The sequence below is a fragment of the Anopheles ziemanni genome, chromosome X (genome assembly GCF_943734765.1).
Source record: "Anopheles ziemanni chromosome X, idAnoZiCoDA_A2_x.2, whole genome shotgun sequence".
NCBI classification, from domain to species: Eukaryota; Metazoa; Arthropoda; class Insecta; order Diptera; family Culicidae; genus Anopheles; species Anopheles ziemanni.
The window spans coordinates 8,718,030-8,839,925 of NC_080707.1; the positions used below are offsets into that span (position 1 = coordinate 8,718,030).

General features: G+C 47.2%; 3 protein-coding genes across 3 annotated transcripts; 2 read left to right on the top strand and 1 right to left on the bottom strand.

The window, feature by feature from the left end:
* Positions 1-5,064: 5,064 nt before the first annotated feature.
* On the top strand, positions 5,065-7,600 carry LOC131291375 (small ribosomal subunit protein uS8A). The gene is made up of 3 exons (XM_058320577.1): positions 5,065-5,153; positions 5,749-6,072; positions 7,095-7,600. The coding sequence occupies exons 2-3, from the start codon at positions 5,774-5,776 to the stop codon at positions 7,186-7,188; spliced, it is 393 nt and encodes a 130-aa protein (XP_058176560.1). The 5' UTR covers positions 5,065-5,153; positions 5,749-5,773; the 3' UTR covers positions 7,189-7,600.
* Positions 7,601-8,595: 995 nt separating this feature from the next.
* LOC131290988 (molybdenum cofactor sulfurase) lies at positions 8,596-11,752 on the top strand. Its single transcript, XM_058320179.1, has 4 exons — positions 8,596-8,697; positions 8,848-9,197; positions 9,395-10,049; positions 10,120-11,752. The coding sequence occupies exons 2-4, from the start codon at positions 9,125-9,127 to the stop codon at positions 11,750-11,752; spliced, it is 2,361 nt and encodes a 786-aa protein (XP_058176162.1). The 5' UTR covers positions 8,596-8,697; positions 8,848-9,124.
* Positions 11,753-19,256: 7,504 nt separating this feature from the next.
* Positions 19,257-120,507, bottom strand: LOC131290989 (protein encore). Its single transcript, XM_058320180.1, has 11 exons — positions 120,166-120,507; positions 118,075-119,463; positions 110,805-110,993; positions 23,615-25,692; positions 22,965-23,531; positions 22,627-22,868; positions 22,171-22,547; positions 21,194-21,226; positions 20,766-21,057; positions 20,558-20,684; positions 19,257-20,478 (listed from the first exon to the last, which is right to left on the bottom strand). Exons 1-11 carry the CDS (start codon positions 120,442-120,444, stop codon positions 19,257-19,259), a joined length of 6,795 nt encoding a protein of 2,264 aa, XP_058176163.1. The 5' UTR covers positions 120,445-120,507.
* Between the last annotated feature and the right edge of the window lie 1,389 nt (positions 120,508-121,896).

Sequence of the window (121,896 nt, forward strand, 5' to 3'; positions counted from 1 at the left end):
ATCCTCCCCTATGCGATGTCGCTCGATCAGCTCACCGTCTTTCAGCTCGAGTGCCGCTGGGCCGCGTGCAGTGACCAGGTGGCAGGTATCCTGAGCCGAGCGCCCAACCTGCGTCATCTGCAGATGCTGCTCCGTGGTTGCAACCTCAACTACCTTGAGCAACTCCCGCGCTGGTGCCCCCAGCTATACTCCTTAATCCTTCTGCCGGACGGCAACCATCCGCGGGCGGTTGTTATGAAGCATCAGACCCTTATGGCCATTTTCTCACTCCCTTATATCACGGCAAGTCGTATTTGTTTATCTTTTTTTTTATTCATTTATTTATTTACTTATTTACTTTATATTTACTTTATATCATTTACTTCATACATTTATTTATTTATTTATTTTTTTTTATTGATTTACCTTTTATTTATTAATTTTTTTAATTTATTTATGTCGTCAAACAAGTAGACCTACCAAAAACTGAAAGATAACTTATGTCTAGGTTAAGTTAAAACAGTTTAATTGAGGATAAGAATTACCAATGGATGGTTGTTTTGGTATTGATTTTGCCATTGTTTACAGGATGGCAGCTACTAAAAATTTACTTACATCTCTTAAAGAGGTGATTAAAGATTGTGTGATGGACTTGTTGTTACGTGCAAGCTTGAAACACTTCACTTTTATTTATCTTAAACTAGTTTACTTACTTATGAGACTGAGTTACGAATCAATGCATGTACTGATAAGAAACATTTAACTCTTGTTGATATATTTGTATTGGTCAGCTGAATTCGAACTCCACTCCAGCAAGCTCCAGAACACGATTTGTAGGAGTCCTCCAGTGAAGGTTTAATATCATTTTTAGCATCTTGTTTGCTCTGATTTGGACCTTTTTGTGTGTGTGCTCGCACACTGCGAGCATACTGGAGATGCACAAAGTATGCATTTTATTGTTTTATATATCAGTAATTTGTTTTAGGAATTGAGCTTTAATTTTCTATTTTCTGATGTTTCTTAATTGCCGAGACGGTACATAAAAATTTAGTTTAGTTTAGTTTAGGATGTGTACGGTGACCAAACAATACTGCAGTATTCAAAAATCGATCGAACATAGTATTGTATAACGTTTTTAATGTATATTGGAAACTTAGACTACAACGTTTTATAAATCAAAGAATATTAGTAGCTCTTCGTCTTATAACGTTGTTCGGAGGAATTAATGTAAATTTGGAGTCTAGAATGACTATGAAGTCTCTTACTTTCTCTATCTTATGTTCAATTGTAACAAGCTTTATTATACCATGTGTAGAGTTTATTGATTTCTTATTTCTTTATTAACGGCTTTGGTCTCAAGAAAGAGTTACATATTCAAGCGTAAATTCGAGGAGATTTGTAGATGTTGAATGGGCTTTAAAAAGTCCGAGCAGCATAGTAGTTCATTCGTGTTTAGTTTGATCAAAACATGTTTTGTTAATGATGCAAATGTCAGGGGTTTCCTTTTTTCCACGGGTTTCCTTTTTTTTTAATTGTAAGGATGTGACAGCTTCTCTTAAATTGATTAGAAAAATCGGTGGGATCCCATCAGGGCCAGAACCTTTAGAGATAACTTCCACCCTTGCGAACACTCTTCGCCTTCCACGATACGCTCACAACTGATCATTCCACTTTCCGTTTTTCCTTTCAGGAGATAGTATTGGGCACAATGCTGGTATACTACATCGGGTCTATGCCTATTGTTGTGCCCTTTCAATTGGAAACGCTGATACTACACGGCATCCTATCCGGTCACCACGAACCAGTGGTGATCCGCGTCGATGATGACCATCCGTGTTTCGACACCATTCGGATGGATGTCCTATACACCCAAAACTGGCGGGTGCTCATGATCAACCCGGAGCGGCACCAGGCGCACATGCGGTATAGGTTTAGCTGCAACCCGTTCGACTGCGAACACATCAAGCACAGCTTCGGACCTTGGCTCGCCACCGACGATCGCGAACCCAGCGATGAGTAAAGCTCCAGTAAGTACCAAACCAAACCTTTTTTTCGATTCGATCTTATGCATGAGACTACTTTTGAGCTTACTACATATACTCTGTGCAGTTACTGTGAGATCACCATGATTTTAAAAGAGTCTTTTAGAAAATTAACTCCCCCTCGACCATAAATGAATAATAATAATAGTTAATAAACTTTTGCCACAAAATTAATATATTATTGCTCTAATTTAGTCGTAATCGATGGTAAATGTACAAATTTATCCTTAACGAAGCTTGTTGTTGGATTAAAATCAATTCTTATAAACAAATATTATGAAAACCGATTGTGCTAAAAATGTTCTAATACGCTTGGCAGTCAAAGTGTTAACACGTGGTCAGTTTGGATGTACTTTGTTTAGAGAACAAATACCATTGTTTGCTTTTTTAACAAAAAACTACACGGGCTCAGATTAATTTTTCATATAAATGTTAAATTCTAACGAAAGTACCTCTTACTAATAACTATGTAAATTGAACTTTATACATATAACATAGTCCATGCTTACGATGAAGTCAATACTGCAGTAAACCTTGATACCGCTTTTTCTTGGCTTTGTGTTTTGTATTATCGCTTCACGTCTCCCATAGCATGTTTATGAAACTATATGTTTTTTATCTAGAACACATGATGTTCCAGTTTACCTTCGAACAACTTTAGTACAAAAAACCGATTTGGTATTTTCTCTTATTGTTTGCAAGCAGACAGCGAGTGTTACATCTTGATGAAACAACATCACCAAAACCAATGCATTTGTCGTGCTGGCACTTTACTTGAAGCGAGCAGAAGAAACAAACACTGCAGATCAACAATCAATCATTGCAACTGTTGCAAACTGTGCACGAAATAGTACTTATCCATAGCTGATCCAAACCGAACGTGATAGATCTTTTTACTTGTGCCATTTTTTTTTTTTTTTTTTTTGTAACACATCTAATATAATATAAAATGTTTCCCGCATGGGCTTTACCTTGAATCAAATGATAAATATTAGAAACTGTAACACGAACAACGAAAGAATAGATGGATGAAAGAAGATCTTTCTCTAATATGTTATACACTACCGAATAACATGATTAAACATTACGTAAAATCAACTTATTCAATTTTCATTCAACGAACAATTTTAAGTAGCGTAGAGGACTGCTACGGCAACCTAATAATTAAATTAAAATTCAATTTCAACAATTATTACTTGGGAATGGTATGAATTTTATAACAAACATTATTCAATGAAATTTTTCAATTTTTCAATTTTTTCAATTCATTTTTTTTTCAATTTTTATACATAACATATAGGATAGTTTAATGAAATATTTTTATACATAACATATAGGATAGGAGTTCCGGATCTTTGGAATAGTGATAATCATTTAAATGAGTAAATATTGTTTAAAAACAAAATTGTTCAATTCAAAGTCAAGCAGAATTTTAACGGAAACATGAATGACTAAAACGCTGGAGAACCATGATTATTTCACTGAACATAACTTTTTAACAAATTGTGGTGCTATTTCTATCATCATATTCATTAACAACACATTGTGAAGCTTATTTGAAATCAATCGCAGATTAAAACCAAATGAAGTTTTTAATGAAACATTTCCATTATTAACATATGGGAGAGGTATTCCGAATTTTTGTGATAGTAACACACAACCAAACAACATATGTGTGAGTGAATATTTAGCATAAGTGTTTATTGTTCTTTATTACTCATGAACTCATTGTGAAGCGGAAAGCATAAACAGAATCAAAGCCTACTAATCAGTAATTAAATACGATTTATTATTAACGGAGGAGGAGTTGAGATGAGAGAGAAATGAGATGATATACAATATACATTTTCAAATGAACATTACAACATAACATCACATTGAAAAGGGAAAAGCTTAATTGAAATAAATGGCAGATAAATTCCATGTAATTTTTTAATGAAACATTTTCACCACAGAGGAGATAATTGTTGGATAGCTGTAATTAAAATAATAAGCAAAACTAAAATGAGTTAATTTTTTTTCATCACCAAAATAACCAGTTTGGAATTACTATACGGCTGAGGAATCGTTATAGCTTCATTGAATATTACTCATAACGAACACATTGTGAACGAGAAAGCTTATTTCAAATTACTAACGGCTATGTATTTTTTATTAAAACATTTCTATTATTAATATAAAAGACAGGCGATCCGGATCCTAACGATAATACCAAACAACCAAATATAAACCGAAATATTGACCATTACTTTTCAATAATCCTTTGGAATGATATAATTTCAATAATCAACGTGACTCGTAAACAACACATTGTCAGCGATAAATTGAGCGTAAATTTTAAATTGAAATTAAATGACCAAATATCTGCAGTAACATTTCTTGCCATTGAACATTATTTATATATTAGTCTAACATATTATGAAGGGGAAAGCTTATATGAAATGAATAGCAGATGAAGCCATTGTAATGTTTATACTTTTCATTATTATACTCAATATTATGCATAAATAACACATTGATAACGCTACAGATTGAATAAAATCAATAAAAGGTTGAATCCACAAAAAAACAAACGTATTGTTAATTGTTCCGTTATGTCCTTTTTTATCGGTCCGATCTACTACTATCAACTCTGAGAATTTTGAAGATTCACAGCTGAAAAGCTTTTTATTCTATTATGCATCGACAAGAAATTTTAAAAGAAAATCCCAAAAATCTAACCGCGTGACCACATTAGGCGTACCATACCAAAAACTTGGTACGGTCGAGTGACAGCGTACCAGAGCCGATGGTGCGCTAGAAAGAGAGAAAAAACGGTTTTTACCACCTGGGCCGCACCAGTTTTTTGGTATGGTACGCCTAATGTAGTCACGCGGTAATGTGGTCACGCGGTAACAGTAATTTGAAACAGCGTCATCTGTTGGGCAAAAATCATACACTATCCGACACCTGTGAAAAGGTTCATCGAAGCAACCCTACCAAAAGGCGCTTCCGCTTTCGACTGTCAAAATGCCGGCAGTCGACCTACATCTGACGTCTTTAACGTCAACGCGCCAAGCGTGGCAACCGCTTCCTGTTCTTTTACGAGCGAGTCTTCGGCAACGTACGTCGTGTCAACGCGTGCACAGTGAGGTAAATGGATGAAATTTGGAATGAAACTGCAGCTGGCTTCTGGAAGGATGCCGTGCACTCGACGCAGTTGATGCTGGTGCGGCAGTGGCGTGCAGAAAGCGTTTGTTTTCACCCGGTGGTACGAGGAAAATATGCAACCATCTCCAGCGCCCTACGTCGTGTTGTGATGTGCAGCCATCGTTTTCGGTGCTCCGGTACTAGCGTTGTTTACCCGCGTTGGAGAGCAGAAAAATGAGGGTGCATTGGCCCCGAAGTGAGCGGTGTTTCAATCATCCGCACCCAAGGATCATCATCAATCAAAGGCCAGCTTGTCGGTAATGTCGAACGTTGATCGCTGCCGTTGTGGTTATGGTGGTTAAGCGGTGCCGATGGCGGCGGCACGCGATTGTAAGGAAGAAGTTCTCCATCAACAAAAGCATTGCGGCCAACACGATCAACTAAACCCGTAGCACGATATGTTTCTAGTGCCAGTGCCGAATCGTTCACGTACCACCGGGTCGAAATCAAATCACACACCCCACCCAACACTGCTGTCCCTTTGCTAGCAGCACCCATTGGCAAACCTACTAATAACTCTTTTTTTTACCACCCGCAGTGAACTGTAAGACGAGTTCCCAACCATGGTCCGTATCAGCGTGCTAGCCGATGCCCTCAAGAGCATCAACAATGCGGAAAAGCGCGGCAAACGACAGGTGCTCATCCGGCCGAACTCGAAGGTCATTGTAAAGTTCCTGACCGTTATGATGAAGCACGGTTACATTGGCGAGTTCGAGATCGTGGACGATCACCGCTCGGGCAAGGTGGTGGTCAACCTGACCGGACGCCTCAACAAGGCCGGCATCATTTCGCCCCGGTTCGACGTTAAGCTGGACGACATCGAACGGTGGACGAATACGCTGCTGCCCTCCCGCCAGTTCGGGTAAGTTTTCCCATCCTCTGCACGGCCAGTGTGCAGGCCTTTCCGATTCAGTGCTCATTTTAATGTTACCTGGTTTCTCAAAGTAATCTACGCCAGCGCGCACAGGCTTGAAATGTCATTCTTTTTATCTCAAAGAAATGATACTTATATGAGGTAACATTTTTAAGTAACTTGAATCAACTCTAACAACAATGTCAAATTGTGCTAGCATTTGGACTTTTGAAATCATTTGACCCGTAACTGGAAACCAATGACGGGCTTGTGGAAAAATTCGTCACAACCTATAGAATATTTATAACAATCACTCAAATCTACACGACGTACATCAATTCGAATAAGCGTTCGGGATGTCTATGCCTTCTTCATTACAATGTTACCGTTTCCTTTCCATGAAGCGGTAATGATACACGCTTAGGGGGCTATAGAAAAACACATCCACCTTTTAATCCCGGGTCGACGATCGCCCACGTTGGTCCGATTCAAAGGAATGGATACATCGATCTTACATACGAGATGTACGTCATGTTTATAAGCAATTTGCAATTTAGAAGTTTGGTCATTATATGCCTTCTTTACTTGTTTATATTACTGCTTGAACCAAAAATGAGAGGTAGTAATGGTACACTTAGGGGGCTAGAGAATGTTGTGAAAAACACATCCACCTGTTAATCCCGGGACGGCGATAAACAAACCCACGTTGTTCCGATTCATAGGACTGGATACATGACTTGATTTATGAAATGCAATCGACTCAAATACCCGGATAAATATGAATCAATCTTTAAAACCGTCTTTAAGATAGCTGGCCTTTTATATTAGCAAGGGTTTTCTATAGGCCTCGCAACCATGGTATTCGATTGCTTTGACTACGAACGAGTGTGCATTCCGATAGTTAATTCGGTTGTCTAGACTAGAACATTGAAAATTGTGGCTCAATTGATTGTGTTTATATAAATTTGTTTCTTCGTATGCACGATTGTTAACGGTGTCTCTTTTCTCCCATCTCTTCATTTTCGTCACAGATACGTCGTTCTCACAACAAGTGGAGGAATCATGGATCACGAGGAGGCCAGGAGGAAGCATCTCGGTGGCAAGATTCTAGGATACTTCTTCTAACAACCTATCACAAACCCCCGCCGCCTCTGGAGTTTTGCAGAGAGTGTGTGTGTGTGTGTCTGTGTGTTTTGGGCACACGGTGGGAACACAAGCGCGCATTTCACGTCACAATCACACCTTCGCGACTGCCGACCGATGCGAGGAAGAGTAGGAGAAGCGGCTGAAGGAGCCTTGTCCTTGAAGCTAAAAAGGGTTCCTTTCTTCGCTGTTTCATTTCATTTGTACTTTTTTTTTGTCTGCTTTGGTTCCGCCGCGTTTTTCCCCTGCTACGGTGTACCGTACACATTTGAACCGAAACAGCAAGAAACTCGATTACGTTATGAAGTGCAAATGGGCTTAGCATGAATTGATAAACAAAACGTGTGAAATAAAGTGCGCATTTGAACCTACCGTTAAAAGAAGAGCGTAGTGTTTATTTCGAGAAAATGTTGTACTTACGCAACGTCGTAATGTTGCTTAATAATCGTTTTCTTCTCTGCGTTTCCAGTCAACTGTTTTATATTGTGTTATCGAAATATTATCTTCCGTCCTGAAGTGAAAATAAAATAGTTGCTGCTCTTTTTGCCCAATCCTTTGCCACTTTGAAGGCAGTTTAACAAATCAGTGGTTCTAAACATATTGATCAAATATAAATGTCGGATTGTGCGTGTAACAAGTTTGGTAGCTTTTTTAGCTCGTACAGCCTGAAGAATCTACACCATAGCGATTTTCGCATAATAATAGTTTTCCAGCCATACTTACAGTATCCTTTTCCAAAGTGATTGTACCGATTTATTCTATGAAAATACAAAGTTTTGTATGCTCCTAAGCAATATTTTTCGATAAATTTTGTATCTTTTAACCCTCAAAATTCTACTTTAGATGTGAGCGTATAAACTAGCCTATAACGCCTACCCTGCCATTTTCACCGTGTACATGCTTGGAAATTCAGTTCGAAACTGACAGGAAAATGTATACTACAGCTAAATTGCTAAACATACTCTAGAAAACCTAAAATGTCTAGAAATGTATCATCCAACATAGAAGTTAGTGGCCAAAGCTCGAAACAAACCACAATTCAACTGATAATGCTGTAAGTGTTGCTACAATAACTACTGCAGTAGAAACAAAGTAAAAGCAATACAGTAGAGTAGCAACATAACATAATATTCTACTTGTTTCAAGCAACCATTACATTAGACAAATTAGCAGTAAATTTAATATGGCAAACATGAACTATTTAGTTCTATCTCAATTTTGTAAAAATACAGCAACTTGCTTTTCAAATATTAAATCAACTGTCAAAAGTGAAGGGAAACAGAAAGCTACCATAAACTGCCCCCCTTTTTGCACAGATCTTGGTACAAAAGTATGACAGTTTAAAATGTTATGAGTTCGTGTATCATAACATGAAATCTAAATGTAGGTATTTAAACGAAATCTCCAATGTGAAATGCTATTACAAACAAATATTTATTTCTGAAGGTAATCCTCATCAACATTCAAGTGCGGGGCATCAAAGTCTCGAAAGTGAGTATGATCTTTGAAAACAACTATCATTATCTACCTCAGCTACCTATAGCGACAGGCATTGACCGGTGCATCGTGTACGTGGTTCGATTGGAGTTGGAAGATGTGATCAAATATTCACTAAATGATTGTTTTTGTTATTCTTCGCAGCTTACTTGACGGCTTATCAGCCTCCCCTGCTTATTATGTACGAACGAGTTGATTTTCTACGATGATATTACAATTTTGACCATGGGGTGGACGTCAATCTGAAGCGGAAGACAAATTGTGCCTTTTTTTTAAGCGAATCGTTTGTAAACTTAGTACCGATATCGAGGAGGTACTTATATACACCTCTCGGTAATATTTTATCTGAGTCGAGCTCAGCTATCAGGTGACAAGGCAGCATTTGTGTGTGGTAAAATAGTTTATTATCTTGCACCGCGCAATGATGGAGTTCAGCAGCGAGTATAGCACGGAGGAGTTGCTAAAAATTGAGCAGGAATTTGGCCGCCTGAAAGGTAAGAGCAAATATCATCAGTGCTATTTGGATTCGTTATTTGTTCAATGATTTTTTCAAGCAAACTAACCTTTATAAAGTGCCTTCTTTAGTGTAGCATTTTGTTTTGTCTGTTCTCTGGAAGCTTACAGTTAAAATCTTTTTTTTTTGTGAAATTGGTTGAAAAATGACTGATTCTATTTTTAATACCTTCTACAGGAAAATGTTACCTTGACCATGCTGGCACGGCGTTATACGGTGAATCGCAGCTCCGTGCGGTTCAGGAGCTGCTCGCGAGACACCTGTTCTGCAATCCACACACCAGCCGAACGATGGAGGACATGGTGGACCTGGTACGGTACCGTGTATTGCGATGGTTTAACACCCGCGCTTCCGAATACGAGCTAGTGTTCACATCCGGCACCACCGGTGCGTTGAAGCTCATCGGAGAGTCGTTCCAGTTCCGTTCGCCCTCGACCCCGACCGAAACTGCCGAGCCCGGGGCGTTCGTATTCTTGCGAGAAAGTCATACGTCTGTGCTGGGCATGCGCGAGATCGTACAAACCGATCGAATTCACCCGGTGGAACGGACCGACCTGTTGCAGGCACTCCAACGGTCCGGCGAGGGACCTCCGGTTCCGGACTGCCAACGGACGCGCCCCTCGCTGCTTGTCTTCCCCGCCCAATGCAACTTTAACGGTACCAAGTATCCACTGGCGTTATGCGGAACGGTAGAACAGAGTGGATTGGACGGGTTTGACCGGGACCGGTTTCACGTGTGCCTTGATGCAGCTAGCTACGTTTCGACCAGCCCGCTGAATCTTACGCGCTACAAACCAAGCTTTGTATGTGTATCGTTCTACAAAATATTCGGGTAGGGCAACATTTCTATCGTCGAGACGTGTGCTCTTATTATAGTTATTTGATATTTTATTCCATTTTAGGTATCCCACTGGCCTCGGAGCACTTCTGGTTCGCAAGGACGTCGAGCACCTGTTGCTGCCGGGAAAACGCTACTACGGCGGAGGTACGGTGAAAATCGCAATAAGCGGTCCGGGCGGGTTCCACGTGAAACGCGATACGCTGGCGGAGCGCTTTGAGGACGGCACGTTAAACTTTTTGGCCGTTTGTTCGCTGCTTCCCTGCATGGATACGCTCGAGCGGCTGATCGGTCCGTCGCCGATGGACCGCATCCAGCGGCACACGTTTGCGCTAGCGCGCTACTGCCACAACCGTCTGCGGCAGCTCGAGCACACCAATGGCACGCCGGTGGTCGAGCTGTACCACGATAGCGCGTTTGAGGACGCAGACACGCAGGGTGCGATTATAAACTTCAACGTACGGAACGACGATGGCACCTACGTCGGTTACGCCGAAGTCGCCTGCATGGCCGCGAACCACAGCATCTACCTGCGGACGGGGTGCTTCTGCAATCCGGGTGCGTGCCAGCGCCACTTCGGGCTAACCGACACCGACATCCTGCGCCAGTACCAAGCGGGACACGTATGCGGCGACGCAAACGATCTCGTCGACGGGAAGCCAACCGGGTCGGTTCGCGTCTCGTTCGGTTACTGCACGCGTGCGGCGGACATCGACCAGCTGGTGGCGATGCTAGCCGGTTGCTACATCCGCCGTACCACCAAGGGCCCACTGGTGTCGCGTGCAAACATCGCTGCGCTGTACAAGAGCTACGACAAGCCCCGGCTGGTGCAGATTTGCCTTTACCCGCTGAAATCGTGCGGTGCATTCCGCGTCGACCGTGGCGGCGACGATGTTAGCTGGCCGCTTTCGAGCACGGGCCTGCGCTACGACCGTGAGTTCGTGGTCGTTGACGACCACGGCACGGCAATGACGCAAAAGAAGCTGCCCGGTATGTGCCGCATTCGACCGACGATTGATCTGCAGCTCTGCCAGCTAACGCTCGAGCATCCCGACGCTGACGAAAAGATCGTTATCGATTTGCGCTACCCAAACCAGGAACAGGAGCGACACGACGACATGGCGCACATTCAGCTATGCCAGACGAAAGTGTGCACGGATGCGGTGAGCGGGATGGACTGCGGTGATGAGGTCGCCGAATGGATTTCCCTTGCGCTCGGCATTTCCGGCCTACGGTTGCTGCGCCAGTCACCGAACGAGGCCCGCGTCCAACGGCGAACGGCGAAGGAGTTGTCGCTCAACAACCAGGCGCAGCTGCTGCTTGTCAATCGCGCTTCCGTCCGCTGGCTCAGCGAGAAGGTGGACGATTGGGGCGGGCACGAGCAAGCCCCACCGCTGGACGCGCTTGTTCAGCGTTTCCGGGGAAATTTGATCATTGAATCCACCCGCCCGCTGGAAGAGCTGGACTGGCGCCGGCTACTGATCGGCGACTGCCAATTTACGGTCGATGGCCCATGCACTCGCTGTCAGATGATCTGCATCGATCAGGAAACCGGCAACCGGACGGCCGAACCGCTGCGCACGATAAGTCGGGAATTTGAAGGGAAGCTGCGCTTCGGTATCTACATGTCGCATGCGAATCTGGAGCCGGGTGCGATGCTCAGCTGCGGAGACAAGATAACGGGTTTAATAGAGTAGCAAAACATTCCCACTACGTAACTGTTTGATTTCGGTTTCGGACTACTTTGTTTATGCCAAAGGACCATTTCGAGTGGCAAATTGTTAGGCATAGGAAAACGGTGCTAGTTTTTAAAACGTTTCCAACGTTGCTTGAGTAACAAGTCCTGCCTTACTATCGCATAAGCGCACTCCGGGTGATTGGTTGCACAAGAAGCGCTGCACGGCGGCCTTCGTTAGCGTTCTGAACGCTTCTCCACATTCTGCCGATTGTCTGGGAAAGCGTCAATAAATAGATCCCTTACTATGAGCAAAACAAATGTATGTAAGAAGTTTTGTTTTTACTTTGGACGAGCGACTTAACACATTTCATTTAAATAATAAATCGTGGTATGCGCCAATTTTGAGACGCGATATGTATGTTATGTTTTTTTGCTTAATGTGTTGATTCCTTTTGTGTTGAATTTTTACATTTTCCAGCTTTTCATTTGTAGTTTTTTTTTATCTTTTTTCACCTAAATCTTGTTTGCCCCAAAAGGAACCAATTATCCCATGACTTCGTTAAGTTTGGCTCAGCAGTTTCTTAGTTTTAGTTTGCAAATTGTATATTTGATTGTTTTATATAGATAAAAGCCACTCTTACCCATTTTTCCGGCTTTTCCTTGGGAAAATTTTAGTTTTTGGGGAAAAGGAACAAATTATATTAGCGTCACGCAGATACAAACATTCATTTTTATATATTTATAGAGAAGTATATTATAAATTAACGGAAAGAATGATCAATGGAAGAAAAGAAGTTAAATGTTTAATATAGAAGAGGGGATATGGTTTAGCAAGTGGATACCGAGTGCTGTTCCCGTTCGATTGTTCATTCTATTTCTAGCTCTCTTTCATTCGGTGGCAACGATCGAAGATCACCAGCGTTATCAATGGTTATCGATTGTCAATTGGGCAGAACGAGAAAGCATGAGAAAAACACTGGTGGACTGACACTTTTCGACCGACGCGAGTCATGGATTCTGCGGTCTCTAGGGACCGACGTGGCGTGAAAGAAAACCGTCAGTCCCGTCACCGGCAGCCCCCAGCACAGTGGTTCAGCTAGAGCGGCGCTTCGGTCATCCGAATTATATACAGTTTTTCGATTTCAAGACAATAATTAACCAAGAATGTGAATTAGATTTTCCCAATCTGGATCCAACGTTGCCATAGCATTACCATGGTAATTTTGGGCCGATTTTTGGGGTTGACAATTTCAATTTTTTTTACCAAAAGCGATGGATTTCAAGCAGTTTAACTTACCTAACACCCTGTTTTCGGATAAACTGGAATATTTTCGGATAATTTAAAGCTTTTTTTCTACTGTTTTTGGATAAAATTGCAATGTTTAACTTACCGTCATAAATCTTTTTGCATAAAATGCTATATTTCCGGATTATTAAAAGTTGTTTTCCTTACCAAAATAACTCTTTTCGGATAATTAAACATTGGTTAGCTTACCTACTTTCCAGATATTTTCGGATTGAGGAAGATTTTTCGAGCTGAAAAATTCAATTTTCGAAAAATCTATTGTTTTAGGGATTTTCCCGGAGTAAAAACCTGAAAACGATGGTGATATTTTTGTAAAACAAAATGCTAAAATATTATTTAAAAAAATATATTTTCGGATAATCTAAAGCCGTTTTACTTACCTACTTCCCATATATTTTCGGATTGAGATCGATTTTTTGAGCTGAAAAATAAAAACTTGAAAACGATGGTGATATTTTTGTATAAAAAATAAAATATTATTTGAAAAAAAGTAAATTTAAAAAATATTTATACATTTTAGGTTCGGATTTAGATAACATAAATTATATTCGGATTCGGTTGTCAACCAGTGCAATAAAAAGGAGGGAAAACACGTTACGTTGATATAATTTTTCAAATAATTTTATTTTCTTTCTCTCTTTCTCTCTCTCCCTCGCTCTCTATCCACCCGCTCCGTACTCTACGGTCTGTGTATGCTTTTCGGTTTTTCTTTCTTTTCCTTCGCCGAGGTTGTATTTCTGTCGTTCCACGCCTTATTTATTTCTTTGTTTATTTTACGGCGCACAACTTAATCCGGTTTGCTGCAGCATCGTGCAATCCTTTTCGTTACCAATTGTTTTTGTTTGTTTGTTTGTTTGTTTGTTTGTTTGTCGTGTTTGTTTGCTCACTTTTTATAACTTCCTCCATCAGCCAGCATCTGATTCCGCGTACATCCCCTATCATTGTTGTTTTTGTTTTGTTTTACATTTGTTTAAATAATTACGCCCTTTCGTCCCTTCAGTTTATGCTGCAGCAGTCCCTCTCCTTCATGCTTGCTCGGTTTTAGACCTTAGTATTTGCACACCGTTCTCCTACTTGATTTACTTGACTGTTATACTCGCTCACATACACACACACACACATGTGTGTGCAAAACTATTCCTTACGGGGTATCGTTTAATGCTACTTTTACTTTTTCTTTAATCTGCTGCCTCCTTGTTTCCATATTCTAGGAATGATGTAATAATCTTGGCCATTGCTTTTTATGTCCCTATGTATATCTATATATATTTAAATATATATATATATAAACGAACCGAACGTTTGTTGCAAATCGACACCTTCTTCGTCCGGGTATATCCTCCTTCCCCCAGCATTACATATCTCTTCGCTATCTTCTGTGTTATCTGCTCTGCTGCTTTCATTCTGCGTTTGCGAGTTATTTTTCTCTCTTATTTGGTTGGTTTATCCCTTCCTTTCCGCAGCTTCCGTTTTCCCCAACAGGGCACTTTTCCTGGAAGACGTGCGCCTCTTGGGGAACTCGAAACCGAATTTCCCACGTGAGCACGTTCTATGTTTCGCGCCATATGCACTCCCCCTCTTTTGCGAAACCCCCTTTCCCTGTCTTGCAGAAAAGGGGCTAGAAAGACGTGTCTGGGGAGAGAGTGTGTGACTGTGATACATGCACACATACACACGACCAAACACACACAAACATACACGTACACATACCCGTGTGCCAGGTTGTGGGTTGGCTCGTATTTTTAAGGACCCTTTCAAAAAAACGGTTATACTTTGCTTTTGGGTGCCCTTTCTGTCCCATGGACCGTTATTTTCGCCCGTAACTTTTTCCTGGTTGTAAGTTTGTATGTGTATCTGTGTCTGTGGGTGTGTTTAGTGTGTTTGGTTTGCTTCTAACACACTTGTAGTGTATGCTTTCGGGGTTCGCGCTTCTTTCTAATATTCTGTGTTTATGTTTATTTGCTTGCCTTATGGTTTTCATATACTATCGGTCGCTAAACTTCCTTGCTAATCTTCTTCAGCTTCTTCATCTTCTTCTTCTTCTTTGCTTTAACTTACGTGTATTATTCACACACACGCACGCACGCACATACATCGCATACATCCCTTGTGCTGGCGGTCAGCGGTCCACTCTATCACACTCTAATGTTCGTCACCTTTAATCATCTCCTGCTATTTGAAAACTACTCGCTACTCTAGGGGTTACTTTGTTAATTTTCTTGTTTTCTTAATATCTTGCGTTCGTCGCTACTTCTGCGCATCCCTCTGGGTGCCCTCTCGTCATTTGTATGCATTTTTGACTCGTTTCAGTTTTTCTTTTTGAATGTTTCCGTCTACCGTTCGCCGTTCGCCTGTTCGCTAAACTGCTACAATTGAATTGCGGGCGCGTTTCCGGCTCGGTTAAGCCCATCCCTTCGCTTTGGGGATAACATTGTTTTGATCACGATTTTGTCTGCTTTTGGGGTTTTACTGATTTCACACGATTTTGAATATACATCTCCTCGTACCGCCAGCACCTACTGTGTTGTTTTTTTTCGGTTTGATTTTTGATTTGCTCACCATCGCGATCACCTTGTCTGCAGCACCATCATCCGCTCCGTACGCGCTTAAGAAGAACTATTGGCGTTGCTTTACTGATACTGATTGACTCCTTAAGCATAGTGTAATATCGTTTCCCTTGCTGTTGCTGGTTTTCGTGTTTTGTTTTTATGTTTTGTGTATTGCCTTTCGTGGTGACTTGGTATTGCTTTGCTGTATGTTTTCGTTCTTTGGTTGAGATTCTTCCCGAATACCGGACTCGTGTCAACCTCGCCAAGTGTCTGATTGTACCCTTCGTGAACCGCCCACCCATTGGCCAGGCTAAAATGGTTTAACTCAAAACAACGGTTGTGCTGAAACGAAACAAATCGTCACGAAAGTGTAGCTGTGAAATAAAAGTCTGCAAATGGAAAAAAAACAACTGAAAATAAACAGAAGAAATGTAATAAACAACGCAACGGTGGTAGAAAATGTAATCCAAAGTAAGCGAACGGAGCGAACCTAAAATACAACTAGCAAGAGCAAACGAAAAACAAAAGAGTGTGGCTAAAGATTCGATTATATTTTTTTGTTTTACTTTATTTTTATGTAAAAAAAAGAGTCCGCGTTTATGCTGAGGGGGGGTGTGTGGCTTGTAATGTATTTTGCTAGACGGCCCTGTTTTTCTCCCTCCCCCACGGGCCGTTCCCATTCCCTTTCGCGGGAGGACGCGGGGAAAATTGTATTTAACGGTCGCGTCGTACGGTTGTCCCGCCCGTTAAGCTTTTTCTTCTTGAACTAATCTCACCTAATTACGTCTGACGAGCTACCACGCTAGCGTGGGATTTTATAGATTAAAAAAAACTGACTATTGAATAAATAATATTTAGTTAAAGGTAATACGCAATTAAATTAAATTAAACTAACCCTACACATCTAGTTCACACTCCGGCCTCTGACTGCACCTACTAATATGTGCAGCACACGCCGTACTGTTTTCCTTCTCCCTTCGTCTCGCCTTCTATTTACTAATTGCTGCTCAAACACGTCGTGAATCAGCTGCGCACGCGTTTCCGAGCGTTTACACATTTACCTAGTTACTTTTCACAACGTGCTCTTTGATTTTTTTTATACGAGTTCGTATGCCTAATGCGGTTGGTTTCCGTTTGCTTTTGTCGAGCGATATCTTTCCTTGGCAATAATGTTCCATTCCATTTTCTCCCCCCGGGATGCTAGCTAATTTATATTTGCCTGACGGTGCAAAGTTTCCTATCCACGAATCGAGAAGTGATTCGTTCATTTTGCGTTTGAGACCTTAAACACAGACACTCTCTACCGCTGTCCGGATCTTACTCTGAAACCCATCCGGGCGGAAGAGGATGGCCTCCAAGCAACCGTTCCAAACATGGTATGAAACAGACGGGACCGGCATCGAGAGCGTGGGACGGATGTAGGATGCTAGAAATGATGTAGGGATGTTGTTTGCTGTTATGTTCTGTACCAAAAACCCCGTTTACGAAAGCTTCATCAAGTGGCGCGAGAGGGGGAAAGATTGGGAAAAGTTCGGGCCCATCCATAATGTGTCCGCACAAGCCTGCTTGTCAAGACGACATTGAGAGATCACACCTTGATATGAAATGCCTAAGGTTTGTTAATGTTTGTGAGGGAAATGTAACTTGAGATTTGTTTTCAGTGAAAGCAAGTGATTTAAAGAGAATTTAGGAAACCTTTCGGAAACCCCGATAGTCGATTTGTAATTCTACCTCTATTGAATCGATTTACAACTCTCTTATTTCATGTCCTATGTTTTTCAATTGAAAATGTCTCCGTTTTCTCCGTGGTTATACACGACAACTAAAATATTTGGTCCAGTTTCGGTACTTTTCGATATGGGATCAACATTTTTAACTAAAGAGTGATAAAACTAACTAAAAAACGACTCGAAAGCAGTTGCCAATGATGGGAAAAATTTTCAAAAACCATTTTCAGAGCATACATATAAAAAGTAGAGGGGGTAGTAGTAAGGGGACGGCGATCGGAAGGAAGTTTAAACGGTGAGATGAAAGGGCTGACATAGAGCGCCACCGGATAAAGATTTCCGTAAACTACTAGAAGTGGGTTTGCAAAAGAAACTCTCGGTGTTTGTGTTTTGGTTACTTTTATGGTACAGTGAACAAAGGTGAGATGAGCATGCCTAAAGTGTTGCTGGATGTGCCCCAGTCCGAACCCCGGCTGCGTGTCGGGGTTGGAACCATACATACGTATGTATGTATAAAATATAATAATACATAAACAATCTATTCGTCCCACGTTGGACCGAAGCTAGGCTGTACACGATACAAATAAACACGTCGCACGAATTTAAGGTACTATAATACAAATGATCCAACCGCACGAGGTGAGAAGTGAGTTCGATCCCTGCACTTCGCTCGTACACACACGTTCCTATCTTACACATTTCGTTGACCGCACCGTTTGGGGGAACCGCGGTTCGGCGATGAAATAAATGCATTTTGTTTTTAACTTTGTCAGTCCTGCCAGTAAACCTTCCTATCGCTTGTCTGCTGCCGTTTCCGGCTCGTGCACATACCAACACAATCCTCTCTCGGTTTTAACCGTACACACCTCGCCAACCCTGGTAGTGTTTCGCAACCCCTCGGGAGCCCAGATGAGGCGAACCGTTATCATGATGACATACTTTGGAATGTGCACGTTTAGTATGTATCATGTTGTGAGATGGTGTGTGCGTGTGGGAGGATGAGACACACACAATTGTGCACACAATAAGGAGTCTGTAAATGAGCCTGTCGGTTCGGGTCGAGTGTTCGATGTTTCCACTCATCACGGCGTGCGTGAAGGAGAAGCCGCAAATGAAACCGAAAATGAAACAAAACAGAGAAAAGAACGAATAAAACTGTTCGCGTTAAAAATAAGACAGCCTGGTTGTATGGGGGGTGGTGGTGGTGGTGGTGGATGTTTGGCTGGACAGCATAAGCCGGCCTCGATCAGTCCGATACTCGATTAGTTATTAGATCCTAGTTATCGAATAAATACAGTTTCATGTGACTCTGACGGGTTGAACACGGTGGACGTCGTCGCAGGTTGCTGCCGTGACCCTTGGTTGCCGCCGGTGCCTCACTCAGCCATCGATTTTCGCCTCGTCGCGTTGCTAATTGCGCTATGTGCTTTTGATTCCTGATTCGATTTCATATTGCTGTGCTCGATCGTGGCTCGAACCTCGCTTCGAATGGGGGAGAGGGGGGTCCACGGTTCGGTCGGTGTTCCCTTTCCCGGGGGTATACAGATTGGATGACGTGGTTGCCTTGGGTGGAAAGCCGAGAGCCCACCGGAGGTGCTTACAATCTGGTGGACGATGGTGTAAATGCTAGCGAATCCGCTGCGTACTCGCGCTCGAGGCGACAGTTGTGTGGTGTTGTCCCTTTGATTTTCGCTCTAGTGTCGGGTCGTCGTGTCTGGTAGGTGGTGGTATTGGAAGTGAAACACTGCCGGCTCGTTGCGAGCCGGTGCGCGCTGTGCACATAACCTCGTTTCGCGCTCAGTCATCGTCCTCGATGACGATCAGTGGCGTCGTCGTTACTGGGTGCACATTGCTGCTGCCGGTGCCGGTGGCCACACAGGTGGCGATGGTGGTAGTGGTGCCACTACCGCCGAGCTCTACCGAGCCGCCACCCGCCGACTATCATCGGGACTGACAGGTGTCCTCCTTTTTGTGCATATCGATGGAGACGGGTAGCGCGGAGCCGGCTGGTGGTGGACCAGCCGAACCCGGACCGGACACTCCACCTGGGCCTCCACCCATACCACCGGGCCCGCCCGCGCCCGGCATCGGTCCATTGCTCGTCGCGGACGCGGGATGTGTTTGGGCTTTGTGCGGACCGCCGGATGGATCTCGGCCACCTCCGCCACCGCCCGAACCAGCACCGCCAGGCGTTCCGGGTCCGGGACCGGTAGGAGGTCCGCCACCACCACCGGGATTGCCTCCTCCTCCTCCCGCACCGCCACCACCGGGCCCGGACGGCATACGATGGTGGGGCGGGGGCTGTTGCTGCTGCTGCGGCGGTGGCACCGGGCTTGGCTCCTTGCCGCGGAAGTGTGCCGCCGTTTGGGCTGCGTACAGGAGCGACGCCTTCGCTTCCTCCGCCCGATAAGCGTCCATCAGCGGGTTGTAGCGTAGCGGGTGGTGTAGCGAGTCAAGCCGGTAGTCCCGGAACGGATCCGGACCCCAGGAGCCGTGCGGCGGGAAGTGCGTCGGCAGGCCCATCGTCGGGGGTAGCATCGTGCGCGATAGGTGCCCCCCAGGGAGCATGTGCACCGCCGGATGCCGCCCGGTCATGTACGGGTGCGGCATCATCGAGGGATGGTAGCGCGGATCGCTGGCGACGGCCGCCGCATGGCTGCGCATCAGCAGCTCGTCGTCCTTGCGCGGTTCCTCCTTGATCCGGATGTCGAGCTCGGTGCCGTTGCGCAGCGGCGACCGGTCCCGGTTGATCGAGGCGGCCGCGTTGGCGGCTGCGACTGCTGCGGCCGCGGCCGCTGCCTTCGACTCCCGCTGCTGCTGGTGCAGCATCCGCTCGCGCTCCATCTCACGCCGCTCCATCTCGCGCCGTTCCTTCTCCTTGCGCTCGCGCTCCCGCTCCCGCTCCCGTTCCCGCTCGCGCTCCTGCTGCTCCTTGCGCAGTTTCTCCTCGCGCTCGCGCTCCCGCTGCTTCTCGCGCTCCTCGCGCTCCCGCCGTTGCCGCTCGCGCTCCCGCTCCTCGCGCTCCCGCTGGCGTTCGCGTTCCTCCGCCTCACGGCGCGCGTTCTCCGCCACCAGGCCCGGGTCCTGCTTGATCGGTGGCCACCCCGCACCACCCGGCGGCTGCGGACCCTGCTGGTACGCACCGACACCGCGTGGCAACGCGCTACATGGAAACAAAAAGTGTAAGTGTCAGTGATGTACGAGATACGCTCTCAGCACCAGCATTCACGGTGGACACTCACCTGCGCCAGGGATCGTGCATCGCACCCGGCATCTGCGAACCGATCGGAATGTCGCGCGAGAAGGGCGAAAGGCCACTGAACGGCGAGCCACCGTACGGCGAGGCGTACCGACCGAACGGGGACACTCCTGCAAACAAAGCGAACGTAGAATGGTTGAGAAGGCTGGCCGAATGGGCGTCCGTAGCGGCGGTTGCGTGGCGTTCCTCACCTATGTGGCTGCCCGGGGAGCTCATGTAGCTGGGCGGCAGCGGGGCAGAATCGTACGGGCCCGGCCGCCCCGGAAGGCCTGCTGGTGGAAAGGTGGACGAGGGCAGATCGTGCGGGCGCACGAGCCCGGCCGCGGCGGCGGCGGCTGCCGACGGTGGGTACATGTGCGACGGTGGCCGCAGCATCTCCGACGCCGTCTTGATCGAGGCCGCCTTGTCCGGGTTCTGCTTCGCCTGGTGATGGTAGATCTCCCACGCGATCCGCACGTGCATCGCGTTCCACTTGCCCGTTTTCTGCAAAAGTCAAAGAACCAAACGAACGGTTATAACCCCAGTGCCACAAAAGCGCGAAACGCGACCGGGAAAAAACAAACAAACACAAACGGTGTTGCATGGTGGTGGATGGTGCCGGAGATCCCCGGTAACCTACCTTCTTGTTCGGGTCGACCGGTGGCGCCTGTTGCTTTGGACGACGATGAGAAGAAGCGTGTGGGTGATGGATGGTTGAGTGTGGTGGTGGTGGTGGTGGATGATGGTGGTAATGGCGATGATCATGATCGAGTTGTTGATGGTTATGGCGAAAAGCATGGAAAACATTCAAAAAAACAAACAAACAAACAAACAAACAAACAATGTATGAATGAATTGATTAAGCTGCAAACTGAAACTTGATGCTCAGAAGAGAAGGAGGCGCGCTTCTCAAAACAATTTATTAAACTGAAAGGGATCGGCAAAGTAAATGTTTTGCTGCTACAGCGCAAAGCCCAGCGGAAAAGAGAAGTGTCAAAACATTGACAGACCGAGTAGAAAGAGAAAGCTTTCCGATTTCGCAAGAAGAAGGTTATATTTTCAGAAGACTGGTTGATGTTGAGGATAGTGAAAATTTTACACTGATTAACGTTTGCATTAAAAACAAAATAGACAATTTTCCACGACTTTACAAGCAAAAACGGAAAACGCTAGCAACTTTCTGTTAAAAGCAAAATAAAGAGAAGCATTTCTTTTAAATTTAGAACATGTTTGACAACTGTATTATTTAAACTGAATCCACGGTGACTAAAACATTAGCCGGCCAAACTAAAACAGGCCGGCTTACTGGCCGTCGGAATATTTTTTTAAAGTACTTAAAAGATGTATCTTTACAATAAAATTTACTTCGTTCAGTTAACTTGGTAAACTTTTTTCTTATCGTCAATGAAAATTTGTCTATTTTTGTTAATGCAAACGCTACGAACGCAGACTTTTTGATGTAGAGGATAGAGAAACTGATAGACTGATGACATTGTAAATAGTACAAGCAATGAGCTGCGCAATAAAACTCATTAACGGTGATCCGAAATGCAATGATCGTCGATGGGTCGATGAATGTGGAATGTGCAGACGTCACGAGCGGAAAAGGGAACCTACCTTCGGCACGAACGACTGGAGGTGGCTCGGCGGCACAAACTGGGTGGGACCGCTGAGCCCCGGGTGGAGCAAACCGGGCGGGTAGCCGGCGTACGGTGGCATGCCGAGCCCGGTGCGGTAGAACGGCGAGTCGACGGCGCCGATCTTCGGCACGTCCTTGAAGAGGGGCGGCGGAAAGAGGGCGGGCGCACCGCCAGCCGCTCCCGGTAGCAGCGGCTGATGCTGGTGCTGGTGCTGGTGCAGGTGCGTGTGCTGATGCTGATGGTGGTGCAGCTCCTGGCGCAGGTAGGGTGGCCCGGGTTGAACCGCCGTCAGCCCGCTGCGGTCGAGAAACCGGTTGTCCAGCTCGCGCCGCAGCATATCGGCTTGGTCGGACACTGGAAGCAGGCAGAAGAGGAAGAAGAGCATGAGTGTTGCGGTGGGCGTGGAGTGGGGATCGCGGGTGAACGGGGTTACCTTTCGTCGAGAAGAGAGATTCGGCCGAGAATGGGTGCGGATGGGGTGCCGGCGGGGGCTGCGTGCTGGCCGGCGAGGCGACGCTGCTGGACGAGACGGGCACGGAGCTGCCGGCGGAGACGGTCGTGGGCGGGGGGATCGGCGTGGCGAACAGGGGCGTCGGAAAGGACGATGGCGACGAGACGGCGATCGACGAGCTGCTCGAGGTGACCATCGACACCGACGGCAGCTGCTGGTGCGAGCTGGCGCTGGCCGAGGAGGCGGCGGCGGAGGACGCGGAGGAGGAGGAGGTCGGGATCGAGGTGCCGCTGGCAGCGGCCGCCACCGCCGCGGCCGACGGGGAAGGTGGCGTCGGGCGCGAGTGTTGATGCGGATGCGATGGCGGCGGAGGCGGCGGCGGCTGATGGTGGGGTTGATGGTGGTGCGGGTGATGTTGGTGGTGGTGCGATCCGGCCGCCGCGGCTGCCGAGGACGAGGAAGAACTGTGTCCACCGCCGCCGGCCATGGCGGGCGAGTGGGAGTGCGGGTGCGTGAGCGGTACGGTGGGCTGGCCGGTGGGGGCAGCGGCACTTGGCGGCCACCCGGGAGGCACTACCCCGGCGCCCGCACCGGACGCCGACGAGCCGGAGGACGACGATGAGGAGGACGAGGAGAGGATGGTGCCGCCGATGGCGAGCGTCGTTTTGGGGTACGTGAGACTAGAAGAGACGGCCGCCGACATGGCCGCCGAGGAGACGGCCAGCGCAACCGAGTGTGGCAGTCCGCCGCCACCGCCGAACGTTGGCAACGCCGGTGACGGCCCACCTCCTCCACCCGGTCCGGGGCCTCCACTACCGCCACCACCACCTCCGTACGGTGGAATCGTGGAGCCGGGCGTCGAGCGAGACAGGCTGCTGATGTTACTGCTACAAAGAGATCAAGCAAAAAAACCAAGGTTACCAACGAGCAGGGGGAATGGAGGGGGGGGGGGGGGGAGACGATCACTTACCTATAGCTTTCGCGCTCCCTATTCGGACTGTGGCCGCGGGGTGAGTGGGGACGGGAGGAGATGACGATGCTGCCTCCGCTACTGCTGCTGCTGCTGCTGCTGCTACTGCTGCTGCTATTGCTGCCATTGCTGTTGGAGGAGCCGACAGCCGCCGCCGCCGCCGCCTGATGGGGATGCCCGCCCGGGCCGCCATTGTTGGTGGCGTGCGGGGACGGGTGCGAGGAGGACGTCGAGGAGGAGCCAGCCGAATGGTGCTGAGGCGGGACCCCGACACCGACACCGGGTGGGACGAGTCCTGCGGGTGGAGGCGGTGGGCCGCCGACCACGAGCTGCGGGTGATGGTGGTGACCGACGAGCACATGGCCCGCTCCAGGCCCTCCTCCACCACCGGCACCGGGATGAGGCGGCAGCAGGTGGTGGTGTGGGGGAGGCGGCGGTGGTCCGGCGGCTCCAGCTCCGGGCGGCAGATGAAGGCCACCGGGCGGCGGAGGATGTACCGGACCGTGCGCGTGTGGGTCACGGAGCGAGGGGTGCGGCGGCTGCGAGGAGTCACCGGTGGCAGCCGCCGCCGCCGCAGCCGCCAGCGAGTGGAGTGGGCCGCCGTTGCCGGGCACGAGCGACGGAGCCGTGCTCGAGACGATCGTGACGGAAGACGACGAGGACGACGACGAGGAACTGCTGCTGGAGCTGGGCGTGATCGGGCGCATCTTCTGCTGGCTGCTGGCCTGGTGATGCTGGGCGGCGGCTATGAGTGGCGACGGGTCGCGGTCGTTCGGAGCGCCACCACGGCCGTTGCCGGTGGGAGCCGCCGTCAGGGGCGGCTGTAACCGCGCGTCTATCAGCCCCAGCCCCATCAGCGTGTGCGGCATCGGCCCGAGGGCCGGATGCATCCGCGGGGACAGGTTGGGCGAGGTGACCGAGGGCGGCAAGTAGGGACTGTGCTGGAAGCCACCGTACGGCGAGTACAGCGGGTAGCCGGTGTAGCGGTAGTGCGGTGGCAGGCTGCCGAGCCCATTCGCCATCATAATCGAGGGATGATTAGCCGCAGCCGCCGCCGCCGCCGCCGCTACAGCCGCCGCGTGGTTGCCGTTGAGTAGCGTGGCGGCCGTCGGACCAGCCGCCGTCGCCGCTGAGAGCGATGGGACGCCACCGCCGACGCCGGGCACTGCCGGACTGTTGGTGCGCAGGGCTCCAACAGCCGCCGCCGCCACCGATGCAGCCGCTGCCGCCGCTGTCGACGACGAGCTGGTGCTTTCGAGCGAGGGATGCGCGGGTCCAGTTTGGCCGGCGGTGGTGGCTGGCGTAGCCGCCGGAGGCGTGTGCGGCACCGACAGTGGCAGAGAGGATGGTGCCGCACTGCTACTACTACTGCTACCGCCACCCGACGGACCGCTTCCACCAATAGCCGCCACTGATGAGCCGCCAGCCTGTTGCTGCTGCTGCTGCTGCTGCGATTGGTGATGGTGAGGGTGATGACCGCCACTGCTGGGCGCCATCGCAGGATTGCCGCTTGGTCCTATACTATTCGAGAGATTTGCAGCCGCCGACGGCGCCATCAGAGAGCCGCTCCCTGAACCGCCACCGTTCGGTCCGGCAACGCCGAGAAAGCCTGGCTTTAACGAACCACTGCTGGGTGCCGCCGTCAATGACTGCTGCAGCTGCTGCTGCTGCTGCTGCTGCTGTGGCGATGGAGGCAGCTGAGATTGAATGGATGCCGCCGCCGACGGGTGCGGCTGTGGAGGGTTGCCTCCGGCAGCTTGCGGTGATGGCGATGGCGGCGCACTGCCCACCACCGGTTGATGTTGCTGCTGCTGCTGTTGCTTCTGGGAGGACGTGGTGGTGGCGTTGCTGGTCGGTATCTTTGCGGACGCCATCGGCAGCAGCGGCTTGTTGCTCATACCGGCGGCCGTTTGTGGCGAGGCTGGCGGCTGCGAAGATGGTGACACTTGCTGTTGTTGCTGTTGCTGTTGCTGCTGCTGCTGCTGCTGCTGTTGCTGCTGCTGAGATGACGCAACTGCTTGTTGCTGGCCGCCGCCTCCGATTGACGTCAAATGCGTCCCCAGCGGTCCATTCGATACCTGGAACAAAAGAAAGAAAGAAAACGTAGCGAATTAGCAGTGCACGCTCTGCTTGATTGACACGACAATGACATTTCTCTCTCGGTCCCTCTCTCTCCCCCCTTCTCTATCTCTTTCATTCATTTCATTCGACAAGGCTCATCGGATAGACACGCCAGCTGCGAGCTCCTGCGGTATTAGATTAGGAGCCCAACAATGGCGGCCTCAAAATTGGAGCGTCCATCACACGGGGAGCCTTTAATTAGCATTGGAAATTAATTTAGTAGCACGGGATTTATAAACTTCCGTGCGCGCACACTCGCAATTCGGCGAAATCTGGCACTCCCCCCGGGACGTCCTTGCCCCCCTTGCAGCTCGAGCTCAGACACAGTCCACCCGGTGCTCCCTGGAATTATCCGTATCTTTCCCTCTCCGCCAGTGTCGATATATAAATATTTTATTAAACCATACAACCGTGCACCACCAGTCCGTGCGCTGAGTGTGTGTGACAATTTCCGGCCGGCAACGGCATCGTCGGGGGACCCGAAAAATTCACATCCGGCGCAGCCTATAAGAGAAACCGTGCACATATGCATGTATAGACGTGGAACTTTCGGATATCTCAACACGGAGGAGGTTCATTGTTCGGCCGAAATATTTGGTCGGCGAATCAATTGAAATGCACTATGCACATCGATGACGCACACACACACACACACGTGCGGCCAGAGAACTGTACAGAATTAATAAAAAAAAAAAAGAAACAAACAAAGCATTGCTCGTGTTCGGTGTTCTCCTCGGTATATGACATCATGTTTTATGCGCGGACTCGACTCGCTTCCAAAATCCAACCCGGGGGCCGGGGCCAGGGGACCGGACGGTCAATTGCACACGATTTGCATTGGGCTAGTTGCGCTGGTGTGAAGGTGTGTTTATGTGTGGCTAGCGATATAATTAAAATTCCCCACCGCACACACGTCGGTGGGCGTCGGATGTCCGATTTTCACGGAATGTCCAGAGCCATAACCATGCGACGGCTACTGCACGATGCCTCCTCCTCCCAGCCTTCCCTCATCGGCAAAACACTGTGATGATCCAATTGGGAGTTGGGAGTTCGCAACTCCAGCTCCTGCCAGCCCCGGTCGGCAGTATAGCGCACTTAGTTCAGATTAAACCAGGCGCTAATCAATCAGTGCCGCTTCGCTGCGACATCAATAAGCCCCTTTCCCCTCGTTTTCCGGTGCCGGTAGAGCCAATCTCTTGGCAGGTTCCAACATCCACAACCATTTCCCCAAGGCCAACGTTCCAGGAACTACCAAAAACACTCCCTCCCTCTCTCGAGATGGGTCTCAATTTGGAAAATTGAAATAGGTTGTACAAGCTGGTTTTATTGTTTGGGATAACATTATCTGCCGACCCGAGGTGTTGGGGACAAGTGTCCGTACACCGGTTCGGCTGCCTCTTGGTATTCGTCGTAGTCTGCCAAAGTCTGAAAACTAGACCAAGCAGGGTGCAGACAGTGGAAGATGTATTCACCGGAGTCCCATCCCATCTCCGTTCCAGATCCTTCCGAAGTTGGCGTCTCCTCCTCTGGGAACTTACCTGCATTGGTGTTGATGGATAAGGCGGTGGCAGGCTCGGTGGCGGTAGGGCGGCGGGCGCTGGCGACGGTGCCGGCGGTGCCGGACCAGTGCCACAGGGTGGTACCGGCACCGGACTGGCGCTCCCGGCCAGCCCGAGTGGTCCATTGCTGAGCGGCAGCCCGGTCGGAGGGAACTCGGGCTTCCGGGGTGCCCCAGCCGCCGCCGGGCTCGAGGCCGCCGTCGTGGGCTGCGTTTGCGGCGTCGACGCGAACACTACCGACCCTCCATCGGAGCCCTGCAAGTACAAGAACGGACGACGACGCAACGAAACAGGTGAGTGTTAGTGAAACTAGCCTCTCCAGTGGAAAAGGAAACACAAGCCCCAACCGAAAATGGTCAAACACACCATGTCACCCTTCACCCCACTTTTTCAAGACATTCACCCAGAATGCCCGCTAAGGAACTGCGAACATAGGATTAGCCTAGTAATCGGAACCATGACCCTTTTTACGGAATGACTCGGACTCGGAATCAGACTGAACAATCATCCTGAGGGATCTCATCTTTTAGTAGTTCTTTGTTCTTGCTTTTTTGTTTTGTTTTGGATTTGAATCCTTGTGCATGATTCAAAGCTCTGTATGGCGAGTCTTTGACCACTTATTCAGGTCCGACTTTGTTTATACTGGCCGCTTTTGATTCGTAGTGCTTGTTATTAATATTTTTTGTCTGTTTTAAGAAGGTTAGGATGTTGATATTTCCAATGATCCCCGACCAAGTCATTCTTCGTGTGCTTCACAGCTCCCTTGCGAGTTGGATAAAAGCTCTTTCTCTCTTAGGAATCAGTTATAAGCTTGAGATTCGAATCTAAGCTTGGCGATTAGTTGAATCCCTGTTTAGGAATCATATTTATCGGGCGATTAGAGACTCATTCAGGGATTACAACCTCTATTGAGATTTCATATCTCTTTGGCTGGTTATAACTCATTTTTCATGTTGTTGATCACAACACAATTACCACAACTGTCTGTGATTCTCTGTTCAGGATTCAAATTTTTGTGGCGTCTAATAGCTTCTTCACTCTTGAGAATCTTATTCCTGCTTGGGATTTGGATCTCGGCTTGGCGGTTAGATTCTCTTTTACTTACTCTATTGGGGATTAGAGTTTCTGAAGAGGAATCATATCTATTTGGCGATTAGTATCATGTGTTTACTGATTCATTCAATTCTCTTTGGTGTGTTAGAACTCCTCTTGCGTGTTGCAAAACATGCTTTCATTCATTCGCGCTGGATAGACAACCGACTTTCCACGACCGAATCGCGTTCAAAACCCTCGTTTACGTGAAGAAGTCGTGCCTGTCGTCGGACAAAAAACGAAAACAATAAAAACAAACCAAAAATACACGTACATAGAATAAGATGTTGTCCGGGGAAGGAAGACGAAGCAGACCGGAGAACCAGACAAGCGGAGAAGAAAAATGCGAAAACGGAATGTGTATTATTTATAAGTGATAAATTGATTCTCAAGTGGTAAGGGTGCCGCCATTAACCTTTCATGTAGCCAGCCAGCAGCAGCGCCTGGCGGAGCTAAACAAGTCGCGACAGCTAACTCCCGCCCCCTCCTCCCGCGCACCATTGCCCGTGCCAAAGGTGTCACACCGGTCGCGGTAATGAACAGTAAAATAATCCATTAATTATCATAATTACAAGGTAAACGATGATCCGGACACGGACCGAAACATTCGCTGCCGACGGGTATGTGGGTAGTGGTGGTAGTGGGTTTTGTTGGCTGCAGTAGTAACGTGGACGTGGGTTGGATTGGGACTGGAGCAATAAAAAAAAAAAACAACCCGTATTTATAAACCCACCCGGTGAATGGAGGATTGAATGTGTATTGGAAAAGCAAGCGAAAAGGGGAAAAAAAACTGCGCATAGGCGCTACGAGACCGTAACCGACTGTGTCGTCGCCGTCCGCGAGATTTCGCTCCGGAGCGATGATTTACGACGCCACCTACTTCAATACCTAGGGAGCCATTTCTGGCCAGATTTTTTCGCAATCCGCCTCCACGTCGGCGATGGTGGCAACTACGCATCTTAACACATCATCATAATGCTTTTGAGACGCTCGTTTGTAACGCTCTTTTGAACCCTCGATCGATGATTGATTGATTGCGTTACATGCAACTGGAGATAAAAGGACGATTGTTGCATTTCAATTTCAATAAATTACATTATCCATATTTATTGTGTTTATGACACAAATAACACGTGCATTGAAGTTTTAATTCTAAATAGGGTTCATACGTGTACATTAAATTTCCGTACATTAACCGTTTGAGATTGCTGTACTTTGTATTTGTGAAAATTGTTCAATTGTCAGAGATTTTTGACACTTAAATATAGCTCGGATACAACCATTTTAACTTGTTACATTAAAAATAGACTAAAATCGTAACACACAAGTGTCTTGTATTGTGATCTGCTTACATTATTGTGGTTGTATAACCGCACTGTCACTGTCAATAATTTTTGTTGTTAAAATCTTGTCGACAAAATTATTGACGTTCGATCGAGTCGATGCCAAACGTTAGCCAGCAGATGGCGCTGGCGCTTTAAAAAGGACACTGAAGCGGGGGAAAGTTATTTAGAATCTTTCTCCTCGGGTCGTTAACCCCGACAGGATGAGCGATCAGTGAAATAAATTCGGTCATTCGCCACCAAATTTTAAGTCCTTCCACAAGTGCTTAATAAAGTTCACTTAAAAAGGAATCAAAGGTAAAACAAAATAAATAAAAGTTTCATTGAAAGCATGTATTAAAATTCGTCTTTTAAAACATTAATGTACGTAGGACTTATACGTTCTTTGTGAATGCTTTATTGAAATTCTACTTCGAAGTGCATTTCACATAAATAAGGCACACATTGGAGGACAAGTAAAGACTTGTAAACAAGGTTTTTATTCAAATGTATGCGGCCGATTGCTGTACGAAGCGTGAAATTAATTTGCACTAACAATGTATCGATAGAATTTTCTAAATTGTAAATCGAGCGGGATATGTTACGACACAAGGTAAAATGCGAGTCACTTGTTTCGTATGACAACCAGAGGTAGATAACAAGTCCAAGTGTCCAGAAAATGGAAAAGGAGTTCGCTTTAAAAAGGGTCAGCCCGTTTCCTCCCAATTCGTCGCTGGGAGAGTGGGAAAACAACGAACAACGTTGAGGTTTCCTTGCAGCAAGGAGAAAAACCCCGGGGAGGGATAGACAGCGTGTCGCAAACGGAGAGGCAAACAGCGTTAGCGGTGCCGCTGATTAAGTTGGCACAATTACCGCCGGTGTGTGCAAGTGTGCGTTTCCGTCAAAACTCGCGCCACGGCTCATCGTCCCGCGGGGTGTGTTCGTTTCTAATTTTCCCGCCATCGTTAGATGCACACACGTACACACGCACACACGCACGGAGCGTGATGCAGGCACATAAATTCACCGCAACATGTTCGCAAACATGAGGGAGGGAGGGAGGGAGGAAGGGAGGGAGCAGTAAAGTGGAGTGCAAAAATAAACCTCGAAACAAGACACTCCTCGATCTTGTTAAAAGAGAAGTGTTAACGGAGGGAGAAACGGTGGTCTCTGCCGTCTTTTTCAAGACCCCTCCCTTCCCTCCCTCTCCTCCTGAGAGGGGGGGGGAGGGTTTCACGGTGTGTGACATGACTGCTGTGACAAACCGTCTTCTCCCGCCGCGACGTCGGTCGGCGTTCCACAACCAGAAAGTGGCAGGCAGACTGGCTTTGATTGCTCATAATTAAAACTGTCATCTGTCAACGGGTCGTCGGTGGCGGCGGTATGCGTACCACCGAACACCAGGCAGCCGATGGGATAGGGGTTGGGGTGACGGGGGGGTGGTGGAGAAGACAAATCGCGGCAAGCGATTTGTAATTGAGGTTGTTAAACATAGGCGTGAGCGAAAAATTAGTTGACCGCCTTCTCGACACCTCCGACCTCCGCGCCCGATATTGGGTGAGAGGGGAGGGGGGGGGGGGGGGGGGGGTGAGAGAGTGGTGGCGGAGGCAGGCGCAGTTCTTAGCCGAGTGTCTCGACGAGGGCTAATTTATGTGTGTTTTTTTCAATACATCAATTATGAAACATAGTTTTGAAGTGGTTTTTCTTTCTCCGTTTTCCCTGACGTTTTCCCCTCCTGTCATTGTCTAGTAATAGGACACGGGTAGAGTGTATTATTTTTTCAATCGTTACTGTGTTGGATGCGGTGTAAATCTTGCGACTTAATTTAACGAAGCGCAGAAAAAGCTAAAAACAACAAAACACTTCATTACGCCGAAACGGATCGTCGCGCGAAGTGCGGGAGCAAGGCGTGTAAACGCCCGCGGTTGAGTAAATTATTACGATTGCGCGACGATTTGCGGGATGTGAGTGTGAGCTGTGAGGATGAGAAGAAAAAAAAGCAACAACAACAACAACACGGGGTAACGCGTTGTAAATCACCCGCGACACCTCCGGCCCCTCCCGAGTGCTGAGGAATGTCCCTGCGGTTTCTCCTGGGTGACACACACACACACACACACACACACACATAGTGAGCGGTGGAAACGAAGTGGCCAGGAAAATGACCCCCGTTAGCGCTGAATAATCAGTGGAATTAGCTCACCACTGCTCATTGCCATTTGCCGCCCTGGGTCCTTTCGTTTCTTCTTTTTTTTTCCCTCTCTCTCTCTCACACACACACACACACGCCAATGCTCGAGGTAGCACACAATTTGCACCTTTCCGTGCAAACGTTGCGTGCGCAAAGAAGATGCAAATCTCCTGCTTCGAACGGGATGATGAAGAAATCCTGCACTGCCCGCGATTAGGTTACGCCTGCGCCATGTCTGCGTAAGTTGTTTAATTAATGTCTTCCTGTCAGAATTCACCCCTCCCCACCTACACGTCCCACCCCCCGCTCCGAGTTCACTTTTAAGCCTACGGTGCTGCGTATTGATTGCGTATCGATCTGGCTGAGATAGCCCGTCGCTGGGTGTCGCAATAATCGTGTCGCGCCGCCATCACCGCACAGTGGTACAACGTGCCGGCCTTTGGTTCGACACTCCATAAAACCAATAAACTCGTCAATTCAATTAACCCATCAGAAAATCGTCAATGAATTAACCAACACTCATGTAGAGCGAAATTGAACCATTAAAATGTGTTCTAATTGGTCACGTTTTGGATCATAGTCGTGCTAACTCTGGAATGGGTTCGGGAAGCCACCGCATTGCAATTGTATCCAAATTGAAAAAAAAAACTGGATTCGACACTGGATGTGGTTCCGTGGAATTTGAATTGCTCCATTAAATAAGGATTACCCGGATTGAATCCGGATTGATCCGGTAAATTGAGGGTTGAATCGGTAACAATCAAAAATCTCCCAGTGAATCCGATTTGAATCGAATCCGACTCCGATCAAATCCAGGGCCCACAAGATCCGAAACACTTGCAATTAAATTTGAAGAATTTTTACTGAAAAGTGAACTTTACCCAAGATTCATTCAGGTTGATACATGCATATTTGAGGATTCGCATCAGATGAATCCTAATGAATCTTTTTGATGTTTTACTGACAGTGATCAAGCGACCAAACAACCGATACAACCGGATTCGAATCCGGAGCGTTTACCAATCACTCATTTTAGACCCACCATTTATTTCCCTACCATTTACATAGTGAATCATTGGAAAAAACATGTTATGCATAATCGGTGAATTTTGAAAATAAATGCATCGCAATAAAAAAAACCCACAATTAGTAACTTGTTTGTATTATAATTTAATTATTATTGAATAATTTGTTACGGTATGCCCGCAGGTTTAACAGAGTGCGCAGCAAAAAGGCTTGTTTCATGTACCACCCCCTTTCCTCCGGTGTCTGAACATTTGCCCAACCACTTCACCGCGTCCCCCTCCCACATGGGGGAGCTTTGGTTTTCTCCGGTGTCTCGCCTGTCAGCCGGATAATTTAATGTCAGGCTACACATACCATCGTACATGCGTAGTGCATTTGGTTCAACTTTTTTTTGTTTTTTTACAACGCCAACCGGAGCGAGGACAAGATCAGAGATGCAGAGGGAGGAAAAAAAAAACATCGGAAGAAAAACAAACAAATGTCCATGACCACGGTTCGGAGCTGCTCTCGTTGGAAGTTTTATTTCAACAAAATCACAGCATGATATCTGAGAGGGTAGTGGATGGCCAGGTAGGGGTGAAGGAAGCGTTGGGTTTGCACACGGTTGTGCATGCATATCCATTACCACACACACCACATTCCTGCCGTATACGTACATGCGCCCCTGGTAACGACGCCTAAATCGATAGAAATCGATAATACCTTTTAAAAAACATCGATTTCGTTATTACATTACCCACCCCGCACCATTCCTTTTGTTTTTGAACGGTAGCTGCGACCTTCATCACGCCTCGAGGGTCCACCACCCGTAGGACGCCATTTTCCAACCTCCCGGTTGTTTGTTTTTCTTTCTCCAAATCCAGACACGACACATCCTGATATACACAGTGGGTGTCCAGCGGAAGAGGAAAATGACCGCGTACATGATATGTGTGAGTTTGTGTGCGTATGTATGTGTGTGTGTGTGTACGGTCGGTGGAGGAGCGACGCCCCACACCACAGGATCCCGTCCCCCCCCACGGTGCCATCATTATTGTTTGTAAATTGATTTCGCTCGCGAAATACATAAATATTTATTTCGAATGAATAATAATGGTTTCAGCAATTCGATTCAATCCTCGGTGGCGGAGAGGGGGAAGGAAGCGCAGGGCAGTCGCAGCAAGGACAACGACTACTATGGCGATGATAAAGATTATGTTGTAGCGTACATTTCCGCGTACACCGTAGGCTAAGGGATGATGTGTCAGACGGCAAAACGGTGAGTCCATCGGGAGAGGGAGGGAGGGGAAGGACCAGGAACGCAGGGATATACAAATCGTACAACCTGTGGAGCACGAACCCAGAATATCTGGGTGCATCTCAGCCATGAACCATGGATTTCGCTGGTCTGTTCCACTGCAGGAGATCCCTAAGACATAGGAGAGCCCTCTACGTTGCGCCTATAGAGAGTCGTACAAGGCCTGGACACCCCATGCCACACCACGATGGCCTTTTTCAGCGCATGCCTCAGCCTCAGAACCTCCGGGCGGTCCGAGTTCCACAGATGCAGCACCACCGCATGGGGTCTTGGGGTTCCGCCTCCCACTCGCGCTCTTATCTCGCCATCCAGATCTAGGTGAGCAACAGTAGCAAAACGAGGTCCGACAATCGCCATCTGCTGCCACCGCTCCAGTTGTGTTCGCCGTCAGTTCCCGGGGCAGGCTCGTTAGCGGTGCAAGTAGTCCAACTACCAGCCCTTTGCGCAGAAGCGCACGACTACCGGGCCACCTCCTACTCCACACCACCTCTGCACCCTTGCGATCCCGTGAGAAGGAACCAGTTTGTGGTGCAACTGAGATTCGCCACAAGATTGGCACTACAAGAAAGCCAATGGCAGTGGAGGGGGATCACGAAACCGAAACGGTAGTCCCCCGGACCCAACTCCCCCCTCAGTGCTGCCAATCCCCAGGCCTCCTCCTCTTAGATCCTCAAGCTCGGAACGTTCGCCAAAGGGAGTTGCATGCCACCGAGGCGATAATGGTGATGCCTCTGGCGACACGCCGTCGTACACCCAAGGCAAGCTCTAGGGGGAGTTACTCCCTTATACGACCGTACACGCCTGCATAACGGTATACAAGCTCACCACATCGGCGAGGAGAGAAATTAGACCTGAAGTGCCAACACTCAAGGCTTGAAAATTTGAGCTGTAATGTAGTAATAGTAGTCGTATAACTCTATCTTGCAGTCCAAAACAAAAAGGTAAAACATCTCAACAACGTGCTAGGCGAGCATTTCATCGAACCATTCTGTCGTTACTTAAAAGTGGTTCATCCAGTCATTTCTGCAATGACCCAGTTCCGTGTTTTTGTTTTGTCATTCTGTAATTTTGATAGCTCCGTTCCGTTCTTTTTTTTTCAACCACTCCGTTCCAGCTCCCTTTCTCTTCCTTCTCTTTTCGGACGATTAATTTATCTTTACTCTCCTCTTTTTCACGGGATTAAAAGAAACCGTTTGCGCGATGAGTTTTGCAAACGAGTTCGATAAAAAATTTCCCCCGAAGGACGGGGGTTCCAAATAATCGGCGCAGTTCCGACTTCCTTCCGTTGCCGAACCTACTCAATCGAAGGTCTTTGTGAGCGTGATGTTATCGGCAATCGTACACAGGAGGGGGCGAAAATCGACTGATTGAATATGTATCACCGAAGCCTGAACCTCCACGGTCCCCCCCCCCCCCTTTCCCTTCCCTCTCTTACTTCCTCATCTTCATCCTCCTCCATTGTCATCCACAAAGGAAATGCATTTAAATCGTTTTACCTGCCAGACATCGGTTTCTAAAGATTCCAAGGACTATGGAAAGGGGGAGTAGTTGCAAGTGATTACAGGATCGACAGCATTGCGTGCTTCTTCTCGTAGTGAGTTCATGACAGCCTAAGGCAATGGAAAATTCTGGACATTCTGGAGTGGAAAAATGGCGTTCGCGTTTCTTAGGTGGAACGCATCCGTGTGCTGTTTTCTTCAGCTACTACGCTGCTGTGTGTATGGGTGTAGAGAATATTCAGTGAGGAAAAAAAGGCAGGATAGGCAGGAAAGGATCGTGAACATCGACTTGGTTGCACAGTTTTTCTTTTTGTCATTCCATTTCTCTCGTTACTGTTGCCCGCGGAGAATATCACGTTCCCGGATCGCGTTGTGGTTGGGTTGTGACTATGTGCGCGTTTTTTACTCTCCTTTCCATATCTTCCCCTTGCTCACAACCCTCCTCGCCCTCTGCACATCACTCGGCGGCATGTGGTTCCCTCCAGGGAGCGAAAACGAGCCATTTATCGAGCGTTTTATGAACGATTTGATCGCGCGTGCGAGCACATCAACCAGCAACACCAACCCGCCTCGTCATCCCCCCCATCGGTTGGCCAGAAAACACGTCGGCCATGTCTGGCCGTGGCTTGGGCTTGTAGAACAGCGCCGAACCGAACGCGGGAAGGCGCGAGCGCGCGCGCCGATCGTGGATGGTATAATTTATACAGGAATTAATTGTTTATTTACCTTTTACGATACACCTACGACCCCGGGCCGCCGCGACGGGTGGGAAAGATTACTGCGCACACACACACACACACACACTCGAAGCAGCGAAAGAAAAAACTACAGAAATACTGGAATGTGCGCTCGGTTCGGTTCGAAAAAGGCAACCAGCGGAGTGTCAGAGAAGAAGCAAGAGGGCTGCTTTAGTTGGACACTAAATGAACCGGTTGTAAAACAGGATAAGCGACCATTTCTTCCCCCCTCACATCATTCCCTCATCCCCCTATCAAAGGAAGGAAAAAGAGAGATTGGTTCGATTTGCGATGGAGCTTCGGATCGCGCGCTCCGTCAAATCGAGCACAAATCGACAGACACACTCACACACATAAAAGGGCAAAAGGGCCTTCCCCCTTTCCCGGGTCCGATGTCAAATGTCCGCGCTTTCCGCCAGAGCCGGAACCATTTCCGAAACGCGCGCTCCGAGAAGGAAAACGAAACGGCCAACGAAAAGTGATGCACAATCGGTGGTGCCCTTCTTTTCGAACTCACCGATGTCCGTGCCGGAGTCAATCAGTTCCGTTGGTGGCCGGAGTTGATGATGAAATTATCGTTTTCAGCCCCTCCGCTCCCTGTTTGTTTTTTTTTTCGCGCCACGGAAGTGTGAAAAGTGAAGAAATTAGATACTTCGAAACCGCTTCGGTGCGTGCCACTGTGAAAACCACTAAACGAAGAAGGGTAAAACGGGCTGCCTTTTCCGAGCGAGAGAAGAATTTAAAAGAGTAAAACAAAAGCAAAAAGAAAACCGAAGAACAAGGCACAAACAATTTGATGGAAGAAGGAAAGTTTGCAAGCGCGAACGAGTTAACGGGGATGCAACATAAATCAAATAAATAAACTGTGTTTCATTATTTATCTGCCACTACTTAGGAAGCTCCCGAAACGCTGCATCCATCCGTAAAGAAGAAAAACTAACCCCTTCGTGTTTCGCGTTTTGGAGAATTCTTGGAAAATGTTCTTCTTGGTTGTTTTGTTTTTATTGTTTGTTTGGCCAGCGTCAAGACAGCCCTCAGTCGTAAAATTCCAGGGTCGGGGGGGCCCGAAAATCATCATCCTCATCATGCACATCACAGGTTCGGCTGGGTAAGCCATGAACAGAGAGAAGCTACAGCAAAAGCAAACCCCCATCCCATCTCCCCCCCCAAAAACGTACAAATAGGTGGATTTGGTGGAAAACACAACAAAACAAAACTGAAGCACAAAACATACGCACCGAAATCTTTGCTTCCCCCCCATCTAAGAGCTGATTCTCGTGCGCCGAGAGGAAATAAAAAGCAAATAAACATAAAACATCATGCGCGCTAAAAGATGTTTTGGCAATCCTCCCATCATATCCTCCCCCGGGAGGGGGTTTGGCTCCGCCAAAGGAGGGAAAAGTTGCGCTTCGTTTAGCCGGAGCTCACATTTCGTGGCCTGTTTAAAGCATAATAAATATACATCTAATCTCGCACCGTTACCCCCTCAACAAACGTTAGTATGCTTTTTTTTCCACCCTAACGTTGCTTCTTCTTTGCCACTGTAGGCTGTGTAGAGCTGCTAACGACCGGACCACAAATTGAGATGCGATAATCCCTTGGCTTGCCCTTCGCCGGCTGCGAAGCGAACGATAGATACACTTTCCCAATTCCACTACATTGGGATTGATTCCTTCTTCAAGATGTTTTCATTAGGGTGATCGTTCAGATGCTATAAAAAATAAAGCCGTACACCACAGTGTCATAAAAGCAAACGCTGCACCCGTAATGTATCCAACCGTCACTTCACAAGAAACAGTAAAAAATGAAATAAATAAACAAATAACATGAAAAAGAAATGAAAAAATTATAACGAATGAGTTAGAGAGTGAGGGAAAACCACATTAAATACGTTTCAGGTAACGAGAGTAACAAAGCAAACTCTCATTTGTAAATACAAGATTGCGAATCATATAATGGAACTTTTCAATCAGTCGGTGGAATGCTTCATGTCAGTATTAGAATAATACACGTTTACAATTAAAACTGGAAAGTTACAATCATATAATGGAATATGATTATATGACGAGTGAGTTAGAAAGAAAGGGTAAACACCGTTAAATGCATTTCAGGTAACGTGTGTAAACAAAGCAAATTGTCATTTGTAAATACAAGATTGCGAATCATATAATGGAACTTTTCATTCAGTCGGTGGAATAATACACGTTTGCAATCAAAACTGGAAATTTGCAATCATATAATGGAATTTACCTACATGTCAGTTTTATCAAGAGTTCTGTTGAATTTAAAAAATGTCATGTTTCATCAAGACATCGATTTGTATGTTTTTATTACGTCATACTCATGTCAAATACTTTCATACACGGGAAGAACAAGGGAATTAAACTGAATTTCTAATGTAATATTTGCAGTTGATGCTATCTTGTCGCTATTGGCTTCCACAGAATTATAAATGAAACCCCACATCTGTTTGCATTGCTGCAGAGAAGAATTGCATACTTCCTTTAAATGTATGCAACATTCCATTATATGTCTGAACTTCCACCGTTCCACCAACTGGTTCAAGTGTTCCATTATATGATTCAATACCCTGTAAAATAACTCTCAATTTTTCTGTATTTTTCAAAATAAAAAAATAAACCATCGGCGTATACTTTGGTTCCAACCGGACCCAGCGGTTACGACTACGGTTCATAGTTTTTCCGTTTTCCGTCCCTTCTACTGCACTTTTCGCAGCCCATCATGATATCATCATCCTGCGGAACAGGAAGGGCCCCATTACCGTTAACCCGTCATGCGTAACTGAACGCGCTCGACGTCGTCATTGTCGTGTCGTTTGCGAAATGTAATAAAATTCCACGCGAGAAAAACGTCAAGATGGCAACATCGCATGGGAAAGGAAGGGGGGGGGATGAAGAGCGCCGCCTCCGTTCGAAGACTTTTGCTTTTCTCGCTCGCCGCGATTTTCCGCGCGAAAACTCCGAAACCACCGATTGTGTGGGTTTCTTCTCGTTCTCACCCCCCCAAGAAGCAGCGCTGTTTGAGTCGTATTTTGTTTTATTATTTTCCCTCCCGCTCCCTCTCTACCAACCCCCGCCCCGGTAAGGAGCCTGGAGGGCGTAAAATCTGCTGATATTTATCGTATTATGCCATGGAGTAGATTTGCCACACGAGTGATTTAACAACATGATCACTACGCAAACATTTTCCTTCGCCATCACGCACGCTCGGTTTCGTTTTTCCTACTCGAATTATGTTGGCACATGCGTGCGTGGGTGTGTGCGTGTGTGTGTGTGTGTGTGATGGAAGACTTGCTGCTCGTCATCCCCTCGTGGAAGGCAGGGAAAATAAAATCCACCCGGAAAACCACCCGAAGGCAGCAACCAGGAACAAGAAGAAAAGTATGGCCGAGCGGGAGTTAAGTGCGTCGGGCGCAACATCGAGGGAGAAAAAGGGGGTGGGAGAGGGTGATATTTGACAAGGATTTGATGACAGCAATTGTCGAGCGAGAAAGGGAAAGAAACAAAGGTCGCATGCTTCCTTGTCGTCCCCGCCAGCCGTTGGCATGTTTGTTGGGGTGGATTTTTTTTTTTTTGTTCAAGGATCACCGAATTTTCAACAATAAAAGAAAACGTGGTGGAAAAAAGGGGGAAAACTCGGGATCCTCCGGCATAAGAAGATATGATTCGTTTCAACCAGAACACAAGCAAAGAAAGTGCAAATAAACGACGACATGGCGCACACTGCTCCTCGGTGGCTCGGCGTCGCTTTTCCGAAAGCCGGGCGGTCCTTTTTCCTTTAATTTTCTTACTGTATGCGTTTTTTTCCCCCTGCTGATGGTTTCACTGATCCCTCGCCGTTTACTGCGCGAAGACACAATAGCAATAAAAGCGTAATCTGCTCAACGACCATCGGGATAGGGAGGGGGAGAGAGAAAGGCCAGCAACACAAACACATATTATTTTATCTGACATCATCAAATGTTGTGGTGTTCCGGGGTGGTTTCGGCGTTTCCTCAGCCTAGTTTTTTTATTTATTTGCCCAAGGTTACGAATATTTTTGCCTAGAGCAGTTGATTTTATGCCGCTCCAACAGCCGACCTATGACATTGCACAGTGGGAATGTGGCTGGACGAACATTGAAAACCAAAACAAATCGTAACCTGCATTTGTCGAACGAGAATTGGCACTTTGTGTTTTAGAGATCCATGAATCTTTTAATAAGAAATTTATGAATCCCAAAAAATCATCAACTGATGAAAATGTATGAACAAAAACTGGGTACAGGAAACCCCTTGTTTCGGAATTCGTGAAAGATCCATGAAAGATTCATGAAGATTAATTAAGGTTTCGAAAGATTCGTTTGAACTGTTGAAGATTTGAATCCGCAAAGATTCATGAATCCATCTGAATGAATCTTATGTGAATGATTCATATGAATCAATCTCGCCTAAAGATTCATACGGATCAACACTACGCTTCGCCATGAGTAGGTTTCAACTGAAAAAAATGGTTTAGAATTATTGTGAGAAGTTTTCTAAATGTTACTTCTTTTGGATCCTTCTTCTAATCCTCATATTACTTCCGCTCACTAATCTACTCCGAGTTCGTGTGTTTGAGCGAATGAGTTAGCACTTGCCCACTTATATACTAATGTGGCTCGACTACTCCTCTCTCAAGCGGCTCATGCTCTCGCTCATCCAAGGAAAAACTAAGCAGGAACGAAAGTGAGATAGATGACTCCTTCTGCGAGCCAGCTCAGTTCTTACAAATTATACGGAAGATTTAGAACGCGCTTTATTACTCGCTAATAGAGTTCGTCTAATATGATATTCAATTTGCAGCTCTCGTCGACTATTGTGCGTGTGTGTGAATTTATGTCGATTAATCCCGCAGGGAAATGTTGGTTTTATGGTTCCATTCCGGTGGTGCAATTATTCGACGGTGAAGGAAAGTAAACGAAAGGCTCGACAGTGGTACATATATCGCTATCGCGCACGCAAAAGACACATGCACACACACACGCATTTGATATTTGCTCGTTTTTCCTACGGCGCTTTCAGCCGAGGGAGAGTTTTCAAAATCCTGTTGTTGGCCGCCGCTAGCCAAAATCTATTTATGGCTGCATTTTTATGGTCAGTTCGCACACAATGTAACAGAGACATACACACAAACCCCGCGAGGAACGTAAATCGTACACAGGAAACGTCGGAGTTGGGGAAAAACGGGAAAAGCCAATGGTAACAAATCAGGAGCCGACACACGGCGGTTAGAAGAGATTCCTTGAGGAGACTTTGTCGTCACGCCACCACCTTCGGTCTCGAAAGTACCTCCCTGGACCGCTGGACTCGAGATGGAAAGAGATTTTTCCCGCATCGTTTTCGTTTGCTTTTTTGTTGCCATTTTCATTTTTACACTCGACGTGTTTCCTCGCCTCCCTTTTCCGCAGCTCGGCCGAAGGTTGTTTTAGCTTTTTATTGCTACTATCGTGCCCATCACCATCATCATTATCATCGGTGGCGTTTGCAGCCATTTGCTTCCCGCGTCGGAAGGGAAGGTTCTGGGCTCTTTGCTCGTTTATGGCAGTTATGGCTTCTGCTACACACGACGCAGCCAGCAAAGAAAGGCGAAGAAATTCCATAAAATGATCACATTATGCCCTTATTTGGGCCGCGCCTCCCGTCTTTGCCTCGTCCATTTCCCTGCCAACAATATGGCGATATGGGGCCTCTCTATCGAGAGATTCCGCTTTGCGACGGGACATAAATGTGGCGTGCGCGTCTGGAGGATGACGGGTTTTTTTTCCATGCCAACCTTCCCCTCACCGACGATAGGAGGGGAAAAGGAGGGAGCGAGTGGGGTGGGGGGTGAGGTTCTTCGCACATCCTTTTTGTGCACTAATCATACCCGAACCGCCGTCGACTAGGAAGTGAAGGGAATAAAAAGAAAATACTACCACCGGTTCCCACCGGAAGAGATGCTCTGCCAGGAAGAAGATGTGCACCCCTGGAATGATCAACCCCTCTCTCCCCCTCCCTACCCCCTTCCACCGCCTTTTTCCCTGGGGCGGAAGTTTTACAAGGGGATAAAAATGTCGTAAACGTTCGTTTTATTTTTACAGTTTTATAACGCTTAATCTGTCGTAACGACTCTCGGGCCGGCATTAACCGATCGGTGGCCACCGTGCCACTACCGGGGGCAGCTGGTCCTCCTCCTTTCGATGCCGCCGCGCAACAGCAGCAGTCCGGTCCGGTTTTTCCGGGTCCAGTCTCTTCTGGACCACGCTGGACGAATCTGGTAGCAGCGATTCCGATTTTTTAAACAGCAATATAAAAGCAATCAAATGATCTTAAACATCCCGAACCAGCTCACGACCACCCCCGGACACTGAGCTGGTAGTAATGAAGCTTTCGCAGAAAAAAAAAACACAAAAAATACGACCCGGAACGTATCCTTGTCGTTGCGCGCGAGATGAGTTCATCTTCCGCCATTATGGCATCTGCTTAAACCTGAACAATAACGGGAAGGATGGATCATTTGTACCGGGAATCGTTTACCATTTCGATGGATTATTTCTTCCCGAGAGAAACATGACACAAATCCCGTCCTTGCGATATTACAGACGAAGAGAGAGAGGGTGAATTTGAAGAGGTACATTTAGAACTTTAAAGAAAAATATTATATACTAGGTTGGGCAGGGTATTGCTAACGAAGTTTTTGTAGCGATTCAGATCATAGAAGTAAAACAAAAATATAACAAGCGAAATACAGAAATTATTTCCAAGCCACTAATAAGTATTAACGCATTAGACATATTATTTTGAAGGACACATGCTTTTAAAACAGATGAAAGGCTGTTTATGGTACGGAATTACGCTCATTAATAGTGACAATTCCTTTTAAATTCCTATAAGGAACGCGCGAACCCAGCACAATGAACCTAGTGAGTCATGTAGCTCTTGCGCGCGTGAGACAACACTAGTTTGCATACAAAGGTTGTTTACATTTCGATCTGATAGGATTTTGAAATTATTTTACATTTTTTATTACATTTGGTGTATTACGCACTCCGTTTAACCATGAGCCATGCAATACAATCTTAGATAAACCCAGCGGTGTTTGCCAAGAAAGAGATAAGTAGAATTCCACGAACAATGTCTTCGGTAGGAGCTTATTCCATTCCATTATATTCGTTCTCTTTCAGTGACCAGTGGAGAAAAGTGACCTTTCAGAACCACATTTTAATTATATTTATTTTTTATGGTATTTGGTTTGCGTAAATAAAGAAAACATTCCACTGATTGCTCCTCCAGTGCAATTTTATCCCCCGAGGTTTATGGAAACGAGGTGGCACTAAATCATTGCACTTCCAGCAAACTTCAACCCGTCGCAAGATGATTGCGTGTTGACGGTTGACTCTAAACGGTAATGAAGTGATTGCGAAACCGTGCATAACGCGAGCAAGGTTTCGAGAACGGGCCTGAACGTCATGTCAACCCGACACCGTGGCGATGGATCAACCGTTAGAGGGCAACTCCTGGCTGCCAGACAATTCGATGCAGATGTTATGCGCGCGATGTCATGCGATCGATGATATGTAGGTACGCAACTCCCGGTTCCCATTCCCAACGTCGTTCGATGTCGAGATGCTTTGGACTCATCAGAACACCAAAGAGCCAGCGAGGAGCTAGTGCTGCGATGTGCTTTGACAAGTAATTCGTGCAACAATACGGCTCACGAACGCTGAGGGACTCTTCCGGGCTACGGCTAAGCGGCTGCGGTTGCAAAGTGTACATGGATGATGCGAAGGGGGGGTAGTGCAATCCAGATCGAAAGCGCCGACCGACCGACTGTTCGATGATAGAGCGATACAAATTGATGTGATTCCATTTCAATGCCGCCCGTAATTTAATTCACAATCCTGCTACCAGGAACCAGATTCTAGATCCTCAATCCTCAGTTTAGAGTTGAGCGATGGTATTTCAACGACTCCAGGGGTAGGCCCGAAGGCAACCACCATTCTGAGTCGTTACCGATGCTTGCCGGAAACAAAGCAAGTCTGCCTCTGTTCTCCCGAAAAAGGAAACCAGACAACAGGGCTGCGGCAAGGGGACGCTTTATGATTTGCGCCGTTGCGGCATGTACCGATACCCACCAGGACCTTTCTCTAGGACGCTGCCTCCCAGTGTGCACCATTGGCAGGAACAATGGTTCGGAGTACGGAGCTTGGCATACCAACAAAGCACAGGGGACGGACAGTACATGAGCCGAGTGGAGAGACGAAAAAAGAATCAACAGTCACACGACGTCCCCTAGAGAAGGGACTGAAATTTTGCAGATTTTCGCATGTACCAAACGAGAAATCTCCCATTCGACATTTCGTAGAACCAATTTGCCAGCATGCACAATGATGTTTATTCTGACAAACAGGGTTTTAAGTAGAGTTGTGTAAATCGGATTCAGATTCATGAATCTGAATGAATCTCTGCCTTATAAGGGATTCATGAATCTTTCGCCGCGAGATTCATGAATCCCAAAGACACACCAAATGATGTAAAGTCACCAACCAAAAGTCGGTTGAGGGACCACCTTTTTTTTTTTTTTTTTTGGTCTCATTGTCCACGCCTATGACAGAATCGGGGAGATTCATGACAGAACCATGAAAGATTCATGAAGATTCATTAAGGTTTCGAAAAATTCATTAAGCTTTGAATATTCGAATCCGCAAAGATTCATGAATCCATCTGAATGAATCTTAGGTAAAAGATTCATATGAATGAATCTCGCCAAAAGATTCATTAAGCACAACACTAGTTTTAAGGCTTACGTCAGAATACTGTCAAAAGTGAGCAATTGGTTTGGTACACAGAAAGTATATCAGGATTTAAATATCTGAAGAAAGTATTTGTAGCCTATACCTAGGAAGTTCAATGTTTTTGGAATTTGGGGATCAATCATCAGATCTCCAGCTTATATTTCTCTACTTAACATGCTGAGACTTGCACATTACGTTGTAATACTAGGGTAAGATTCTAAAATATAACCACCTTACTACTCTACCAGATCCACTGTGCTGATGACGGTAGCATCGGTGATGACACCTTTTTTGTGCTTATTCCTCAACGCATCATCGGTAGTGGCTTACCGATTTGAGATTTTACCGGACGTCAACAGCGTCGGCACTGTGCGAGAATGTTTTCACGGGCTTAACCGGGCTCTGCTGACCACCCGGGAGGGTCGTCGACGGTGTTCGATGCTGTCAGTAGCAACGCGCCACGGACTGGAGAAACGATGCACACCAATTCCTGTCCCCCTACTATCCATGACAACCAGAAGTGGCAACCTCTTGCGATAGTCAAATTCTGGTGAGCGCTAGCAACCGCAAGCACCTTTCCAAGAGTAGACACACGCGGGTCCGGCTCCTGCACGGTCCTTTCCACCGCACCGTGAATAAGTGAAGGGCAGCTGAATGCTGCAAACAACAACGTTGCATATTTGATGCGACCCAAACCCATCCTTTACATCGGCCCGGAAGGTCCTCGACCTGCTCCGGCACAGTTTCGGCGGAGCTGGGGGGACACAATGATTTCACAATCAAATTTTGAGCTCCTAGAGCTCGAGAGCTCGAACCGGTCCGTCTCCAGCCCCTTTATGCTTCCTGTCAAAGTTGTCATTTTTTTTTTTTTTTTCGGGGACTCGATGCAACGCGACGGCTGGCATATCATCGAGCGTCAAGCCGAGATCCCGACAGAGAAGTACGGCTCTGGCAATGTCCCGCCGTCGGCTATTGTGAATTCATTTAGCAGCAAAATATGACTGACAGTCCGAGCGTAAAAACGAAAAAAACACACACACGGAAACTTTGCGAACAACGGAGGGAAAACACCGTAGAGGTCCTGTAGAGGTTCGTTCTTTTTTGTGACAAATCAAAGTCAGTGCCGTGCCGAAAAGAAATGAATAAATAGGAAAAGCGAAGGGAAAACGCAATATTTGCATACTTCATACGACAACACATGCCGCCGGGCTCCAACCCCCCCGCAGAATGTACAATGTGCAACGTACGCAATGGGGACAACACACACACACACACAAGCCGGTGGCGCTGTCACCGACTGTTCCGACGTACGACGACGACGACGACGATGTCGATTGTCGACTGAACGATATCGCTTTATGCGAGGGAGCATATTTTCCAATCATATTTTCCCCACTCCCCCACCACCACACCTCCAACGTTTTCGGAAAAAGGGTACGACGGTACGGGTTTTTGCTACGATTGAGACGCAAGCAAGCGTACCATTTCAATTTGCCTCCACAGCCGGGTCGTCGTCGTCGAGAGTTGTGTCGACGAGGACGAGGTTCGCCCTTACCCATCCCCATCAGGGGTTTCACATACCGTCGAACGGGAAATGGATACGGGGGCGGTCAGATACCCCTCCTCATTCTCCGCTTTACCGGAAGGCATTCCCACGTAGAGATTGTCAATAGCAATCATATTATCGTTTGGCCGGCGGCTGGCGATGTCCTGTGTGTTGTGTCGAAGCGCTCGCCACTTGAGCCTAATAAAACCTTGCACTCCACGCCGTGCTCTATGTGTGTGAGCGATGGATCGAATACGAGTTTCGACGGTGGAGCAGGGGGAAGAAGACACCTCGGGCACGCAGAGGACGAGATTGTTCAAATATTTATTTATGAGTTTATCTGTGCGCAAAGTCTACGACTACGACGAGAGCGGCACCAATATGTACGGGTTCGGATGCTGCTGAAGAGGATATATATTGCGCTCCTGGCGCTCCGTCCGTGAAAACCCACCGCTTTTCCCTGTTTGTGTTTGTGTTTGTGTGTGTGTTTTTAGTTTTTCTTTCGCTCGTTGGCTTTTCTCCCGCGGCGATTTTCCAACCGATTTCAAACGTCCACCCGTCCGAGACGAACGGGGGAGGGGCGCGGCAAAGGGGAGAGAAAGAAACCAGTCACCAACACCGCTTCCGACCACGCGAAGGGTTTTCCGCGCAGACCAACCAAAAAAAACAAAAAAAAAACCCCCCGTCACCATCAACGGCGGGAAAGAACTTTTTCCGGTGTCTCAAAAAAAGAAAAACCAGGAGGCAGAATCACCGCATCCGCTCCGGTTTACATTCGCCAATCGGAGTTGAAACGGTACGAGACGCAGGGTAGTGACGCGGGAGGCAGCTGAAGAGGGATTACAGAACGCGGGCTGCATATTTCGAGTGCTCCCAGCAGTGGCAAGCGACGAGCGGAGGAGGTGGATGCCGACCCGGGGCCCGAGAAGGGTTTGCCTTGGGCGGAGATTGCTGAGCTTTCAAATTAAATTTTGATTTGTAAACGATATTGCAAAATGCAATCAATAACGTTCACTTAGCCGAAACGATGGATCTGTGCGCGGAGGAGGAGAGGTGCAAGAAGGGTACTCGCGATGCCCTTGCGTCCGGAGGACAATCCGGTTTTATCCGAGCGGAAGCTTCCACTAATAAAATGCGCCATATTGGCAAGTCCAAACACTCCGCTCTTATAACCACGGAATGAAATATGGTTTCGGGATCTTCACCAAACAAAACAAAGCAGGTAAAGCGGAACACCAAGTTCTGTGATCAAAAATGTAGTAGATTCGACGCGGAAGAGCAAAGGAAAACCAAACCAACAGAGAAAAAACCCGTATCCAAACCTTGCTCCTACTCCGACTGCACTTTCCTCCTGCTATCAATGCTTAGGCCGCAGCGCTGGCGAGCAAGCGCTGCAATCAAATTAATATTAAATTAAGCCCAAATTATGTTAAAATCGCCGTAGGGTGTCTCTTTTTTTTTCGCTTCCTGGCTTCCAGTGCAGATTTTCCAGGTCAGAGACATTCACCGCGGCATGCGGCAAAAGTCTTATGGAAAAGGAGGCCACCCGTATATTTAAATAGCTACACCCCGGCCGCCATTTTGTTTCCCAATGTTGGAAGTCGGGGTTGGGGTTCTTAGGTTAATTTGCACTCCGAAATATGCTGCCTCTCTGTGAAGCAGCGGACTCCAAGGGGAAGATGAATAATAGAAAAGGGACGACGTCCCGTTCGGGGCGTCGTTAGGGGGCGCGCTTTGCTGTGAGTTGACTACTTACAATTAATGAAGCTCATCAGTTTGTCGCACGCAGTGCGCAGAATGCTTTGGGGCGTAGAGTAGCGAAGGGCGTTCTAATCTAACCCAGAGTGAGTGGAGGTGACACAGATTTCATAAAACATGATTTGTGAGGTGAGCCATAGGAATCTTCGCTCACAAAGTCTTGTGAGTATCTTACTCGATCGGAGCCAACGTCCTGATCTCGGTTTCATCAACCTGAAGTTCCATGAACACCTCGCTCAAAATACTGATAAATACCTGAGCTAACTCACGCGAAAGTATTATACTTTTCCTCGTTCGAACTGGAGACGTGAAACTAACGATCCTTATCCATAGCTCTGGCTGTAATTTGCAGATATAAACTTTCGACGAACTTCAAGTTAGCAAAAAATGGCAAAGTTTGAAATTTTTCCGATTAAGCTTGCAGCTAACAACGCCATTACAAGCTCTCATATGCATACAGGGGCTGAGTAGTACAGCAGACAAAATTTTCCCACCGTTCAATGGGGTGATGCCACTGGTTCAGGAAGGGGTAACAAGCAGTGGGTAGTGCAGTGTGTTGCAGCTACACACATGCATACAAACAGCTAGCTCCTTCCGGAATAACCTATGAATATGTTGCTCCTACGAAAACCAACGAACATGAGACTTCCAACCTTCTCCGGTTAGGAAATCCTTTATCCCTTCGCTCCCCGAGGGGAATGGTGTGAGAGCGCACATATTAACTGATTACTGTTGTCTGAGCTGCTGCTGCTGCTGCTGCTCCTGGATCGCATCCGTGTCTCACGACAGGAACAACTTTTCCGCTCAACTCCCGCTTACCAACACGCCAGTTTATAGCCTCTGCACACTTTGCAAACAAACCAATTAGACCACTTTCGCTTCATCCGGCCAAGGCCCCGAACGCTTCCGTGCGACGCTAATCCCTGGTTTTCCGGAAGGCAGGAAGCAAGGTTCTACCTGCAAGTTTGGCCTTGTTGGGGTTCGCATTCAAGGAGACGGTGTGGAAGAGAACGTTGCTCGAAGCACGAGCCAAAAAGTGATTCATATAAATAGATAATCTCAACGTACTCCTTGTGTTAAAATAACAATTTGTGTCCATTAAAGTCTACACTCCAGAGACGCTCCAGCGTGGGGAAAACCCGATGGTGTGCCGCACACACAACCCCAAAGGCTACATCTAGCTTTGCTGCATGCACGCTCTCTTCTGGAGAATCTTCTGGATAACCTGAAGGTTTGGTACAAAGGACACACATACACGCGCAAGCGAGTTGGTTGCGAAGTTGGTTCCAACCATGGCGTACCACCACGCAAAAGGAGTTGGGGGTAATTCCCATTCGCACGCTTTTGCGTCCGTAGACACCCGATCGAACGATACCGGGAATAGACGACACGAATAAGCCACTGAATCCCTCCGGAAGAGCGGAACGGAACGGAGCGGAACGGAGCGGCATGGAAGGAATTGATCTCACACACTACAATCCCCATTGGTGTTGGCCACACAGGGGCGGGGGGTGGGAAGGTGTTAGAGTGTCAAATTGTGAAAACCTTTTCGTTTCGCCGAAGAACCCAACCTCTAAAGGACGCACGATAGGGGTGTGGGTTCTTGCCGTCGGTTCGCTGGAGGTTAGAGCTCGGTAGCTCTATGGCGCTCCCCGCAAAGGGAGATCGGGTCTGGTGATGGAGGAAGGGAAGGGTGCGAGGAAGGTGGTGCTTTTCTCTACAGTGAACACTTTCCCTCCGCCAGGATAAAGCGGAACGTCTGCACGCGGTAGTCGAAGTAACCGAACGTAGCGCCGTTATGCAAATCGGTCTGTGATTCGATTTATTTCATTACACTGAGCGATCTCCGAAGGAAACTGTCATTTCGTGTGTCCCAGCCCCCAGGCAGTAGCGGATGACGATGTTGATGATGATGATGATGATGATGATGTTATTGCCGTTGCGATGGAAAATATTGACTCGACAATTCGATCCTTTTGCTGGTCGTCGTCGTCGTCGTCGTCGTCCGTGCGACACCAGGGCATCCAACACTGAAATAGCGAACCCAGTATAGAGCTGCGGACTGGAGGCATTAGGAGCGAGCGGTTGGGTGTAATCTGAACAAATCGGATTCAACGTCGTGTCAGTCTGGAACGTCTACGACGTTACGTGCCGTTCTGCAGCGACGACGACGACGGGATTGCTCGTACGGGGAAACTCCGAAACGAACTCCACTTCAGTCCTTAGTCGAACGGAACGATCGAACCCACCCCGCTCCTTTGAAAACCTTAGTTACAATCGGTCCTCCCCGTAGCCGTGTTGAATGTTGTAATCGACGACCGGAGAAGAGACCAACCGGAAACCACCCAGCGAGTGTCGAACTTTTCCGGGTGCAGCACGGATAAGCAGATCATCGCCAGCACGCGCGCCTCACCAGAGAACCAAGGAGCGGCTTCCAGCTGGGTGCAGGAACGTCGGACCGGGAACGAGTCCCCAATTCCGGGGGGAAGGGAAGTGAATCCATTGCGCAAGGATTGCACATCCGACGTTCCAAGCAGGGCATTAAAGTTTCATTAAACTTCTTCGCCACTCGCCGGCGCTGGGTGCGCAACCGTTCCCCAAATTGAACTGATTTCATTAGGTGTTTCCTCAGATGGAGCGCTTAGGAGAAGCGTAGTTCCGGGAGAAGTATCACAAACAAGTGAAGCAAAGCGAAGCGCGGAGTAACGCAGCGAACCTAGGCGACCGAGACGAACGCAGAACTTGGTCCCGTGCCGGAGCGACGCGGAGTTATTCGTCGTCCGCTTGTTAGCAGCCTCTCTCTCTTCCTGCTCCGAGTCAGCTAGTTCCAGAGTTCCAGCGCGCAGTCTTTCGGAACTCATCGGTGTCGGCGGGGAAAGAAAGTCGGGGTTAGCGGACGGAAGACACTCTGCAAATGACAAAAAACGGCCACCGATGGAAGAAGAAAGAAAACAAGAACTAGAAGAAGAGACAGCCACCGAAAACGGGGAACGCTGAGGACATCGTCGGTCGGGAAAACTTTTCCAACGTCAGCCGCGAAAAAGCTGAACATTGTGTGCTAGTGCACGCGGAAACGCGGGGAAGGAGGGGTTCGCCCGTGCGAGCCCGAGGACCAGAAACGGCAAAAAGGGTCTCGTATACTAATAATTTAATTTGAAAAAGTTATAATGGCTTTTTCATCTAACTTTATCTTTCGGTAATTTATTTTAGCTCGGAATAATTTCTTCGCCCCGACGCCTCACACAAACACACAGGGAAAGTTTGGTCACAGGGGGGAGGGGGGAAGGAGGGCAGAGGAAGGTGTCGCCGACTACTCTGATTCTCTTTCCCTCTCTCTCTCTCTCTTTCTCTCTGTTTATTCCACGATTTTCCCTCTGTCTAGTGCTGTTCGGTTTTCGTCTCGCAAAAGAACACCGCAGGAAGAAACAACCGGGAAAACAGGAATAAAGTCCGCAATAAAACGAGCAATACTCTTATTAAATGCACTCTTCCAGCACCGTACAAACCCCCCAACCCCCTTCCCTTCTTCCAACCGTTTCTTTCGATGAAAGGGAGCGCGCGGAAGAAAAGTCGGCAGATAATTGTGGATGGAAAAGTTTGCTGATTTGAGTTTTCGTCCGAGAACGAAAAGAAAAGAATTTACTGACCGGGACTCCAGTGCAGAGGGGTGGGCCGTAATGTGCACGGGGAGGGGAGGGAGAAGATCTGCATCTTTTCTTTCTGCTTTCCCATTTGTCTTTTTCTTTTTATTTTCCCCGTTTTTTCGCTTTTCCCCCTGCACGTCAAGAAGAAAAGAGTCCTTCCGAGCGAAGCGACTAAGTAGTTACATTTTCGTTTGCAAAATGCTCCGTTTCCCAGCGCTTTCCGGGGCATAAGTTGTGCCATCGTTTTTTTTTTCGCTTTTGTTCTTTGTTTTTCTTTTTGTTGAGACTTTTCGCTTCCCTATTTGCTCGCCGACGGGAGCCCGGAAAAGCCAGAAGCTGGCGAGGACGCTACTATCGCGCGTTACAAAACTACTAGAACGAAGCTTTCCGCTTGCAGGCTGAGATCGAGCTGTGGGAGTGGATTAGCACCCGCTGGTGGAAAGTTGCGAAAAACTCCCATCCGGCAAAGTCCTCGCGCTAGAGTTTCCGAGCAGCGTAGCCGATGTTTTCCACCGCGACTTGCAGCTTTGCGCCCGCCCGGTGTTCTGTCGACATTTTTCGCAAAGAAACTTTTATTGCATTCCTCTCCTTCTTGTGGAAAGTTCGACAATGCAGAATCCAACGACACACACACACACACAAGCGAGAAAGGTTGAAGGTTTGTGCAGCAGCACCGAACCAACGATGCCTTTCTTTTTGCCTAATCTCTTACTGCACCTGTCGTCTTGTTTTCCGGAGTAAACTCAATTTTCGCGTTATCGCGCACTTTCCAGCGCCAGAGGATGCCATTCGCTACGTAAGAGGCGCAGAAGGACAGCTGGCACCGGTGACAACAATGTCAGAGGGTTATTCGAGCCTACGGGAAGCTGGTGGTGGTGGTGGTGGTAAACGCAAACGAGATGCTTTCGCTCGTCGAGAGCGCGTGTGCCAAACCAAACCAGGGACCGGGTAATATTTTCAATTAATTTACACCCCCTTAACATGGGGAGTTTATTGCCGCTTCTCGAGGCGTGAGCAGCGAACGGGCTTTCCGACTTCCCGGCGCGAACGGAGGGAGCAATAAGAAGAGCCAACCCATAAAGCAAAGCGTAAAAAAGGCAAGGTTCTCCCCGCCGCTTCGTTTTCTTCGAGAGGCGATAACTTTTCCCGCGCCACAAAAACAACCCAGAAGATCCCCAAAGTCAAAGAACGCATATTTTAGCCAGCATTATTACATTAAGAAGTAGTTACGCAAGTCCCCGCACCTTCTGGAGGCTGGACGAACGACCGGAACGTAATCCGATGAAGGCATCCGAAATCTGAACCGTTCCGCCGCACGCTTGTCGAATCCTTACCTGTAAGAGAGAAGAAGAAATAAAGTATATGAGAAAATGCTGTGACTAGTTCGGCTATGGTGAGGGAGCAGTTCAGTCTTAAGTCCTAACGTATGGAAGTCTCAAATGCGGGGATTAGGCTTCCCATCCCAAGAATTCCTGGCTGTCCGACACTCATGAACCAATGTTTACCGATAGACTTTTTATTTTCTTTCTCGTGAATCATATTTCGTTATGAAATCTCGTCGCAACACCTATTCTGGATCTTAGATCAACTGTTGCCGATAACAGTGTTAGATTATAACGCAAGTATTTGAGAATACCATGAATGTAGTTGAGCCTGAAATAATGACTTCTTTGGGGATTCAGTGAACAATGTAAAATGCTTCCCAATACGATTGAAATCCAAGGATCTAGATGCACGCCTGTTAAAGGCGAACTTTTTTAAGGCGTAAACAGTACTCGACATAGATCCAATCGCAGCCTTAAGCTTAATTTTTATTTTTAACGTGGCGTGAATTTTGAAAAAAAGACAAGTCTAGTTCCACATTGATGAAAATCAACTATAAATTCACATCCTAAATCAATTCAACAACATGGATAGCGTAAATCCAAGGGGTTTGTGTCTACTGATATCCGATACTTTCCCTTATCCATGCCCGTATGCCCCCGCGCTCGTCCATCTCGATCGGATCGGCGATAATGTTCAAGTAAATTTGCACCAAATCAATTTCCCCATTATACCATCCACCCTTACTCTACTGCTCCACACCTACTCCACTTTTGGTGTCCCTTCCCTACGGTGCTCGCACTTCAATTAACCTCGGATCTCGTCCCGACCAATCCCCCCCCAGACCTAGACTCCGAAAGGGCACAACCGTTTAGCAGTTCGACGAGATTATTTCACGTGCGATTAGCCAATTTATCCACTTAGCCGTAATTACACGCCACGGTTAGCGTCTCGCTCATCAGTCAATCCAATCCAGTGGCGGTACGGTTTTGGCGGAATGAGAGGCTGTGTGGGGCAGACAGGCAAGAGGCGGCGTTTCTCGTCTCGGTTTAACCTTAGCACCGCAGAACCTTCTCACCTCATCCAACCGTCGAGTCAAACTGTTTGGTTTGTCGACTCTATTTGGCCTGCGTTTGCGTTAATGCATCCATACTGGCATCATTAACTCTCCGGTATATTTTGACCCTCTCACTCTCGCTCTTTCTCTCTCCCCCCCCCCCCTCCCTCCTGGACACCGTCCTCCTTGGCCTCTATCTATCGCTCAGGAGCTAATATATCTCTACTTACAGGCTCGCGAGGGTACAGCTTTCTCCTGGTGCTAAAATGGAACCGGCTACGGTGAGTCGACACTTCCTCCTATTCAAAACTGGACGCACTCTGGCCTTCTCTTTGTGCGGTGTGCACAGAAAAACAAACTCCGTTTTGCAAATATTATCTCACTCGTACTGGGTTCGATACAGCGCGGTACCTTCTTAGGGGTGTACACAGCGACGTTCCTCTGCGGTTGCTGGAAACGTTCGGGGTGTGCATTTCAACAGTGGTCCCACATGATACAAAAAAAGTCAAAACGAAACAAACACACACCCAGAGGCCACTGAGGAAGAGTGTTGGCAGCAAACAGGACCATTACGTAAGGTACAACGGCACGGAGAGGATGGCGTTACCAACGGTACGGGTTAAAAGAACATTTCACTGTAGTACGATCGATACCTCCGCTATTGGGAACATGAATGTTGAAGGTCTTGGAGAGGCTCTCGTTCAGGCCTAGATTTTACGTTGCTGACCTTGGGGAAACCCAAACTACGGGCTACGTTCCAAATGAAGCCAGCATAAAGATAAAGAGAACTTGCTGTGACCGAAAGACGATATGTGGATAAATCGGAAGTTAGTCGCTCGTAATGTCAACGAGTGCCAGACTAAGGATTCGATCCCATACCTCTGGCGCGGTGTTGCCTCACGGTACCACTGTGCCAGGGGCATCCCCAGCTCCAGGACTTCTAGATAGTGTTACAATCCATAGGTATCTGATTGTAACTCATTTTTTGACTCACTGATCCTTAGATAAAAACTTAGAGAACTTGGATCAAATCATTCGGAGGAGTAGAGGAGATCGCATCGAATCTTGCACCACAAACACGCACACTCTCGCCCTGCAAGCTTGTTAACAGGGATCCCAGGGCACTAAGCGTCGGTAAACAATGTTGACCGAAGCAATAACCACCGTGTCGTCGATTTCGGCCGGTTCGAGCCGGATTAGGGACGGAACCGCTGAGCGGCTCGGCAGCTCACTGGCCGGCGGGGGCACGCGGAGCTAGTTAGTTAAAGTCACCTGTCACAACAAGTTATGGCCGACCGGGTAGAGTTAAGTTGCCATAACCATCACCGTCCCGACGTCGTGCGAAAACCTGACAGGTGGGAGGAGACGCGACAATTCGGAACGGACCGGTGATGGCCGACTGGTTGGAGGTGCGTCGAATAGCGCAAACACAGCCGATACCGACACTTCGCCCCTCCCCCGAGTAAGACGAGACGCTGATGCCTGCCTGTTGATGCAGCTAATCAACGCCGCAGCAAACGATGAAATGAGTTTATAAACAGTGCCGAGGCAGTGCCAGAAGCAGTCGCGGTGGACAGAGCACACTCACATCGTCTACTCGACGGATTCCTACCTTTCCAACCATCTCCGCCATATCGTTCCCACCCGCTGGAGTGGTTGTTTAAGTTGTCCGCGTGGTGGGTAATAATATTTCATCTCGTCAGCTCACTACTGAACATCGGGCGGAAGCGGGACGAAGAAGTGCAAGAGGAGTTGGGCGTAAGAGCGGTTGTTCTTTATCGTCGGCTCGCTCGTAATGAAGTCAGCAAACAAGTCAAGTCAGTCAGTCTCGACCCCGCAAGCGTCCTGTACGCGTCTATGCCCTTTTCAAGCCACAGTCCTCCGCAGCTTACGAAGTGATATAAACAAACGGAAGAAAGCAACCACCACAGTGACATAAAAGAAACCGTCATGCATGCGGTGAAGGTGAGAGATAGATGGAACGACGGAAGGACGGCGGGAGGACCCTGGCCCCGACGTTGAGAGGTGTGAAACTAGGTTTCAGCTTCTAATTATGCGGATCATATGGAAGCACGGTAGGTACCAGACAGTGATGCCCCGTCGTGGGTGGCAATGGTGACCGTCTTTCGATGTGCGCGTGTGTGTATGTGAATGTCAAGAATCACAGAAGGGGAAACACATGGTCTCTCGTTAGCACCGTGCTAACCGGGAGGTAACATGTCTGTCTATTGAATGCCTGGAAGTACCACAGCTCTCAAATGCTTACCTTTAAGACGAGTACCTTTAAAGTATGTTAGGAAATCTGCTGTAGGAAAGTCGCTTTTCGATCCCAACACGGATACACCTAATCCACGCAAAGGTCGGGAGTTGGGAAAAAGAGCCTGAACTGAGTCAGTGTATGGGCTGAAAAAAGATCCAAACGTGAACCGAAAGATGGCTGACAGCGTGAGGAACGGGGGGAGGAAGGGGCAAAAACATGGGCGCGCTTGCTTGGATGCGACCGGTAACTATTCATCGCAGCGGAGGATTACTTGCCCCGGCACATTTTCACGGTAGGTGAGAACACTCTATACGTTGCTGTCATCCCATTTTCCAAGCTCGTGGCGTTAACTACGCGCCAGTCCCCCGCGGGAGGTAATTTTAAGTGAAGGAGATAGCGGGTAGTCCACGAAACCGACCCGGCCGGTCGACTAATGCCGGCAAACGAGAAAAGTGAGTACGCTGTCGTCGTTAGGGCCGCCATGCCGCCACCTTCGCCTGTTATTAACTCAAGCAAACTGCCTGTCATGTCATGGCTCGCGGAGAAGCCGACGATGTCACGGGCGACTGCTGCTCTTGTTCACAAAGCGCGCGGAATGCGGCAACTGACACGACAATTCGCCGCTCGACACACCGTGGTCGTGGAGGCGCTTGGAAGGAAGGTACCAGCTCGCTGACGCTCTAACAGGGTGGATCATCCAAAGTCGTATCTATGAACCTCTAGCAGCGGCTAGATCCTCGATAATTGAGGTTAATTACTTACTCCTACTGGTTCTTATTGAATGATCCAACTCCTAATACTCTTCCGATGATCGCAAGTGAATTCTCTGAGTTAACTCCTTTGGTCTAATCTAACATCTTCTGAGTAGTTTAAAGGCTTAGTATCCTAATTCGGAGCAAAATCTCCCTCTTTTAAAACATGCTACCACTCATAATTGAATTATGTAACTCTTAAGAAGTATAAACAGCTAACTCTTTTGAATAACTCACGCCAGAATGTAAACACGCACACCTCTCGGAGTTGGGACTATGCGACAGATATCGAATTCGGCATATGCCCCCCTTAGGCGGAGGACAGAAAATAAAACAAACCCCCATTTGCTGTGGGTCTATACAGATACCTTAAGCTGTGTCGGATGAAGCGCCCGGATTATCGTGCAGCAACTTCATGGCCATCGGTATTTGGATGTTCGCACCCATAAAAATCTGGGTGCGTCGTCGTCGGTGCGTCTCGTGCGCGCAATCGTAATCTTTCTCGCGCTGTCCCGCTCCATCGCTCGTCGTATCACTAACTAATCGATTAGTCACGCAATGTTGCTAAACATGACAGGGCGTTTGAAAGCTTGTAGCCCACACGTCGTCAGCCCGCGGCGTGCGTCCTCCACTACCACCTCGCCCCTGCCCGGCGACGGAGGGGGGTCGGTCAAACAGTAAACACAGTCAAGAGTCGCCACGGTTTCCGTCGAGCCGTTCGACGATGGATGGCTGCGCTCTGCGCCTCGAGTGGTGGCAACAAGAAGTGGGCAAAGCAGTAAATAAACAACCGCTGCTTCCGTGGACAAGTGTGACAACACCGTCGGAATCCACTTAGCGTGTGTCGCGGAATCCTCCGGCGAAGAGACGTAACACAAAACCGTGGCGTATAAAACCTGGCACCCCAGAAGAGTGGTTGACTCACCCACGGGGCGGACGCAAAAGAGCAAGAGTCCCTTCGTAAAGGCCCAGCGCTCCTCAGTGGTCCTAGCGTGAGGCTGAAATACGATGGTGGTGATGGGGGGAGATGGTTACCAACTGCCGCAAACCCCGGGACATAAACATTATTTTTTCCCAAACAACGCTCGTTCGCTTCTCATTATATGCAGCTCCACCTAGAGGAGGCCTCCGGGTCCGGCACGAGTGGAGGGGGCGGAATAGTACTGCTTCTGTTTATAACAGATGTAGTAATTGGCGTAAACGACTTTTTATGGCTTGGTTTGGTGGTGGCGTGTTAAAGTCCGTGGCAGGCGTTACACACACGCGCTAGAAGTGAGGGATTATGTTGCCTCGCAGCGGGCTGAGGCTGCGTGCCATTTCGAGCTAGCACTCCACCACGACCGAGGACCCTCCTCTCCACACCCTCACCCTACCCGTGGGTAGGGGGAGCTAGAAAAAATGAAGCGTGACACGAGCGTAACGGTGTCACCAACGTAGCCGCACCACAAGAAGACTAGAAGACAACAACCGACAACAGCGTACGGCCTGGCAGCATCCAATATTTCACGAATGGCTTCGCCGTGTGTGCCTGTCTAGTCCTGTTAGTTTCTCTGGCTCTGGTTAGTCCCTAAGCCCTCCAACAGTTCGCCATCACTTCCTTTTTTCCTTCCCCCAATGTGCTACCTCCCTCTCTGAATCTGAACAACTCTGTTTGACAGGGGAATAAAAAAAAAAAGAAAAGGAAAGTGGCGGTGGGCTGGGGATTTGGTGAACAGAAATAAACAACCTTTTAACGGCCGCAAACCGCGCCCGCGGGGTAGGAAGAGTAAGAAAACAGAAATAAAACGGGTAGCTCACTAGAGCGCCGGATTTCGTTTCGAGTTGAAAAATTGGAAACAAATTGTGTTGCCTGCCTTTCGCGCGAGTGAGTGTCTAAGGGGACACACATTATTGCAGCCGGGTGTCACTTCACGGAAGAGGGGTGTGTGTTGAACGCTGGGTGTCGTTAAAAACCAGAAGCTAAGCATATGACATCAGCTTCGGTGACTCAACAGCGCTAGACGGACGAGGTTCTGCTCATTCTCTCTCACTTTCCCTTAAGCATTTGCTAGTCCTGCAGATTTGAAAATATGGATATATCTTCCAAGCAGAAGAGCAGAAAAAATGCAAGGCGTAGCTGTACTGCCAACTCCTTACCTTCCAAAACCAGCCTGAGTTGATTCGCGCCGGAACGGATGCAACTTGCACCGGGTACGACAGCGATTACAGGGGCCCTGACGTAAATGACACGCTGAAATTATCTTGTTTGCTCTTCCACTCGGGCTTAACACGGGTCGTGCCGCCACCGTCGAGTAGTTTCTCTTTTGCTTCTCACCCGTCATCCTACCTGCAATGCACAGAAGGAGACACACACTCGCACACACCGCCGAGAGCACGACCGGGCGGTATTTTTCGTGGTTCCCATCTGCGCTTGACATCATCCCGACGTCCCAGAGGCGCGCGGCTGTCATGGCGCGCGTAGTACAGGCAGCAAAAATCTCATCATAACACCTCCACCATCCAAACCTCCCCAACGCCTACCCCCGGACGGTGGCATACCGATGTTATCACTCTGTCATGCCGCTGCCATTAGCAGCTGAAAGGACTAGCGTGCGAAGAGCGGAACCTCAACCTGCCTGCTGTCAGCGGAAAGACAGATGGAGCAGGCGCGAGAAGCAAACGACGGCTGCTCCGAAAAACGGGTTTTTGGGATTTTTCGCTTGGCGGCTGCTGATGCTGTGCTGTTTGAAATGCTCAAACACAGCCGCCGGCGTTGCAATGTGAAACTCTGCCGATCATCTCCGCTTGGCCATTGAACCGTAATCACTGCGAGGAATTGAATCGGAACGAAGCGAGCACAAATGTCATCGGAAGGAACAAACCAAGCCGAGGTGAGTTCCAGCGGGTGTCGAAAGTAAACCCATTAGCATAAGAATGAATAAAAGAGTTCCCTTTTGGGAAGACATAGTAGAGCTATAAGGGTGAAAAGGGTAATATAAACCCCTATGGCAGAACGCATCTTTTATAATTTCTTATGACAGATGACTAAAACGCGAAAAACGTTATCATCTTGCAAGAGTGAACGAAAATATAGTCACCCAGTGAGTTTGTTCATCAACAAACACTGATGTTATTTTACTGACCACTCTGATAAGGAATAAATAGTGCAACAATCTTTGTTTTTGTATATGGCCTACATAGTTCTGATAATTAGATTCAATGCTTCAAAATTAGAGTTGTGTAAATTTGATTCAGGTTCATGAATCTGAATGAATCTCTGCCTTATAAGGGATTCATGAAGCTTTCGTCAATAGATTCATAAATTAAGGATTCAGATACACCAACTGATGAAAATTCACCAGCCAAAAATGGGTTGAGGGACCCCTTGTTTCGTGACAGATCTATCAAAGATTCATGAAGATTCATTAGGGTTTCGAAAGATTCATTAAGATTTGAAGATTCGTATCCGCAAAGATTCATATGAATGAATCTCGCCAAAAGATTCATTAAGCACACCACTTTTCAAAATGCATATCAAAATGTCGCTAATTCTGCAGCTTATCTCGCTTTCGAATTAAAAATGTGTTCAACTACGAATAAGAAAATAAAATGTGTTCAACTAAAACGAATTCATATCATGTAAAATAAAGTTGTTGATTAATGAAAACATTGATTTCATGAGTTGAATTTACGTCTGGCAAAATCACATGAAACGCTTGAACTTTTTAAATGATCATAAATGTGTTATTTGAGGAGTGGATGGTACCCTGTTGATTGTAAGAGTGGCCTCGTGTTTCCCCATTTGTTCTGGTGCATTTTATCACAGCACAGATACGGATCTCTCTAAAATTCCCAAAATTCCCAAATCCAAAATAACTAGAAACATTTATTGAAAATTCAGTAGGTTTCCCTACGGGGTGCATATAACCCCAGGAACCCCTAAAAGCATTGTCATTTTCATCAAGTTCTTTTTGATGAATGCATTTTCAAGTGATAAAAGCTGTTCAGTGAAGCCAGTACAAGATCGTGCAATAATCACCCTACTTCGAACGTCTTAAAGTTCATAAGAAGTATTTCATAGCGATTCATTGGAACTTCCCAAAGGCATACCGATTTCAGGGATTTATTTTTATGCAAAGTGTTACTCTGATAATATCTGCGGTTCTCTCGCACACATGTATCCCACAAAGGTGCCTAATAAGCTTAAGGTGGACGATGGAAGATTATCTTCTGCCTCAGCGGATTGAGACATTAGAGACAAACCGTTCCGATGCATCGAACGGTCGAACGAATGTCGTCCTCTGCTGCAAACAACGTGCGGTACAAATCGCTTGGCTCCGTGGTCGGCGAGTGGTCGACTCTTAAACTTTCCCAACTGCAAACCGAAACCCCCAACCCCGCTATCCGCAGCCTCATCCTCCTACTGCTGCTGCTGTTGCTGCGGAATGTCGCGTGTTATGTCGTGCTGCAGCACCACGTTCACCCTCGCACGTTATTGGAGGTGGAGGGACACCGTTGCATGCAATTTACATGTTGCCCTTTAAACCACGACCCGCAACGAAGGCAAAACGATCAGAGTCTGCATCGCCGAGGGAGTGGGAGGGGGGGGGGGGGGACGAAAGCCATCGAATCGTTTTTGCGAAAAGGGCAAAAGTCGGCTCGTAAAATCGCCACCATGCGGGATAAGTTTTACCCGTTGGAAGGGGGGAGGGGGAGGGGGAGGGGGGGGTTGGAGGGGTCGGAGAAGGAGGAGTGGAAGAGAATGCAGGTTATGCGCAACTTCACCAAGGAGCAGCACGGGGTGGTAGGAACAGAGGGGATGGCGGAATGCTGGCGACGTTGCACAAGAGAGACTTTTGCTTGACCTAACCTCACTTTCTCCTTCGAGGCACACAGGAAGGCGCGCACACACACACACACACACACACACACGAGCGGTCTCGGGTCAAGCCGGCGTCGAGCTTGGTGAACCACAGCAAATTAACACCAATTGATCAACCGATCCGTGGGCCATTCATTTTCCGATCGTTTAGAGTCAGGGGTCGGCAATCTTTCTGTACAAATTAAACAGATGGAGCAATCAGATCTTCACGTTGTTAGTTTTCCAAGAAGCCACCAAACCAAAGTTGACATAAAAACCATCACAAAAATGATCATGAAAGATTGGTTGACTTCCATGGCTATTATTTTTTATAGCCAGCTGTCATTAGTTCTAAAAAGTAATTGTTCCATAAATAAATGAAAATGTAACTCAAAAATTATAGTTAAGTTTAATATCAATTCTTTGAGAAGCTATGTTTTTGTTTAGCCTTCAAAACCTGTAGTTGTAATAAATGTTATAAACTCATTTTATTGAAAAATATGCTACTAAAAAAGTGTGCTAAAACGCTTGGCAGTCAACGTGATAAAAGGTGACAAATCTGCATCGGAGGCTCAGGAGCGAATCTGAAGACTCAGAATTTGGCAGAAGGCATGAACTCTGCGTAAATGAACACGTCTTTACAACAAATTGGCTGTTGTGGTTAGATTGAAATCACAACCCCGTCACTGTCAATGTGACAACAGTTGTGGTTCTTTTTGCTTCAAGAAAAACTTCGACAAAATTCATTCCCATATCACTGCCAACAGTTCGATAAATACTCGAGGTAAAGTTTTGGATATTAACTCCATAAAAAGGCTGCGAAATAAAGATACTAAAAGCCTTTAATACGTTTCGCTGCAAACGATTGACATATCTGTTGTCATCTTCTAGCCCGAATATGTTTACAATACAATCTCACAATAAAGTAAACTGTAAAATAGTTACAGTTATTATTGGTTTAAGCGTTAGGCAAAGCCGCCACCCATTATATTGTACGCCGGGCTGTTGTTTGCCGACCCCTGGTTTGGATGTTGGGGTCTCGTTTTACCCTTTTGCTTTTAATCCTAAATTATTCTCTCTCTAAACCGTTCATTTTAGTATCCAAAATATTGTTTTGTGACGTGCCGCTCCCACAGATTCCCCACACCCTGCCCTTCAGCTCATGGTGGAGTAGTTTCCCCCCCTCCTGCCACCCGTTGTCTCCCACCATTGGCTTGCGGTGGCGAGCAACATAGTATAAATAATAGTTATGTACCTTTTTATTGGAAATCAATTACACTACCAATCTCGCTTAAGCCTTCCTTCTGCTCTCGCATGCATGCATGCGCGTGTGTGTGTGTGTGTGTGTGATGAGTGCGCGCGCGCGCCCACAAATGGCATCGATAACTCAATGGCGGTAAGGAGCCCCTTCCTCTCCAAACCGCCACCACTCGAAGGAGTTAATAACGACCGGTAATGTGTCCGATTTGCTTTATCGTTGCCTACTACTGGTGGCGTTGTTCGAAAAGGTTGCAACGAGCAAAACGGAAAGAAAAGACACACAGGCTCCTTAAGATATGCCGCCGCCCCCCTCCCTCCCTCTCCACAGCCCACCAATTTATTTATTTATTTTCATTTTTCCTTCCTCGATCACACTAACGTGTATCATTTCTCGCGTTGTTTCATCTTCGAAGCGGTCTTTTTCAGCGTTTTTTTCTTGTTTCGCGTGTCGCCCGACTCGGTGCAGCAGCCGTGCAGCAGGCGATGTCATAAAAAATGACATTTAAACATGAGCACACCCCGCGGAACGAGCGCAATCTCTTCAGCGCGGACGCTCGAGAGCCTTGCGTTATCTTCCATGTCGGTTTCTTGGGGTTTTTTTTCCGTTCCTTCTTCGCGCCGACGAGACGAGAAAACGAGACACTTTGCACAAATAAGCGAAGAGGACCAATAATCGACGACCTGATCGGCTGCATGCTGCGTGAGGAGCTGGGGGGGATGGGGGGAATGATAAAAACGTTCCGCAAAGGGAGCCCGCGAGGAACTAGTTACTTTTTTTTGTTGTCGGTTTTTTGTTGTACGTTTCTTGTCTCCGAGCGGGGTTGATTTACATTCTCTTTTCCCCCTTCGACCCTCAAGGCGGCAGCAAATAGTGGACGTGGAAAAGATGCACAAAAGAGTGGTGGAAAGACGGTGGAAAATGTGTCCAACTCCGGCCGAACCAACCGAAAAGGGACATCTCTCGAAAGGAAACTAAAAACCAAAAGAAACAAAAACAAAAAAACCAAGTAAAACGAACATAGCGCGAAACCGCTTTTGCACCGTTTTTGCGAAAAAAAAAAACATGGCCACCGACAAAATATGGTCCCCGCGCTCGTCGTTCCGCACGCTGTCCTTGCTTTCTTTTTTTCTCCGCCATTTTTGCCTTTTGCTTTGTTTTTTTTTATAGTTTGGCACACGAGAATAAAGTGGCACGAAAGGACACAAACACACACACACACACATACATGCGAAAACCCGTCTACAGCACCACCGCACAACGCAAGGAACATACAAACTAGCAGCCACGATAAAGAGCTCATTAAATTTAATCACTGCAATATATGCAAATTGCTCCACTTCGCGCCCCATTCCACCGTTTCGCGCGTGAAAGGAAGCGGGGAAGGGGGTGGGGGGGGGGGGGAGGAAGGGAAGGCGCGAGAAAATGCGTCTAGAAGCCACGCTCTCACGGCCGCAGCAGGAAATTCGCTCGGTACGTGGTGGAGCAGTGTCGGACCTATCGGTTTTCCTCCAAGTTTTCTTTCTGATTTTCCCCCCTCCCTTTTTGCAATCCGTTTTTTTTTATTTTCGATTGGACCACAATCCTTCCGGTTGGTTTTGGATGAAAACCCCCCATTTAACAAACGAACGTGTGGTGCGAGTAGAACGTCCAGTAGCCACCCGAGTGGTACGTGAGCAAATTGAATTGTTCAAAGAAATAAGGGAAACCGGTGTTTTATATACTCCCCCAGATAAAAATGGCAACGAAAACATCAATAGACATCTTTTGACACGTTAACTTTTTGCAGCCGGAAACAATTCGCAGTGTCACAGTCGTGTTTGGAGTTTGTTTACATTCCATTTGACGTGTGTTTACATCCAGTATTATGTCACGGGTTTCAGGTGAGAGCATTGACAGCACACCAAAATGATGTGATCGGCTTTACGACACCGTACGGTGTTGCCAGATGGCAAAATATCCGATGCCACCCTGTTATAGTACAATGTTCAATGCGATCAGTTCTGCTAAAATTTGGTTGTCTAGTTTATTAAACCAACGGTTTTGGATAACTTATCAAAATAACTACTTCGATAAAAGTCCACTACTGTATCACTGAAAAGGACTGATGAGGACGTGGACGTGGCATTCAACGTGTTAAACATGTTCGTCACATCATATTAGATGTAAACAAACGTCAAATGGATGATAAGCAACATTCGTGCGGTCGTCAAGGTACATACATCCATTCGCTGGAAAAACAAGATGTTAGGCGAACTTTAGAACTTGTATTTGTAAACAAATTGCGTTAAATCAGACTTCTGTTATCAGTCAGTCCTCTCGTGCGGAGGGGAATCCGGTCTCGGTTGGGACTCGAATTCTTGTGGGTATTTTGAGTGTCTATACACTTACCGGCACCAATAAGATAGTCTACCCTATTTACCCGGGTGTGAGGTATATCGCCCCCTTTTCCACTATTCAAATAATGTGGGATAAAAATGTAATAATGTTGATGACCTGGTGATTATTTCTTAAAGATCCTTTCACAAACCTTCTCCCAGTGGGCGAACTGCGTAAAAATAATTGTACGTAATGCTTTACCTTTTTCTGCCCGCCCCCGGTTCCGGAGTGGTTCGCGAGTCAGAAATAAAAACGATAAGCAGGATTACCATAAAAGTCGTTACGGGAGTGTGGGGGCGGGTTGAAGAATCGCATCGCAAAGAGCGCCGCGAAAACCAAAAACAAACAACAAAATCGCTGCTTGTAACAAATTAATTAACCGTAGCCCGAACACAAATGGCCACAACGCTCTTCGGTCCGGTTCCGCTTAAATCTGCACCCGGAGCGAAACGGAGGATGAAAGGGAACGCCAACCTTCCGACGCCCCCAGGCTCCGGAGCTCGGAACCGCCGATTTTCCGTCGGTTGTGTCAGAAACGTTTCGTGGTATGTGCGCTTTCGTACGTGTGAGGACAAAAAACCGCCAGAGGGAATGGTTTTTCCGCGCGGCGCCGGTTATACGGTAACGATTGTTTTGTGGAAACAACAAGCAGGAGAGCCGAGTGCTGCACGAAGAGGCGAGAAAAGTAAAGTAAAATTTAAAATTCATCAGCAGCACCGATTTTGCTTCGAAGAAAGATTAGAGAAAAACAAAGTGCACAACAAAATGGTACATGACGAGGGTTCATTCTGACCGGAGCCTTATAACTCTCGAGTGCTTCGAAAATCTGCTCTTTTGAAGAGCGGAGAGAGCTAACTAACGACATTTTCACACTTTACGCTCTTTTTGTTCCTTTTACTCCTTTCGAAACTTTTTCTGTTGTCGCTGCTTTTTCTCCTTTTCTCTCATTTAAAAACCAAAGTAACAAACCAAGAAAAAGAACTTGATAAAAGCGCAAGGAGCAAAAAGAGCGAAAGGAGCGAAGGGAGCAAAAGGGTCGAAAGGAGCGAACCAAGTGAGAGGAGCGAAAGGAGCGAAATGAGTGAGAGGAGCGAAAGGAGCAAAAGGAGCGAAAGGAGCGAATGTAGAAAAGGGAGCGAAAAAGAGCGAAAGAAGAGAACAGAAGCGAAACGAGCGGAAATGCACGGAAAATACTTCCAATGGGAGCGAATTTTTCGCTCCTTTCGATGAGCGGAGCGTTCTCTCATCTGTTTCGCTCTTCTAGTATAGTGAGACTACAAGTTTCGAGAGAGCATCGCAGTGCAATGCACATAAAATACCCAACAGTCAGTTCGCTCAATCGAATTTGAAGCGGCGAACGGAGATCGGAATTTCAGCAGACGAAAGTCGGAGTTTGGGTGAAGGGGACGTGCACCACTAACCGACGACCCATTTCGCCACTTCGCACCCAGACTACATTTTGCCGGAAGTCTACCTTCCCCGGCGCTTCCGATGTGCTTAGCGGGTGATGGAAAACAATCACTTTCGTGTGGTTCAATTTCCTTTCCTACCGTCCACACGGCGTCCAACGAATGTTGTTGGCCGTGGACGGCTCGGAAAATCACGGTTTTGGAGTCGTTTTCAATAAATCTGCCACACTTCTTGCCGTCCCCCCTCCTTAGTTGCAATTCGGTGGGAGGGAGTGGAAGCTTTGGTCGGTTTGCAGCAACCTTTTTTCAACGTCGGCGAACGAAAATTTCCCTCAAACATTCCCCCGCCATTTGTTTTGCTTTTCCTTCTCGCCATGCCTCTCGGACAGACATGCGAATCCTTCCCGGTGTCCCGGGTGGGGAATCCTGGCCGTTTTGGGTTTGGTTTATGGAAAAAAAGGAAACCGAAAAAGGAAAACCATCCACAGCACAGTGTCTGCTTTCGGGCAGGGAGGGTTTTCATTCGCCTCTCGTTTTCCCCTTTTCGGTTTGTGCAAAAAAAAACCGGAAAACCCAAACAGAGCAGATGAAGAGGACCGTCATCGAAGCTGCACCTCGACAGACACCCCACCCGACGCCTCAAACGCCTTGTAAATAATGTTTTAAATTATTTAATATTGCTGCCTCGGTATTAAAATATGCAAATGATACAATTGCTCGACTTGTTAGCTCTTTCGCGGTTCTGTTTTGCTTTCCTTTTTGCGTTTTTCTGACTTCGCTCTTTTGCTCGCCTCTGTAAAAAAAAAAGATCTACCGAAGGGCGGCGAAGGGATGGCGGTTTTTCACCCCATCCAAATATACAGAAGCTTTTTATTCTCTCTACTACAAACCGAAAATTCATGAGCATCACATAAATGGTCCAAAAAAAAACTTGGAGGTATTTATTTAATTGCCCCCCGAGCCAGCACCACTTTTTTCCTCTTTATAAAATATTCGTTTCTTTCTATTTGCAATGAAAGATGGCGCCCGAACGGTAGGCACGTACAGCACCCACAATCGCATCAGCTGAAAGTGTGCACGTGAGCCACGAATTTCGTTGCTTTTGCAGGTGCAAGCTGTATCCGGTGGCGCGTGAAAAATAAGGAATTACTCAACACTTTAAATAGAAAATTGACGTTCTAGAAAAAGGAACAAACGCAAGGTTTTTGCTCGGATAGAGGCGGGTGCTAACGAAAACAAATCCGTCTCTGACTTTACCACCTTCAACAACTGTTTTTTTTTTTTTGTCAAATAACATTCATTATAAGCTTTCCACGCAGTGTACTAAACGCAATCAGCTGGATTCGTTCCGTTCACTGAGAATGTTATCACGTAGGTCCAGTTTTTATTTAAAAGGAACGGAACGATTCCGGAATAATTATTTTTGTTCAATCAAATTCGAAAATATTGCATCGTATTGTCTCAACAAGGAGTCGCAATAGGTAGGGTTGGCTAACCCGAACCACACACACACACCCACCTTCTGGCTCTGGTATGTTTTTGACTAAAATAAAACGCAAAACCAAGATAAATACACCACCGATAGGTTGCGGGATGCACATCGTTCCTTTGGTCGATAACGGTCGGGGAAAAAAAACTAACGCGACACTGGCAGCCCATTTTCCAGGTCCTTCATAAATGCCAAAAGCGCAACGTGCGCGACACAACTGGTATACAGCGAAACAATAATAAAAAAAAAAAACCCCTAGAGAAACAGGACGCATTAAAATTTATATTTGCATTCCACAACTCACGGCGTGCGCACAAGTGAACCGCTTGACAAAAAAAAAAACGGTTGCTAAAAAATGAACTGATGCAAGAAAGCGGCTACACAGCGATATCAATTGTTGAACTCGAGCACCCTGAAGCACCACCGCCGCCGTCCAGACCGTGGAGAGAAATTCCTGTTTTTGCTCTTTCTTTTCGGTTGAACTCGAAACGATTCGGAACTATTTCCATATTCCTTTGCGGATTGCTTGAAAGCGACAACAAAAAAAAAGAAATGCAAAGCCTCCAAACGATTGCTTCAGTCCGAAACACAACTCTGCACGTCGACTCCGCACCGGATCCGGATCGGATAAGGGTCCGGACGGGCACGGGGGAAAAAAAAGCCCGGCCGACACAAATCCCGTGGCTGCAATTGAGCAAATAGCGGCACACGCTCGGAAAAACTTCGTTACCAACTCCACAAAGTGAGTCGAACAAAAACAAAATCGACCGTAAACTCGTCCTTTTATTCTCCACCATCTCCCCTCGCGTCACCCTCGCTGAAGTAATTGACTCCGTGTTGGTGTGGTGTGGAAAAAGAGAATGAGAAAGAGAGAGAGAGAGAGAGAGAGAGAGAGAGAGAGAGAGAGAGAGAGCGAGCGGGAGGGAGAAAGAACGAGACCCGACAGGACGAATGAACGCGTTAGCATATTCATGGGTATTTAAATGAATTGATTTTGTTTATAAAAAAAAATAAAGCGGAACAAAGTTTTGCGCTTCCAGACGCTCCGCCGCGACCGACCCACCGCACCCGACCGGTCCAATCACCCTTCTTCCCCCCTTCGTGCCAAAACCCCTTTTTCATCTATTGGTAAACTTCAAACGGTTTGCAAATTGAAAGCAGAAGGAAAAAATACCACAAGCAAAGGCAAAAGGTGGTGAAAATAAAACTGACGGCGCAATGACTAGCGTTGTGCCCATCGGATTCAGTATCGTGAATCGGAATCAATCAATCACGGTAACCTCGACGACTTTAGAGACGCCGCAGATGGAGATTTATCACAGCATTTCAGATACTCTTCAGGACTGATGAACCCAATAATAGCTCGTTTCTTTAGACGACTCACTCACGATTCATGGTAATGAATCACATCGATCGCTCCGGGAAGTACAACACTAGAACGGTGCGGCGTGAATAGAAAGTGAAGCATTCGGGCGAGGAATGTGAAGGATTTATGCGCGTCGATGTACGCTGCATACAAAATCAGGTGACAAACCCCTTTCCCCCCCGGGAGGTTTCGATTTCGGAACAGGTGAGTTTTTGTTTTCGATATAAAAAGGAACCCTCTGGAGGATCGAAAGGACAACCAATTTAGTGCTCACATGGTGGAAATGGACCCGAGGGGAACAGTGTCTAGGCGCAATCAAAGCCTGGACTGGCTGGTGGTGATGGTGGTGGTGGTTCCACGAACGTAAGCGGATTTGGTCGGGCCCTGAAGACCCGCCTCACCCTCTCGGGGTTTACACTTGCAAGCGCGTGTAAAAACTTCTCAACTCCGAACTCGGAAGATCCACTTTCACCCTGAGCTTGGGTGGCATACAGCAATAGAAGCGTACGACCCGGAGGAAGCCCTAGAAGATGAAGCGGCGAGGCGGGGTAAAGAGAGAGAGAGAGAGAGCGTGGTATGTTAGAGGCGAGAACAACAACAGCAAAAAAAAATGTACCAACCTCTAACAAGCAAGCGGCATGTTGAACATCGGTCAAGTGAAACATTGAGCCGCACACAAGGGGGCGGCGTGCTGGCGGCGAGCTGGCGGCACACACCATACCATCACTACAAATTGACTTCAGGTAGAGTTGCAGAGGTCGAGAGCTGAAGGGGAGGTGGCAGGTAATTGCGCGCCAGTAAACGATACTCACGCCCCCTCCCGCGCTTGCACGAATTGCCTGAGGAGCGCGGGGTGTTAAGTAAGCCCTCGTCGCTCCATTCCGTACCTCCAGCGCCCGCCCACCCTCGTCTTTGCGCAGTGTCGCGCAGTGGTGTCGAGTTCAAAGGCTGTCATTTCGATCATCGATAAGTAGTTGTAATTTCGACTGTAAATTGGCCTCCCATCGTGTCATCGCCAAGGGAAACAGGAGACGGTGGAAGCAAAGGCGCGCGGGGAGGCGAAGTTAATCATGACAAGGTGCGAGACATACCCTCGCACTTCCCTTGCACCCACCGGAAGCCGCACGCCGGGGCGGGAGAGTTTGCCGGTGACACTTGCCTACAACGTTGAATGTTTATCCAATGTCCCACACGTTCGCCGTGTCACACCGCTACTGGTTCTTGTAAGTTCTTTTAGAGCGAGGTTCTACCGAATACCGGGATTGTGTTACAAATTTGTGGACAGTGTAAAGACCAGCCGACCAGCTGTATGTTGGTGTACTTTTTGCTTTACAGTAATCCCTTAAACACTACTTTGACTTTTACCGATCGGAGTCCTTACTCCTTCTTCGTCTTCAGGAAGTCGTGTCGATGACTGGATGGAAAGTGAGGAATGACACACAGTCCACCACTGGGAAGGGGGGGAACTATAACCTTCATGCATCGGACACCTGCAACTGCTGCTAAAGTGAGTGGAGTGACGTGCGGCACGCAACACCTTTCAACGCCACAGCGCGCACAGAGGCGGTACAGTCTACGGTAACCATCAATCATATGACCCCACGGTGTGTACAAAGTTTCCCTCCCCGAACGGATCGGATATGCACCAACGTCGACAGTGGCAAACAAATGGCTTTCGGGGCGTGGACGCCATTCCCCGCGTTCAGGGATTCGCTACCACCAACAACCACAGTGTATCACTTTGCAAGCCGCACGACGACTTTATCAATAAACTGCCTGTAGCCGCTACTTACCCACCCCAAAGCTCCAGATCCAGTTGGAGTTGTTTGGAGCCACAGCGAACCTACAAACTGCCGCATGATATGTTCACCAACCGGTCCAGAAAGGGGGTAATGCGCATTAAGAGTCATTGCAAATGTAATTGCTGATGCGCTGATGATGATAATTATACCCCACCGGGATGTGTAAGGTATGTGCCCATGCGATGCGACTGTTGGGGGAGTACTGGAACCACCAAGATCCAGAGTACAGAGTTTGGAGGACGTGGAGGACAGGTTCAAAACAACACCGCAAACGGCTCAACCAAACAAAACAAAACACATCCACTTAGGCCGACGTCTTCGAAAGACGAACAAAACGCTAGCAATCATCATCAGCCCCCATCAGGAGCGAAAGACGAAAACGTACGGCGGGGCTATAACAATAACTGCTATATTGAGCCTCCTCCAAAATGATGACCGGAAAGCGGTTCTCCGCTCCCTTTGGAACACAGCACACAACAACACCGTAGGCGCCGGACGAATGGACTCGAAACGGCTCGAGAAATGGCAACCATCGACCGTCGCCGATGCTTAACTCTACCACGGCACGCAAACATACACACACACACACACATACCACGCTCCTCGCCTTCGCCGCGGCGACAAAGGGGAGCGCTCCCTTGGTTCTTCTCGAGGGGGAATCGAATTAACATTCTATTAAAATAATTAACGTAAATCGTGATTATATACACTTACGATTAAAGGTATATGATTATAAATAATAACGATTTCCATTTCGCGTCCCGGACGCTTGCGGGCGCTTTTCCCGCCGTTCACTGTGTGTTGTAGATGGGAGCGGGGGGGGGGGCAGAGCTGACGTTTGAGCGGGTAAAAACATAACTGGATCTGCCCCTTAAACTCGCTTCAGAGCTTCAGAACTCCAGACATTGTACTATGTCCAGCATTTACAGGATTGCTTCATTAAATCCTCCAGAAGTGTCGCACGGTGTATCACCAGTGAGACAAAATCGCTTGGCAAACAATCTGATTTTCCGAAAATCTAAACATCTGAGTCACCAAGGATAAATGGAAGGCCTTCCTATGCCTTGAAATACAAATTCTACTCAAGACTTGCAATGACTTTCCATGGGAGCTGAATAAGTGAACTCCTTTATACTCGCTGCAGTCTATAGACTTCACAGTATTGTGTATAGAGGGGACGACTCCGTAGAAATGATCAACATGCGGAGCAGCGGCAATAGCGATGGAATCACATTCGACCACCGACAAACGATGTAATAGTAGGGTGCATGCTCCGGTTCTGCACCGACCCGTATCGACTACCGCCAAACCCCCGCCAGCCAAAGGAGTCCCCACAGCAGTACCAACAACCGGAGCACGAGATATCGACCATCATGACTTCGAGGCCCTTTGGTGAAACGATTATTTTGCATTCAGTTCAGGAGGGGTTCTTTATTTCTCTTTCCGCCTTCCAGTGTTGAATCGCATGATCGCTACCTTCGATCGCAAATGTTAAGTGCCAGCAGGTAACTGTTGTTTGCATTTTTTCCGCCCGCCATTTTTTCTCCTCCGTTTTTGTTCATCGACACAGGAAAGACACAGGATACGTCGCTTGCGCTCGGTCCGATCGATGATCACCGGCTGTGATCGCCGCTCGTTCGATCGATCTCGAGCCCCCCTCCCGCTGTTAACAGTGGTGATTAAGCTAAGGAATGGCCGCAGCTGAGTGTAGCCGCACTCACCGACGCAAGAACGACAACAGCCGAAAATGTTTGTAAAATAATTGACGTAACTGGGTAATGGCAACTTAAAGCGGAGAAACCGACAGCGAACAACGAGCGTCATTGAATGAAATTTAAACGATCAATGACGACGATTCGCAAATGCGTTCCCTCCGCACGCAGACCTGTCGATGTCGATTTAACAACGTTACACCCCGACGCCATGTTGGATCGGTCTGATCGGCATCTCTGCGCAGCAATTGTGCCATATTGTGAAAGCGTCACTGTTCCGTTTTGTCAGCTAAACCGATCGACAGATCCTTTGCCATACGGGACGAGTACAGGCAAAGGATCTCAAATTTTGAACTGTATTTTAATAAATAAATTGAGTTGGTAAGTTATTCTACAAATTATAGATCCTCTTCAGCGAAACAAATTATTTTTTCGTAGCTCAATCTATGCTGCAATCAAAATCTCAGATTTCTCAGTTTTATTCTTAGGCACTCTTTTCTGTGAACAAATATAACTTTTTAGAAAAGCGATTCCCACAAATTTGGGGTACATCAACGTAAGGCAGGCATTAAATTAAGCCCACAAATCTTCTACATTTGATGATGAACTTTTTCAAATGAAACATCGCATTAGAACTATGTAACATATTAAAGGATCCCCTAAAAGTTAGAGCCCATGGCGCAGCGGTAGCGCGAGGAAACACTACGCCACAGGTGTGGGATCGAATCTCGAGTCTGGCAGCGTCTTTCGGTAACAGAAAACTCTCTTCGGAGAGAGGCCTTGTTGTCCCGCTTAGGGGATGTCGTGCCTCATAATAATAAAAGTTAGTACCTTGAAATTGAAGATAGTTCAGATTAAAGTATTCTAAAAGTTCTTATCCGACCATCATTCTTATCATCATCATCCAAACCTGGTCACACTGAGGAGGAACTCACACCGATCGAAGGTCTCAACTCAATCCCGTGTTTATAAATTCGTGTGAAAACGTCGGCTCGATATGTCGAACTTGTTTTGCTTCACTCGCGTGAACCAGATTGCAGTGTCACGTCCTTCCGAGAGCAACTCCACCTCACGGGATCAATTTCGCACGCAGAATTCTCCCGCAGAAAAAAAAAGCTAAACTCGAGTTTGAGCTGTCACAATGGCAGTTGACAGTTCGTCGGGCACGCGAGCGCACACACAAAGTGTGAAGGAGGGTTGTGTGTTTCTGGGCAAAACGTTCTAATTAATGTTGCGCGCACACCGGGACAAGCCGAAGATGGAGCAGTACAAACAAACCGCCCCCCCCCCCCCCCCCTCCCCAAAACGGATGGGAAACGAACGAAGGGAAAATAGTCGACGTGTTTCGCATCGCAGCATCGACGTGCACGCATGTACACTCTCTCGTAGCAGCAGATTTGTTGTCGACGCGAAAAAGACGGTAAGAAAACGGGGCTTCGCCGTCGTCCACCCGTCGCTCAAGGGTTTGTCTTTCGCTTTCCATCTAGAGGCAGCTTGCTGACAGTTGCACCGGGGGGGAGGGGGCGGGAGGCAAACGGGGTTTGTCATTTGTTGCACTCAATTGGGAATCGATTGGCATTGCTCGGATGCCTGGCGTGTCATCCACTGTCCGCGGCTCGGGTCCGCACCACTACCAACCAGCGACCGACGCCGATGATGATGGCATTGAGGCTATTAATTGGTTTTCATCAGCGGCAGAAGGCGAAGACACTTGCCCCTTTTTACCCCATCGCCAGGTTCGCACCTTCTGAGGACGCATGACAGTCGCGACGACGCTGATGTGCATGTGCCTCACTATGGGAAGCCGACGGAAATTAAATAATAAAGCAAAACAAAAAAAACAAACACACCAACCAACGCAGGAGGTGGACAAACGTGTACGTGTCCTCGAAACGTCAACGAAAAACCGCGCGACGATAAAGAAGTCCGCACAATATATGGTGCACCTTGTTTCGGAGTGCAACTCCTTGTTGCGCGAGACACAGCGCGCTGCCGCCAGTAGAAGTACCCCCAGAGACACACACACACACACACACATACACCCGGATAAATATATACTTTGTGGGACGACATGATGCAGGGACATGAAAACCGCTGGCCAAAAAAGGCAAAGCGAAGTATGCACCGCGGATGCCTCGTCGACATTGGCAGCATTCCTCCGGTCCATTCCAGGCACAATCTCCCCCCCTCTGCGCACCCGGCTAGGCTTCTTGTGCGACAACCGAGCAGCATGCAGCAACAGCACACATGCGCGCAACCAGCGGCAAACAAAAGAATGTATGGTGGTTTTTATTTCTTCTTCTTCTTGTGGTTCGCTTTGGTTTGCTTCGGTGAAGCTACGGTGGTCGTAGCGGCGCAAAAGGAGCAGTTTACAAGCAACAGTTTGTCAGTAATAAAAATCGTTGACGCTTGAAGAATTCGATGTGATCCCATTTACAATTCCATCCGCGAGGCGAAGCGCGCCAGCCAACAACACCCCCGGGGGAGAGGGTGGAGGGGGGGGATCTGCTCAGCGGGAGGTTCGCCAACTTCGCTGCTGCTGCCGACTCTCCGGTACGTTATCTTGCTTCGCACGCACATTTGGTATGCACGGTGGCAACCATCTTTTCACAGCACGACGACGACGTCGACGACGACGACGATTCGCGGATACATCGCATCTCCGGTGGGTGTTTTTTTTTTTTTGGGACTCACCGATCGCGTGGTAGCGACCATCGCTTCTACCCATCAGACCTCCCTTTGTACAATCCCCCAAAACCGCCTCTCGTCCCATCTTCCAATTAAGCAACCATTAAATCAATTCTAATGAAATTCTGCCCACGAAACAGAGCACAGACCAGGGGTGCCCGCCTGGTGGAGGCAGACAGATAGTTCCACCAACCTCTTTGTCTCGCAGAATAGGACATGCTTGCGCTCGGGTGAGTGGTTTTGTTTTAAGCAAGCAGTGCTCAATTAATACGGAGCTGAAGAAATCGAGATCCAGAATAAAGAGCCAAGACATTCGGGAGCCCGGACTAGAATTGGTCCGAAGCCTTCTTGCATGGCAATGGTTCCAGATCTTCCAACAAATTGTATGTCAAACAACACGTTCGTTGATCCTGCAAGAATCTAAACCCGCTTTGAGTTCCTTAACCAAATGAGCTCTAGGATCTGTGTCATATTAATTGTACATACGGGATGTGTGGAGAAACGCACGCGAATTCCAGAATTAGAAATTAAGACTTTCAGGAGTCCGGAGAAGAATTGGTTATTGGAATTGATTGGAATTATCCCCAACAAGAAGTTCTGAATATCAACAGACGAGAAAGGCAAGGCCTAGTTTCTATTCGGCCAACGTTCGTAGCTACCAAGAATAGCACTATGCATGACTTCTATGCAGTGCAAGCACCCTATCATGATACCAACAAAGAGATATAGCTGGACGTACCCTACCGGCGCTTCTCTGGGTTTCTCGTGGTTCTCCCATGGAACGGACGCTAAACTATGCAGTCTAAGTTGCTGCCCGCTCAAAGTTCCGGTCCCGTAACGTTGCTAACGCCCTCGAAACCGTATTCTCGCACTCATATATGCTGCCAGTTTCCACGGTCCACTCCCGTCGAGGCTGAAATGGCCGGCTATTAATTCATCCGCCGCACACACTTAGCGAAACTAAACAGACCATTAAGCCGTTACAGTGCGATGCAAACATCAGAAGTCGGGGGGAGGGGGGGGTCCGTGGTTCCTGGCAGGAAACCTTCCATCCCCTTCGGAGGTCGGTTACTGCGGGGATGCGTTATGGTGATCGGTAAGAAGGTGTCGACGCGGAGAGCACGCGGAGTATCCGTCCCGCAAACGACGCTTAGGTACCAGATCATTACAGAGGGGTGCTTGTGGGAAAGGGGGTGAGTCCTGTACCGTCGTCTATTTGTAAATAGACTAGAATGGAACTCGTCGCATGCTCGGGAGATACATCTTCCTACACCGAGTACCTTCAATCTCTTGCGCGGGATTCGTTGCCGTCGTCTCATATAGAAAACCATGACACCCGTCTTGGAGGTACCAGCGAAACAGAAGCCAAGAGTCAGAGCTGCTCGGTTCCTCCACCTCCCCTCTCTCCCGCTTCCCCAGACGTGGATAAATATTTAAATTTAAATTTCTGGATTACTTTGCATAATAATACACCTATTAACACGGCGTGCACAACCAGCGGTGCAGACATAATCGCTGCTCGCCATGCGTGCGCGCGCTGCTGACAAATGACGTCCACAACACCTTTGCCCACCTCCTGGGGAGCAGCTGATGGTGGTGGAGTGGCGGTGTTGGTGCTTCTAGAGTTGCCTCTTGTCTCATATTTTAGTGTCGAACAAGCTGCGCACAATCTTTCCCCCTCCCCTTGCCGCGGGGCCTCACACCCTCCCTAGGGGCCGGCAACAATATAGCCTCTATATAGCGTGCGGAGAGCCAACCTCTCTCGCCGGTACGACGAGAGTGTGGTAAACATAGGGTTTTTACCTTGCCCGGTTGCGAGTGTCTTGCGGTCACGTCCTCCTGTGTCCAACCCGGATGATGATATGCGCTAGTTACCTGGAACGTAGAAGGAGCAAAGCAAAAGAGATGGGATGAGCAATGAGAAAGATAACAATCGCCAGCCCTTAAAGGCGTATCTCAACTACATATAGGGGGAAAAACCTGGTTGAACAAAGTTGCCAGAAGAACGGCGAAGGGAAGTGAAGAAACTCATACATCGTATCATATGCATCAAACCGGGAAAACAGAATAAAAGGGGTTCTATCCCGCCCCCCCCAACCTTCCTTCGTATGCATATCCTCCCCAGTCACCGTGTGGATTGTTTCCGCTTCTGAGTTTCCTTGCTGCCGATCCCGAGCAAAACGGGATTATTTCGGAACACAGTAGTATCCACTCGAAAAACCGTATCACACACCGAACCTTCCTTCATCCCTCTTCCCATCCTTCTTGCCCGAAAAAAACCTCCCGGCTTTGGACTAACTTTTCTAATTTCTGATGACGACCGAGAGCGCCGTCACGCCTGAAGCAAGTCGAAACGAAAAAATCCTACCGTATCATCCTCTGATGCCGGACAGTGCACCGGGTACTAGAATAAAAACACACACACACACACACACACACACTTGTTTGGGAAAGTGTGCGGCACAGAATCCCGAGATTGGAAAGGACATCAGCGTTCTGTGGAGCTTCCGGTATAGTGGCTGGTAGACACGTTAGAGCTCTCAGCTGCCGGGCGAAAAAACGGATATCAGCTGCCGGTGATAGTGCCTGTGTCTGTGTGTTTGTGTGTGGGAGAGTGTTTGTAGCTACGTTAAAACCGTTCTGAATGGTGTGCGTTTTTTGTTTCTGCGTTGAACAGAGCGTAAAACTAACAGCGAAAAAAAAGGGTACTAGACGCAGAGATATGCAGAGACGACGCGAAAAAATGTCTATATCGCAACGGAACTCGGGAAAAAGGTGAACACACTCGTCTCGCGCAGTGTGCTCGGTTCGGACATGCAGTTTTCCTGCTCCAGCCCAGTGTGTATGTGTGGGTGTATGTGTGTGTGTGTGTTTATCTCTACCGGTACGATCTGTTAATCTCGTTCGCAACTCCGTTAAACCCTCCAAGCACTCGCGCTTTGTTTCGTCAGGATCGCGGGATGGCACATGCAGCCAAACTCCCACAGTCTGTGTGTGTGTCGTGTGTGTGTGTAGTTGCTTCAGTGTGCTCTGATACCCACCGGTGCACGTCCAAGCCAGAGGTCCAACGCTCCCGACACCGCCACCGGGTTTTCATTTTCATCGTCCAGGACCTTCTCGCCGACAGTATGTTAAGGATTTTGATTGGATCGGGAAGCGTCACTCACCGAGCACACACACGCAAATGGAGCACACCCGGGGGCACCACTCTACCTCCACCCGTGGCCTTTTAGGGCATCGCTTGATAATTTTTTTCCCCGTTTGTTTTTCCTTGTTTTTCCATCCAGAATGTTTTTCTTAGTTTGATCCATCCTCTGGCCTTCCTCTTCCCAAAAACCCGAAACCGAACGAATTGCCAATATGGCGTATGTTCTGGCAACCGGTACTGTCGGGGTAAATGTTTTCCTTCCCCTTTGTGTGTGTGTGTGTGGTTCGGGAAATGGTTTTTCCGGCTGCCCAGAGAGTGGATTTTTCGCAACACTCGTGGCTTGGTTTTTCTGTTTTGGAGGCAGAAAAAAAAACTTGGGGCGAAAAAACAAATCCCTTTCGGTTCGCGTTTTGTTTTTTTTTTTTTTTCAACGGAGAACAAAGAAAAACATCACCCGACCTGGAAAGCAACCACTCCACCATTCCTCACGCGAGGGGGGGGGGGGGGGGGCGTGGGAATGTTTCCTTCCTTGCTTCACCATCACCCTAACACACTCTCGCTTCGATCGCAATGCTACCGCCTGCTGTCTGTTTAGTATGTGTGCGTGTGTATGGAGGAACTTTTTTAATTATAAAAAAAACTTTTCCCTCGCTGCAACGCGCGCGTGTCCTTTTCCGCTCTTTTGATCGTCTTCTTCCCGGCTTTTCCCGCTCTTTCTCTTTCGTTATCACTGCACCTTCGTTTGTATTATCACCGCACCAACCAGTAGGCAACATTTCTGCAATATTCAGTTCCATTCTCTCAGTTCTCTCTCTCTCCTCTCCTTGTTGATTTTGGTGGGTTTTTTTTTGTTTTGCTCCGAATCATTCAGCCACCCCGGGATGCCCTGAAATCACTGACTCGTCAGTCCGCTTTTCCCGTTCGCTACTATTTATGCTTGTTTTAACTTTGCCCGACGACGACGACGACGACGACAACGACAACAGCACAATCCAAACCGTTGGGCGCAATCGCGACCGAACAACGAAAAGCGGAAAAAACAAGCAAAACAAAACACAGGCGAAAAAAAACCCCCAAACACACACATACAGAGAATCGGACACGGAAAACCTCCACCTGCGGGATGGGGGTTACCTTTTAAGGGGGAGGAAAATCCTTTTCGGAGAGCAACATGAGTGAGCACCCTCCACTCCCTTCCTTTCCTAAAAAGTTGCTTCACGTACAAACAAACTCAAACTCGACTGCTGAAAATGGTGAAGCTGCTGGTGAAAAATCTTCCGAACCTTTTTCCCAAGCGTTTTTGACAAAAAAAACCCACCTTTTTTTTCAACCGACAGGATAAAATGCCGTTGTTGCATTTTGCTTTTCACGTTCTCGGTTCACGTTTGGGTTGCTGTGCATTTGGGAAGAGTTTTTATTTTGTATGTTTCCGGTGCGTTTGTTGTTCTTGTTCCCCGGCGGACATAAGCCTGTAAAGGTGCGCGCTGCCGAAAATCCAACTCCGGAGCTACGCAAGACCATTCTCCCACCAGGTTTGTTCCCAGTCTTTTTGCATACAACACAGTTTTTGCATGTGCAGTCATCGATTTCAGCACCGTAGATAAGTTTGTTTTTAACACAGACCATGTCGAAGCATTTTCCTTTGCACTCTTGATTAGTGTTGGGTCAGGAGCTAGAGAGCTGTTCAGTTTACTCCACCTTACGTTAGCTTAGTAGCTCAATGCAACACTCAGGATCTTTGAACCAACGAGCTCGATACTAGAGTTGTGACTTATGACTTAAGATTTATTCCGATTGATTCATTCTTTGACCATTCGAATCTCAAACCATTAATCTTTTTAAAAGTTCTTGAACTATAATGAATCTTTAACGAATCTCTAATGAATATTCATGATTCTTTGATGGGTCTTGGTTGGAAGAGCAAAAACAAAGGGGAGTCCACTAGTGTTGTGTCTTATGAATCGTTAGACGAGATTCATTCATGTGATTCTTTCACCTAAGATTCATTCATATTGATTTATGAACCCTTTGGGATTCGAATCTTAGCACTCAGAATCTTCATGAATTTTCATGATTCTTTGCTTCAAAAAGGAAATTCAGAATCGCTGAACGAGAAATTCATAAATTGCATGGGTTCATGATTGTCATTTTCCGAAATTTAGAAGCAAAGGGTCACCCGGAACATATATGACTCGTTTTATTAACTATAGTTCCATTCGTTAAAGGGTGGGCTAACTATCAATCAAAAGAGTCGACACTTACGGAGCTACATATTGATTCCGAGTCCGAAAACTCAAAAAGAGCTACCGAATAGGAGCAACCGGAGTATCATGGCAAGGAGTTGAGGACGAAGATAACAATATGGCGTCAATTGTTTGGCCTGTCCATATACTCCTTCTCCCCTTCCTCCTCTTGTCACAGCCCCACATCACAATCGGGATGTGAAACGATGAGAATAAACAAACAAGCAAACACTACTTCGTTCGCTGCAATGTTCGTTTTGAATATAAAAAATACAGTAACAATGTAAGTACTATAAACAACTCTTCTCTGCGTTTTTGATTGTCGGGACAAAATTGGAAGCAGAGAAAACAAAAAGTCATCCGAAGAGAGACAGCAGGAAAGCACAAGGCCAAGGCACCATTTTATTACGTTTTTTTCTCATTCTGTCTCCCATTCGCTTCAACTTTTCACCATTATGGCTCGTTGCGGAAAACGCTGGCGGGTTTTCTGGGCGAAAGGGAACCTCTATCTGCTGGCTTCTCCGTTTGCTGTCAGCCCGCAAAGGGAAATTGTAGGGAGAATCAGCTGCGATCGGTTGCATGGAGTTGAGAAAAATTACACCAGCAAGAAAAATTATAATTGCGGATGAAAAGTTCCATTTTCCAGCAGCAAACTATTTCTCGCCGTACGACGTTGAATCGAATGGTATAAACAGGACTCTACTTTTCACCGAGGACAACGAACATATTACCAAACATTGAAAGAAAATTGACCGTAATCAGGGGTGGAAAAACATGGCGGAAAATGTATTTTGGTGCTCAAAAGGGACAAATATAGCGTATAGAGGAACGAAAACGAGCGTGGCAGCGCACGAAACGAAACCACCAATCGGAATGCCGCCACAATTTTACCCTCCGCACACAACACATGCACGCGTTAAATCATTTCACAATCAATCAACCAATCGATCAATCAATCTCGTTCACGCTCCACCGAACAAAAGGCCGGAAAAACCACCCCCGAACCAAAAACCGTTAATCGAACCCCCCCCGCCCAGGCACTATGGGAGGCCCTGTATGACTCCTGTACGCCTACCACAAACACACACACACACACACGTGTACGTGTACGTGTGCACACCACCCATTACCAATGTACCATCCTCTCTTAAGCGCGTTCATTAGATTTTGACTCCCAACATAATTGAATCGCTCGACATTATCAATTATGGACGGTTGATCATTGTTTGCTGCAGGACATGACCGATACCGTGTTTGGTGGCGAAGGAGGAGGGAAAAGAGGGGGAACGGAGAAAGGCATTAAGAACGAGGGCTAGAAAGATGGAGAAAGCCAGTGAAAAAAAACCTAAGAACATCGTCCGAAAACAGCGACAAAAAGGACGAAAATGGAGGAAAACGTAGACCTTGGCGCGGAAGCGGAAAATGGAAAAGCGAAAACAGAAACACGGTGTCTTTATCGTCGCTCCTGGCCCCTCCACCAAAACCCAATTCCGATGGGACTCGAGAGCGAGAAAGAGAGAGAGAGAAAGAGACACCGGTGCGGTCGCGAGTAATTAAACTCAAACAGGCGGGAAATTATGTTGCACGAAATTAATTAAATTTTCACTCGATTATAGATTATTCCGCTTGCTAAAATTTTCGCAGCTTCCCCCTCGTTATCTCCCACCCCCCCCTTTACCTAGCGGGAGAGCGAGAGATGCTTAAGGGGCTAATTTAGTTTTCATTTGCTTTGTACAGATTTATCCGCTCTAGATAGGAATAAACACTGTGTCAAATTGCGATAAGTGCACCTTATTTTAAACATAAATGTAAGTAACCTAAAATTTTATTGAATAGATCTAGTGGATAACATCAATCTACATACTAGTACATCTATTGTATAGTTGACGTCTTGAACACTTTAATCAGTTAGTGGAATGTTTCAAATTGGTACTGGAATAATACAATCCCACTCTGGAAGTTTGCAATCGTCACATGGAATGTTCAATTCCTCCTTGGAGTAATGCAAACAGATGTAAAACAGAACAGAACCTTGGATAAAACTCTACATCAATTTGCATTGCTCCAGAGAACAATTGTATACCTCTAATGCATGCAAAATTCCATAATAATAACGTTATAACTTCCAGAGCGAGCTTGTATTATTCCCGTAGCGAATTGAAACATTCCATTATATGATTCGAAATTCTCTATGGAACCGTATCGCAATCCTTTATTTTGGTTTGATATTTTATGGGTTTTTTATGTAGCCCTTTCCAATATTAATATGGTTAAAGTTTTGCTGATCTTTTTACAAAATTAGATGTTTCTGCTACGGTTAATTTATTGTTCATGGTTCAAGTCAAAATGATCTGAAATCTAATTGCTGTTAAACTCAGTGTATACTCAAATGTATTTTGCTACCTTGTTCACGAGAACGGACATGTCCGTCTTCGTTATGCTGAAGCTTGTTGACATGTCCGTCCACAAAGTGTCAAGAACTGTCACTTCTGTTTTGAGCACTCAATAGTTTAGTTTAGATGTAAACAGCTCAGTTTAATTGGTGAATAGTTTAGAGCTCAGTTGGGAAACAATGGTACATTTCGTTCTGGAGCAGTTTACAGTGGAAAATTAAATACTTTAAAATACTTTGTTGGTCAACAAGTACGCTGACGTATAAGCATTGTAGTGTATTGTCATTAATAGGCATTAAATGCAGCTCTTACGACCCCTGCATTCCTTTTATAAGACTGGATATTTCTCTAGACTGTTTTTTATTTAATTTCTAACCCCTTCATGCCCCCTCTCGCCCAAACTGAGAGGATTAATGTCTAGTGTGAAAGCGACAATCTATGTGTGTCAAATTACCCCTTTTTGAAAGAAAGCGAAAAAAATAATAAACCAGCCGATTAGTTTGCCAGTTAGAAGAAAAACACAAAAACAACAAAACAGTTTACCGTGTTCCATTGTCTGGCTTCCCCTCGCAGCTGTGAAAAAGGGAAACCGCTTATGAATCTCAACGAGCTGTTTTCGGCTGACTAAAGTCGATTTGTCTTCTGTCCCCTCGAAAAAAAACGTAGTGGCATACATCCTTGCGCACATATCCTTTTTGCTTTACAAGAATAAGGTTTCCGCGGGCCGAGAAATGACTTCTTCCGGTGCGGAAGGGTGTGTCGAGTCTCTACCGGATCTCTTGCAAGGAAATGTCGTCCTGCGATCCTCGATCGCAACCCGATTGGAAGAAGAAAACAAAACAAGAAACCCCCTTTTCTTAGCTGATTTCCGTTTCCCATCCACACACACACACATACACAGAAACACTCGTCGTGTTCTGGAGTTTTTGTTCCGCGGAGAGGCTAAAGGAAAAACCAAACCGGAGTGGCCATGAGCCACAGTGCGCTCACGATTTTGTTCTGCGTGTGTTGGTGTGCGTTGGCCCTTGTGCCCTCCCGGCGTGGAGAACCAAAGCCAAAAGACGGGAAGACCCTCCTTGAAGACGATGATCGCGCTCGCTGCTTGCGTTTCCCATTCGATACGCTCCGATGACTCCTTTTTCTTGCGGTGAACCTCCCGCTGGAGTGCGCTCACGCGAAGCCGTCGTGCCCATGGGGTGCCGTCGTCGCACAGTGCACCGGGCACCGGAGGATTGTGGCATCTTCCCGATCGATATAGGTACACGAGAGAAAAATGCAGACAAAGTCCATATTTTCGCGTGCTTTGTAGATAATAATATTCCTCTAAACACATTTATTTAAAAATAAGAAATTTAAAAAAATGACAGGTCATTTTTAACAGAAACAAATTCGATGAAAAATATCTATTTACAAAAACGAACCCTCATTAGCCCACAGTGCGTGCGGCGGTAACAGCATCTGCATGACGAACCCTACGCCGCTTCCGATGGCCCAATGCGCAGACGGATATCTCGGAGTCGCCAACAGATCGTGAACCTTCGATCCATTCACACACACACACACACACTTAAGAAAGTTTACTTCTTTTAGTTTTACCTCCTCGTCGCTCCTCAACAAACGGAACAACACGCAAGCAGAAGAAACTCTACAGCGACGATTAGCATAACGAGGCGAGGCCAACTCACTCGAAAATGGCACGGCGAAGCAGTTCGTGATGCGTTCGTGAATGCATTCGACAAAGTTTGTTTGTTTTTTGTTTTGCTTTATTTTGCATTGTTTACGTTAAAGCCCGTTAAGCAAGCAAACGAATCCCTAACGAATAACAAGCACATTTTACACAACAAATCGAATCGCGATGGGGGGAAAAAACAGTGTAAAATAACAGCAACACACGCACACATACACATAAACTGCACAAACCGAACCGTGAAGGGATTTGTGATGGTCGTTGAGCGCGCATAATGCTACCGAAAAAAGCGCGTCAAAAGTAAAACAACATAAATACATAAAAATATAATTAGGACAGGGGGAGGGGAGGGGTAGATTTGGTTACCCGGCGTTTATTTCCCCCTTTAGCCCTTACCCTTTTTATTCTTCTTGTATTTTATGTTGTTATCTTTCGGTTTTCCGCTGGCAGGGTTTCACTTTTCTCAAGGAACTACCGACCGGCACGTTGGGAAGTATGGCATTATCGTAAGCGGCCAATCGACTGTTAAGTAGATGTTAGAAATAAGATGTGTGTGTGTCGAGTAGGAGGTGGAGGAACTCTTAAAACAAAACCAAAAATACCACAAAACAAACGTCAGTATTGTTCTGCGTTATTTATATTTTCCATCTTGATAACTTTAAAAACAAATATTTTCCACCGATGGTATTTTCCTTTTAGCCGGGGGAGAAGAACTCTAATTATCCGCGAGACACGGGCCGAAGCAAGTGATGGAGAAGGGGAGGGGGAGCTAAGCTGGCAGACAATCTGGGCAAACGAATGGTCCTTAATCAAACACGAAAAATGTTCGCTTCGCTAAGCTAAACCCAGCGAAACGAGTGTTTTGGGGTCCCAAAATATATGCGTGTGAGTCTTTGGGTGTGTATGTGTATGTGTATGTGCGTGTGAGCCATTTTTGAGTGATTTCTCTTCGGTCAAGTGCTCACATCAACCCTCTTTGCACGCAGCAAAGTGCCAAAACACGGATTGTTGTGCACTGGAGAGACTCAAGTAGATACTCTTGACACCTGTTTGGCGTCTTCTCCTGCCGAGAGGGAGAAACCATAATATGCTTCTTGTAGCGCGTTATAAGCTAGAAATAACATCAGAAGCCACAGACAAACTACTACCTGGCGCCTTTTTGCCGGTTCTCGAGCCAGAGAAGTGCACACTGGGTGTGTTGGTGGCCTTTGGCGTTTGCATTTCATGCATTTGATTTAAACAAAGTTTTTTAAAACGTCAAAATAACTTTCAGATTCGTTTTGCTGTCCTCAAATGAATTAAATAACTTTGGTTGTTGTGCACGGTCATGCTTCCCTATTGTACACTCTATTGTCAAACGCCTGGTATTCATTTTGTCTACTGATTTCAATTTTATCCCTATCAAAAAAATTTTTTATTTTTTTAATGTAAATTTGAAGATACTAAAATAAATGAAGGTACTAAATCTTAATGGAGACCTTCATTACCAAGGAAATGAAGATACTAAATACTAAAACCATGTTATAGAGCTGCCTACAAAAATGCAATAAGCCAAAATTATGAACAAACTAAAACTTTGGTACAAAATTGGTAAAATTTGAATAGTATACAAACAAATAAAACAAGAGACATTTAGCAGTTATAAAAAAAAAATTATATCCCCGAATTCAACACTTCTGTGTTGTGACAATGTGATTATCTAGGACAATTATTTTGATGTTTTCTGCAAGAGGCGAAAAGTGTAGCGTTAGACACAAACTCAGAAGCGTTAGAGACAAAAGGTTCGAGTTCAAGTTTAGTAGCACGAACTGTAAATTACAAAAATCAAACTAAATTAAATTTTAAATAATTCTCATAATTGTATTTCGTAAGAATTTCATCATCCGGCAACATTTGGTGAGAAGTGAACAATCACAGTTTTATGACCGTAAAGCTTTAAATTAGTTCATCGGTTCCCCTTTCGCAGGACTTATGTGACGATGCCCGCTTTTATTTCACCCTAGAAGGTCGTCGTGTCGCGATGGAACCGCAATCAATTAAATCCGCTCAAAACCAGTTAACCTCGATAAAAGGAAAATCTGACCACTTAGCACCCACTGTGCGAGCGGACGAGAGAGCGGAAGATTCTGCACCGCGCAACGAAGGGGGTAATTAACGGCCGATCCATTTGCACACTAAATCACCGCGCTAGGCTTCGAAAGAAGCGCCAGAACCGCACGTGGAAGCAACAGCACAGCATTTTCCACTTGCTTTTCCACCCGCCAAACACCGATGAGTTAATAGTTTAATGTCTCGGCCGGGTGGTTTCAATGTCGGCGCGCCACCACATCCACCATAAAAGCCTCCTTCTTCTCGCTTCCCCGATGGGAGGGTAGGTGTGTGTGTGTAAGTGTGTGCTTAATCTCGAAAACCGCAACAACGAAAACGGAAAGGTAAAAAAAAACGGCGCACAAAACATTTAAACGAGCCAAAGCTCAATCAGGGAACGGCACAGGGCGAAGAAAAGTGGCTGCCGCTTGGGCCGGAAAGGGCGAAAGAAAGAGAGAGAGGGAGTGAGAGAGCCAGCGAATGATTAATCACGATTGTATGCTAATCGCTACAAACCTGTTCATGCTTAATCATACTAATAAAGCATTTGTGACTAATGGGGTTGTTGTGCGGACACCGTTTGTCGGCGGGGAGGAGGTTGGGAGTCGATGGAAAGAAAAGCGAATGAGACGAGAACCTGGCCCAAACCAGCCGCGCGAAACACCGAAAAGAACCGGTGAAATGCAAAATAAAGCTGATCAGGAGATGATTTTCGGCGTGTGATTTGCGTGAGTATGTGATTTTTGGTCTCTGCTAGTGATGTGCAAACTGAGTCAGAGTGAGTGAGTGAGCCTATTCTTCGCAATGAGTGAATTGATTCAATTCGCCAGGCTGATTTATGTTGACTCAGACTATGTCAGAGTGAGTGAGTGAGCCAATTCTTCGCAATGAGTGAATTGATTCAACACGACAAGATGATTTATGTTAACTCATTCATGATTTGGCTCAGGGAGAATGTACAATGGAATACATGGGGATACCAAAATTAACGAAAATAACAAACCCGTGGTCCGAGGACAATTAACATATTTATCTCATCACTTTAAAGTTGATAATTTCAAAATCTCCATCATCTAATTCACTCTCCCTGAGCCATTACATTCTCACTGAATTGATACATTCTCACTGAGCCGAATCATTCTCACTATATCAATTCATACTGAGTGAATTAAAAAATTGACTCTCTATTCCAACTCACTCACTCTGAATTAAATCACGTTATTGAATCATGATTCTCATCACTAGTTTCTTCTCCTTCTTCAAAATACAAGCGAGCCGGTATCTCAAAGCGCGTATATGTGAGACTTTTCTTCCCTCCATCTTCATCATCAGTCTCAGGTTTCCCACCTCGCAGTCGAACAGAGCTGGTTTGCGGCTTATAGCTCGACTTAGCTACAGGTTTTTTCGCCTCGCGAGCACCAGTTGTAATAACACCGTCTCGGCCGGCTCGTGTTGGTGTTGACAGATATTTTAACTGCTACCGAGCTGAGACCCGTCTCCTCCATTTACCTATCCCTTCACCTCGTTTCAGTGTACTTCAGCTTCCCAAGACGCGCACGGGACGGGAACCATTTTACTCTTCCGCGCATTTTACCCTGGCGTATGATCAATGTTCGTGTCTTTCACTCCATCTATCACTCGTGCTCTTTTTTTCTCTCTGTTAACCTATTTCCACCTCCCAGTGGAAGGATGTCTACAGGGTGTCTTTTCGCTTCCATCTTCCCATTGGACCAACGCACAACGGGATAAGGTAGAACAACCAAGTGTACATTTAATTTTCTTTTTTGTATGAATTTCCCGAAAACATATTACAATTCTTGTAGCGGCTCAAATGAGAAAATTGTATTTACCTTCTTAAAGTGTATCTTTTCAATATGCTTCAACAAATCCAAAGAAAAAATCGAATTCGTTCTATATTGAGTAAACCACAGGTATTCCAAAATTGCATTAAACATTTCAATATATAAAAAAGATACTTTTTTTCACTTTTTTAACTTTGACATAGCACAGCTACAGCATTAAGCAAAGTAACGAATTGATATTAAGACTTTTCCTTAGTTAGTTATCGAACTATCGTTGATGCTTGCTAGCATTAACAAATAAACACTTTGATGTTTTCCACAATGTCCACCTATTATCCCACCGTGCCGTAGCAACGCGACCGGCCGCCTCGGCGCAAACAAATTACCCAAGTACGCCGAGTGCGGCATTTTACGGTGGCAGAGTTTAATTTAAACCTTCAACCTTCGCGGGGATAAACCCCGTGGCACGAGAAACGAATGAGCCAATATTTATGTTTCCTATTTTCGCACGCCCATAACACACGCACACGGTGTCAAAGGACAATTATTGCTGATAAGTATTTTGCTTGAAAATAAAACAATAAAATAACGAGAAAAACAAATAAACAAAAAGGTAAACCCCATCAGCAAGCAAAGGGAAAAAAAACAAAGTAGACGTCAAATTGAACAGGAAAGTAACAAAACAAAAGCCACTGCGCACAGTGCCGAGTGTAGTAATACGAAAAATCAACAACACAAAATGACAGCGCGCGCGGGCAAACATGAATCTTTTCGACAGCCGACCGCTAATGATGCGATAATGAAGTGCAAACTATGAGAGAGCCGAGCGAAATTTATTACACAATCCATCCCCCCCACCCCCGACACCCTTCTCCACCGCAAACTTCAAGCCCGCGCTGTTAGGGAAATGCTCGCACAGCACACCCTTGCCAGATGGTGTGGTGGGTTCTTCTCCAATCGACTTCGCTTCCCTTTTTTTCTTCCTTGCGTGCATTTTGCTATAGGATTTCTAGCAGTCGGAACGATTTTAAACATCGGTTAGGGCAGCAGCGTAAGATGGTGGTGGTGGTGGTGGTAAGAGCCTCTGGCTCAAATCTTACGCATTACTTCTCGACAAATGGTGTCTTACGAGGGAAGCTAGGTCGGCAGGAACAAGCAGGAAAGTCCCCGCTCAACACTAATAGGCTTTAAACGAGCCGCGGAACAACAGTTTCGAACCCCTAGTATTCAGCCTACCGATACGCTGTTTTGTTACTCCTGCAGCATCCGAAACCCGCACACACACACACACACACGCAACGTCCCTCCTGCCATTTAATAAAGTCGTCACTGAGGCGATGGCCCTGCTCACCGAAATTGGTAGGCAGCCTAAGAAGAGCAGGCGGGAACGTTCTCCATAGAACCGCCGATCGTCCTTTACAGCGATTTGTTTCGCCCTCTTCTGGAGCTGCCTTGCTGGGAGGGTCGGGGATAAACAAAGGAGTCAACCCCTCGTTTCGAAGGAAGGGACTCGCACGCTCTGCTCGGGGTTGTGCTCAGATTTATATCGAACAAATCATGTTTGGTTTTGCGTTGCCATTGCCAACATCATCATCATATCATCAATTACGGTTAATTCCCCGCATCACCCCGAGAGAACCACTCGGCTTTATATGTGCGCTGTATAAGCTTGGCTGTTTGTGTATGGATGGCTTTCCTTCGGCACACACACACACACAGACTGGCGGCACTTAAGTTCGGTTCCGGTTGAATCCAGTGGGAAAAGCGCACACGGGCCGATGTTGAACAGATTTTCTGTGAACTGTTTTCAGCCTCTCTTTTGCACGCCGCTATCATCAATCCAACAACCTACGTGAGGATATACCGCCTTGCAAAGGGTGTACGCTGTGTGTGTATGAAAAGAGATAGAGAGAGAAAGAGAGCACACGCTCATCCTATTATCCCTATTATTATCGCAAAACGACTCCCAGGCGTTTGAACGTTTGCCGAAAACGTGAGGCCGTGGTGTAAGAACCTGGGAATCTCCAGATATGCCTCTCACCGCCTCCGGTTTGATCCGTTTTAGGCTTCATACACCAGGGGTGGAAGGAACACCTCCTGAGACCGGAGGGAACCTCCGTTGCAACCGAGGACAAATGTCAATGCAGACAAATTGCATCCAATTTTTGGGGACGCTACACTACGAGGCACCCCTTCCCGCAGTTCTTAAGGTATAAGGCGGATAAGTCAGTAAGTTTAATTGAGCTTATTACTGGACACATCCTTTGTAGGTCGTTTTTGAAAGAGTCATCCGAAGAATTAATATCTTCGACCTTTGATCACTCATAGGAGTTCTTAAGGTAAGGCGGATAAGTCAGTAAATGTCATTGAGGCTATTACGGAACACATCTGAATCCTGCTTGTAGGTCGATTTGGAAAGCGACACCCAAGGAACGGATATCTTCAGCTATACCTCTGGATATTGGATGACTCTGACCAGTCCTCAGTACTCCTATGGTGAGTAAACCCCTTTGATATCAACTTGTGCTATTGGAGACACCTTGTAAGAGACGCTAGATATCGACTGTATCCTTCTGCGGAAGACTACTGACCTGATGGAGCGTCGCGTTGGCGCTCGGTTGTGGCGATGATGGTGCTTGGGCAGACGCGGGTGGACTCTTGCTGGTGATACTCTGGCCACCACTGCTAGCCGTCGTAGGGCTCCCGGTGGCGGCCGGGATCGTTATTGCACCGGTTCCGATGGCGTTCTGCTCGCCCGGGACCACGAACGACACCACGGCCGTCGCCGCCGGGCTCAGGCCAACTGTCGCCGGAGCGGCCGCCGCCGCAGCCGCCGCTGCCGTGGAGCTGACGGAAGAACCGGAGGAACCCGCACCACCAACGGCCATCGTTGTTGCGGCGCTAGCGACACCGCTTCCACCAGCGGATGGAGCACCGGTTCCACCTGCACCGCCACCACCGACACTACCGCTGCTGCTACTGCTACCGTCACCTCCACCGCCACCGGCTTTGCCCAGCTTTTTGGGGCTGTGCGGCCCCGCAGTTTCCTGCGGGGTGCTGGCGGACGGTTCGACGCGTACTATGATCGCTATTTTGTAGGCTTTTGGACCGAGACCTCCGGAGCTCGATCGACGTTGGTTCGTTGCTGGGAACTCACGGTGCGTACGCTACACGTACGTCAAAGGAACACTTTCTCTTCTTCTTCCGACTCCGAGTTTGACAATTACAACAGGATTCTAGCCCAGCCGCTCATATGGAGGATCGGCTTATTTCGCCCTACCCTGGGCACTATCTCGCCACCTACGACTGATGACACTACGACTGCGACAATTCTGATTGAAGGCTGCAACTCCAAGGCGTTGGGATTTCTACAAACTTTCCTCCTCAATATGGCGAGGCTGCTCCCTCAGCCACCTTACAGTACACACCGCTGTACTCGATGGTGCGTCTTCCTTTCTGAGTTTGATTGCGTGGCCCTACGTGAAGCCGGAGGGGGTTGATTGATGGTCTGTTGTGCTTCCAAGCGCGTGCAAGTCGAACCAAGGAACTCACTTCGGGCCGTAGGGCCAGGACACAACATTACACCGGCGTGTGTCGGCTGTCCAGCAGTAGTAGCCTGCCACTACCGACGGTGGCCGGAACGGACGCATTTTATCGTCAACAGCTTGACGATCGTAGCACACTGATTAAACCATGGATCACAACGCACATCACATATCTATCACTTGTACGGAGTAAGAGCACACAACCAATGGCACCTTTGAGACGGACACGCTAGAGGATCACACAGATCCGATAGAATCGATCGGAATCGATCGGAATCGATCCAGAATAGGTTAGGGAGATGTACTCTCGCACTGGTCAGCGGATGGACTGCCGGTGTCACGAAATGCACCTGTAGCATATATATATAAAAATATATGCACAGGGACGCTCGCCGGGTGTCCATTCGCCACCCCATTAAGCTCCCGGTCCACCGTGACATGCACACACACACACACTCCCATGCACACATACACACAAACACACATACCGTGCATACACCAGGGCGAGCGATGCTAATACTCTTTTATAGCCAACCTCGTAACAAACTTTTAACAACCCTAAGCACGTCCACAACCGTCGCTTTTAACGATCGATCTATAACCGATCGATCCCCGCCTTAGTGAGTTGCGCGCGGTGGGTTTGGGGATTATATTCTAATGGATCGTGTCGTTTGCATTCGATCGAGTTTTTATTGCGGGTGGAGGTTAAAGGCGGGGATTTGCGAGACAGACATCGCTACAGCGGGGCAAAGGGAACGAGAACCAAGTAGAGGAAAGGAAAAAAAAAACAGCTACCAATCATGGAGTTCTCGGGCGAAGGGTAGTAAAATTTTGCGAAATTAATGTGTCCCAACCCTCATCCTCCTCAGAGGTATGGCACAGAGACGTCTGAGGCAGGATTCGAGACCCTGGGACGGTTCTGGTGGTAGGTAAGATGCAGTTGTCTATACTCGCTCGCCCATTGGAGGGGCACGTTTCTTTTGCATCGAAAGGTCACAGCCGAGTTTTGACGTTTTGCGTGAGCTGACAGGTCTGTCACCATTCAGACATTCACCGAACGCGCGTGGGTGATGCTCTACCATCACCACCGAGGTTTGCCAGGGAAGACAACACATTTCATTTAAGGATGCAACCGAGCGCTATAATGCGCGAATGCACAATATATCGAGTCCAGTTTCACTCCGCGCGAGGGACATCAGCACACACACACACACACACACTTCAAACCCAACCAGCCCCATCGTGGTGTCGGCTAACGCGTGCGCGAACGAGCGGGAGACCGCGCGGACACAACGCAAACGGCAACAACAAAAACATCGCCAACGGTGACTTTTCGTACGATGTGTGGGAGAATGGAGAGGGGGGAGCGGAGGGTGCCACCAGGGTGAACCAACGCGACCGTGGGTACGCGGAACGCGAACAGGCGGAACAGGTGAGACACAACAGTCGGCACAAGAACCGCGCGGAACAACCAATCGAACACACGACGACGCACGCCACAGCGCGGGCAACACACTTACGCACATCCACTTCGTTCGGCGTCTGAACTCACAATGAACTGCCGTGGCGTGCCGGCGTCGTCGTCGTCGTCGTCGTCGTCGCTGCCGCTCGCCGACAGCATCGCACCAGTACGTAGATAAGACGCGCGAACGAGGGTGAGCAAGGATGTGCGGAAGCAGTGTACGGCGGCCACGGTAAACATCAGAGCCTCCGCGATTCCGTGGGAGCAGATGATGGAGATGGGTTTTAGGGAAAGTTTGTCTCTCAGCTCGCGCCGAGCCGGCGGACGCTCGAACGGGAGAATATAAACACGTCCTCGCGCGGACGATGATGCTGCTTCTCGCGTATCCGCGATGTGAAGGCGAACAAGAGCGAGCGCGAGCGCGACTTCTCGGATTTCGAAATTTCGCATGCGTTCTCGCACGGAAGCCGCTGAGAGAGGGAGAGTGAGAGCGCTTGCGCGGACAATCTCACGCTCACTTGCTCACTTTATTCGGCTCCCTCTCTGCTTTCTCACACGTGGACTGCAAGGGAGAGAGATCGGCAGGATAACGTCGCGTGAGACAAACGTGAGCGGTGTGCAAGAAACGCGCGAAACGCGTGCAAATATTACGGCGTATCCTTTTGCACGCGCTCTCCCAACTTTGTTTACTCCCTCTTGCGCTCTACTATAGGGGACAACGGGGCAAATTGCTCTTCCACAATTATATTGCAAAACAACACATCTTGAAAACATTAAAAAAAAATTGGTTTTACTTGTCTAATTTACCGATCTACGTATGACAACTGGAAAATGTTGCTGCAAATTCTGACAAATTGAAGAGAAGATTGAATCGAGATGCAAAACTTTTCGAAATTGCCTCTCCTACCATGAGGCACTTCATGAGAAAAGGAATGAAAATGCAATCAGTTTGTAGCTATGCTGAGATATATGAATATGCATGGCACTGCTTTTTTGAAGTTGATTTTCAGTGTCCGACTAAGAACCTTTTTTTCATGTTATTATTTTTAGTTTTCTATTTAGCAGTATACAGATAGAGGTTGTGATTTCACTTTGTTTTTTATTAAAATGATTATAACAACGAATAGTTGTAATTTGAGCTGGCTTGACCATAAACCAGTAATTCTTTTCTAGTAAAAACAATGTTTATATGTGCGTTGACGTCGAAAATTTTCAAAGCTATGTTTCCAATAAAATATTCCCTACAACCAGGAGACATTTTGACCCCTTTCTCTCCTATCTGATGTTTTCTTCTATTTGAACTCCAGCGAGAACCGGTTTATCAAATGCAAGGAAAAAAATAATCATCAACCAAACAATCGGCTCAAGCCGCATGTTGTTTGCGGGATCACACTGTCTCGCTACATATTTTTTATTTATTTATTTATTTTTTAACGCAACCACTCTCTGTCACCTCTCTTTGCTTTCGCTTCCTCTCTCTCGCTCTCCGCACGTTGCTCTCCCAAATGCAAATTCGCTCTCTTCGCATCCTTCAAGGTAAATATACGCTCGGGGTTTGCTTGCATGATCGCCCATGCAACGTGCAGCGAAAACAGGGAAAAATGGACACACACACAAAATCGGCAAACAAAGGACCCTGAACTTTTTGGCTCGCACTTTTGCCACGTCGCCGCCTCGGAGGCCGGAGCGACGAGAGCGAGAACGGATGAGGTCCAGTAAAAACCGGGATGAAAATGAAAATACCTTAGAGTGAGAGGGAGAGAAAGCGCGGGAAAGTTTATGTGTGTGAGAGAGTGAGGGAAAGAGAAAAACAGAAGAGGAAAATCGGGAATGCGTTATCGAGCAGGAGTACGAAAGGAGCCAAAGACACGGTTGCACTTTTCGTGCAGCATTCAAATTGCGCCTGTTCCGGCCAAGGTGGGGGGGGATGTGGGAGGAAGGTGGTGGAAGCTTTTTGGAAGGAAAACTGCGCAAACGCCGCCCTTGCTCGATGGAGCACGATGAAAATGTAATGGCCGATCGCTGTAGACAGGTATACACAAAGGTAGAGCCGCCGCGCGTGAGACACCAAGAGTTGTGGCTGGTAGCATTTCCAAATGTTGTCCAGACGATGGGGGGTTCAAACACATACACACACAGGCACAGCAAGCCTCACACTTTGTGAAAACTCATCCTCCCGCTGTTGAAACACATTCCTTGAACCTCCTGAACCACCTGGAACAGGGAATTGAACCTCTGATGGATTCCGCGATGAATTCCAACGATGCCAGAGAGAGTTCCACAACTCCTATGTGAAGTGTTCGACGGCATCCGATATAAATTTATTCGTTTGCGCCAGCCGGTGTTTACTTTGCGTTCCTTCACGTTATGTTTTTGTTTTGAAAAGCAACATGGAGCCAAAAATATTGCAACCTAGCCGTCGGCGAAAAGAAAATACACATACAGCCACACGCTCCACCTATGCGGCTGCGGCTTTGCGGCTGGAGAGGGATGTCGCCCGGGATGCGTCAGTGGGGTGCTGGCGGCTGCAACTCCATAGAGAAAAAAACAAAACAACCGGGTGAACAAAAAGGACCGAGCAACACATTCAAATTTGAGATTGCGCCGTTGAGAGCATTTCATCAAACCGTGTATTTCGTTTTTGCTTGCACAACTCGCCGTCTCGTTTCGCTTCGCAGCACGAGCCCTTTTTTCCCTCGGTGCTGTGTCCCCAACCTCCGCCCCCCAAACGTTTGATTCTAGTTCTGAGGAGAGAGGCTGGAGCGCGAGGGAAAACGTGACGAAAAAGATCTCACAAAGGCTATCCTCCGCGTCCTGACCCCCCGCCAGCCAGCGCAAAGATTCTCAGCCGCGCGCGCGTGTGTGTGTGTGTGTGTGGCTCTCTTTCACACATTTTCAGCGGAAAGTTTTCCTTGCTCAGACAGTGCCGACAGCCTCCAGGGTGTATTTCTTCCGTAAGAAGCGCCTCCCCATCCTTAACGTTCCTATCCTCTCGACGTCGGTTGATGCCCAACAGGACATTCCACACCCACGCACACACCGCTCTGTTCGCCACATTGCCTGGTGAAGGTCAGAGTAAGGCGGTAGAATATCCAACCCCGAGATATCCCTGGATATTCGTCGTTCTGCAAAAGTGTACCAGGTACGGCAGTTTAGTTTGTAGAGGAAGTTCTAGCCTCTTGGAGTGCACTGATGGAACCGCTCTGCAGGAACTTAGAAGATTGGGTTTGAAGTGTAGTTGGAGATGAGGACTTCCTACAGAGAAGCTCTCGGTGGAGCTAGTCGCACACAAAAGAAGTGGTGTCACCACATAAGGTTACGATTGATACAGTCCCGAACAACGAGGAGCCTATGTCGTAAGAATCGACATGAGATTTTCCAGACGACTTTCACGAACCCGTGGATCCTGGGAACCGCTTCAAATCTTGGTGCTTCAATCACAATCAACTCTTTGTGCTTTGGAAGTAGAATTCCAATGAGAGTTCAATCGCCAGACCTCACGCCCTGACGTAGAAGTCTTGTTTAGGAACAGTTTCACACGCAGGGCGCGCAGTTTAATGCAGTCAACGGCCAGGGACCTCCTCGAAGAAAGCGGCAGCATCGGCTCTCCCGCAGCGCTTGACATCCTCTGCGCCGCGGGAAAATCATTAGCTACATCGTTGCGTGCGTTGCCACAGCCAAACATGCCCGAAAACGGCCTCAAATTTATAGCCTACGGTTGTCACCGCAACCAGAACGCCCTCGTCCGACTCTCGGAAGACGATTGGTGTAGGACGCGGTTAATGCCGCCACCGTTCCGACTGCGTTCCGGATGACCGATGGTTTACGAGCCAGACATCCTTTTGCCGACGTCGTAGCGTCCTGCGTCGATGCTGTTTGTTGTGGTGTGCAAACGCACATGTGGTAATCCGAGCCTGAAGCAAACCCCATGCCGTGGTCGACGCCTTTCACGCCAAATTAGCCGGTTGTTCTGGGAAGACCGGGAACCGTACTGTTCGGAACGTTCGCCGTGAACGCATGGCACGACAGATTTTATTGCTTCCAGCTGCAGGAATAAGTTACTGGTTTCCGCTATTCACGCGTCGTTTGACGGCGACCGCCCTCAAGTACCGCCATCCCGCCGTGTGGTGATCTTGACACTTCATCGAAAAGATGTCGGCCGAAAAATCCGTTTTCCACCACACGCGAAGTCGTAATAATTGACCCAGGCGCTCTTACCAGGATGTTGCATATCATCATCGATGGGGTTTGCGACTTTTCTTTCCCGGCGGGTCAGAAAAAAAAAAAGCAAAACCCCAGCCCAGTCATAAAAACATTCCACGCTAATTCGACGCGAAATAATACGAAAAAGATGCAGCAGCAACAACAAAAAAAAACAACGCGAAACGAGAAGTGGCAAGATAAACCCCGTTCGAGAGATCGACCCTTTGACAAGCCACCGTCGGGACCGAAGGCGATGGTTTGATTTATTGGACAATAAATGTTTATCCTTTTCATTTTATTATTTTATTTTATTTGCTTGCTTTGTTGTCCAAGCAACAGCAAAACGATAAAAGAAAAAAAAAAAACGCACATAGGAAAACAAATCTGACAATCCTCCGTTCGCGGTCAACAGACGGCTCACAGCGTTGTCACACGTACAGTGTTTTCCACCACAATTCATTAAACACATTCCTCGTCGCACCAACGAGATTCAATCGTTGAGACATTGCGCTCTCTATCTGTCATTAGCAAATTAATCAAAGCCTGGTTAGGTTATCCCCACAGAAGGTAGGAAGTAGAATATGCAGAGTCGTTTACACGGTGGCAGTATTCGACAGATCTTTGCTGCCATTTAGAACTTTCTTTATAGTATTTGAACAACAAAAAAATATGCATATTTTTCTATCCTTTAAAAGGCTACTGTTAAGTGCAATGACACTCTTCTAGCTTTATATTTTTATTGCTTCAAAGCGAAAAAGCTATTATTACTAAAAACTGCTTTTTCTGAGTAATTGTTAGAATATTGAGATACTGGTGTATTGAAAAGTATCAAAAAAAGGTTTACGCGTAACCCAAAATTGCTTTCAAATAAAGTTAATTTTGTTTGCGTTTAAGATGTTTGAAAAACAAAATTGCAAAACACTACATATGCTCGGAATAGATCGGCGGTTATTGTTGCATTATCGGCGCCGCCAAAATAATTTGAACACAATTGAATTTTTGAGCTTGAAGAATTGATTTTAAGCAAACAAAACCAGCATGGTCTTCTGAGGAAATAACTCTACAGCCGGTACATTAAATATCTGTGCATTTTTGTCCTTCAACATCGAACCATTTAATGAACAACTTCTTCTTCTTTTTCTTCTTTGACATACCGACCGTCTTTAATTAACAATAATGTGCTTACTTGACTAGTTGTCTTTTGCGTACGTGGTTTGTCGGTCCCTCTTATACAGGGAAAGGTTGGGATCAAAACAATTTGTTTAAATTCGGAATTAAACACAATGTCAACTGTATAAACACTATAGCCTATTCTCCACTACCATCTTTCATTACAAAAATCATGAAAGTTCATAAATATTGGAAAATATTTAACGATTTCCGATGCAATTTAATACCTTTTATCATAAAAACAGAGACCAATAGTTTGCTAAAAACAACAACTTTTCAACTCACTGCTATCGACTCACACTGGCATTACCAACATGCCCGGAGAGCTATAAACGCGCTTTAAGCCACCCTCTTGCAGGCATTGGGTGCTATTCCGAGCCGAGATTGGCGTAGATATAGGGAAAAAGATTATGGAATGGAACTGTCAGCGACCTCCGCTAAAAATTCATTTCCGAAACTGGCATGGGAAACGCTGTAATAAAAATATTGATGAACGCGCAGAAACAGCAGCAGCCAGCGGATAGCGAGGAAGATTTTATAGAAAATGTTTTATTTCAACACATCCGAATACCCAGCCCGGCTCAGACGCGCGTACAGCGAGATTTATGAAGACGTTCGGCATTCCGTCCGCAAAGCGGGAACGTCAGTATCGAAAGTACCCATTTGCGGAGCCGTTTGCGCGTTGCGAGGAGGGTAAATATATAAATATATAAATTTATGCAAAAATGTCATCCCACCTACGATCTCTCAGTGGAGATGATTGCAGAGAAGAAAACAACCGCACACTCTCAAGTTGTCGCCAGAGGTCTGATGAACTCTTTCGCGTGCGTAAAAAAAACAATGCGGCGAGAACCAGAACCGAGTCCGAAATAAAAAAAAACGAAAAGCACGGAGAACAAGAATTGAAACAGAACCGAAAAGAATGGGCCGAGAAGCTGGGCGGCGGGCGTTGTTGAACCCGCCAAACCTCCCGAGGGAAATAAAATATGTAAGCCATGCACATAAAATTCAAATCTCGACCATGAAAAACCCTGCCGCCGAAAGAGGTGCCCCTTTTATCGTCCGAAAGCGCACCGGCGAAATGAGAAAGGAAATACAAAACATTAAAAGAAGGCGATGCCGGTCGTGATGAGTGAGAAGAGGAAGAGGGAAAGAGTAGGAGACGGGGTAGGGGTCTGGTGTTTTGATAATAGAATCATAAAACTTTAGATTAAAATTAACTACCGCACACCACGGTTGCGCTTTTACGATGCAAAAACGATGCGGACGGATGATGATGCTGATGGTGATGGTTTATTCTGGCTTTCGCTTGTCTTTTTGGGGTTGATTATTGGCTGGGTACCCGCTGCACGCGGGGGGACAATGGACCGGAGTGGTTGGCGAGGTGCAAGATGGATGCATCATCCATGCCAAAAAGAAAGTCCCAATGGAGTAGTCGCACGCGAAAGGCGGGAAACGAGGAACGAGTGACAAATTGTTTTCGGAGCAAGCGAACGTAGGAGAAGAAAATGGTTTGGTTGTTAACCTTCTCCTCGGTACGCGGACAGCAAGCAACACCAAGTTTTGCAATGGCTGACAAATGTTTGCAAATGTTCAACAACAAGCTAACATTGGCTCGTCAAACTGCGCATCCAGATTGATTCTGCTGCTACGGTTTGAGGTTAGGGTTGAGGTCCCCCGCCGCGGCTGTCAATTAATTAATTACACCGGAGCGTAATTTAGATTGTTTTAAACGAGTTTCCGAGATGGCGAAGCAGGTCGCGACATAGCACGACGAGCTGATAATTATACAACCCCCTCCCCGCATCGGACAGCAGTGGGGGGGGGGGGGGGGGTTTAACATAAGGAGCTTCAGGAGCTGCCAGTCTCGTTGGACTACCCTAGCTGCTTCGTAGATGATGAGGTACATTAAATCCTTCAGGTAAACGGGGGAATTCTGGCCATATGAAGTTGAGGTAAAGCACCGTGGTTGCTGAATGGAGTGACAAACACTATACATAGTTCTCCCCGATAAACCTGCTCCGGTAAGTGTTCATAAAGTCAGGCAAACAGGTAGCCATAAACCCATCCGACAACGGCTGATTAGCGATACGCGGCAAGGTGGGACCCTGTTAGCAACCAAAAACAGGAACGTCACTCGATCCTTTTTCGGGAGCCTGAAGGAGGGGGGGGTTCTGCCTGTAGACAGCTCGTCATCATGCCAGTTGGCGGAAGTACCGGCTGTATCTCGCCTGTGCACAGTAAACTCCCAAGAAGGGACGAGAGATTTTTGTACGACGAAGTAAGTATCGCCATGTCCACAACGTGCCCCTAACTGTGTGTTCGAGCGTCTCTCGAGGGTGTTGTTCCAAGGTTACGCGCGTCGTGTGCCTTGAGGATCGAAACCTCGACGTGGAAATAAAACCTCCGGCACCCAGACGTGTGTGCCACCTGGATCAATAAGTGATGCCGCCATATAACACCCCAAAGAAACCAGACTTTGATAGGGGCCTTCTCTCGGTGGAGCACGTCAGAGGTGCGGCCACCTGTTCACACCTTCTCGTCTGTATATCGGCGAGGTTGGAGAGTTCGGTAACCAATTGGAACAAACCACGTACAACATCAAGCCGGTGGCGGGCTGTTGAGTGCGTCGAAGGTGTTTTCTTGAGGGCCTCTTCTCCTCTAGAAGGATCCATCCTACGAGGAGATATCGAACATATCCAAACACGATTACTTCCTGCTGCTTTACCAGAGGTGGATTAGATCCCAGGGAGTCTTCGGACCCCATGAATCTCTTTGTTAAAGGATTCAGGAACTTGGAAATTGATACAAAGAGTCAATCAAGGATTCATAGATCCGAATCTGAATTTCCGATTTCCAGAAGGAGGAGGGGTTCAACCCATAAATTTCTGAAAACTTTGGATGCATGTAAAAAGTTCTGAACAACACATCCCAGAGTGGGGTTTGAACGCACGGCGTTCGGCGTACCGTGGAGAGACTCTACTGACTGAGCTACGACGGATGATAAGAGTAACCCGGTTAATCTTCGTATAAGAGAATCGACCCCAACCGGGGTTCCCCAAGGCTTAAGCGCTGAGCGGTGACCTCTCAGCAGGTGACGCGCTTAACTGTTTATTTATCTCTGGCCATCCTTTTAGCGGGCATATTTATCGGCTCTCGCCTGGGCAAATCTATCGTATCCCCTCTCCGATCTCTTCCCCTCCCCGATCTTCTTCCATTGGCGTCGCAGCGGAGTCGTTAATGAACGTTTTTATTGATACTTTGCACAGTTTTACGAGCAGCTAATACGCAGATATGTACACACAATCTTCCACGCATCGCAACCACCATCGGGTTTGGTTCGGTTCGGCCTCCTGTCGGAAGGGTCGCTCACGGCACGAACTCGCGGAGGGGTGCAATAAAAAGCCGCAGCCCGCAATCCCGCAAAATGCATTTTGGATTTGCATCCACATTTCACGCGCGCGCCCGCGTTATAGCAGGTGCCGATGAGTGCATTTATTGCAACTGCATCCATTAACGGGGCCAGCCTGCGGTAGGCGGGGGAGAGGTACTAAAAATATTGTCTCTCACACCTCAAGCAGAAGGCGCAGAAGAAAAGCAGATGCAGTGAAGAAGCAAAAGAAGCCACAGGGAGCCAACCCGAGTCATGGTTTTCGCTTATTGAAGAAGCTTACTGACTTCTTGAGCGTAATGGTTTGCATTTTACGATCTTCTGCCTCACCTACACCCGCTCTCTTCCCCTTTCACCCAGCGTTGGTTGGTTGTGGGTTCCATTTTTACGATCACGGTGCTCTGGCAGTGCGCGGCTCCGTGGTAGATCCTCATGGATGGAATGGTTTGCGCTTAAAGTTTATGTTTTCTTACGCCACATTTTCTCCGCTTCCCTCCCCCCCTTCCACCCCCATCGCGACCTTTCCCTTTTCCCGCTTAAAGGGTGGTCTACCGGAGTTGCGGAGTGCGCAGATTGAGTGGATTCCACAACGGGGACGTGGTCGTAAAAAACGGTTTCGGAACGGATTGCCTCGTGATTTTTCATTGCCTCTCTTCGCTCATGCGATTTTTATAATAATATTTCCTGCCATTTATTTTTATTGTTATTTTATTTATTTTCATCTATATTTTATTTTTCAAAAAACCAATGGTTAATCGACGCAATGTGGGATTGCGAATTATCTTAACGTGCCCACACCAACGTAGCAATGGGGAAAAAACAACAACAACAACCTGCGTCGAATAAAAAACAAAAGCAAGATTTGACAAAAGGCAATAAATTCCCCCACAAAATGGAAAATCGATCACGGCAAAGGCGGAAATGCACAGGTTAGAGTTCGTTCCGCTGGTCAGCCGAAATAGTTGAATGGGAAAATTTCTAACCCGACCGGAAACCAAGTAAAACAAAAACCCCCAACATCGTGGTACAAACGTCGAAAGGACGAAAAGGAACAAGTTGATGGGAAGCAACTCGGAAAAACCCCATGGAGCGGAGCTCTCCGGGCAGGACAAGCGTAAGGATTATGATAATTGAAAAACAATTTGTCTGCTGCCGCACACGGGGTGCTTTTTTGTAGTGCGGACAGCGGAAAACGAGAAAATGAGTTCCAAGTGGAAAAACTGCAGCACCGGAAAAACGGGGAGGGAGGGAGGGAGGGGTACCTCAACCCAAGCGACCGCGATTTATAGTCCAGTGTGGCTCAGGATTTGGGTAGTAAAATCAAAAAAGGAAAAAAAAAAACCTGGCAGCCTGCTCCAATGGGCGGCCTATTTTCCCAGGGCTCACAAATTTGTCACGAAACAAAATGAAAAACAATAAGAAAATGCCCGCCAAGGGCATTGCCGCACTTCCTCGCAACAGGAAGTGGGGAGAGAGAAAAAAAACCGAACAAGCCGAAATTGAAATGGAAAACCGCATAAATTATTTCAGATTGCATTTTAAATTCAGACCCATTTTATTGATCCACTGTTCCCCGCCCCTTCGTCGAACCACGCCTGTATCCTCACGCTTTTCCATCGTAATTTTCACAAAACCTTCCATTGAGATGTCATCTGCGAACTTCGGGTTTGGGCCTTCTTCTGAAGGCTGAAACAAAAGTTGTGAATAATGTTTGGAAATAACTCCACGGAATCTGCCGTTCTTAACAATCGTTTGGTTGTGTGCTTAGCTTCTTCTTACAGTAAGCCGTCCCTATTTTCCCTGCGTTGACGTGGAGATGAGATTTTGACTAGCAGATATTGCTAGTGAGTAGAAGTTTCAAATGTTTGTGAAGAAAAAAAAAAACGCAAGCGACCTCTAAACACAGAGTTGTGTGTTTTATCGAACATATTTTTTTTTTTTCAAACCAGTTGCAAAGTGACGTAAACGAGGGAAAACGGAAAACGACGCACGCCGCAACGTTGGTACAAGTGTTTGCAATAAAAAGGGGCCACTCGGAAGGTTGATCCGGTCGACAGAAGAAATAAAAACATTAAGGTCGGGAAGGAAAAGACATTCAAAACCGAACCACACGCCGACGACTGTTGGCGACTCGTTGACGGATTTTATTTAGGTTATAGAGCGAACGCGCAACGGCAAGGGGTTTACTGCTTTCACACACGTCCCGGACCTTTGGCCTGGGGGGGCCTAAGATGATGGGAAAAAGCAATTAAATCACCGCACACACCACTCACACTGGCTCAGTTTGGCGCTAGTGACGCGCAAAACCCCGCAAAACACGGTGGTGCACATGCATCGGGGTGTCATCAACAGCATATGAATATCCATCCACACCGGATGCCAGTGTAAGCCGACCTCCTTCGCAAGTCGCGTTTGGGAGCAGAACAGCAAAACTAATAAAATCGAAACCGCTCAGAAGGTGCTCCAGGGCACGCGCACTGCGAGTTCCGTGCTCGGGAGATCAAAACAACCACACACTGCCGGAAAGTGAGAAGTAGCCGATAATTGAGGCAATTACTTAAATTTAGCTAATATACGCACACCTCCCGAGTAGTCGAAGCTGTCGCTGGTAGAGCAGCGTATGTTTCAGGCAGACATTCGGAGAAGGCAAGGGAACGTGCTCACCAGCCATGCGGCGCTTCCCGGAACCTATTTCTTATTCCTCGAAAAACTCGGAACGTTCCTATAATTTAAGAAATACTGCAAGTAAGACAGTGTAAAACATCTGCTAGGAAGGAAGGAGTTTGCTTGCGGTTAGAAACAGCGCCATTTATGAGTTTGATCATGTCCGTCATCCTGTGTTGCGGCCAACTTGTTGCATATGGGCATTTGGTTCTCCGTGCTGCCACTAGAGCCATGTATCCAATCTGGTATTCTTTGGTTTTAGAGGTAGTGCCGTAAAACAAAGTAAAACCAGTAAAGCACTCTTCGCTTTTAGCGTCTTTCTGCAATTCCACGTTTGAATAGGCTCTTGGTACACAACAATGAGTAGCCTCTGAATGACATCGGTGCACCTCTGCATGGTGCGTAAGTCTTTCGTTGTTCTTTAAGGCCAGGAATTTAAAATGACTCCAGGATTCAAAGAACGAGTTGCACAATCTAAGGCACTGATCATCATCAGAGAGATCCAGACATAAGGAATCAGCTAACTGAGACATATTCTCTTAAGAACAAACGCGATCTAAGGCATTTAAGTTCTTAGTCCTATATAATTTGGTACGTCTCTAGGTCAACATGAGGACCTTTCTATCGCACCGCAGGGTGTACCTGTTCCAGACCAGGGAACCATGTAGATCACTAATGTTCAATTACAGTAAAAGTCGTTGCACCCATGTATCCTATCATAGCTTATCTATAAATCTGGGATCCACATACATTCCGATTATAGCATTTCAGTTCAAACCAGATTCAGATATTTGAGACGTATGATGTACTCTGATCAGCCCAGAACTGCGAACCTCATCATAAATGTTCGATTATAGTAGAAGTCATTGCACCATTTTATCCTGTCATTTAGGAAACATCGATGCATAAGGCTTCCGATCGTGAGTATTTCAATTTCAGAATTGGGAACCATGTTGATCATTAATGTTCAAGTATAGTTGAAATCGTTCCACCGGTTTATCCAATCATAGCCCAGCTATAAAACTCCGATGCATAAAACTTCCGATATTGGTAATTTCAGTTCCACAACCGGGAACCATGTTGGCCATAAATGTTAAATTATGGTAGAAGTCATAGCCCTAGCGTGTGCTATCGTAGCTCATCTATAAAACTTCGATACATAAAGCTTCCGATTTTAGCAATTCAGGCCGATTTCATCTTGGCCACTTCAGCTGTATCCAATACTCGGGCCAGTACAGAACAGCGAACCTTGTTAATCGTTTATGTTCAATCAAAGCTGAAGTCGTTGCACCAGCTCATCCAATTATAGCTCATCTATAAAACTTTGCAGCACACCAGAATAAAGCTTGAAGCGGTCCTGACCTGGGAACCATGCCGAACAGAAACGTTCAATTATAGCTGAAGTTACTGCACCAGTTTTTCCTACCGAAGCTGAACTACTAAATTTCGATGCAGCTTCCGATCTTGGGCTATTAGGTTCAACCTGATCTTATCCATTTCAGTTGTATCGCATAATCTGCGTGATCGGCGACCCCCTGCGAGGCATATTGATCATAAATGTTCAAATATAGCTGAATTGCACCAACCCATCCTATTATAGCTCATCTATAAAGCTTCCAACCGGAGCATTTCAGTGTCACATAATTTTCCAGGCTCAGACCCGGAAACCGTGTTGGTCATAAATGTTCAATTATGGTTGAAGTCGTTGCACCAGCCTGTCCTATCATACTTCATCTATAATACTTCGAATCGATCTTATGCACTTCAGTTTTATCACATACTCTGATCAGTCCAGAGTTGAGAAGCATGTTAATCCGAATGGTTTAATTATAGTTGAAGTCATTGCACCAATTTATCCTATCTTGCTTGAACTAAGAAATTCCCAGGGAGCTTCCGATCTTCGAGTGAATCGTGTTGATAATAAAAGTGCAATTCGATGTAATTGCACCAGATTATCCAATCTGTAAGTAGCTCATCTATAAAACTCGATGGTTAATGGTTCAGGATTTCATTGTGTAGAATGTCGCGTCTTCAGCACATCTCTTGCATCGATACGTTGAGGTGATGTATATCTCTTGCCATCAGTGTTTGATGAGATGAACGAACTTACCCCGAAAATATGGCGCATTTTGTATGCCGCTTTCGCGGAATTACCATCCACTGGCCGGGGGTTTTAACATGCAAGCCAAGCCACACCAACAATCAAAAAGGGTACACGCATTAACGGGCGGACCGCTGCTGCAGTCATAAATGCAGATTCGTCAGACAAAGGCCCATAAAAAAATGGGTAGGTTTTGGTACCTCCTCCGAGCAGGATCTGTGCATTGTTACTCGCCTTCGTGCCCTGGCATGCACGCTCATCGTGAGCAGGACTCCAAAGCGACACCTCGACAAACAACCCGACTCCCGGATGGTGGGGGGGGAGTTTAGGTCGATCGTAAGATGTGAACGGTCTCCCCCTCGCCGAATTGATTTATGATCCTGTGCAAAACGCTTAACCGAAGCCCGGTCGTAAAACTGTGGCCCGGTTTAAAACTGCTGCATGCATGCAACAAACAACGCCAGCACGTCGAGGTCCGTTCCCTTTTCCGGTAGGTGCACCACCAGGTCCTGCCCCGGTCTGTCCTATGGCGGCACGTATCCTTGAGGCGGCAGATCATTTGGGTGACAACAAAAGCTGCACGAAACGAACACGGAAAAATCAAAACAAGAAATCGACGGACGAAGCATCCGTTCGCTGTTAATAACAGGGTAAGGCACGAGCATAAAGTAAGCTCGTTTATAGCCTACCGGCGCTCGCCCGCCCAACAACCTAGAGCGAATGGTGTCGTCCTTTCGCACGCTGCTCTTTTTTTTATCGCCTGTTAAATGCTGAACACGCACTTAACCAATCATTTGGCGAGCAGGCAAAACCCAAGAAGAGCATTAAGAGTACTGGCAAGGCAAGCGCAAGCATCGGAGGTTTTATTTTCGATAGTAAACATCATGCTCCTCCGGGGTACCGAGAGATCCTCTTGTGAATGTATATTTTAAGGTGCACATCACGGCCAAACACACCGTGCTTGACCTCTCACTCCGTCGTTCCGGGAAACGGGGTGCAACACAGGGTGTCATCATATTTTTTTATGGCAGCCCAGCTGGCTGGCAACCCATCGAGGCACCCCCTGGTTAAATAGTTGCTGACTTGTGAAGCACGCCTCCAAACCCGTTAACCGGACGGTGTTTGTTTTGTACAGGCATCCCAAAGTACCAGCTAAAGAAAGGGATAGAGAGAGCGAGAGGGAGAAAGAGAGACCGAAAGGAATATATATCGTCGATACTCATCTCTGGTTTTTACGTAACGGCGCCATAAAGAGTCATCACCTGATATGTGTTGCAGTGTGTAGCAGGTGTTGCCGACACACATTATGGCGATAGCTGTTGTGGTACGGGATTCGAACCCAAGACCCTCGGGATGCCAATGGACAACGCTACCCTTCGGCTACGGAGCCCCATTCCGTTGCCATCGTTCTAGTGACAAACAGGTGCTATATAGATTTCATACTGACCCCCGTCATTGGCGAAGCATATTGCGGAAAACAAACTTACGTGACCCGGATGCACACACACACACAAATATACACGCCCATCCCACGTTCTTCTGCAACTAATTTAACGCTCGAAATTAGCGATTAGGAAACCGAACGTCATGGATGGTTTTTTTTTTCTTCATCCATTTATTCACGAATTGCGCTTCGCTGGAGTGGAAGCTGACACTTTTCACACGTTCGCGAACGGGCGAGAAAATTAGCCGAGTGGTGGTCTGCACCGAAAGAAGCGGGCTACCGAGCGGAAAGCGGGAAAAGCAGCAGCGACCACCTCACACCTGTTCGATAATATGCCCATCACAGAGACGGGGCGCGTCTGAGCACGCAGCATCCTTCGCTGCAAATGCGACAAAAGTCACACAACGGTCCTAGGTGGTGGTGGTGTTACCGTCGATCTCTTATACCCCCTCCCGAGCCCGGGCACGGAGAAGAACGCAAGCACGTTGTTCTAGCCTTGTGTGCCAACATGCCCTCTTCCTACTTAGCGAGGTGAAAAATCGCGCATGAAAATGGGGCCAAAGTGCGCACAATAACATCCACACGCGGGAAATAACAGTGCATCGCCGTTAGCTGGACCTACTGGATGGCCATCCTCGTCGATAGGCAGAGTATATTAACCCATCATTATCATGGTGCTGCAAATTTCGACAGCTACCGATGCAGGTGAATATTTCCGCATTCGCGAGAAACACCCGACTCTTCTCTACGCACCATGTTCAACCAGTTTTTCAGCGAGAGAACCCCGTCGGAATTCACAGACATCGTTTAACGCCTCTCCCCCTCCGGGAGTGGGTTATGATTTCCCAAAGATAAATAACGGAAGCACCCGGTGCAGGTCTCCCGAGGTTCGTAATGGTTCCACTTACCTTATCGTCTTCTCCTTCGCTATCACAGATATATCCTTTGCCGGAGCTGCAGCGACTGCTGGCGTCACTGAGCCGGTCCCGCGAACTGTCCGGATCCCGCTGGGCCACGGACGACGTCGTCAGCCGCTCCGAGGCGCGCCCACTGTCGTCCGACGTGCCCGGATCGATGATCGAAGGTAGAGAAAGATTCTGTGGAGAGAAAAAAAAGGAACCACGGGAAAATTAGCATCAATGGCAAGGTTGGAAATAGGAAGGCGTCAGCCAGCCAAAAGTATTTATTTCTGCTGGGAATTGACCTAAGTAAAGTAACCGGGGGGTTATCCCCCCGGCAAGGAAACCAAATTTTCCTACCAGGAATCCGTCTTATGTATGTATAACGCTTGTTTCATAGTTCCGAAGCAAAACAAAATTGAGAAAAATCAATACACTATAACATTGAGGAGCAGTTCGTCATAGTTTAAAAATAAACATAAGACGAAAAACATTCAAGTGAAAACATCAGTACACTCAAGATCAATTCCTATTGCCAGCATAATTTGGCATTGGGGTTTAAAACCAATGTTTATTCCCTTTTTCACGGAATCCCTCAGTACCGTGTATCTTTTATTTTTTTCATTCTCAGTTTCCCTTGTTCAAAACTGCGTCAGTAGAGAAAACTTTTTGACATCTCACGGTGAGGTGAATCACATTTAAATTCAATCAAATAACTTTCAGTAGAAACGGGACTCGGGCGAAGGTGAACAAAGAGCGAAACCGCAGACATGAAGAGGAACCACAGAGCAATGTGGAGTGGAAATAACGTTACTTCCATAATAATCATCAATAAATAATAATCAATAAACAAATATTCTGTGCAATAAACGCAGGATCGAAAACCTACAGCTATGTTTCAAAACTGTGTACCTATTATACAATTGGTAAGTTACACCTTTCAAAATAAATGATAAAAAAAGAAGATAATGTTCAAAACATTTTGTGTAAGCTAGAAAACACTCTACCGGAACGCGTACTGCTTCAAATGATGAGTTTCAATCATCACAAAATGATAACCGTAAGTGAAAACAATTTTCGTCACAAATTGAGTTTGTGATGTTTGTCACATCACAATATAGTTTTGGATCCTTTAACAAATCGGCCATTTTTATGTACACAAATATAAATACAGGCGACAGTTACTTTGGTGAAACTATTTTAAAACAACATGATTAAGATAAACCCTTCATTCTCGGTTTTGCAACAGCCTGATGAAAAACCACTAACGGTAAAATGACGGCATTGTTGACAAATAAATGTTGGCAAATAAACAGCTGTCAAGGAACTGACAGATGCGCAGGAGCTAGGTAGCGAAAGCAACCTAGGTCCCGAGTTTAGCACGAAAGTAGTTGCGACCTAGGTACAGAGTTGATAGTAGGAACCCGATGCCAAAGGATAACGGGAATCAGCTGGGGGGGTCAAAGAACTGGCGGTCACCGGGTCAATCGAGAACGCGAAGAGCAAACGTGCAAAAGCATGATTACTTCCCCGATTGTTCTGCTTTAGTACGTAGTCATGAGAAAATGCAATTTTGTGTTATTTGTGTTTCGCAACCGTGTAATAAACCCACCGCTAACAGTGCGTTTTAAACATTTGCAATTCATCGGGGCAATGTTCACAGATGTGCACTCTTAAGGGGACTATGTTTACTTGATGTTGAGCATCTTTTATTCCCGAATGACTCTCCCGTTAACGCACCCTCGAGAGTAATAAAATGCACTCACCGAAGGAAGGAAGATTGCAAAAACAAGGAAACAAACCAAACGCCGTCGGAAAATGGTCCCTCCCTCTCCCTCTTTTTAGCACACCAACCACCAAATGGAAAATGGAGACGCTCTACCGACCGGAGTTGATTATTTCATAACCTAATTAACGCCACGCGCGGCTTCACTTCCCCGGCCAAGTGCCATTGTTGTTCGATGCAGTTTCGGTTTGACTCGCCAGCAACTCTTCCAATCAATTCGAAACCGGGCAGATCGCGCCCCCTCCCGCATTTTATTCCCCCCGGAAGAGGATAGAAAAGGGGGTTGAAATAGGAGGGGGCGATGTCGGGAAGCGCGGTGGACACGGTTAACTGGAGCTATCAATTAGTGCCCATTAAAGGGATGTTATTATTTTACAGGCGGCCCATAAACCCATCGTCGCTGCGTCGTTCGTTGTTCATTCGCCGCGTTCGATTTTCTGCAACTTGGTGTGCGTGTGTGTGTGTGTGCACTGCGCTCGATTGTTTATGTGTATACGGTGTCGGGTTTCACAAAAACCAAATTTATTATAATCACAAAGTTGTTTAAAAGTCGTACGCAGTACCGAGTGAATGAGCAGAGCTCGGATGCATCATTATTGGACCACGGCTTTGCTAATTAGTAGGCACAACAACAAACAATACATCTCCCTCGCCAGCCCGAGCGGGGGGGGGGGAACAAGCGGGAGGAGGCGGGAAGGTGCTAAAGTTCTTCTTCCGGAGGCTTTAGCTGTCAGCGGGCTTTTGCTGACGATTATAATTAATTACTCTCGGGCGAGCATCGTCGTCGTTGGCGTCGTCGTCATCGATCCTTCATACGTTTCCTTTACATCCTGCGACACACACGCACACATGCAGGAGCGAAACGCAATCTGTAAAACCGCGAAGCTGCGCTAATCGTATCGCTATTAGTGAGTAATCTCTAACCAACCAGTCTTCCGCATCACTATCTCTCTCTCTCTCCCCCCCCTCTCGTTATCTGCCTTTTCTGAGCCCTCCAGCACAATCCCCGCTTAGGGGTTAAGCGTTATGGAAATTGGATTAATGAAAGAGCATGACTCCCCCCCCCCCCTCCCAATCCGATCCCCTCCACCATCCCCAGTAGTGCATCTCCGGTGACCCTCGGGAGGCGGAGGTTAATCGGATCGCATTCGATGCCGATGCACACCATCTGGAAAGTACCGGGAAAGGCAACAACAAACGATGGTTGTACCCCCGGGGGATAACGGGAGGGGTAAATAGCAACAAAGAGATAGGGAGAGAGGGAGAGAGTGACAGCAAAAAAAAAACAATAAAAACGAACAAATAAACAAACATACGAAATAATAAACAAAACGCAAGCGTAACCATAAACGCCGGAGGCGCGCAACGACCGTGCCGTGAATCGATATTTTTAGACAGCGATGTGTACGCGTGTGTGTGTGTGTGTGTGTTTTTGCGTCCTGCTCAATTGCATATGCCGGCAAGATCTTCTTTTGCGCCCGAGCGCATGCATACTGGTCCTTCCGCACAAGTTTCGTTAAAATTGTTATTTTTTGGAACAACTTCGATACGCGTTTGATAAGTTTGTTTCTAACACCCTTATTAGTCGATGGTTTTAGAAAAAGAAATTTACATTTAATAGCATTTCATAATTCCTTTCTGAAAATTGGAAACTCGAATTTGTTTACGTTTTGCTCTATTAGTTTAAACGCATTTTGTTCTTTCCTCCACGTAGAACAATACGTTCATTTCAATACATGAAAATGATCAAATAACTGCACAAACAATTTTTGTAGAATTTTTCGTTATCAAACGAGTGAGCGGAAATTTTATGTCAAACCTGCGCTGTCAGAGCCCATTGACACTGGCCCATCGAAACATTGTAATGAACTGTCACTTTGAGCAGAAGTGATAAATTTTATTTAATTGCAATGAAAAATTGTATTGTAAATGCCTTTGCTAAGGCTGATTTAGAAAAGATTAGGCTTTGAAGAAAAAAGGCATCCTGCTGAATCAAAATCGAGTAATTGTGAAGAAAATAACGTAAGCGTGATACAATTCAACAAACAATTAAAAAAGGTTTATGCATTTTAAATAAGGGCTTGATTACATGTTTATACATGTAAATAAACGATATCAACAATGCACAAACACGATATGGGAATTATAAAACAAACTTTTTAATTACCACTGCCCTAACCACCGATAACGGTGTACTTGTAGGTATACCGCATGCTTAGCAACACTCGCTACAAGCAAGAGCTAAATAAGATGAAGCAGTATGTAACCAAGTGAAACACATTAATTTCACGTAGTGAATGAAGAAATTGTTTTTTGAATTGATATGTTTGATATGTGTTGAGCATCGGTATTTGCAAACCACTGCAAATTATATCAAGAAATGCCATCAACATTGATTTCCTAAAATTTTGTACATCTTCTTTTAATTATTATCAAGTGTTTGAACAAGAACACTGTTGTTCGTTTATTGTCATTGATTGTTCATATTTAATAAAAGATGAGATAGCCCCGGAATGGGTCGAAAAAAACGTCCCGTATTTGTTCTGTAGCAATCCCAAGCTGTTCAGAATGACAAATTGGTTGCAGTGTCAATCTGTACCATATGCTTTAATTGATCTATAAAAATAGTAAAATAACGCATCCATCAAATACGTTAATCATTCTGTAATTTACATATTTTCCCGTACAAGTGCCGACGATCAAACTCACGGGATTTTTTTCGCTTTTACTTCACATAGGTGTGGTTTTAGTTGTTTTTATTTTCAGTGGTTCACACATGTTACTGCAAACGTCTCGCTTGACGCATATTTTGTCCATCCCGATATTTACGACCAGCGTCGCACGCAATTAGTCTCGCGTTTAACAACCTTTCTCTCGGCACGCAACCACACGGTAGAGAATATGAGAACGAAGTAGGGCCTTAAAAATGGCAACAGAAAACCCTCAAAACTGCACATGCTGGCCAGATTGCAGTAACGCTCCAGCAGCGATAAAACAATACGAAAAGCGTCGAAGAGGACAGCCAGGGCCATGCACCAAAACTGCAACAGACGACACGAACCATGAACGACCGCAGAGACGGCCGTTGAAATTTGCCAAACTGTCGTGGAAAATGTTTGCCTTTTTACCCCCACCAGCAGCAGCAAAGAATCCAACCAACGAAAATGGTAGAACATTAAAAAATAAACCATTTCGCAAACCGGCTAAAAAACAAATCAAAACCCGAACCCACCAAACGCGACCAAACACAACAAACACACTGGTGAAGTATGTGTCTGTGTGTCCCTAGGGGTGGTCGATTGCCCAAGTCAGAAGAAGCAAAAGTCCCGTAACTAAAACATCGCGAAACAAACGGGAGAAGATGGCAAAAATGGTTAAGGGTGGGAAAGGCCGTGGAGTGGTTAACAAAAATCAGGTTATCACCCTGGGACAACGCCAGACCGTGTCCGGTTATCCGTCCGATCCTTGCCTTGCTGGGACTGTGGGTGTGTGTTTCACCCTTGCACTCGGTAACGCGGCCCTGCGAACTGGTGTCTGTGTCGTACGAAAATAATTAACGCACCTTCCCGATCCTGTCGGCGGCATCAGTTTGCCACTCAAAGGGGATATATGGACCGATTTTATGGGGTGACTTTTTATGTGGGCATTTTGCATTCATTCACATGCGCAACACACACCCCCCACACACACACACACACACACGCAAACGGTAGATCAAAAGAAATGGCAACCGAGCGCGACCGATGCTCGGGTCGACGATCTGCAAACCTGCAGAAGGAGATCCTCCTTTGCTGTTCTGCCGGAGAGGCACGTTGGGGGCTCTCCTCCACACGCTCGTAAAAACCGAAACGATCCTGCCGGAACACACAGGCCGAAAAATCGAACGACGAATGCCAAACCATCTCAGCTGGGCGCAAAAAGAAGTTTGCCAAAGAGTGGAGGAATTGAATGAACAATACTTTCTAGTGAACAACCCGCGTCTCACCATTCGTGAATCCATTTTTTCGCTAGCCGATGGAAAGACGCTAGTAAACCGTGTCCAATGTCTAGGGCATAAAAACGTCAAGTAATTAATTATCGTTTGCGAGTGTTATTTCAGGCCGCTTTTGAAGCAAATCTTATCGCGAATGGGTTTGGCCTTTTTGCACGATGGTGATGATCATAATAACAAAATAGACCTTCGAAATAGATTTTCATCGGCGATAGGAGCAAAATGTTGTCAAGATAATTGATTGGAGTAAGTCAACTTATCAATTGACATTAGTGAAGTTTTTCTAAAACTACATTTTGATAGTCTTACTTGTTTGAATATGTCGCTGGCCTTAGTTTATTCGAGCTTAAGCCATAACCGACAGAAACATTGATATTCTACTGTTGCTGCCGATTTTGCTGTCTTGGTTTGGCTTTAACATTATTGGAATAGATAATGAGTTTAAAGGTTTTCTCAAATACATTCGATTGCAAGGAATCTTTCTTCCGAAAGCGGGAGAGCAGTATTTGAAAGAGCTCCGTGTTGTTGAAACATATTATTATTTTGTTGTTCATTGTTGGAAATAGAAATAAACAAAACTACGGAAAGCACCATCAGAATTCCAATCAATATTCGATTGTAGATTGATCTTCTCCGCTTAGCAACTACGACCATATGTCCCGTCTCTTACAGAGTGATCGAACGAAAGAAATACTACTTCGTTTATTTACGTTTTTGATAAGTTGATTCCTACCTGTCGCAAAGATTACACATGCGGTTATAGAGCATGAAATCCAACATTGTTTTCGATAGATCGAGTAGCGTAATTCGATTTGGCTTCCAATCGGTATGTTTGTCTTTCTTCCATAAACGTCATAGTACGAAAAAAACCACATCAGCTGAACTCGAAAGACACGAAGTGGTTCATTTCGGGGTCAATCTGCCTTTGCCAATAAACTATCGTCCTTCGTTGGTTTACAGTTTTGGCCATAACGGTTGCAGTAATTCGCATGATAACAGTCAACTTTATGCTGCAGACAAACGAAATGCTACTCTAAAATATGTTTGCAGAGCAATTTTAGCTGTCGTTCTCGGTTTTTGAAGGAAAAATAGTCCAAATCAATCCTGTTTGACACCTACGTTACTACCCGCATGTAAGAATGAACATTTGATGCTGGTAAAAGGCAGCGCGCGGCAGATTCCAACGTGCGGAAGTGGTTGATTAGGTAAATATTATGCTCATCTGTTCCAGAAATCTATCACATCACAACGCCAATCCGCGTCCATTTTCAAACTCCACCGGTTCGTGTACGGTTTACTTCCGACTCAAAAACCTCGTCTTTGTAGCGGCTCCTCTAACGTTCGTGATCTCACGCACGGATTTAATTACTCCTGAACAAAGTCCTAGTCACTGAGGCGTAACTCGTTCCTTCCCAAAAAAGGGACGTCCCGGCAGTTGGCGACAAATGAGCCCGAGCTAGTGCTTTGCACAAAACAACACCGACATACGTCCGGATACTTACATGTGCCGCTGACAAGTGATGGTTATGTTGATGGTGTTGTTGATGGTGCGGATGTTGCTGTTGAAGATGCTGATGAAGATGATGGGTGTGTTGCTGCTGCTGCTGCTGCTGCTGCTGTTGCTGCTGCTGATGATGATGGTGTTGGTGATGAAGTTGATGGTGGTTTACGCTGCCGCCGTGGTTAATCGTACCGCCACCGGTCGGCAACGTGCTGCCCGGACCGGTGTTGTTGCTCGTACTATTGCTACTACCGCCGCTGCTGCTGCTACTGCTACTGTTGGTGCCGTCCGTGTTGCTACCGGCGCCCATTCCGGAACTGGCCCCGTTCACAGCGCCCAGCTCGTCACCGCCGTTGCCGGCTCCTCCGCCAATAATGCTGGCACTGCCGTTGTTACTTAAAGAAATGCTGCTGCTACTACTGCTGCTGCTGCTGTTGCTACCGTTGATGCTATGATTATTACTGCTACTGTTTACGTTGATACTACTGCTTCCGGTGCCGCTCGGACCGGTGCCGGTCGCATTGGTGGTACCGCCGACGACGCTGTTGCTTCCGGGCACCTTCTGTGTCGTGGTGGTCTGCGTCGCCGACGGATCCGGAGCACCGTTCACGCTGCCACCACCGCTATTGCTGCTTCCATTGCTACTGTTGCTATTGCTTGGCCCTGAACTGCTGCTATCACCGGTTGCCGCCGTCGTTCCCGCCGTCCCATTGCTCACGACTAGATGGTTCAGGTGGTGGGGATGATGGTGCAGGGGAGAGGAGTACGCCGATTGTTGCTGCTGCTGCTGCTGTTGCGGCGAAGGCGGCGGTGGATGATGGTTGTGGTTGCTGTAGTGATGGTGCAGATGGTGGTGGTGGTTGTGAAGGTGATTATGGTGACTGTGGTTGAGCAGATGGTTGTGGTGATTGCTGCCGGCGCTGCCACCACCGTTGGCGGCATTCAGTAGGCCTCCGTCGGGCGTCAGGCCACCGTCGACAACACCGGGATTGTTACTACCGGCACCACCGTTCCCACTGCTGGCGTTGTTGGTGGACACCGTGGTCCCGCCAACGCCGCCCGCCGAGTTCCCATTGCCACCGGCCTGTAGCGCCGGGTGGTGCAGGGTATGGTGCGGCGGGTGATGCAGCGGATGATGGTTACTGTTGACACCGGCAGCCTGGGACTGGCTGTCGCTGTTGATACTGTTGTTGTTGTTGCTACTACTGTTATTGTTGAGGCTGGCCACCGATAGGCCGTCGACGAGCGCCACCTTATCCGCACCGGCCAGCTTGGACAGCGTGGTGTCGATGATTTTCGGTGGCTTCTCCTCCTGCACCATGACTGTCGTCAGTTCCACGATCGACGACAGTCGCTTCTCATTGCGCTTGTTGGCGATTTTGATCGCAAACTGTTGAACGAGGAGAAGAAACAAAAACAGAATATATTAGACCACATTACCAAAGGATTCGGCATGCTACTGGTATACAGCGCTGCAAAGCACAGCACAGTTTTCAGACGAGTGAACTGCACACCTTCCGCAATACCTTCAACATTAACAAAGCGGAAGTTCTTAGAGTTTAAGTGAAATTCTTCTCAAATCGACCACAGGCTCCAAAAACCACCTCTTGCAATATCAGAGAGAACACTAGGCACATCAACATCAGAGGAACCTTTTGGGATATCCGAGAGGTCTAGTGGCTTGTCAATATCTGAGATACCTTATGGGATATCTGAGATGTCCTTTGGAACTTCAAAATCTGAGAGACCTTTCCGAGGGATATCCGAAAGGACGTTTGGCACATCAAAATCTAAGGTAACTATTGGGATATCTGAGAGATATCTAGGCACATCAAAATCTGAGGAACCTATTGGGATTTCTGAGATGTCATTTAGCCCTTCATAACCTAAGGTACCTTTTGGGATAGCTGAGATGTCCTTTGACCCTTCAAAATCTTAGCCAGGTCTTTTGGAACATCAAAATTTGAGGAACCTATAGCGGTATCTGAGAGGTCCCTTGGCCCATCGATATCTTAGGTACCCCTTTGGAATATCTGAGAGGTCTCCGTGATTGTGGGGATTCCATCTGCGAATGCCGCTTTGCTCAACCTACCTCGATATCCTCGTACGTTTTGAACGCGAGTATCGCGAACCCGTCGATGATGTCCTCCTCGAGCACGGGTGACGGTTCCTTCTCCTTGCGTTTCCGGCGCACGGGAGGCCGGTGCGGTTTCTCCCGGCTCAGCGGCCCGCTGTCCTCGTCGGCACTGTCGTCCGGATCCCGGTTACCGGTTGCGTCCGCGGCCGCATCCTTGTCCCGCTCCGCGATCATACGTTGGGCCCGCTCCCGTCGTCTGTTGCGCTGCTTGCACTGCTTCACATGTATTTCCATGGTTTTCCTCCGCTCAGCCCCGGCAGCGCTGCATTCTTTGTTGCATTGGTTGCTGCTGTTTGTGCTGTTGGTGGCGGCTGTGGTGTCGGTGGTGGTCTTGTCGGTCGCGTAGGCAGTTGACCGACAGGGCGACGACAACGAGGTGGGACTGCTCCTTCTGCTCCAGCTTTACAAGCCACTAGGTGAGCACGCAGAGCAGCTTCTTTTGGAACACAGGACACGGGCAGTGCGCTGAACCGAACTTGGTTGGTTCAGGTCACGTGCGTGCACACTTACACACACACACACACACACACTCACGCGCACCAACACCCGGAAACGGAAACACGGAACGGTCTACGCAATCACGGTGTGCGCTTACGCACCATGTGTAGGACACCGACGCACATACACACACCCCGGGTGACACACGCGCGCGCACACCTACACACTGGCCGGGCCTCCTCCGGCGTTGGCTCTGGGGCGTAACGAACTCACGCCAATTAACACACACACGCCCGTGCACACACACACACACATGGGCGCGCGTGCACCCGGCGTACACATTCACCTGGAGGCTGGCACCAGGGGGGGGTGGGCGAGGGGGAGGTTGGGGAAGGCGGGATTTCAAACGCAGGGAGGCACAACGAAGCCCTTCCTCTGCCCTTTCGCTCTACTTCCTCCTCCTCCTCCTTCTTCTCTCCTTCGTTGATTCTATTTTCTTTTTATTTTTCGCACACACCGCTTTGCCTCCTGTGCCCTTTTCGCTTCCTTGCTTCACACGCACACGCTGAACCTTCTGCCGAGCGAGTCGCGGGCGACGGCCGGTCGCAGCTGTTGTCGATGGCTCTGCAGAAGGTGATGCAGCAGCACTTGGCGGCGGAGGTGGCGATGGTGATGGCGACGGAGAGGGCGATGATGTTGTTGTTGGTGGTGCTGGTGAAGGTGGTGGTGGTGGCGGTGGTGATGATACTGTTGCCGGTAGCGATGCATAAGGATGGTCGCTTTCGCCGGTGCAGCACGCCGGAACACGGATGTACGGAGATCTCGAGCTTCAGAGCCTCCGTTTTACTATCCGCCTATTACCACCACCATTGGGCACAGCTCGCACCAGTCGGGAAGAGATCGTAGAACAAGACGGTGGTGTTGGTCGGTTGGTTGATTGGTTGTTGCGGTTTTGCGCTGGCGGTGGTTGTGATTGAGGTGATGATCGGAGGAAGCTGCAACAATATCAACAACAGCACGCCACTGGCTGCGCGCTTGCCACACAAAGGAAACGCACTTTCCTTCTCACGCAAGCACGCACACACATAGACACGCGACGCACAACAATTGGGACCGCTGCAAAGGATGCACACGGCGCACACACTTGCTTGCACTGCAGCTGCTCGGCACCAACACCGAGCGTGAGAGTGTGATATTCTCCCTAGGAGACAGTGAATGATGATGTGATGCTCCAGCGGGAAACACTAG

Excerpts from the sequence above, each read along its gene's own strand:
- LOC131291375 (XM_058320577.1), top strand. The coding sequence starts at position 5,774 with ATGGTCCGTATCAGCGTGCTAGCCGATGCCCTCAAGAGCATCAACAAT. Across the intron at positions 6,073-7,094 it reads CTGCCCTCCCGCCAGTTCGG|ATACGTCGTTCTCACAACAA; the intron begins GTAAGTTTTCCC and ends TTTTCGTCACAG.
- LOC131290988 (XM_058320179.1), top strand. The coding sequence starts at position 9,125 with ATGATGGAGTTCAGCAGCGAGTATAGCACGGAGGAGTTGCTAAAAATT. Across the intron at positions 9,198-9,394 it reads GGAATTTGGCCGCCTGAAAG|GAAAATGTTACCTTGACCAT; the intron begins GTAAGAGCAAAT and ends TACCTTCTACAG. Across the intron at positions 10,050-10,119 it reads TCGTTCTACAAAATATTCGG|GTATCCCACTGGCCTCGGAG; the intron begins GTAGGGCAACAT and ends ATTCCATTTTAG.
- LOC131290989 (XM_058320180.1), bottom strand. The coding sequence starts at position 120,444 with ATGGAAATACATGTGAAGCAGTGCAAGCAGCGCAACAGACGACGGGAG. Across the intron at positions 22,869-22,964 it reads CGCCCGACGCCACCTTCCCC|CTCGCACCAGCAGCTGCCGT; the intron begins GTCGGCCGCGGC and ends GGCCAGCGCCAG. Across the intron at positions 20,685-20,765 it reads CTCCCCGGGCAGCCACATAG|GAGTGTCCCCGTTCGGTCGG; the intron begins GTGAGGAACGCC and ends CTTTGTTTGCAG.